The sequence below is a fragment of the Heteronotia binoei genome, chromosome 12 (genome assembly GCF_032191835.1).
Source record: "Heteronotia binoei isolate CCM8104 ecotype False Entrance Well chromosome 12, APGP_CSIRO_Hbin_v1, whole genome shotgun sequence".
NCBI lineage: Eukaryota > Metazoa > Chordata > Lepidosauria > Squamata > Gekkonidae > Heteronotia > Heteronotia binoei.
Window position 1 is genome coordinate 51,431,916 of NC_083234.1, and position 130,099 is coordinate 51,562,014.

The 130,099-nt window shown below is 42.1% G+C and overlaps 6 protein-coding genes across 11 annotated transcripts; 5 read left to right on the forward strand and 1 right to left on the reverse strand.

Annotated features, from left to right (window-relative positions):
• Positions 1-904: 904 nt before the first annotated feature.
• Positions 905-4,643, forward strand: UFM1 (ubiquitin fold modifier 1). The gene is made up of 6 exons (XM_060250833.1): positions 905-989; positions 1,076-1,132; positions 1,890-1,947; positions 2,213-2,252; positions 3,270-3,302; positions 3,671-4,643. Coding segments are annotated over exons 1-6 (288 nt in total). The 5' UTR covers positions 905-987; the 3' UTR covers positions 3,769-4,643.
• Positions 4,644-5,646: 1,003 nt separating this feature from the next.
• On the reverse strand, positions 5,647-36,888 carry KANSL3 (KAT8 regulatory NSL complex subunit 3). Of its 5 annotated transcripts, none has more exons than XM_060250829.1 (23): positions 36,717-36,885; positions 35,415-35,701; positions 34,677-34,847; positions 33,506-33,596; positions 33,070-33,255; positions 31,936-32,058; positions 31,312-31,428; positions 30,568-30,669; positions 30,327-30,398; positions 28,712-28,786; positions 26,609-26,766; positions 25,885-25,948; positions 24,459-24,659; positions 22,910-23,066; positions 16,872-16,949; positions 12,602-12,790; positions 10,780-10,864; positions 9,867-10,021; positions 9,421-9,533; positions 9,026-9,248; positions 7,977-8,116; positions 7,132-7,291; positions 5,647-6,371 (listed from the first exon to the last, which is right to left on the reverse strand). In XM_060250829.1, exons 2-23 carry the CDS (start codon positions 35,630-35,632, stop codon positions 5,809-5,811), a joined length of 3,441 nt encoding a protein of 1,146 aa, XP_060106812.1. In that variant the 5' UTR covers positions 35,633-35,701; positions 36,717-36,885; the 3' UTR covers positions 5,647-5,808. The 5 variants fall into 5 exon arrangements, with proteins under 5 accessions (XP_060106812.1, XP_060106810.1, XP_060106814.1 ...); XM_060250827.1 differs by having other exon boundaries at positions 5,647-6,374; XM_060250831.1 differs by lacking the exon at positions 16,872-16,949 and having other exon boundaries at positions 5,647-6,374; positions 35,415-35,696; positions 36,717-36,888.
• A 976-nt stretch (positions 36,889-37,864) lies between these two features.
• On the forward strand, positions 37,865-58,054 carry DUSP11 (dual specificity phosphatase 11). 2 transcript variants are annotated; one of them, XM_060250834.1, is made up of 10 exons: positions 37,865-37,999; positions 42,150-42,225; positions 44,265-44,396; positions 47,039-47,162; positions 47,967-48,027; positions 49,608-49,654; positions 51,566-51,641; positions 54,021-54,152; positions 55,223-55,267; positions 57,412-58,054. In XM_060250834.1, the coding sequence occupies exons 1-10, from the start codon at positions 37,968-37,970 to the stop codon at positions 57,668-57,670; spliced, it is 984 nt and encodes a 327-aa protein (XP_060106817.1). In that variant the 5' UTR covers positions 37,865-37,967; the 3' UTR covers positions 57,671-58,054. The 2 variants fall into 2 exon arrangements, with proteins under 2 accessions (XP_060106817.1, XP_060106818.1); XM_060250835.1 differs by lacking the exon at positions 55,223-55,267 and having other exon boundaries at positions 37,872-37,999.
• Positions 58,055-62,438: 4,384 nt separating this feature from the next.
• On the forward strand, positions 62,439-82,156 carry STAMBP (STAM binding protein). Its single transcript, XM_060251299.1, has 10 exons — positions 62,439-62,809; positions 63,802-64,014; positions 67,134-67,209; positions 67,676-67,771; positions 69,625-69,994; positions 73,981-74,105; positions 75,096-75,233; positions 76,709-76,821; positions 78,383-78,482; positions 80,536-82,156. Exons 2-10 carry the CDS (start codon positions 63,812-63,814, stop codon positions 80,590-80,592), a joined length of 1,278 nt encoding a protein of 425 aa, XP_060107282.1. The 5' UTR covers positions 62,439-62,809; positions 63,802-63,811; the 3' UTR covers positions 80,593-82,156.
• A 15,382-nt stretch (positions 82,157-97,538) lies between these two features.
• ACTG2 (actin gamma 2, smooth muscle) lies at positions 97,539-108,295 on the forward strand. The gene is made up of 8 exons (XM_060250472.1): positions 97,539-97,719; positions 99,433-99,561; positions 100,733-100,843; positions 102,067-102,151; positions 104,825-104,986; positions 105,726-105,917; positions 106,482-106,663; positions 108,061-108,295. Exons 1-8 carry the CDS (start codon positions 97,594-97,596, stop codon positions 108,202-108,204), a joined length of 1,131 nt encoding a protein of 376 aa, XP_060106455.1. The 5' UTR covers positions 97,539-97,593; the 3' UTR covers positions 108,205-108,295.
• A 3,321-nt stretch (positions 108,296-111,616) lies between these two features.
• Positions 111,617-125,364, forward strand: DGUOK (deoxyguanosine kinase). Its single transcript, XM_060251300.1, has 7 exons — positions 111,617-111,755; positions 112,283-112,396; positions 114,428-114,614; positions 116,409-116,556; positions 118,904-119,019; positions 122,641-122,740; positions 122,891-125,364. Exons 1-7 carry the CDS (start codon positions 111,692-111,694, stop codon positions 122,954-122,956), a joined length of 795 nt encoding a protein of 264 aa, XP_060107283.1. The 5' UTR covers positions 111,617-111,691; the 3' UTR covers positions 122,957-125,364.
• Positions 125,365-130,099: the final 4,735 nt, after the last annotated feature.

Below are 130,099 nucleotides of genomic sequence, written 5' to 3' on the forward strand. Positions count from 1 at the left end.
AGCCAACCAGTTGCCCTGGAGGACCAGCAAAGAGGGCACAGAAGCCCAACGTTGCTTCCTAGCCGCTAATATTCAGAGTTTTGCTGCCTGTAAATGTGGAGGTTCCGTTTGGTCACCACTGCTAGTAGCTTACCTTTCATAAATTCATTTAACCCGCTTTTAACCCCATCTGTTTTGGTGGCAGCCGCTACATACACTGACAGTGAATCTGCCAATTTTATTACTAATGTAACAATGAAATGAGAATCTAATGTCGCCTTAGAGACTTAACAGGTAACACTAACTTTGGCAGAATATATTTTGTTGTTCTTCAAGGTGCCATAGGACACCTGCTTTATTTTGTTGATGCAGACTAACATAGCTATCCAACTAGAATAATTGTTTAACTTAGTAACTCTGTACACAGCTTACCACATTAATTGCCATAACTACATCCCATGGAAGTGAATTTCACAAGTGAATCAATCTTGGCTGGATCAGTACTTTCGTTTGTCTGCCATGAATCTATTGCCCAACAACGTCATTCGCTGTTCTGATATTATGAGAGCAGTGGGAAAGGTTCTTTCTACCCACTTACTTCCCCCCAAGCAAATTTTTATAATCCTCCAACCTGGTTCTGGCCATCTTTGTACTGTGAAAGCAGTTGAGACCTCTGTATATGAAGCCCTAGCCCTGCACTCTGTCAGCATGCTGTACGTATTCTTGAGTTGCAAGCAGTTCTTTTCAGCCACGGGGGAGCACTCCAATATGCAACGTGGGCACGACCAAACTCGGAGGCGAAGCGAGGAGGCCTCACCCAACTCACTTAGGAGATGTGGAAGCGGAGCATCTTCAGAAAGTCGGCTCCTGCTCTAGCATACAGAGGCTACCGCATGGAATCCGGAAGTGAAAGATCTTGTCTTACCTCTTTGTACACGGAGGGCTGACTGGAGAGTCTCCCGGAAGTGACGTTAAAGCGTACGTCCAGGAGCCGCTTGACAGGAGACGATGTGAGTTGGCCGTTCGGTGCTGTTCTGCGGTGTTTTTCTTCCTTCTGTGCCTAACCCCGGTTCTGTCTTCTCCTTTCCCTTCGCAGGGCCAAGGTCACCTTTAAGGTCACGCTCACTTCGGACCCGCGGCTGCCTTATAAAGTGTGAGTCTCTCCCTCCCCGCCCTGTGAGGCAGTGCTAGGCTCAACGGTGCGCACGCGCGTCTCCGCGGGACACGTCGCTTTGGAGTGCTTTGGGCCAGCGGGAGTCGCCAAGGGGCGCTGCAGGCGGAAATTCGGAGGGGGGTGGGTGGGCTTGTGAGTGCCTGCATGTTCAGAACGTTTCACAACAGCTCTGCAGCGTTGGCTAGGAATATTATATTATCATGCTTCTGGGGCATCTCATCTTGGAAAATCTGGAGTTAAAGCAACATTTCAAAAAATGCAACAAGAATGCCTCTCCCCGCTGACGTTCTGAACAATGTCAAGTGGTGGTTGTTTTCTGCCTGGAAGGCTGGGTCTACCCTGCCCTGCCCTTTTAACCTTTTCACAAGTTACAGTGAATGTATGTGTATCCTGCATGGTACATGTATTCATAAGAGTGAGCCAGTGCATGTTCACTTTGCAAAGAAATCTGGGGACCAGTACTGGGGTCAATGAAGGATTTAAATTATACATTCTGTGTTGTATGTGCATTGAATGTAATATGAGGCTGACTCATCACACGCATAAAGGAAAATCAAGTGTACCCTGTACATGAATTCATTGTAACTTGTAGACAGATCTAGAGTGGAAGGACTTGGGAGTGTATGACTGATAGCCATTCCCGGCTTTTCGGGTACTGCTATTCCTCAGTATGTTTGATTATGAAACATTCTGATCTAGCCTAGATAATTTCTTTATGGCTTTCTGTATGTTGCAGGTTAAGCGTGCCTGAAAGTACACCTTTCACTGCTGTCTTGAAGTTTGCAGCAGAAGAAGTAAGTGGGTTTCCAGCAATGTCCATGTGCTTTTTATTTATTTGTTTAAAAATCCCCAAAGCAGATAGTCATAAAATCAGACTAAACTTTGTTGGTCTTAAAGGTATCACTGGACTCCAACTTTATTCTGTTACTTCAGACCAACTTGGCTACCCACCTGAATAATTTGCCCAGTCTGTGATAACACAGTTTCATTAGTGTAAGTGCACAAGGAAGGATTGTTGTGCCTTATTCTGTTTTTAACATGTTCTGGTTCTTCCTTTAGTTCAAAGTTCCTGCGGCAACGAGTGCCATTATAACAAATGGTGAGTTATTTTGTGTGTGTGCTAAAGCTTAGTAGGTTCTAAACAGGCTCAATATCAGTGATCAGCATAGCTAGATCAGGAGCCTCCCCCCCATCCCAGGTGATAGAACACCATTCCAAAAGCATTGCTGAGTTTTCCTGCTCAGGCATCCAAACCAGAAAGATGATGGTAGAAGGGAACAGCTGATGGGAAAAGATGGGCAGGCAATTGGCTGTGGCATATTTGCTTTCCTTGCCATCTGGACCAAGGTTTTCCAAACTCTTCCCTTCCATGGCCTGGTTCCTTCCCCATGGTCTGGGCGGAGGACGCTCAGGGAGCAATACAGAGACTGCACACCAGCCAGAGGTTTTCCCCACCCTCTCTGATGTTTCCGAACATGAGAGAGGGACAGAGGACTTCTGACCAGCGTGCTGTCTCAGTATCACTCCCTGAGCATCCTCAGGGCAGACACTGCATGCCAGCCAGCCAGTTTTCTGATGTTTCCAAACATCAGAGAAGGATGGGGGAGGCCTTCTGGCCAGCGCGCAGTCTCAGTATCGCTCCCTGATTGTTCTCTGGGTGATACAGTGTCTGAGTGATATAGACACTGCGCACCAGCCAGGAGCCTTCCCGCCTCTCTGATGTTTCTGGACATCAGAGAGGGATGAGGGAGGGCTTTTGGCCAGTGCGTAGTGTCTGTAGCACTGAGTGCTACAGGCGGCAGTGGGAAGGGCAGAGGCTGGAGTGTGGTGCAGCATGCAGCGCCGAAGATAAATAGGGGAGGGGGCAGGGGCTTTCGGGCCGCCCCTGGTGACCTGGTATTGAGGCTTCCATGGCCTGCTACCAGATCATGACCCTGCAAATGGGAAATGCTGATCTGGATTGTTATTTCCATCAGTTTCAGCCTCATGGGTAGAACTGAGATGGTACCTATAACCATCCCCCACCCCACACACATATGCTTATTATTTGCCTGACAGTATATCTGATGTTGTATGTAGTGGTTAATACATTTAATTTTTTTTCCCTTTTTTCCAGATGGAATAGGAATAAATCCTGCACAGACAGCTGGTAAGTAGCAATCTGGGATCTGGTTTTTTTAAAAGGAGTATTTTCTAATAAAGCTGTTCACAAAAGGGGGTATATCCCACATATCCTTTTTCCCCCCTCCCTCTCATTCCATTGGACTTGTAGCCAGCTCTATTCTTTATTTCATCCTATCATTTCAGTTAAGGCTATATCCTTGTGTGGGGTGGTTTTAATACAAAGAATGAGTATTCCTATGTATCTTTTATTGAGGCTTGCTGGACAAAGTAAAATGGGCAATAACTGTCTACCCTTTGCACAAGTTACTGCCAGTCACAGAAATGTAACTGGATTAAAAGCATAAAACTCTGAATGATTCTGTAAGTAAGTGGTGTTCTTTTATTCCTCATTAGGAAACGTTTTTCTGAAGCACGGTTCAGAATTACGGCTCATTCCCAGAGATCGTGTTGGGAGATGTTGGTCTTGGCTTGTGGCAAAAGAATATAAATAGTGGACAGCTTAATCAGTAAGCATCTTCACTTATGACAAATTAGCCTTCCTTACCAGAATGTAGAGTTATCTTGCAATTATACTTCCCTGTGAAATCATTGCACAGCAGCAGTTTGCCTGCTAAGAATGGCCCTGGAAGCTGGATGCACTGCCTTGTGTCTTTCATCTGTTGGAAGTTTTACTGAAAGAGAGAGCTGTACCATCTTCCTAGTGGGGGAAGACTTCTAAATGGGAGCCTCTCTCTGGTACCTGAATACAGTTACTCCAGTCCAATGATTCCTTACCGGTGTGGAAGCCCCAGGGCACATACAACACTCTGCCATTTGCTTTCCCATTCATTTAGATGGAACATGCTGTTCTGTTGCCTGTGCCAAAGTTTCTGAAGTGAACAGGAAAACTGCTCATTTTGTGATCTCCCCATTTGCATAGGAGCACTGGAATTGTGCTTTGGTTCAAAGACTTTTAATCTTGCGCCATTAGAATGTCTGTAACTATTTTAAGAACATCTCCACTTTGATAAGACTTTTATGGTAAATGGTTTAAGTACATCATTGTATAAATAGGAAAGCATGGAAATACAGGAATTTCAAGAACTCTGGCATTTATGGCATCTATCCCCACAGTGTCTGGTATCTTTCAGTTAAATTCCTTGGATTTGCACTTCTATCAAGAATTTTGTTCTATATTCCACCAAAAATAACTAAAATTATTCATTCTGTGAAGTAATGTTGGTAGTAAGTATTTAAAGTTACTATACTTTTCACTGACTTGTTTATTTAGGATGTCATACCATAGGTTCAAGACTGCCTGTCTCTTACTATGAAATGCATTACTGTATTTTACACTGGACGGCTAATAAAATTTTTCAGTGTATGATCAAGCTTGTTGGGCTACGTGATGCAAAAAGCAGGGCAGGTGGTGCCGGCAAATTTTTGAAATGGAGTGGGAAGTGTCAGACTGAGATCACCAAAACATACTATTCTAAATCCCTCTGTATTTTTAGCCTCATCTTTCCTTTCCTCTAGCACTCATTTACCACATTTTGGTTGAGTTGGAGAGGGAGAAGGAAACTATCTTCTGCCAGTCTTCTCAGTTAAACTCCTATGGAGCCTCCAGTGCAGGTGGAGTCTCTCTGAAGGGGAATGAAAGATGGTGATAATGAAGATTCCCCAGCTGAGGGAGTCTTTATATTTAGGAGAACTTTTGGTAAAACAAGTTTTGTCTGAGTTCTCTGACTGTTTGAATTTCTTCACTGGGAGACTGGAAGCTTTAGAGAGGATATCCATTCAACTGTATGCACAAGATCAGCCATTCAAGTGCTCCATGGTTTTAGAAAAGAGTTCAAAAAGTATTCCTGTGCCTTCCTAAATTGTCATTACAACTATGTGTTTTTCATCTCTCCAAGAAGCTGTATTAGCATGACAACTTTGTACTATCAAAAGACTTGGCTGCTGGTACTTCTGAACAGCCCCATCTTGTTTTCACAGGTAGACAGTTAGCTATGATGCCTCTTCTGCAATGCAATCCTAAAAAGTTTCCTAGGAGTAAGCACCATTGAGTAGACCTCTGTGGGACTTGAGTCAACCTGCTTAGGATGCACTGTTAAACACTTCACTGGACCTTGACTCCCTCTCCCTACTATATGGAAGAATTTGTTTGGACAGGCTGGTGTCTCCTTAGCCCCAGCTGTGGAGCTTTTGGTAGATTTAATCTTAATCTGCAGCTGCTCTGCTTCCCCAAATCAAGATGTCTCTATATAATCCTATAAGTGAAATGTTTATTAGCTTCCCTGTATTGGGAATACAACAGCTACTCTGCCTGCATATTGTTCCAGGAAGATGTTATAACAGTCCTAAAGTCAGCAATTAAAAGTATAATGTACACAAAAAAAAGTTTATTAAAAGTGACCAATGAACAAACCAAAGCATCCTCCCAGTACAGAGGATAAAAATCAGGGAACAATACTCTTGTTCCCACAACAAAGTTTCATTTTCCATAGCAAAGGCAAAAACCAAGTTAACAGTAAGAAAGCATGGAGTTGCTATGGCTTCTGGCTGAGGGCAGGGCCAGCAGTGGCTATGATAGAGGAGCTGGCCAGGTTACTGCCTAGTGTTATAAGCGTGGTGCCAGGTGCAGCAGGCAACATGCCCTGGGGCAATAAATGTCTGTTAGTAAGAGACTCCCGGGTGTGGATGATGGTGCTGCTGTCATCCATAACAGAAGGCACCCTGCCCAGGGTCTCCAGGGCACCCACAGCATGGCCTTTGGTCAGATTAACTTTCTCTCCCCTTTGTCCAAGAGCCCGGTCACCCTTCATAGCTGTTAGTGTAGAGGTCAGTATAACAGTCTTGGATGTTGTCTGTAAAACAGGTCCTACTTTGGAATGCACCAGGCTGCAGGGTGGGCTGGAATTACTGGCTGGTGTGGTGGTGGCAAAAGTCACAGCTCCAAGAGGGGCAGTGGCAGAGGAGGATACAGCAGTAGTCTGGATTGCTGCGGGCTTCAGTGGGACAGAAGCAGCCTCTGCCATGACGGATTTTTTGAGTGCCGACAGTTTGGCATCTGACATCACATATAGAGTCTTCATGGGGCTTGTGGTGGTTACTGCTGAGAGAAGAAACAAGATGGATGTTTTAGGTGGCTCCTCAATACTTCAAAGTCACAACTAAACAAGTGAGTCAGGTGGCTGCTGGCAGCCCCAGACTTCTACTTATCAGTAATCCTACTTGAAGACGTTAAAAAAAATGCATCTCTTCCCCCCCACCCTCCTTAATGCAACCTGAAAGCTTGCCTTTACACTGACTGGCCACCATGATTTTCAGAACAGTGTGTCATGGTTCCACCCCCCCAATTTTTTTTTCAGCAGAACAGTGGAAACCACTGAAAAAAAGCAAAAGGGAAGATGAGTGGTGGGACTGTATTTGCCCTTCCTGCCTCCAGATACTTGGATGGCCAGGGCAGGTTAAGCGTCCCCATCCCCTTCATCATCTCTTGTTCTCTCCTAGAGAAAAAGCGAAGGGTTACAGGTGGGGGCACAGCATTGCAAAAAAGAAAGACCTGTGCCATGATTGTGGGTAGTGTAGATGCACTGTATTCCAAAGTAGTCTCTGTAAATATACAGGCCCTCTCTACCCTCACCTCACCCCTAGACAAGCATTTCATTTGTTCCATTTAAATGAGCATAGCTACAGATGACAAAGCTGATCATCATCTGTTTGGATTGCTGAATGCAAACGCATACTATTAGTAAACATGAACATCAGTGGGTCCATCAAATTTGATTACAGAGACAAGCCCAGTCAATTCAAGGAGAGTACAGCTCCACCTTACGAACTTGACAGAACTGTTCCACACTATTTCTTACCCACAGGAAGTGTGACTGAGATTGGTTGAGACACCGGGTCAGAAGAAGGCATCTCTACACCAGCTTGGCCTTTGCCAAGTTCCACCTGAGTCAGCAGTTTAGTGGCAGGCATGGAGCTGGATGCTGGGTTAGTTAAGTTTCCAACTGTGCTGTCTGGAATCTAAAAAAAAATAAACACGCAAAAAGAACTGGAAGCTAAAACACAGGAACAGAAGGCATTTTTGGACCATGAGTGGATCACAAGGCTGTTCATTTCTGCTGCACAGACTAATGTAGTTATCCCTCTGGAACTGAGATGTCAAGAGGCTAATGAGAAGAGGCCTGTACTGACAATTTATGATTCTGTACAAGTATTGTGCAGCCGGCAGACATGACAACACTGTATATTTCAACAGAGGAAAAACCCAAACTTTCCAGCTTCAAAAGTCTGTGATCATCACCAGAAAGTGGGAAGCAAATACATGGAGCTCAGGACAACATACACTGTTCTCTCCCATACCATTTCATTGTAGCTGAAGAAGTGTGTACACAAAAGCTCATACCTTGAATAAAACCGTTGGTCTTAAATTTAATTCTGTTGGACTCAAACTTTAATTCTGTTGCTTCAGACCAACATGGCTACGCACCTGGATCTCCCCATTTATTCTGCCCTTGCAAAAACTCTTGGTAGGTTGGATGCGGGGGGGTGGGGGAGGGAAGGGTGGCCTTCCCAAAGTCATCTAGTGAGTTTCATGGCTGCGATCTGAATCTGGAACCACACTACCTCTCAAACCTCCACAGACGATTTCTGCAATGATTCCTCAAGCACCCCTCTTGACAGTTATCATTGTGGCAGCTAGAATTACCTGGGCTGGCTGTGATGGGAGGAGCAGCTGTTGCTCTTCCAGCTGGGGCTGGACACCTCCAATGCCTGCCTGGCTGAGGGTGGTGACTCGGCTGGCCTGTCCCCGCAGAGTTACAGTGATAGTGGTTGGGGCCTTCAAGCCTAGAAAAGACAAAATTCACTTGTGCAAGGTGACTTCAGAGCATACAGTTCACTATAGACACTGGAGCCACTATGGTTGATGTTTCAGAAATGCTCAAGATAGTTCTAGCGGCACCTTTCAGACATACTGGGCTCCCTGCCCATCTATGCATTGTTGAAAACCATAATCTCAGCTATTTTTTCTTTTCTTTTTCAGCAAGCATTCAGTACTGCAGAATCACATTTGCATCTAGCCTTTCTCCATGGAGCTTAGGTTGGTACACTGAGTTAGATCACATTATCCCAACAATCCAGTGAAACAGAATTGGTGCCTTACCCAAGACCACCCAGTGAGTTCCCTAGCTTAGCAGACATTTAAACCTGGGTCTCCCCAAGTTAAGTCCAGCCATTCCACCACAATGATTCCCTTCAAAGGGGATTGAAAGCACATGCCAGCATATAGCTAACAGCTATCATTTAGGGTTTAGGGCTATTTAAGTATATAATTCTGCTTTCAAAGCTAGATCCTGACACATCAATGCAACTGGCTGAATGCAGAAATGCTCTGCATTCCATAACACTGGCTCTAAGTGTGACAGTGGTGTCTCAAACCACTCAAGATTATGTCATTCTAATAACTAGGTTATCCTTAACACTGACAAGATAACCGCAATACTCCCTCTAAACTGTGAGCAAAAATTCTAGTTCGTGAGCTACTGGCATTTAAGTTGTGAGCTACTGCATAAATTAGTTTGCTCTGGGGCCATTTTTCATGAGCTAAGACAAAAATGTGTGACCTGGAGGCTAAAAACCGGTGAGCTAGCTCACACTAACTCAGCTTAGAGAGAACACTGCTCAGCACACCTACTAGTGAAATGACATGCTATCCAGGAAAAGTTTCCTACTTTGCCACTGCAGTGTGACTCTTACCTGTCCCCTGACCAGAGATGTGAGCCAAGCCAGGAAGGCTGCTTGCAAGCTTTGCCAGCCCCCCATTTGTGAGCAGCTGATGAATTGTGGTGGGCTTTGCACTTGCTGAAGCTCCAAGGGACGATAAAGTCGTGGCTACTGGGATAGTGCGAACAATTGTTCCTGTACTGGTGGTTATTGCAGTTAAGTTCTGGACTGGTGCAGAGGTCTTCAGGGTTGAGGTCTGCAAAGTTAAAAAAGAAAAAAGAGGCTGTGGCAGTGGGACAAGGCCAGGCACCACTTTCCTCCCATCTTTTAAGACATCCAGAAGTTTAAACAAGGTCTGTGCAGTTTGATGCCTCAGCTTTTGTTTCACACACCTGCACCTCAACCATACCACCACCAATGCTGCCTACCTGAACCGAAGGCCCCGCGGCAGCAACGCTTGCTGGGAGAGCTGCTGGCTTTGTGCCAATGTCCTGCAGGCTGAAGCTCAAGCCCTGCAGAAGACTGCTGGCTGATGCTGCCCCTGAAGAAACCAAAGAGATGTGAAGAGATTGTTTTTCTATCCCTTGCAAAGGGAAGAAACGCAACTGCTGCCTGAGCTTGCAATTCAGGCAGGCAGGAATAGGACAACCCTGCATAGCCATTTTTTCATTCAGCTGGTTGCACAGGACCACATACCTGGAATTGCTGCAAGCCTCTGAAATGATTCAGCTGACCTGACCTCTTGCTGATCCATCTCAATGCCAGAATGCCCAAGCCCTGAAGAAATGCCCAAATCCAGGCCAAAGGTAACACTATTGCCTTCTATACCCACTAGGAACTGTCTTTCACAAAATGAGACGCCGCCATCAGTTACCTTGGAGTGGAGTGCTGGGTTGTGCTTGTACACATTGCGTGCTGCTGGCCACCAGCCTGTTCTGCAGAGCATGGAAAGCACTCGGAGCTGTGCTACTGGGGATCATAGCAGAGGGTGTAGGACTGATAGAGGGGCTGTCTGCTGCAGAACTTTGCCTGAGAAAACATGAGATGCAGTCAAGTTGGTAACAAAGTTACAGCTGGGGGACTTTAATTATTCCTGCCTCTATTTTATCCTCACCATAATCACCTTCTGACTGAAGTAGATTAGGCTGAGACTGACTGGCCCAAACTTGCCCAGTGAGCTTCCATAGAAGAATAATGATTTGAACCCAAGTCTCCCAGATCTTAGTTTAAGGACTGAACCGCACCAGCCGGAAATCAAACTGAAACTTGACTGCAGCAGAGACTTTTGCTAGGACAAGACATTATGCATCAGGTACCTGGGAAAGTGTTCATAAACAAAGCAATTTTGTTTTTCCCTGAACACATAGCTTGGCTACTTTGCATGCAACACCTGAAGCTTCAAACTCTATGCACTTTCCTTTGTCTGTTGTGCTCTTGATCTCAATCTGTGACACAAATCAGCCAGAACGAAACGAGTTCACCTGGACAGTGCTGAACCCAGGCTGATCATATATGCATATAAATCTGTTGAGTTCTCACAGCTATAGGCATATGCTGACTTTCACTAGAAAAGTACCAATGATCTAAGTCCACATGAAAGTTCTCATGTGATGGCATATTTACACATGCAAATCACCCTTTGATTCTGCAGTATCCTAGTGAGGTTCTGCTCTGCCATCAAGGAAGGAATGAACCAGACCATACGTTGATTAGGAGGTCTGGTTACATCTTTAATTGCCCATTAGGATTTGGCCTGAACTATAATTGGCTGTTTCAAAGATACTCACTTTGAGGTGGCAAGCACTCCCGTCACCTCTTTTGCACCCAGCACAGATTGTCCAAAGGCCACAGCAAGAGGTTTCACTGCAGCTGCTGCAAAATGAGAAAAAAGAAATGAAGCATCAAGCTCTCTCCTTCACCAAGATTATACCTGTTTTTGAAGGGCGAGAAAAAGCTCAGGTAGCACGCTCCAGCATTCACACTCCATAAGCTGACACTGCTGTGAAAAATGCAAGAAATACTATGAGATCATGCAACTCACTCAGCAGGTACCCGCAGAACAACAAATGAAATGGATTCTGGATACCAGCAGCTCCACGATGCACAAGATGGAAACCAGACATTGCCTCCAAAGCACTGGAAATCTAGGCCTGCAACCTCAAAGGTGGCAAATCACCAATGTCCGTGGGCTGTGGCTTATGTCACTTGTACTAGTTTCACTCTTCTCTCTACTACCTGATTTTCACCAGCTAATCAGCCACAGCAGGGCTTTATTTAATCCATTTGATTCTGTTAGCATCCTCCTAAAACATTTTATAAAATACACAGGAACAAAAACAGAGTTAAAATTATGCTTTTATTGTAGTGTTTTGGATACAAATATAAATTGTCTTGCATATTCCTTCTGTCCACGTATGGTAAGAGGGAATTCTTGTTTTGTTCAAGTTAACTTCTGCATTTCATTATTTTCTGTGAAAAGAAATAAAGTTTGGATAATTAAAATAATTAAAGGGAACAGAAACTTTCAAAGCTGATGAATGTACGCTTCAGTGTTAAAACACACACACAGAGTAGTTAATTTGTACAGTATGGAAAAATACTGTTAAATTAACCATTGGAAGATTTGCAAAAGTACAACATTTTACAGCTTTGGAAGCCTCCATATCTCAGTGTTCTCAAACTGCTGCATTGAGTCTTGTTCTACTAAGAGAGGCTCTTTGTAGAAAGCAGCGATGAATAACTACCCTTCTGAAACCATTCATCTCTGTAAATGGAGCCGATTCATTCATTCATCTGTCAATCCAGATTCAAAGATCATGAAACTCCCTGGAGATATTCTTCTTTAAAACTTACCATACGAATGAATCCTTTCATATTCAGCATGCTGTAGACATTTCCCACCTCCCAACTACCACAATGGCTGAGGAATAGCAACTCATAAAGCAGCAGTTTAGCCACAAATATCTTCCTTTAGCTTGCACCATAACAAAGATTAATACTTAGCCTTGGAAATAACATATAATTATTCAACAAGCTTTTCCCCCCTGGTGCCCTGCTTTACTCCTTTCAAACTCTCTGCCTTGACACTGCAGGGTTGCTGGGGGAAACCTACAAAGGGGGTGAATGACTGGACTCCAGCACTGTGATGGTTGTACTTTTTGTTCTCCATCCCTTCATGCTGACTGCTGTGCAGCTTAGTACACAGATGGAATCTGTAATCTAACGGAAACGTAACAGGTTCACTGACTTGGCTGCTAAGGAATACCAGAAGAAAACATGCCCTGTGTGTTCACAGTACTATACAAGTTTTTTCCTAGCACTAGTACATTTTGATTTTGTTCTTCCTTCAAGGAACTCAGAGCAGCATATGTGGTTCTCACTTCCTTCTTCAGCTAAACTGCAACTAAAATTTGCTCATGAATGATAACAATTATATTATTTTAAAACAAAGATGCCAAATGTCTGCATACCAGATGAATAGCATATTAGCTACTTGCTTTCCATTATCACAGCTACTGAACTCTGATATGGTACATTCCCTGCCCCTTTCCTGCTCCTCCTGCCCACCCTGGAGAGATGTAAAACCTACTCGCAAGTTCCATGACTCACTTTCTGGTGATACATCCAGGGGGGCTCCATTCCCTGCTCCAGCAGCTTCCCCATGGGAGACGATGGTCACCTTGATTTTGGCACGCTTGGCAGATTTGCTGCACTGGGTGGGGCTGGGAGCCTGGTGCCTCTTCAGCTGCATCCGCAGATCTTCTTTCTCTCCTGCATCCAGCTGCTGCTCTGAAGAGACTGGAACCAAATAACACAAAACAGCTTACTTGAAACTGAGACTATAGGATCTCTACTGCCAGAAATGGGAAGTACAAAACTCCAAGGCACAAACTTGGGACATATGGAACTCTCTTGTGCTGCCCTTTATAAAAAAGTGGCCTTTTGCTTCCTGTGCATCAAGAACCATTCCTCTCTGATTTCAACAGTCCTTGGTCAACCATCCTTCAGAGCTATATGATGAAGAAATGCTCAAAACAGTCACTTAAGTTTTACATTCTTACAGAGCAAACAGTATGAAAAGCAGTTTACTTCAAGACGAAAGCTGCCAAAATCCTACAAGTTCAGGGTGACCAAGAATATACATTGCACAATGTGAAAAGTTATCATCAGTTCTGATAAGCACCACCAGGTCAATTTGTTAGATGACAAAGAATAAGGATCTGAAGGCATGGCAAATATTCATTCAAAAGAAAGCATGACCATGTGAGAACCAGTGCCCTAGTCCAACTGCAGAGCAACAAAATATAAACAGGGAAGGAGGGGTGGCGATTTACAAGGCAGTGGGGAGACAGACAAAGAACAGATGCTGAAATTGTGATCTGCACTCATGTGAGTTGAAGGCTCTAAAACAAAAGTTCAGCATAACACTTCCACAGTGTTTTTCATCTGCATGGAACAATTAGCACTTTTTTGTTTGTTTTACTACATTCAGCAAACTCAGAGATAATGCAGTGACATGCCCCAGGTAACTAACACCAATACTCTAAAATAGGGGTGGCCAACGGTAGCTCTCCAGATGTTTTTTTTTGCCTACAACTCTCATCAGCCCCAGCCAGCATGGCCAATGGCTGGGGCTGATGGGAGTTGTAGGCAAAAAACATCTGGAGAGCTACCGTTGGCCACCTCTGCTCTAAAACACAGCCTTCTCGTCTTACTATACCAAACAGCAAACCGAACATATGCACATTACATCTGCATTCTGTGTTATACCTAATACACTATGCTTATTCAGACCTGTCTAGTCCCAATATATTACTTGTTGGAATCTCTTCATGTTGACTGTATTGATTTATCCTATATAAATCGCTCTGAAACTCAGTGAGAAATACTATAAATATAGTATGTAATTAAATAAAAAATGCAATACATTCTTCTATGATTATCTCACATATACCTAAAGCCTAATGATACTGTCTTGGAGAAGGAAATGCCACTAGCTCCATGTGTCAGATGATAAAGTAAGATGCAAATCTACAATAGAAATGGGATTTAAACCAATGCAGAATGAGCACCTCACTTTGCAAAATGGAGGAGGGGGTCACTGTGATGCTATTTGCAGATGTAGCAGAAGATGTATTGAGGGAGATGTTCACAGCATACAGAAACATATCCTGGCACAGAACAGGAAGAGAAAGGAATGGGTCCGTTTAATTTTCCCTGGGTTTTTCAAGAGTGATCCTATGATGTTAGCTTCAACACACCTATGGCCATGGAATGTTATACAAGAAAGTAATTCTGTATCCTGATATTATTAAGTCAAATGGGAAGAGAGAGCTTGGCCTCTTAGAGAATACAGCAAATGTAAGCTTCTCTTTCGTTTCATGCAGCTTTGTTTAATAAAGTTTCAGCACAGACATTTGAGCTTAAAAACAGTTCTAGCTCTTTGATCTTTCTCTCTTTAGCGTTTCTTCCAGTTTCTTCCCCCATTTTTCCTGTGTTGTTTCTTATCTACAACTAACTGACTCTGTAGTGAAAATCTCTTAATCTTTTGACAACTGAAGAACTGCATACTTGAAGGATACACAATGCTCTTTTCTAAGCAGTAAATGTCGCACCAGTCTTGGTGCGACATACTATTAGGCACAAAAAAAAATATTCCACCACAAATGTATTAAGCGTATGCTAAATCGCTGCCTAAGTTAAACTTTTTCTGCAGCTGTCCTAGAACAAATCAAATGCACTGCATATGAGGCCTAAATGTAAAGATGACAGAAAAGCCAAAGTATTGAATGAGGGCTGCTTTTTGCTGTGAAATACTAATTATCCATATATTTTGATACCAAGAACAATAGTTAGTGAGCTTGAGGCTTGCTTGTCCCAGATAGGGAAAATTCTCTCTCTACCTTTGTCCAGTAATTCAGCAAAGGAGTTCAAGCCAACCACACACACAAAATTTGTATTCCTAAAAGCCCTGATAGTGAGAACAAAGAAGAGCAGCTCTTGAAAATTTAGTCCAAACACCACTCTGGACTGGCTTAGAAATGCTACTAATTTGAAATTTATTTACCCTGAATTAGTTTTCAAATAGGTGGGGTTTTTTGGGGTGGGGTGGGGTGGTATGATAAGTACTTCCCTGGCTGAGCCCCATACATGGTGTGTAGCTATTTAATTTGCACCTTACCCCACACATACCACTTCCTGCAAATTTCCAGGCTGGCTTTCAAGCATTCCACAATGCTGAGAATGATAAGTGTGGCATTTGACAGATGGAGCTTCAAGTAGTAATGGAAACCAAAACTTAAACTCAGAGCAATGTCAGCTGCTTGTGGCCACTGAGCTTTTTAACAGAGTGTGATAAGGACTCTTGTCACCATGATTTGCTAAATCTTGAGAACTTTATGGAAGTTCTATAGGCTTCTGCTGACCTTTTGAGTTCCACACTGAGGAGAAGGATGTCATTCTTTTCGCAACTAACTAGGAAAGAAATATTCTGCTTAGAACTGTTAAGCAAGCTCTAAATCTTCATTGTGGTCTCTGTGCAGTCCCACACATGGGCCTTGCCACTGGCAATGAATCCCTACCTTGGAGTCTCCGATAGCTCGCTCTGAGCATTTTTGGTGTGCTTTCTGGCTCACTCTGGGGAGCAGGCATTGACTACACATGCCTGGAGTGAGCAGAAGGTGCCCCTCCCACTCACTTTCTTCCTAACCACCGCTCAAACAACACCTACCTTGAGCTCTGATTACTGAAACTGTTCCTCTGTGTTGAAGTGGCCAAAGACAACTAAGGCTGCAATTCTAGTCACTTTTATCCACTAATATCCATTGAACTTACTACCAGATAAACATGCACAGGATTGAGCTGTCAGAGGCAACTATACTCAGTTAATACATTGACCATAAACATTTTTCTCTGTAACAAATCATGCTGTTACACATAACAAAAATACTAAAAATAGAAACACAGCCCATGCTATTTTCACAGTGTGTAAAAGATAATATATACACACACACTCCATGAATTTGTAAGGTTTGTTTGGATTTCGTTTATAAGTTTTACTAACATTCCCTTGTAGTTAATGGTGATGTACCAGCTACAGGGTCAAATCTCCTGCCATGACAGAAGTCCAGTTGCAGTCATCCCCCCCAAGTTCATTGTAGAAATTCAATCCACAGAACTGTAGCATTTTAAGGATGTGTTTCAGGGCCATCAAGTCCACTCTTTATAAAGAAGCAAAACAATGTGCCTCCAAGGAATCAATCTATGCTATCCTTCCATACACTAATTAACCAAACACAGTGCACTAGGAAGTTCTCCTGCACAAGCCTCACGGAAGTGAACTACCAAACATCTTTGAGGTTCCCTTTCAATTCAAGAGGCTTACATATGAGAGCTTTCTAGGAGACTGTGCCCTGTACCAGAACTATGTCCTACTTTGTTGCCCTTCAACAAAAACTACCATCCAAGGAAGCTGCCTCAGATTTCTCATATTAGGGTCATCAGCTGTTAATGTTTGCATTTTCATGTGTCAGTGGGGCACCACAGAAACAAAGCATGGCTGGCACTTCTAGGTCCAGAAAAGGAAGACTCAGGCCCCAGTACAAAAGATGCTGCCATGACAGCCCAAGTTTTAAAAAAACTTGCCAATAAACATTTTTCAAAAGGATCATTTATTTGCCATATAAAAAAGAAAGGGGGGAGGGAAGAAAAGGTGACTAATGTTCTAAGCACTTTGCTTCAGCTCCCATTAAATCAATGCAGAGGCAAAAAGCAGGACAACTCCCAAACACCACCAAATCAGTGCAAGGAAGGAGAGGAAAGGAAGGGGGGCGATGGGAGGATAAAAGGCAGCAAAGGCAGAAAGTGAGGAGATACTCACCAAAGAGGCATGAAGACGTGCCAGGAGGAAGAGATTTCCTCACCAGCATGTTTTGTTTCAGAAATGCAGCAAACTGAGCTGAAATGAATCAGAGAGAATTACAGTACCACAGCTCGCATTTAGAAGGTTCCTCCCTCATGCACGTAAGGGGAAGAGAAATAATTTTGTAGGCAGCTGGCAGACAGATCCCAGAAGTATCTCCCACTGGTATAACTGCAGTAGCAACACCACCACCACCATTCCTGGAACTGAGGCTGCCCTCTCCTTCCAGATGGCAAAATATACTGCATCCTATCCAAGGGATAGAAAGACTGGGCAGCGATTTTCATCAGAGCAAGCGCACCCAGACATTTGAGGCAGCTGCACCATCAGCTCCTAACACATGGACTTTTAGTTATTTCAGAATGGTCAACATCTCAGCACAGACTCATATCATACGTACAAACAATAGTTACACGGAATTAATGCAGCGGCAACTCTACTGCCCTACCTAGACAATACGAATACAGCATAACCTTGCTAGTACTGGCTAACAATCACACAGCATATACTGCTGCCCTAAGAGTATGGATCTAGGGGCTATTCCCAACCAACTACTTTAACAGACATGCTTTGCATTTGTTGTTTTGTGCTTCTGCTACTAGCAACATCTACAAAAAGGGGAAAACTGAATCTTGTTAACATACACTGCTGTTTGATATGCAGCCCTTGAGATGCAGTGTAGAAAGAAATGTTGGACTACTGCAAATGTTTCATCTCATTATGCAAGAGAGGGCTATTCCTTCCACTCAAGTCACAACCCAGGGCAAGACCAAATGATCACTGTTAGTTCCTTCCAGCAAGGGGAGCATCTCTTCCCCAAGTTTTTGAAAATAGCACAGGAGAGGCTATTTTTAACTGTACACAAAGTATCAATGGAGGCCCAGATAGCAGCCACTGCCAAGTCAGCATTCTTCCATCTGAGGCGGGCGAGGCAGTTGGCCCCTTTCCTAGAGCGTCGGGACCTTGCAACAGTGATCCACGCGACGGTCACCTCAACATTGGACTACTGTAATGCCCTCTACTTGGGGCTGCCTTTGTGCCGAACCCGGAGGCTGCAGCTAGTGCAGAACGCGGCGGCCAGGCTGTTGTTAGGACTCCCGAGGTGGGAGCATATACAGCCGGGGCTACGCGAACTGCACTGGCTGCCGATTACATACCGGGTCCAGTACAAAGTGCTGGTCATTACCTTTAAAGCCCTATATGGCCGAGGACCGGCCTACCTGAGGGACCGTCTTTCCCCATATGAGCCCCAGAGAGCACTGAGGTCAGCCGGGAAAAATAAACTGACTATCCCTGGGCCGAAAGAGGCTAAACTTCAGAACACTCGTGCACGTGCCTTTTCAATCGCGGCCCCTTCCCGGAGGAGGTGCGGGCCCTGCGGAGCCTTGATCAGTTCCGCAGGGCCTGCAAGACCACCCTCTTCAAGCTAGCGTATACAGACTGCTGAATTATGGCTGTTTAACAAAGGGACCCGCCAATATGGTTCTGTTTAAAGACCTGTGTTACTATGTAAACTGACAGAAATTAGCGTCGGAAATACCACCGTCACTGTCAGATTAAGTTAAATTTTAATTGTATACTGACTGGTTTTTAAATAATGTTAATTTTAAAGTCTTATATTTATTGTACTGTATGTTTATAAATGTTGTTAGCCGCCCTGAGCCTGCCTAGGCGGGGAGGGCGGGATATAAATAAAATTTTATTATTATTATTATTATTAACCAAACCTGTGCTGAGTTTCTAATAGGGGTATACAAGGTTTTTTTTAAAACAGTATTTTTCTTCTTGCGAATTTTTTTTGGGGGGGGGGGGGGGTCCAAGAGACCTACCTGAGAAGAAAAAATCTGGGGGGGGGGGGAGAGTGCCAGCCCAATCCTCAGGCTGGCTTGGTTTCTCTTGCAGCCTGTTTTAAACCAGACTGCGGGAAAAGCCAGGCCCAGGATCTGCTGTGCCACAGGGAGATCGCGGCTCATAGCACACAGATCCTGGCTGGGCTGCCTTCTCCTGTAGCCCAGTTCAAACTGGGCTGCATTAGAAGCCAGCCCCAAGCCAAGCTGGTGGGGAACAGTCTGCTCCCCTCACATAGCTGATCCTCAGGTTGTCTTCTACAGTCCCTTTAAACTTTAAAGCGACTGCAGTACAAGCCCAACAAACAGCTGAGTGGTGGGAGCAACCTGCTACTGACTCTCCACTGTCTTCAGATCTACCGGTTAATTCCTGAATATATTCAGGATTTTTTGTTTTTTTCCTTGAGAAAACCCAGATACATTTGGGAAGCCAAAATATACTGGATAAGGCATTTTCGAGTATATTTTCAGTTCAAGTAGATCCAAACGCACTGAGTTTCTAACACTGAGACCTGATTTTTTTTTTTTAAGTGAGAGACTAGGGCAAAGCGCTATTTCCACACCTGACTGAAATCCCGAGAGCCAGAAACTAGCCACTCACAGTCTATCCCAGAACAGCAAGAAAGCCCAGGTAGAGCACAGTACTTCTTGTCCACTAATGAAAAGTAACATTAATTGTAAATCTAAGATTTCTTTATTGGTAGAACACTGCATCCTGGTAAGGGATACTAAACAGCAGCATCCACATGCTGGATAGAAACCTTTTTTCCAAAATATGGAGGAATAACTGCTGGAGGACCTACCTCCCAAATGCAACTTCAAGCAGTGTGAAAGCACACAGAAGGAAAAGGCAGATGCCCACATGGCAGTGCTGCATATTTCTTCCAACAGAACACAAGCACTAAACACTGCAGAAGCCATTTCTTCCATGATAAAACAGGATGTAAACGCTGGAGGTACAAGGTAATGTTGAGCCTCACTGGTAGCTAGAGAAATTCATGGTTTAATTCAGCAGCCTTCAGTCTTTCCTGATTTGGCATCCACTGAGCCTAGGACACAAAGCTGCTGCCATGTGGCAGAGAAATCATGTAATTTCAGTCACCTAATAGAAAAGGGGAGCCAGAGGTTATGACATCACCAGCCACAAGGCCAGGACTATGGGTAGCATACCAAGACAGGCATGTAACCAAGCATAAGAAGGCATACCATAGTGAGGAACAGGTCACAGGTGACAGTCCCTCTCTGTAAAGCAAGACAGGAGAGATGACTTGCTTTGTACACAAGCACACTGGCAGTACACATTTCCAAAGGGCAGCCAAAAAAAATCTGTAACTATATCACAGTAAGCGGGGCTCCACAACCCACAGGATGAAAGCTACTGCATTAAGCCATTTTCTCATGCTGTATTTACAGAGCAATCATTACACAGAGATGTAAAATCCCAACATTTTCAAAGTGGAAAAAGGGACACATTTATTTTGCACTTTCTTTATAAAAAGGAATCTGAATATAAACTGAAATAAAAACAATATTTGCATTTACTAAGCACATTTTGCTTCTTTAACAACATAAAATGCATCATGTATAACGTTCTTATATGCAGTTGTATTAAGTGGCATATTTACTTATGAAACTGCCTTAGTTTTCTACAAGGAAATCTACCCAATACTAAAGCAAGAGACAACAGCAAACTGCTGCACCCTATGCAATCTTAGCACATTTCACTGATTCCAAAATTAATTTCTATGCATAAATACACTTCCCCAAATTTCCCAGTATTTTAATGGAAAAACTGGGGGAAAGGTTATCTTAATTTTCACTCTATTTGAATAAAAAAAGGCTTTGTTTATAAGCAAGACAAGGTCTTGGAGATTTATTTCTTAGACAGACACTGCAGTGCCTCTGTGCCTGGCATCACACTAATGGGAAAAAAGAGAAACTGCTTCTCCCTGTCACAGGTTATATATATATATCCTTTGACTTACCACTCTATAGAACCATTCCCATGAATGGCCTACAATACAAACTACACAGGTAAACTGTGGTCTTTCAAACCTGACTGATTAAAAAAATGATTTAATGTTAAGATTATGTCTGGCTGATTAGAGGACTAAGCCACAATGTTCTTTAATCCCTCATGCTTTTCACAGTGACCCATGAAGCACCTTGTTTTAATGATTTTTGCTGTTCTTTCTGATGGGGTTCTTTTGGGCATCTAAGGCATGATCTTGAAATCAACAAGATGTCTTTGATCTTGATCACTTAACAGCCAGCACAGACCCCTTAAGCAGGACCATTAATTTAAATGGAAATCCCCATCTACAGAACAACAGCATTGTGCAGAACCCAAGTTATGTTCTTTAGGGAGCCTGGTGATATGTCCCGGAAGATTTGGACTTGGGTATCATAAAAAGACAAAGTGACCCTGTCCCTTGCTTCCTTTAAGATCTAATTTCCAGATCTAGAATGAAGAAGTGTTACAATAGTATTTCCTAGGCAGGATCTAGGTTTATCCTGCGGTGGCTAAACTCTATCTAATTCTATTCCATCCTTCAGTTGAATTGCCAGAGCCAACCACCATAGAAGAAATGTTGTGGGTCCTACCCCTCCATCTTTCCAGGTAGTCCTTGAAATCCTGGGTTATTTCAGAGCAATCTATTATTAAAGGTCCTCAAGTTTAATTTTCATAAACTCTTCCTTTTCTGGGAATCATTCCATCTCTCCTTGAAAGACTAACACCATCTGTATTGTGGTGCCTGCTGCGGCAGCGGGTAATTTTAAGGAGTCAATGGTTGCTTTAGAGGTTCATTTATAAGGCCTGTGGCTACCTTACTGCTTAACCATTATCAGCTCTTGCTACTTCATTATTACCAAGATATCCTCTTTTAAAGTGGGTTCATTTTTGTCAGCAGGAATATTCTCAATGGCTCTGCATTGCCCTGTTATGCCACTCTTTCATGGAGCAAATATTGGTACCTCCTAATAGCATGTCACTTGCAAGCACTTAGACCAAAACAGCATTTAAGAACACAGTGCTATAGCATAGCTTGGATTCTAACCTAACTACTGCAGAAAATAAAAAATCACAGCAGATTAACAAGCAGATATATTTTGTTTAAGAGCAGAGCGGAAAGGATCCATACTCCCCAATGAAAGGAGAGAGTGTTTTTAGTGGGAGCTAGCAGACCTGTGCAGCCATAAGGCATGTGCAGAAACCTAAAAGGTAAATATGCATACATGCGCATGCACACAAACTCAAACACAAACGCTGTCCTGTGCCTTGGGGTTTTTTTATTTGGCACATTTGTGGTCAGCAATGTATCACCAGATGGTACACCGTAACAACTTCTATCTACTTGGAGTTACCCACATCTGTTCAACAGACCATACCATGCAACAGCATGAGTTTACTGCCAAATAGGATAAAAGGCATGGAGCTGGATCCAGTAGAAGGACCTTGCAAAGTCCCCAGTCTTCCTGGTTTTCCCCTTTCCCCAACAGCCATTTCTGACCACAGGAAAATTTATTTACTGGAATTGTGGATCTATAGGGAATAACAGCCATGCATGAAAGTAGATTGCAGTGGGCAATGGGCAAAAAATTGCTCCATTTTGCCTCTTATGAAACTGGAGCTCCTCTCATGCCAAAGAGGACCCTCACAGACCACAGGATCCAACCCATGGATTGCATCTCTTGTCAAAACTGTCCTCTCCGCTGTAGGAGTCCTTGTGCAACTTTGCTCTTTATTGTCCCTTTCCAGTGTACAAGTCAATACTATATATGTCTCAGAATATATTCCCTCATTCAATCAGCTGGTTGGAGACACGCATATCTATACATTCAAGTTAAAGCTTATAAAGATAAGACAGCCTGCAGGAAGACATTCCCTAACTACAACACAGCTTATTAGCATACTTGAGCCCCTTCAAACTTCCCACTCAACGTTCCCATTCTTGGATTCCCTGTAACTTTGGCTAGGAAAGGACAATATACGAAGATTTTACTCTGGAGGAAGATACATGTTATTTGAAGGCTATGTTACTGGGTAAACTCTGGAAACATAAGCAGGAAAGCTGCTGGTTACACAGGTCCAAACATAAGCGCATCTAGGTCAAGAGCCTTACCAAGAACATAAACAGGACAAATTACCTTGAGCTGTTTTGTGCGCCAACACTGCTTCTGTTCTCTGCACAGGCCTCTTCAACATCTGGGTAGCACCAATCTGAGTGGATTTCTGAACAGATGACACAGTGACCATTTTAGCTTTGGGGCTGGAGGTGGGGCTGCTGGAGACACTGGAGAGATCCTACCCAAAGAAAAGCCCCCTTACCATTAGATTTGTAGGACAAGAAAAAAATTATTAGTAATTTAAGGGCTCGTGGACCAGAAAGCGCATTCTCAGAGTCCCTTGATGCAGCTCTCAAAGGACCACTGGAGTTATAGTGACCATTGGCTCTGCCATCCCACCCAAAGACTGGGTCACAACAATGCAATGAGAATCAACAACACTTTCTTTAAAGTATGCATAAGGGGGGGGGGGGATTTTCCAGCTAAAAATTCCTTTATATAGATACCCCTCATTACCTTGACACCTGATGGGCCTACAGGAGCACCACACTCCAGTGGTTTCTCTTTCAGCTGCAACCAAAGGGCTGCAGAAAGTGATGCCGGGGACAGGACCACTTCCTCAGCTTTACCAAGTTTTATTCTGTTTGCCCTTACTAAAACAGTTTAACATCTACATGATCTACATGATGCCACCAGGATCGGTCATCTAGGGATTTGAAATCAGGTGAAATTAGTATGCTGATGACACCCAATTCTACTTGTCAACAGACAAGTGACCTGAACCAAGGGTAAAAAGCAGTTATGGGCTAGATGAGGGTCAGTAAATGAAGCTCAGTCATGTTGCAGTTGCTCTACTGACCTATTTTTACTGTTTCTGATTTTAGTTATTTGATACGGGCTTTTAAAATTATTATTGCATGATAGTAGGTGCTTTGAGCACATTTTAAGAACACCACATACAACTAAGACATAACCCAAATGTGCAGGAGTTGCATGGACCTGAATTTGATTTTCAAGGCCCAAGTCTACCATGGAGCAAGTTTCCCCTATGAACCTTTCACATGTGCATTGAAGATTGGGATTTCTACTGCAAGTTTAAATTTGTAAAGTGCTGCATCAGTCCTGAGGCTCAAGCTAGAGAAAAGACTTGAAAGCACAATGATTTTCCTTAAAATAATGCATTAAAGTTTCACAGTGTTTGTTTATTCAGTGGAGTTGCAGTGCTTCCACTGTCTTCCCATCTTATATTAATATTTCTTACTGAATCTCCAAGGGTACTACTGTACTAACATCCAGTATATGCATTTATTCTTCTTTTGGTGTTCAAATATTATTTCATATGTTTGGTAATAGGAATGCTTATATTAAAGATAAAATGAAATAGCTGATAATAAACTGAAAAATAACCAAAATGGACAGGGGTTGTATGAAAAATTCAGCCTAATTAGCACCCATAAGACACATGCATGCAACCAATGCTTTAGAGCACCTACTATGATCGGTTAAGATCATCTTACTTTGATTATAAAAAAGACATAACTCAAACAATGAAAACCACTAATTGCATCATCATTTACACCTTATAGGTTGCCGAACCTCAGTGCACTCTCTCCAAAACTGCTGTTCTCACCTCTGAACCTGAAGGTGAAGCTGGGACCTTAGTTGCAGGGGATGCAGGCCGACTGCTCCTCTCTGTCGTGTCAAATGACAGATCTCTTCTAGCAGAGTCACGTGTTTTCTTCTTCTTCTCAGCATCTAGATCACGAGGATCAGAACCTGAATGGCTGTCTGCTCGGGTGAGCACACCGGTCAGGAAGTCGGCTATTTCATCCTTCAGAAGCAACAAAACAGAGCTAGACTTTGACTCAGGACCTGAAGTGGTCTTTGCAGTTTCTTGCAGGAAAGATCATTCAGCAACATAAAAGGAACTCTAAGGTTCCACAGAAGGCCAACATTCCCTGTATTTTACCAGTCCCACACATACATTTAAAATTATTGTGTTCATCTCAACTAAAAATAAAATTAAAGGCTATGAAGAATAATAAAGGTGGCTCTGGAAAAAAGTATGTGCTAACATCCACAGAACCAAAGGATCTTCTGACCCATTTCAAGTCCACAGAGCAGTTTAGATTTATTTCTTTATTGTCCAAATGCAGTTAGTAACACTCACTGTAATAAAAGAGCACCTGGAAACTGCCATGATGATAATGCACTCATCACTAACAAGATTGTCTCGCTAAATTGAATTAGAGCTGTATTCAGCTCCAGAAGAGAAGTCATATTTTCAGTGGGCTTGATTAAATTTGAACAGGGAATTGACAGACTGCATTCTCCTATCCCAACAGAGGGCAGTCTTTCAAGACTAGAGAAGTACTGGCCATCTTCCCACCTGAAGTATTGGCAGTATCAGGCATCCTTCAATCTCTCTGAAAAAAGCAGAGATGCACCTTACTTGTGGGAGGGCATCAGATGCTTCAAGCTTTGAACAAATTATGCTTGTTGCTTTGACAAAGGAACTCACCAAGCAGTAACTGAAAGCCTCTGCATTATGTCAGTCAAGCAAGGCTTGTTATCTAGAAGGAGCTAAATGTACCAAGTGAAGAACTACACCATACCCTCTCTAGGTCTGGAGAAATCATAATGTGCCAGCGCACCTGTACAATACAGCAAGTCCATCAGCAGGAATATACCTAGTGAACAGTAATGGACAAACTGCATCTGGCCCCATGATGTATGTGGTGTAATGTGGAGGTCAGTGAAATGGTTAGAGTGAAATAATAAGATATGGGTGATGTGGGTTCAGATAATGCACTCTGCCGTGGCCGCTCGATGGGTGACCTTGGACCAGTCATACACACCCGAACCTAACCTACTTCACAGGATTGCAGAGGATAAAATGAAAGAGAGAAGTACAAGATAAGCTGCTTTGGATACTCACTAGGGGAAAAAGTGGGGAATAAATCAAGCAATTTTTTTAAGTGTGTCAAAAGCTGTTGAAATGTACCTGTAGCAAGAAATGATAAGAATCATGCTTGGGGAAGAACAGGGGGCTTTACCTGTATGCATCTGTCCACCATACTCTGTGTCAGACCTTCAGACTTCTTTTTGGCTTTGCTTACCCTATTAAAAAAAGAACTATAAATACACATCCATTCCACTCCCCCTTCTTTTTGCCTCCCTTCCCCCATAGCTTTCTGCATAATCCTCAATCCAAATGCCAGCAGTAGTAGATGAATCCTTGAAAGTCAGTCTAGTAATATTCATTTTAATTATGATTAATTATGATCTGTGAGATCAAAAGCTCCTTAACAGGCTAGAAAAGCCACATGTCTTACAAGGACCAGAGGACTTTTGTAGGATGAGCAGTTTTGTAGGATGATGATGTGTCAAGGCAGAATTTTAAATTCTGTCATTCAAACTAACACTTACATTTTATCCCCCCAGCTTTCAAGAATGCCTTATCATATGCATATTCTCCAAGGAGTGTTGGTAGCCAGCTACAAGGTCATAACCGGAGGATGAGCACATGCTTTGCACAGAGACAATCCAAGGTTCAATTCCTGATAGCTTCACTTAAGTGGTCTCAGGTAACAAAGTTCCAATTTTAAGAGCCACTGCCAGTCAAAGCAGACAGGCTAGATAGCCTACACTTCTTATGTCCATAGATATCAATGGTAAGTAGAGCTTCATTTGATTTGCAGGTCCAAACATTTTCATTTCAGAATGAAGCCCTGACCTCACTGCTGAGGTTACCAGTAATATCCCCCTGGCTGAACACACCTGAGATTATCATCAGCACCTCCAACCACAACAAGGCTGTTTTCAGCCCGAAGCTTCTCTCGGAAATCTTCCATTGCTTCACTGTTACACTGAAGGGAGTTCTGACCAATCACAAAAAGGACTGGAGTTTTCATGTCCAGAAGGGGATCATCCACATCCTGCAACCCAAAACAATCTATTTTAGACCTTGGTTGTTTTAGACAATGCTGGGACCGAACACAGGACTTAGCATGAGTATTCCTTCTTTTTGGTCATAAGGAAGATGTGCTGATGAGAGCAGCTCCTTCAGTTAGAATCAGGAGACACAGCTAAATGTATTTTTAACTGTTCTGGTGGAAGAAGCCCTTTCCAGTTCAAGAAAAGCTGAAAAGTTAGAAGAAAATACTAAAGAACACTAATAAAATCCCACTGAGAACAAAGATGCTGACCTGTTTTTGCTTATTTAACACAAAAAACAGGAGATACTCTCTGTGAATGACAGAAAAGGTAACAAGATACAAAACAGAAGAGAGATCTCAGACCACATCACTTCTGAAGAGAAGACAAAGGAGAGCCTCTGTGTGTGTGTGTATGTGGAGCGGGGTGTCTATGAACCTGCTTGTGCTAAAAAAGGCATCTTCTTTATGGCTGATCTTGCCTAGCTGTATACTGTACGGCTGCTCCTTCCAGTCTGCATGCAAAGTGAGGCAGAAGGCATGCCACTCTTAATCACTACAAGTGTGCACCAACAGCGTATTATTTTAAAAAGCATTAAAGCAAGGTTCTCAGGGAAGCACTCTACCATCCCTTCTGTTTGCTGTGCAGGAACATGGCCCATGATGGATGGGTTAGGTTCCACTCTCCCTAAAAGTGACCACTGGGAGCTAACACAACATTGGTAAGCAGAACTGTTGGGAAAAGCCATTAATGGAGCGGAGAAAACAGCTAGAAAACCATTAGCGCAGTGAAGCATATGGCCAAAAAGGAGCTCACCATTGACCAGAAAAAGGTGAGCTTGTAACAAAGAATCCCAAATGCCTGAATAGCATAACAGTTCAAAAAGTTCAACTGAGAAGAAACTTTGTAACCTCTACTTGATTTTCAAGTATGATGTTCAAACCATAAATGTTAACTTGTTTGTTTAACCCTGTGGGCTGGTTGTTTATTGTCTCAAGAAAAGGATATACATAAGCTATATATAAATACATATTAAAATATGAATACTTTCCCTATATAAATACATATTAGAATATGAATACTTGGTGGTGTCTCTGTGAGTGAGAAAGGGGACCTGGTATGTGAAATGGTCACAGCTCTCTATATATTTTAAAAGAGGGAAGATAGGTGAACTGTGGCTGCCTGACCTGTAACCATAACCCTGTGGGACAGAGGTTGTGGAGGGTGGTAGGGATTCTGAGTAAAAAAGTGTGTCACAGCTCCCTTCTGTGGTTTCAGCTCTGAGAGAACAGTCTGAGGGGCTTCCAGATAACAAACCCAGAAAATCCTGCATGCTCCGTATCTGGGCTGTCATGCAAAAAAATCATCTGCCACCAAGGATGCTGTCTCCTTGCAACTCCAGATAATGCTGAATCTTCTTTTTAGTATTTAATTGTATGTTCTTAATTTTGAAAAGTGTTCTACCCCCAAGAACAGGAAGGGGGGGTGAAAAAGCTGAAATACTGTTTCACAGACTCTGAAATCTACAGAACCCTAAAAAACCCCTCTGTACTTAAGATACCGTAATAAACAGCCAGATATAAGAGGGGCTTTCTATACTAGAGCAAATAGGAAGTGTAAAAAAGTATAGCCCTGTCTCCAAAGTCCAACAGAAGGAGCTACCATCTTCAAAATGACTTCCTACTCCAAAGAAAGGTGCTTTTTGTCGCATTCCTCACTAGGTGTGCTGATATCCATACCTGCATTTGAAGGGACAATGGGAATAAACAAGCAAAACACTCTGGTTAAGTATCAGGTATTCCAATTACGTGTAGATAAGACACAGAAAATATTATGATTAAAATGCGCAAGTATGGAACCTCACCCAACTGTATCTCTTACACACCAGCATAGTTCAGATTAGCAGCCATCTTTTTAAAAAACTGGTCTACTCTATTTCATTCTTACCCCTCTGGGCCCATCCACTGTTATGAGAGGAAATCCAAGGCACACAACTGCAGTGACCTCCTCAAGCACTGAAACCTAAAAGTACAGGGAGAAAGAGTCATCACCTAGCAACACTGCAAGACTGTATAGCTCAGTTGTAGGTACTGGATTTGAGTTCAGGACCAAAACTGTTCAGTTCAACAAACAGAAGTATGATGATATGAAGATTCAAAAGGGCATCCTTGTCTTCCAGAACCATTAATATCACATGGAGGGAAGTGATGATGGAAGAAAGCCATGTATGTAGTCAGCAGACAGCTGCCTAATCCCCTTGAGCCAGAGATGGCCTCCTCATCAAAAATAGCCTGCTTAAGTAAAGGCATGCTTGTGAGCAAGGGCTTACTCTTGAATAAGGTAAGGGATGTGGCTGGATCACCACACATAATAGACAGGAAGCCAGGAAATCATTTCCCTCCAGCAAGGGCCAAAAGAGCCCAAGGCTTGGCTTCTGCCTTTACTAAGTTAAAACTGTTAAACATTCCTCCCTTTTTGATGCTCATTGTTGCTGTTAAGACACAAAACAGATACAGTAAGAGGTATGTTGATGACTGCATCAACATCCTTGAGCAACAGCTCTGACTACAGTAATGTACTCAGGAAACTTAACTGCCTCCCATCTAAACAGGTGTCTGAACCCCAACATTATCTTCTGTAAAGTTTATTTATAGTCCCCATGGTGTCCTTGCCCAGGGCCACCTATTTTTTTCTCCCACCTATTAATGTCTAGCAACACTTGAACATTCAGACTTGCCAGGGGACCAGGAAATTATCCAGCTGCAAAACCATTTTTCTTGTAGGCAATGAAAGAACACAGGTACAGGATAAAAGATTCTTTTTGCGTTTTGCCCTGAGAAAAATAAAGCAAGAAAGGCAGGCAGTGGGTTGGATCCAGTGGAGTGTTGCATGGATGGAAGGGTTTTGTTCAAGGAGTGTGAATTCCCCACTGTTGTAGACCAAAATTCCATCTTCTGAATGCCATTCCGGGGGGGGAGGGGGAGTCCCCATTCCCCAGGAGCAGCATTTCAGGGAAGATTACAGGTTGGAGCTAGAGAGGGAAAGTAAGAAAGTAATGCTCTGCTGGATTAAAGTACTTTTTAATTGACCATCTTCTGCTTGTATACACTTCTGCACACCTCTACGTGAACGAAAACAAACTGCTACTTATTATGAAATGTGTTACAACAGTATTAGCTTTAAAAGTAACTCTATGTTAAAAGGGGTCTTCTTCAATATGTGTTCAGCTCTTCATCTAGTCTGCTCTCAAAACTCAGCTGTGAGGCAAAACACAAAGTACTCCCATTATGTAGACTAAGTCTACTAGCCAATAATGCCACGGATAACCAGGAGCTTCTAATTCTGCCTCTCACTTCACGATCCATGCAATTCAATATGCAGGCAAATTCTACAAGGGCAGATTTCAAGACTAATATACTCAAGTGTAGCAAGGCCGGGTTTTTTTAAAACCCTTCACCAGGAAATACATGGTTTCTGTGTTCAGAACTGCACTAACACACTACTTGCTAGTGCTGTACACAGTTGCAGCATTATTAGGATAGTGACAAGAAGAATTACTTACATGAGAAGCCACCAAGGCTCCTGTGTTCCAGCCAATCAGGATGATTGGCTTGTGGGAGAAATGGCTGTGGATCTGGGGAGAGATAGAAAAAAAGGAAAGTTAACAGAGATGCAGGTATCAATCTGGTCCAGGGTTCAGAAAAAGCCACACAAACATAACTGAACTGAAAGCATTTGGGTTTTTACTCCATAAATATCCATTCAGTAGCACCAGGTATTCCAATGAAAACACCTGTTCTTACTTCTAATACTTTGCCTCTCACAGCACCAATCATGTGTTCGAGGCACTGCAACACTCCAACACCACTGCCGTTATTCATCAAATGGGTAGCAACTGGGATCACCTGCAAGGCATCAAAAAAGGAAGCATACAGGGTTTTTTAATAACTCAAATGTTTATTTTCAAGCTTTACAGCAGACAAATAAGAAAACATACATTAAAATGTACATTAAAATTTTTGTCAGTAGACTACAAAATCAAGATATTTAGTTTGTACTGAAGGCGTAGAAAAGGATTTATTACCATAAGCAAAAAAATCAAAGCATTTATCCACAAAAGTATTTTCTATGGATGGAGTCTCAACTTGCAAAATGAATTATGACTGTGCCTGAGAATTTCATAAACACAGAGAAGCAGATGTGTCTCTTATGCTCAGACATGAGATCCAAGAGTTAGTTTCCCAGCTCTAACATTTCTTGCCTTACATCCATTACAGATTGCCAGCAAAACACAGCATCTCATCCACCTGCTACCTGATGAGGGCATGCCCAAGAACATGGTGGGTAGATAACAGGACTACTGCTATGACAAATGGTTATTTTCCACTTGCTTTGAATCAAACCTAATCCTAGAAGGGACAGAGTAGTAAAGACTGCTCTGCTCCTCAAGTTCTGCTGACAGGAAAACCAAAGTATGCTACAGAACTGTACAGAAAAGCTCCATACAAACCACCAGGAGCAGCAGGCAGTAATGCAATTACACAAACCTTTCCCAAACAAGAGAGCTGGGATTGCCAGAATCGATGCCGACGAGAAGTAGGAAACAATGAATTGGAAGGTCCAGAAGATGCCAGCAGGATCAGGGGAGAACCAGGCAGCTTGCTCTTGAAAAACAAATAAATTAAAGTAAACCTAAAGTTCAAGGACAAATTGCAAGAGCTGCTTATTTAACCATGTTCCAGCCCCTGGAAAAAAAAAACTTAACAGAAATTCCTGAAGCCAGAGAAGTCAGACAAGGCACATGCAAAAGGTATTTATTAATTTTTTTGTGAATAATTTAATAAGATATTTAAGCATTAGTAAAACGCTTAGCCAGTTTATACAAGGATTCCAGGCCATTTATCTAAGGAAAGAAAAAACAAAAACACTGCCCCATTATGGAAAATGCTGCTGAATAACACTGCCCCATTATGGAAATTGTTGAATGCCTTGGATCACCAGGGATTAAAAAATGTCTTAAGTGATGAGTTTACCCAGGAACAACTATACAGCTTGCATGAACAGGGTATATTCATCACAATGGAGTTCCAGAAAAACAAACATCAAAATAACTCAGCCCCCACCCCCCCACCCCCCAGCTTGCTTGCTGAAGGCACACACTATGGACTTACTGGTTTGTTATGTGAAAGGACACCCACAGCCGGGTCCCACGGTCTCTTCAGCAAAAGGGACAGAGCTTCAGCGCCTGTTTTTGCAGAAGATGACAATAGCATCCGATCTATCAGGGTGGGAATCTGAAACCAACAAAAAGATGTTATGGACTTCATTAACACATGCATTTATTACTGCCTTTATTTTATTATCTATTCTCTCCCTGCATTCTTTACCAATGTACGGCATTTTAATACTCTGCCAAATGAAAAAATAGGCTTGATTTAGACATGCAGCAGAATGAGGCAGCAAGATGAACAGTACAGTTTCAGATTGAAGGTGGAGGACCACAACTTGGATCTATCCCTAGATTTAAAAAACCCTGCAAACAGAAAATCAGCACAGCAAGCAGAGTGTGGTTAGAACTTTTCTCTGTGTTGTTCTTGCTTCCCATTTATATGGAGTTCTGTTGTAATCCCGAAACTGAAATCCACCACCTGCAGTCTGAAGCTCTAATCTGTTCTATCATATCAAGGCTCTGGCATCTCACTCTCCCACATATAAGAACATAAGAGAAGCTATGACGGATCAGACCACTGGTCCATCCAGTCCAACACACTGTGTCACACAGTGGCCAAAAAACCCAGGTGCCATCAGGAGGTCCATCAGTGGGGCCAGGACACTAAAAGCCCTCCCATTGTGCCCCCCCCCCCAAGCACCAAGAATACAGAGCATCACTGCCCCAGACAGAGAGTTCCAACAATACACTGTGGCTAATAGCCACTGATGGACCTCTGCTGCATATGTTTACCCAATCCCCTCTTGAAGCTGTCTATGAAAAGAAAAAAGATGTCATATGCAAGCCATGTCACAGAGGACCATTTGGGGGTTGGACTAGAATCAACTCACTATTGTTGAACATGCACTTAATGGGTTAGGACAATTTCTCATACTACTGCAAAAGGAAAAGCCCAATCCTGGGTACTGCACCTTCAACTATGGTTCAGTCATAATTTAAATCACAACTCTGCATGCAACATGCTTTCCCTAAACTCATAGCAAAATAGATATGCATTTCCCTGCAGAAGAAACCAAGAAAGGACAAAGGACAATCAAGAAAAGCGACATATAGTTTTTGAACTTATACTAATCACCTTTCCCTTAAGAGTCTGTAAAGCATCCAGGTAAGCAGCAAGCATAGGCAAGCTGAGGGTCTCCACCAGAGTTGAGTGAAGCCACTGGATCAACTTGGTATCCCAACTGATGCTTGCCAGAGCCTGGCGGACCCGTCGAGCACATTTGTCCACTGCTATCCTCCTTAGCACTGGCTCATTGCAAGCCTTCAGAAAACAAACACACACAGTGACATCAGTCGAATAAAGCATGCCAGCCCAGAATACAGTTACAGAGGAGGTCTGGTTATATCATCCTTAGACTTATGGGCAGAAGCAGAGCTTCTCAATACCACAGAACTACAAGGGGAATGTGCAGAAGGACCTTCACTAAATAGAGCAGAGCAACCGGATGTTTAGACTAGGGGAAAAAAAGCTAACACAGGCCAAAACAGAGGGAGAAAGAGGATGCCCTTACCCCTTCATTGGCTAACCGAGCCAGCCTGTCAGACTGCAAGGCTTTCAGGATTTTATTGAACAGCTTGTTCTGGGCCACAGTCCAACCTGACCTAGAAAGCACAAAGCCAGTTAGCAGTTCAGCTTCCAAATCAACAACGGGTGGAACCCACTTTACAAGTTCCTAACCCTTTGTTCAGAATACAAGCAGTATCTGGTAGAAAGGCCTATAGCACATGGTTTTTAACGTAAACTCAAAAACTTAAAAAAACAACAACCCATATATACAACAATCACAAATCTCTTGCATAAGGACTCAAGTAATGATTTCCCAATGTGTACAACTGCATACCCACCATCAGTTATGATGAGTGCTCCATTATGAAGTAGCCAAAAGTGGCTTATCTGGCTCCATCAGTTTGCTATTGACTGATTACTGTAAGTAGACAGTTAAAATACACTTCACACAAGGAAATGTCCTGCATGGATGTAACTTTTATGTAGAAAAAAATCATGTTTGGTTGCATTCACTGTTCTGTGATATTATAATTGGGTCTAAAAAATCTAATGCGCAATTTTTGGTTTTTAATATTACTGTTACAGTATTTTACAAATATATCAAGGGGATGTAGAATTCTAAAATCCCAAATTTAAGACTGGTAACATGTATACAAATTATGCATTTATATATTTGAATGTTTTATATAACTCGCAGAATACTTCCTGACTGTAAATACAGATTGGCACTTGGAAACTTACAGCACGTTTGCAAGATCTGACAGACAGAAATTTGTTCTTTAAAATGAATTTAAAAGCTACTGGATTTCTCACTAAATACCATGACCCATGCTTTGTTTCCCAGCCGCTAATATAGTCAAGTTAATTTTTAGACCACTTGACCATGATGAACAAGGCAAAGATTCCACTGCATAAGAATGCAAGAACAAATATTCCACACATCTGCTTATTTTGCAGATATTTCCCATAACTATATCAATTACTAAAGCTAACAAAAAATTACCAGAAAAGCATCAGATTGTACTACCTGTGCTCTGGAATCCAAAGTCAAATGACAAAATCTTAATATTGCCTGACCCCAAGTTATATCTGTACTCAAAAAGCAAGAAAATCTACATGCAAATAAATAGCATCACAACATATAATATGATCTGCAGCTTAATATGATCTAGTACCTGTTCATATGTTCCTCCCAGTCATCAGGTGGAGGAGGAGTATCTGTATCTGTGCGGGCAAAAATCACATGACGCTCACACTCATTCATCACAGTGCGGGCTTTCTGGTTGTCATAGAGTGGCACAGGTGTAGGTGTCACTGTTTCTACATCAATGGGAACATCTGCCTCACTGAAAGGAGATACAGAAGTTTTAAGGAACACGCTCCCCCCTTTATCATTCTAATTAAATCAGTAGGGAGATAAAAACACTCCACGTAAGTTGTATGTACACAAAAGGCTATGGGTCCAATTTATCACAGAAGGGCCTCTAGAACAGTGATACTCACTCAGTGGTTCAGCAGCCACATGTGGCTCCTCAAAATGCCACTTAAGGCTCTACTAAGCACTGTTCCCCAATGTGGCATCTGACCCAAATTTCAGGAAAGTGGACAAGGACCTCACCCAGTGTGCTCATGGTTAGCCTGTTATTTCCAACATGAACCACTATCACCAGATGTACAGATAAGCTTCAAGCCTCCATGAGGTGCAGGCTTCATGCCAGAGATGTAAGGAAATGTAGCTCTTCTGAAAATGAGACTCTGTGAGCCCTAGAGTGGATACTACTGCTCTACAATAAGCTCTGGTCCTGTAACTCCATTTTAAAGCACACACAGAGGCTAAGGGGAGACACGAGCTAATGAAATTACAATACATGCATAAAGCCTTCAACACAACTCTCATGAAAAGCCAAACTCACACTGCACTACTATCCTGATGCCTCCTGGGAGTGACAAAGAGCAAACGAGTTGGACGGGCGTTGCTAGCATCAGGATGAGCACTCCAGGGCTTAGCATAACTGTGATCCAGGAAGACCAAGTCCAGTTCTCGTTCATGGACCGACAGCTGAAAAAGCAGAGAGGTCCCCATTCTCCGAGCTGAGTTCTGGAAGTCCCGTTCGTTGCTTCGATAAGACATGTTTCAATCAGACACCTCTGCTGCTAACGCCAGCACGAATGACTCTTATACCCCCTCTTCATTGCTGCTCTGGATGGAAAAAGGAGCACAGGTAAGTGACACAGAAAGGTAAGCTCTCCCTACATACGAAACCACCCTGGCAAGTTCAGCCACAAACATGGTCCAGAAAATACTCGCAAGTAGCACATCCAACCACCCATATCTCAGCCAGTCACTACAGCAAAATCAGGACTTACACCAGGTGTGGCCAAACTGTGGCTCTTTCACACGTATTGTGTGGCTCTCGAAGCCCCCATCACCCTGTCAGCTGGCTTGGAGAAGGCATTTCTCTTTCAATCATTTTCCAAGCCAAGCCAGCTGGTGGCTTGGATAATGCATTTAAAGTTGCTTTCTTTCCACCTCTCTCTCCCCTATTTATTTGCCTTCCTTCCTGCTCTCAGACATGTGGGGCACAAGACATGAACATCTGATGTTTGAGAGAAGGAAGGAAGGCAAATAAATAGGGTGGTGGTGGAAAGAAAACAACTTTAAATGCATTCTGTGGCTCTCAAACATCTGGCTTTTATTTTATGTAGCTCTTATGTGAAGCAACTTTGGCCACCCCTGACCTACACCCTCAGGAAGCATCTCGTTGCCTTTCCAAAAATAACCCAACAGTCAAATTAAGCCCCAAAGAAACACCCGCCCAGGCCAACCCAAAATCTCCTCCGCTCATCTCCCTCACGAAACGTCAGAACAAGATGCATCGGCACGAGTTTGGGGCCAGGCAAAAGGACAGGCTGAAACAACGCGCTGCTCAGTTAAGCCTCTCCGAGCTGCGACGCCTTTACGCAGTGGACGAAGGAGGGAAAAGCGAGACTGCAGCACGAACGACGAAGACAACAAAGCGGCCTCAAGGCTTTGCTAACAGAGGCTGGAAGCTCGTCTCCTTTTTTAGCCCTCACGGTGAAGGATTGCGCGGCCCGCCTCTGCCCTGCCACGAAGCCGGCGCCCTCCGAGACCAGGGCCCGCTGCCACCTCCTGGGACCCGGACTGGGAGAAGAGGAGCTCAAGATAGAGGGAGAGAGAAGAACTGCCTCCGTACCCAGGCTGAGGTGGCGCTGTATGGAGCGACCGCGCTTCTCCAATCCTCACGAAGCGGAGGTACCACTGAGCACGTACAGAGCGCCACGCCCCAACAGCCCTCTCACCCGCGCCTTTCGCTCGATCCCGGAGCCTGTCGACGCCACCCGCAGGCGGGCCAGGCCTCAGACGGTCTAGCGCAGTGCGCATGCTCAGCTTTCTGACTGTAGTCGCCTACAAGCTGTGGCTGCTAAAATCCTGGAACGGGCTCTAAAAGCTCAGGGGGAAACAGCCGGCAGGCAATTTGCGAGGAAAAGTGGCTGAAGAGGAACGGAGGCTTGTCCTCCAGCACCACGGGAAACGAATAGGGACACAGATAGTAGGGAAAAGAGAAGCGCTTCGCTGCAGAGCGCCAGCGGGATCATGCTCGAAGACTGCCGCCTGTATTACAAAGTAGGAGTCAAGTGACGTCTTTAAGACCAACAAAGTTTTATTCAGAATGTAAGCTTTCGTGTGCTCTAAGCACACTTCATCAGACGAGGAATCAGGTACAGTGAGCAGAGCTACATATAGCTGGTAGGCAGTGGTTTAGAATGCAAAATGGTACAAATTTAAAATCCAATGACAGCATAGTAAAATTGACAAATTGAGCAAACCTTTGATCTGGGTAGCATAAGCGTGAGAAACCAATAAAACAGTAACATGTAAAAATGTCTGTTTATCACTCTATTGTTATAAGCCTGAGCCAAAATGAGGGCATTTCTTTCGCAAATGTTTTTCCCATCCAACTAATTTATCTTTTAACATGTAACATGCATATAGTTTGCCATTAGAAGAAAGATACATTAAAATATAGTGGAAGATGGGTTTGGTATGTGTAATGAGATAAAAACAGTCCATATCCCTATTTGAGTATGCCAGTACAACTAAAAGAGAAATACTTTGAATAGTGATGTTCTTGTCCACCTAATTTACTTTTTAACATGTAAACATCATTCTAGTTTGCAATTAGAAAAAAAGAATACAATAAAATATAGTGAATGTTGCCTGTATTGAAATTGAAAGCGTCCACCCACGAGCAAGAATGGGTCAGAAACTGACTGCCCTGAGCTTCGCCTGTTGAGCGGTAGGGGTCGCTGCCGAGAGCTTTAACAAAGCTGGCGCAAGCCCGCCTTGAGGGACGTGGTGATGCTGGAGGAGTCCTGAGAGGCGGCGGCTGACGTAAGTCGCGGAAGAACCAGAAGCGGCTGGTGGGGCAGGAGACGGCGGAGCCATGAGCAAGGGGAAGTCCAGCATTCCGGACAGGTGAGGGAGCGGCGCCCCTCAGCCACAAGGGCCCCCCAGGCCACAACCGTGAAATGGAGCTGGCGGTATCACCCGCTCTTTCTGAATCCACCCCCGATCTCCTCGGTGTTCAATCCGGTTGTATTTGGGTCGCAGACATTTTGTTTCTCAGGCCAGCCCACGACCTACAAAAGGGCTTGATGAGGACTGAGCAGATTCCAGAAGCGACAGAGTATTGAGAACCAAGGGGTGGCTCGCTAGCTCCTGATCTTAAACATTCCTAGAAGGGAAGATTTGGAAGTGTGGAATGGGATGTCCAGGTTTCCCACACACACCTTTGGGATTTATAGAAAAGCCGATGATTGTATTGCAAAGCAAAAAAAGAAGGCCCTGCTTCCTACCCTTTTGAGGCTTCCTAGAGTTACTTAATGAAGCAGCAGTCTAGTGGCATCAGAACGAATTAAAACACTTATTTAATCATTTATTTACATAAGACTTTTATCCCGCCCTCTCTGCAAGCGGACTCAGGGCGGCTTACAACAGTCGTTTAAAACAGGATTTAAAACAATAAGTCAATAAAATCTATATAACATTAATACAATTAAAATTTAAAAACTATTCCACGGTGCTGTACCATTACTATGTTGGCGGTTCTGCTTTTCAGATGGTTGGTCACCGGGAACTCTAGCTGATGTCAGGTGGCAGCTCTCTCTCAGTTTAAGCATTGAAGGCCTGTCGAACGGTCTTACAGGCCCTGTGGAATGTAGGAAGGTCCCGCAGGGCCCTTATGGCCTCCAGGAGAGCATTCCATAACTCTGGGGCTGCCACCGAGAAGGCCCTGGCTCGTGTCAAACGCAACCTGGCCTCCTTTGGTCCAGGGGTGGACAGCAGATTTTTTGTCCCTGAACACAGTGCTCTCTGGGGGATTTGTATCATAAGCTTTTGTGAGTCAGAACTCATTTCGTTTGTGAGTGAGTTAATGTAACTCAGAGGGAGAAATGCATTTTTTCCTTTGGAGGTATGAAATGAGCAAAACCTTCACTCTGAGTTTTAAAAGACCCCCCCCCTTCCCCGCAGAGAACAGGCTGGGAGTGGGGAAGTCAGTTCAGTTGCTTTCCAGGCGTAACCTCACCCCACCTTCATACAAAATGCTAATAGGGCTATTTAATGGGATGGTCAAGTGCCCCTGCAGGGGACAGATTTGGAAGTGCTAAATACTAGAGAGACTTCAGGAAGGAATTCCTGAAGTACCTTCAGGGAAAGCTTCTCTGTCCTGGCCTAAACTGGTCATTAGGTGGGGAAGAGAGAGGAAATTAAACTGGAAGTAAGAAAGAAGGTCTCTTTTGTGCTTAGTCCAATAGAGCAGACAGGACTCTTAACTGAGGTCTGGAGAAGGTGACCATTAACTGTGTGCTGGCCTGGAGGCTTCAACATAATTGATATCTCTGTAGAGGTCAGTCAGTCAATCAGTCAGTTTATTTGGCCAATGACCAGTACAAAGCAAAACTATTCAATAAAACATTTAAGAATAAAATTGATCTAAATATAACAGGAATATCTCTAAAATTTAACATTTAAAATTCATACATAAGAACTTAAAATCTGGGCTTATTATACAGCTCTAAAATTTAGATTCTGTACCTAAAATTTCACACTGAATTCTACAAGCTGCTGAGAAAAATTTAGCACAGCTAATAGTGACCTGTGGATTCGCACCCATCAAAAGCTTCCTTAAAATATCTGCATCGGAACAACCTGGGTAATTATTAAGAAGAGGGGAAATTACATTAGATCGAACTTCCTGATAAAAACGACAACAAAACAGTACACGTTCTATAGATTCCACCTCATCAGTGCCACATGGACAAGTTCTCTCCTTTATGGGAGTTTTTTTTTTTAAATCTCCCATCTACAACTGCAGATGGGAGGGCTCACCATCTTGCCAAGGTGAAAGCCCTTCTTTGACTAGGTACCTCCAAAATGGAAAGGTAGGGTGTTGGGGCAACCGCATATTTTAGCTTCTCTGGAGATAGGAAATTTGGGGTATTATTGCTATCCCTTTGGCGCTCTATATCAAGCAATCTTTGTTTGATCATTGATCTTGCTTGATCATAACCCCTTTGTAAAACAAAACCCATATTCTGTAGTTGGCCCTTTCCGATGAGGATTGAAATTATCTTGCAGGACTAAAGCTGTCAAACTCTTTGGGTTGTGTACTAATTTTAACCAAAAGTTAATAGAGGCTAGACTTACCCTAGCTTCCACTTTAACCAACCCTGACTCAAGACATAGACTGGCATTAGACTGGCATTAGACACACATCTTGGAACCTGGAATAAAGCTCTCAAGAATCTTGACTGGACTTTTTCTAGAGGAGCAAAATGGGAAGAGGAAGGTCCAAGTATTGTCCCATACATTAATTGGGGCAATGTTTTTGCCAAAAATAACCGTAAAGCTGCTGGTATATACATGCCTCCTTTGTTACGAGCAAATTTAAGAATGCCCTGTGCAGTTTTCTGGCCAATTGATGTGGCATAATCATGATGGGCAGTTCTACTCCCACTCCCAAGAGGTCTGTAACTTCCTAAGCTAAGGAGCCTGTCCTATATTTTAACATCTGATAGGGCATGTATAGCAAAAGGGACAGAGGAATTGCATTGTATTAATTTCTTTTGATTCTCTTACTCAATCTGGTGCAAAGTATGTTTGTGGATATATTCTTTTAAATAAATCCTTAATAATTTTTTATGCTGGTAATGGTGGTAAAGCTGCAGTACTGCAGTCCTAAACTCTACTCACGACCTGAGTTTGATCCCAGCCAGGACTGGATTAACAATTAGGCCAAGTAGGCACTAGCCTATGGGCCCCCACACCTTTAGGGGCCGCGGGCCAGCTTCCCCCCCTGGTTTCCCCCCTTCTTGCAGCCTCCCAGCCTGCACATGCAGCCAGCAACTGAGCTGCTCTTTGCCCAACTTGCCTGGTGTAGCCGCTGCTGGTGTCATCTCCAGGTTTGCTTCTCTCTGCCTCTCCCCTGCAGCTTTGTCAAAGGAGCTCTTGAGAAGGTGCCTGCAGGCTGCAGTGGAGGCTGTGGGTGTCAAGGTGGGCGCTCCAACTCTGAAATAATTTGTGAGGGGGCCCCTGAGATTTCAACTGCCCTGGGGGCCTCCGTAGGGTTCAGGTAGCTGGCTCAAGGTTGACTTAGCCTTCCCTCCTTCCAAGGTCGGTAAAATGAGTACCCAGCTTGCTGGGGGAGAAGTGTGGATGAATGGGGAAGACAATGGCAAACCACCCTGTAAAAAGTCTGCTGTGAAAACGTCATGATGCAACATCACCCCAGAGATGAAAACGATTGGTGCTTGCACAGGGGACTACCTTTACCTTTTTAATGGTTCTCTGTATCACATAGACTTCCAATGTCTTGGAAATGCTATTTTAAAAGGGACGCCAAGGGGAAGGCAGTCAGTTGGCAAGGGGGTGTTTATGTAGGGGCACACAAAACAGTAAACAGGCCCTGTGGTAACCAGGTGTTGGGCAGTGGGAGACACAGAGGCAAGGCCTTAAAACTTGGAGGGGAAGCTGGGAGTCCTGATCCTTCCAAGGGGCAATTCCATACTAAGGTCAGGTGGTGGCAGCAGTTACCTGAGTGAGAAAGAAAAGCCTCTCCAGGTGTTGAGAAAACCTTGGAGGGCAAGGTGGAATAGGGCCTGCAGGGTGGAGCAGGCTCATTTTGCCACAGTACCTTACAGGTATTCTGTACTCTCTAAGTAGGAAGGCAAGAACCTAAATATGTGACCTGGTTTGGAATTCCACCTCCACAATTGGCTTAATCTATCATGGTTGGACCTACCTTTCTGTTTATTCTAAATGGCTTATATGTCATTTTCAGCAATAGTTGGTCAGGGATGTATATTTAACATGGGAAGTTTGCTGCCAGAAAACCTTGTTCACAGTCTCTACTTTGGACATAGCTATATTTTTCAAGTTTTGACATTATGATCTAATTGTTTCTTCCTCTTTGCAGGTAGCCCTGATTATATGGGAGCAAGTGGTATTGATTTCAGTGTAAAGTTTGCTTACATTTTTTTGCAGCCTTATAGACCTAGATATGCACACACGCTGCAGTTCTTTCAGTATGGAAGCTAGTGTAAAATAACTGAGGTTTTTCTTCTAGATGGACTGCCTACCAACCTCTTGGAAAAAGAATACCTGGAACACGCTTTATTGCTTTTAAAGTTCCTCTTAAAAGGGTAAGTAAGACGTTTAATTTTTGCTTTTGGTTTCATTGCATTGATATTCATAAAGTAAATAAAACAGCTGATAGTGTAAAATGTTGGTGGGCTTTTTAAAGATTATTTGCCCATATTTGCCCATGCTAGGCTACAACTGGATGAGATATGAAAATGTTAACTACTTGGCTTAATAGCATCCATAAGGGAATAGGTTCAAGAGACAGCATCTCGGGCTTGATAAGAGGCACAGGTATTGTGCCAGAAATATGCCTCTGGAACAAAATGTTAGATTGGACAGGGTGGATTTGTGTCAAGAACAAAAGCACTTTTCAGATCAGTTGTGCTTCATGCCTGCAGTCCAACTGATCATGATACCTGAAGGAGAAGCCTCTTTATCCCATTGCTTGGTCAGATTAGCATTTTTGATGCAGAGGTTTTCTGGAGAATTCTGTGCTTTATGAAAGTATGAGGTATCTGGTTTAGTCTGTTTGCATTATGAATGATTTGCTGCCCTGGTTTTTATCTGCATGAGACAACAACATTCATCTGATTCTAAACGTATGTATCTGTCTAGTATATTTATCTCACACTTCATAGAATCAGAGTTGGAAGGGACCTCCAAGGTCATCTAATCCAGCCCCTTGCACAATGCAGGAAATTTGCAACTACCTCTCCCCTGATGCTCCCAGAGACCCCTGCTCCATGACCAGGAGATGGCAAAAAATCCTCCAAGATCACTGGCCAAACCGGCCTGGAGAAAAATTGCTTCCTGACCCCAAAGTGGTGAATGGTATTTCCCTGGGAGTGTAATAATGGCCATGAGAACTAAGCATTGATGCAACCCTTCCCTCTCATGGTCTGCCTGAATCACAGAATCAGAAAAACAAATAACTTTCATGTAGACAAAGCCTCAAAACACGCACAAAAAATATAAATTCAATTGATGTATATTAGTTTTTTATTTTCAAAAAAACATTTTACATTTTTGTACAAATAACATCAAACAGTAAATATGAAAAAAGACGAAACTTAGTTATATGTTATAGATGACAATAATCATAAGATAAATTTCTGTTTAAAATAAAACTATACATATATACTGTTTAGGAATATCTAGTTCAGGTAAATCAGGTTCCAAAGCATAATCAAAGAAGGGAGACCAAAAAAAGGAGGAGTGACATGACAGAGATTTACAGACTTGTGCGTGGGATAGAGAAGGCTGAGAAAGAAGTACTTTTCTCCCTTTCTCACAATACAAGAACTCATGGTCACTCAATGAAATTAATGAGCAGTAGGTTTAGAACAGATAAAGAAGTACTTCTTCACTCAAAGAGTAATTAACATGTGGAATTCACTGCCACAGGCAGTGATGGTGGCTGCAAGCATAGCCAGCTTCAAGAGGGGATTAGATAAACATATGGGGCAGAAGTTCATCATCATCATTCATTGCAAGGTATAGATGGAACCCTATGTCTGGGGCAGTGATGTTCTGTGTTCTTGGTGTTTAGGGGCAGCAGTGTTTCTGGCCCCACTGGTGGACCTCCTGATGACACTTGGTTTTTTGGGCACTGTGTGATACAGAGGGTTGGACTGAATGGGCTATTGACCTGATCCAACATGGCTTCTCTTATGTTTAACCCAACATGGTCAAAGGTGGGCCTCTAGACCTAATGTGTAACCCTCAAGCTGTCCAGAAACAATGACAGAGTATGGCTTTGAGTTTCTTTAGCTGAAAAAAAAGAGGGCTTAGTATGCTGTTATAATACTTTTCCTGAGAGTGAGTGGTGTTAGACTTGTGCTTTAAAGACTTAAACACTTTTATTCTGATGAAAGCTTTAATGGATCCAATCACATCTGATTCAGAAAGCTCTCGTGCCTGAAAGCATGGGCTAAAATAAAAATTTGTTACTTTTTAAGGGCCAGCAATGCTCTTGTCTCTTCTTACAATACAAAACTAGACAAATATAGTTGTACTTTGCATTCAGTATGTAATAAAGTGTCTAGACTGTATTCAGATACCTTTTCTAGATTGCCATTAATCCTACTTTCTCCCCCAGAGTTTTGAAGGGAAACTTGCTCCAAGTGAGCGGTTTTCTCCATTAGATCTTGTTAATCAAGTAAGAGAGCAGAAGGAAGAACTTGGCTTGATCATTGATTTAACATACACCACTCGCTATTATGAGCCAGAGGTAGGTTTGTAAAACATGCCTTTAAAAGGGTTCTTCAATAAGGTCATGCTTTTTAAAATTACTGTCTTGCTTCTCATTTTGGGGGAGGAATGTTTATTGTTCAGGAGCATAGAGAAACTTTGAATAAGTATATTTTGTTAAAGTTAAATTACAGAGATGGGAAAGGCCTTACAGATCACATGGTCCACACCCCTCCTTGGTAATAGGAGCATTTTTGTTCTGGATTTCTAACAGATGCCTATCTAGTTTCCACTTGAAAACTACCAGTGAGAGAAAGCCAACTCCCCACCCCCTCCCGGTGGTAGTTGGTTCTGTTGTAAAACTGCCTTGTTAATAGGTTTCTGCTAATGGTCAGTTGAAATCTGTCCTCTTGTAACTTAAGCCTGTTTGATCCACACTTGTCCCCCAAAGCAGCAAAGGGCAAATCCTTGCCACCTTCTCTGTGACAACCCTTCAGGTCATGCAGTTCTTTCCCCGTCCCACTGCCTGCCTTTTCTTCTCTAAGTTATACATAGCCACTTCATTGAGTCTCATATGAACATATGAAGCTACCTTATACTGAATCAGACCCTCAGTCCATCAAAGTCAGTATTGTCTACTCAGACTGGTAGCGGCTCTCCAGGGTCTCAAGCTGAGGTTTTCCACACCTATTTGCCTGGACCCTTTTTAGTTGGAGATGCCAGGGATTGAAACTGGGACCTTCTGCTTACCAAGCAGATGTTCTACTACTGAGTCACCGTCCCTCCTCAAAGGACTTGTTCCCCAGTCTTTTGACTATCTTCATTGCTCTCTTCTGAACCCATTACAGTTTCTGTACATCTTAAAGTATACTGCCCAAAACAGTACATGTTAACTAGATGAGCACAGAATACAGGGGAACAAGGACTTCTTATGATTTTATGTTGTGGGTCTGTTTGTTTCAGTTCTTTTATTGTCTGCCTTTCTTGTTGAGGTTCAAAGCAGATTCAATTTATTAAAAACGCAACAAAGACAGGTGGAATACAATGCACTGTGTAATGAAGTAAAAACAGTATAATCCATCCCATAAATTGGACAACAATGAAATTAAGACAGTACAATATGATCAGTAAACAATGTAGCATAAAGTGTGAGGAAAACAAAAGATAGGCAATTAAAATTAGAAGCTTTTTTTCCTTTTGTTCTCAAGTCACAGCTGACTTAAGTTACTGCATGTGGTTTTCAAGGCAAAAGACATTCAAAGGTGGTTTGCCATTGCCTGCTTCTGTGCAACAACTGTGATATTCCTTTGGGGTCTCTCATCCAAATACTAGCCAGGACCAAGTCTGCTTAGCCTCTGAGATCTCACTAACCTGGGTTGCCCAGATTACCTTTCTAGAAAATGTCCTTAAAGGAAAATTCTGTTCTCCCCTATTTCCTGTATAAAGATGCCTGTCTGAGCTGTTCCAGTTTTACATATTTTGCAAAATGGTACAAGCATAGGTGCCTTCTTGGCCTGATCAGTAGCCCATTCATCCAGGTGAAAGCCACAACAGAGAACGCTCTGGTATGGGCAGTTTTGATTCTTAGCAGGATGAGACCTTTAGAAGGCTTTGCTCAGCAGTGCATATCAAGACAGGTGGTCCTGTAGATGTGGGTCCTAGGCCATGTAGGTAATAACCAGTACCTTGAATTGAAGCTGGATACTAATGGGTAACCAGTGGTGTGAATGCAGAATGGATGTAATTTGCATACTCTTAATGGGTTTTGGCAGTAAATGAGACACAGTGTTCTGCATCCGCTGGAGTGTGAATTGACTTCAAGGCAACTGGAATTGAGTGGCAAACGCCTTATAAAATGGCATAAGCCTTGTCTGGAACTGTACATCTCTATGCTGCCTCATATTCAACTTGTGATGCACTGTGTACAGCTTGCTTACAGTTGGGTTGCTTACAGCGGTGCATGCAGGGAAGCAATGTGGAAAGTTTTCAGAAGGGGGTGTGTGTGTTTGAGGAATATTGCACAAGAACCTGACAGGGATAGTATTTTGGCCAAAAAGGATGAGCTGATTGATTTCCCACACCTGCAACACAGCAAATTACTACTGCATTGCAGCTTGAGTTCGCCTGAAAAGAAGGTGTGAGGGCTTGTGTCATCAAGCCTCTTTATAGGAGGCAGGAAATGTATGATGTAATATTGGGGGTAGCTGCAAGTGTATTGTGTGTTTCAAAACAGTTGTAGGCGTTTGATATAAGCCAAACGTTGTAGGCGTTTGATATAACAGTTGTAGGCGTTTGATATAAGCCACTCACAGTTCTGCAGTAACATCACGTGGACTGACTTCAGGAGTGGTTGGGGCATAGGTCAAGGAGAAATTCCCATATAGACACTCTGGTTAGAGAGGAATGCCAGTGGTGCTTGTTGGGCATAAGCCTAGAATTCACCTTGGATGGAAACGCCACTGGGGTAACTGGACTCCCAATATGAGTTCCTTTGCTTCACAATTGCCTAGAAAACAGTTAAAGTTTGTCAGTAAAGAGATCTCTAAACATTACAATTTGTCTTTGATTTCATTTTCATCTAAGCATGAGAATAAACATCCCTTAAAAGGATAAGAGGTGGTAGCTTGTGTTCATGTTCATTACAACCATTGTACATAAAGAAAGCTTTGTCCATTCTTATAGGAGCTACCAGGTAGTCTGCAGCACTGTAAGATTTTTACAGTTGGACATGAAGTACCAGATAATGAGACAGTTCTTAAATTCAAAAGTGCTGTGAAGCAGTTCTTGACGGAGAACCGACATAATGGTGAGAATGATCTAAAATGATTTCATGAGAGCCAGTTTGGTGTAGTGGTTAAGTGTGCGGACTCCTATCTGCGGGAACTGGGTTTGATTTCCCACTCCTCCACTTACAGCTACTGGAATGGCCTTGGGCTAGCCATAGCTATCACAGGAGTTGTCCTTGAAAGGACAGCAGCTGTGAGAGTCCTCTCAGCCCCACCCATCTCTCAGGGTGTCTGTTGTGGGGGGAAAAGATACAGGAGATTGTAAGCCGCTCTGAATCTCTGATTCAGAGAAAAGGGCAGGGTATAAATCTGAGGTCTTCTCCTCCCCCCCCCTCCTAATTTTTGCACAGTGGACTTCTGCTGTCTGTCTGTACTGCACAGTTCTCCTACAGGGCATAAGCAAAGCTGATGGGTTACTTTTGCAAGGAACTTATAATCTAAAGCTTGACATGAGGGTAGGAGAGGGAAGGAATGGGGGGAGAAAAAGGTAGCTGTTCTCTTCTTGATTCATGCCAACCAGTTTTACAATGAAAGCTAAACTGTTCCCTGGAATGATGGTGAATAGTGGGTGCTTCTTACTTTTCCAACAAGTCTTTTACTTAGTATGGTTTTCACTGAGATTGGAAGGCTGAGGTACAGGGTGTTTAGTCTCCTGTGTGATTATGTCAGCTTTTTAGAAGTTATAAGTGAGCTAATTCTTAGACATAAACAGTGCTTTGTAGGAATGTCAGCATTGTCTGACTTGCATAATGAAAAATGGGAAATGAATAACATTCTGTGCAGCTGAGCAGCATACAAAAACAAATGCAAATTCTGTCTTCTAGACAAACTGATTGGTGTTCACTGCACACATGGCTTGAATCGAACTGGTTACCTAATTTGCAGGTGAGTTGCCTGAGAAACAAATGTTGATGGATCTGAGGTGGGGGTGAGCTTTGTAGATATTCAAGTAATTGAATGACTGCCACACAAATCCTTGCTGAAGTCAATGATCTGGATTCTTGACGTTCTGTCTGCTTGCACTCTTCATCTGTTGTGGAGGAGGTCCTCTGTTGTAGAATGTGTTCCTCTGGTGCTGGTGCTCATGCAAGATCAGTGTCTTCTCAGTTACTTCCAAGAAGCCAAGTGCTTAATGCAAGAATGTACTCTGCTACTGAGGGCCACCTGTGAAGCAGACAAAGAGGAGCACAAGTGGAAAAAAGGTTTAGGGCCCAAATTCTCCTGGACAAAAGCCACTGTTTTGTACTTCCATTTATATCGTGCTATTTGCAAGCACTGCTGTTTGCTACCCAAAATTAGGTTTTAGCATGATCAATCATGCAATATCATTTTCCCCTTAAAGGAAGCAGAGACACAGACGCATGTTGAATAACCAGACTTCTTAGTGCAGGTTGGGAAATGTTGATGGTTTTAACTGGTAGTGCCCTTACAATTGCTAAGGGGCAAAGAATTAAGTATAAAAAGGCCCATGGTAAAATCCTCCTCTCAGAAGCTTGTGGGCCATTCAGGAGACTATTCTAGATAGTTTCTCAGTTTCCTTGAGGCTAGAGTATTTTGGGCTTTTTCTGAAGCTTGCACATGAAAGTTCATACCTTGAATAAAACTTCGTTGGCCTTAAAGGGGTCAGTGGACTTCATTTTTAAACTGCTTTCTATTCATGATGAAACTAGCCTAATTTGGTGGTAGTCTTGGGAACATTTACTGAACTTCCCATCTAAACATAGATAAGGTCAAGCTGTTAAGATATTTATTTTAGCACAGCTTACTGCCTTTCTCCAACTAACTGTTTACAATAGGGTTCCCCAATGCAGCACCTGCCAGTACTTTTTTTAGCAAGTGGGCGGGGCCATTGTAAGACAGGGCTACTTATTCCCTCATTCATATCAAAGAAAGTGTTTATTCCCTCATTCATATTAAAGTGTTTTCCAGCCACTAGAGAATCAGGAGGATTGCTAAGCACCCAGGCTTTCTTAGCCAGAAGCATGGTTCTGTTCCCCCTACAATTGTGACTGACTATTGCCATGAACTTTTTCTGCAAGTAACACAAAGAGGGAGCTTAGTTTTAGTCTTAAGAGTCCAGGGAGCTGGACTGTTGCATTAGGGTAGATGAGAGTTCAGGAACAGAAGCCCACCCTGTCCTTCAGGCTTGCTGTCCTTCCTGTAACGGAACAATTATTTCAACCAAAGTCAGCTTTATATGTTAAGTTGCCATGCAGTTCTTTTACAAAGCATGGAACGAGATACTATGTTTGGCTGGGCCTCCTGCAGCAGTGGTTTGGGGGTGGCACTCACCATCTCCTCTCAAAAATCCAGAAGTGGCTTCAGTATCAGAAATGTTGGTGATGCTGACTTGCAATATAAGTTCTGTTATATGCCCAGTTTTTCTGTGTCTCCTGTACATACTTCTACAAGTATGCTAGTCCTGCTCTTTATTTTTATTAATGCTTTCCTGCTATTGTGCGAAGGTATCTAATTGATGTCGAAGGAATGGATCCAACCATGGCAATAGAATGTAAGTTTTGCACCCTTATTTGCAGTGCTCAGTGGGACTGGGGCATTGATTTCTGTTTCTCAAAAACTTACCCCTAGTTTCAACATGGAAACTACAGCAACACAATTTTGTGGTACACTAGAACCAAGTTCTTCTGCTATTGGGGGGGTGGAAATCTAGAATATGTATCACAGTAATTTAAATAAGGAGATGCTTGTACAGTCGAGAGGAGAAATATGCCTCCAAGCTTACCTCAGATTTCCCCCCCCTACAAATGGAATCTGGCATTTGTTTCCCATGGTGCATTTCTGTAATTGGGGGATTTTGGGTGATTTCCTCCTGTAGCGGGAAAAGCTCATACGTTACCTATTATAGACCCCTGACACCCCCCCATGCTGTATTGTCCCCAGAAGCATCATTTTACAGAGTGTTTTGAGCTGCAGTGGAAGGGTGGGGGCAGAGAAATTCTATTCTGCTGATGGAAACAGCCTCCATTAGCCAGGATCTGTATAGAAGGAAAAACAGTGGGGGTGGGGGAAACTGGTCACTTTATTCCCTTCTCCTATTAACTTCATTTGTTTCAAATGAAAAATTGGAATGTTTTGGAGGGAATTAAAAAACCCTTTCTGAGTATAAGATGGAAACTTGATGGTATTTGTGTTATTTCCATGAGACAATATGGTTTACATGAGACAAAATGGTGGCACCTGGAGATCTCCAGCTATTACAGTTGATCTTCAGACAACCAAGATAGTTCCCTGGAGAAAAAGCTTTGGAGGATGGACTTTATGGCATTATACCCTGCTGAAGTTTTTCTCCTCCCCAGGGTCCACCCCCAAAATCTCCAGGTATTTCCCAACCCAGAGCCAGCAACCCTAGTTTTATGTGACCAGTTTTCTTTATACTCCATATGGCTGCGTGTGATATGATCCTGAACAGATCAGCATTATTTCAAAGTTTACTTCAAGATTCAAATTTATTGATAGCCCTTAAAATCAGCCGCTAGCCCCCTCCCAGTTTAAAGAAGAATCATTGCATGTGAGGGCTTTATACAGTAACTCCATGTTCCACTGGTAAACACATATTGCCAGCATTTGTAATATGCCTGAATAATGCTGACAATGTGGACAGAAAACTAATTGTCATTATCATAACGGACTAAACTTTTTTCTGTACTGTGTTGATAATTTCTATTTTTAACCCACTCACAGTCCATTTTCCTATCTAGTACAAAGGTTTGTTTACTAGCAGTAAGTCCTATTCAACTAGATAGGATTAATTGCTTTGTTGATCTGCCCAGGACTGATTTGTGTAATATGGTTTTATATGCTGGTCTGTTCACCTGCTTGCATTACTATTTTTGTAGTTATTCTAATAAAAGTAGTACATTTAATTGTTATAAATATGTCAAACAGTAGCACTTTTTGTTAAATCATATAATGCATTTTAGGGGTTTTTTTAAAGTAAGGATTGGTAAGAATATAAATAACATTTCTAGTTAACTCATTTTCAACATTTTCATTTTTTATAGGGTGGTCACACTGTGACTTGGGAGCCACACGTGGCTCTTTCACACATATTGTGTGGCTCTTGAAGCCCCCACTGCCCCATCAGCTGACGTGGAAATGGCATTTCTCTCTTTAAATCGCTTCTGCAGTCCAAGCCAGCCTGCAGCTTGGAGAATGCATTTAGAGTTGCTTTCTTTTCACCTTTCCCTCTGTCAGCCTGAGAAAGGACATTATCAACCATTACTGATAGTTTCCTTAAAGGTTCTCTAAGGAAATACAGTTTGAAAACCAAAAACTAAATCTATGCAAAATACTTGTTGATTGGGTATTGGTGTATGTAGATATTCTGCTGCTTCAAGTATGTTATTTGAAACAGTTAGAATAATGCTCTTTAGAACAGCTCTGAAGCTTGTTTTTCTTCTAGTGTTCAATAGATGCAGAGGACATTCTATAGAGAGGAAGAACTATATTGATGCCCTTAAAAGAGGACCTGCCCGCAGGTATGCTGTTTTTACTGCTGCCTTATTAGCTAAGTTTTGATGTCTTTCCCCTGCCTGAAGAAGCAGGCATTAAAGGGAGAAACTGGTTTTATTCTCATATCTACCACTAGTTTCTGTTAGTAACTTAGGCAAAATATCTGCTTTGAGAAGTAGTACAAACGAAGGTCCAAAGGGGTATCGCATTCAAATCCCTGTGGTCCATGAGATGGAATTCTCTAGATAGCAACCCTTTTACATATCAGTGTGAACAGTTGCTTTTGATTCAGCCAACAGAGCAAGATAGAGCCAGACATTCTGCAAGACCCTCTCATCCTGAACTGATTCTTTTAGGCTGTGAGGCAAAGCACCCCTGGCCTGGCCTCTCCTCAAGAGTTAATGGAAGTGTGGTGATCAGCTTCTCATGAGAACATGCGGTCTCTGCAATGGGAGGGGGAGTGCCAGGGGAGCTGAGGTGATCTTCTAGGGCTTCTTATGAAAATGGATCCTGATTGGATGTCATCCTCATCTGATGTTGCTGGGCACAAAAATTATAATTGAATGAGGGCCCTGAACAAGTGATACTAGTTGAGATTTTGACAGACTAAAGGTCTGAACTTTGGCCTTTGATTCTTGAATGCAAGGTTTGTGCCAGCTGATACATGTTCTAAGAAGCGTTAGGTAATTAAGCTAGTTTTCTTGTTTCCTTGCTGCATGATTTTAGAATAATGTGTTGGCTGTAGAATAATTTTTCATATTTATAGAAATCGAAATAAACTTTTTTTTAATTAAACAGCAGCTTGTTTACTGGTGTGCAACTGTGCTGGAAACCCATGGGGTTTGATTAGAGACTCCTAGACATAGATGATCTAAGTTAACCAAATGTCACTTTTTGGGACACTGTTCATTCTGGCCCAGGGGAAAGTTCTCTTCTAGCTATGAAGCATGAGCCTTCTGTTACCCCTCTGCTAGAATGTTAGAGGCACATGGTCTGGCACACCCCCAATAACAATTTTGGCACTCCTACTAATGTTGCTATGCAACCTTTCTTACATAATAAGGGCCCAAAGGTACAAGACATTAAAAAACATTCAAACAATTAAAATACAGTTATAAAATTCAATTAAAAAACAACAGTAGGAGTGCCAAAAATTATTGGAGGTGTGCCAGACCAAACCAGAGTCTTCACCTGCTGGTAAAAGACAACAGAGGGAAACAGACGAATCTGTCTGAGTTGAGAGTTTTAGTGCCATGACAGGTCTTTTCTTGGATGGCCACCCATCTAGCCTCGGATGGTGGGGGGAACCGATGCAGAGCCTGTGAGGATGGCCAGAATGAGCAAGTCTGTGCATGTGGGAGAAGGCTATCCTCAAGATACGTTGGTTCTAGGCCATACAGGGCTTTAGAGGTCAATACCAGCACCTTCAATTGAGCCCAGAAGCAAATTGGAAGCCAGTGTAGGTGGAACAAGAATGCAGTGATATGATCCCTACAGTCCACTCCAGTCAATACTTTGGCTGCAGCATTCTGTACCAACTGTATCTTCTGGACAGTCTTTAAGGGCAGCCCCAGGGCAGAGCATGTTGCAGTAATTTAATCTAAACATTACCAGGGCATGCTGCCCTGTGGTAAGATCCTTTCTCTCCAGAAAGGACTACAGCCAGCTCACCAGCGAAAGCTGCTGAAAGGTACCTCTGGCCACCTGTTCATCCAGCAGGAGGTTCAGGTCCAGCAGCAACCCCAAGCTATGAACCTGCTCCTTTAAGGAAGTGCAATGTCATCTAGAATGGGCTAACCCATTTCCCAGGTCAGACCTTACCCCTCCCCCCCACACACACCAGTAACATCTCTGTTTCAGCTTGTCAGCCCTCATCATTACATCTAGGTGAAAGAAGGAACCCCCGTCCCCAATAGGCCAATCTGTGTGAGCCATGCCAAAGTCCCACCACAGAAACTTGAGTAAGCCTTCCAAAATTTATCTTGGTTGTAGCCCTAACCTGGATAGCTCAGGCTAGCCCAATCTCATCAGATCTTGGAAACTAAGCAGGATCAGCCCTGGTCAGTATTTGGATGGGCAACCTCAACGAAATACTATTCAGGCAATAGCAAACCACCTTTGAAACGTCTTTTGCCCTTAAACAACAAATTTGGTTTGCCACCTAGTGGTGCACGATTCTAAAATAACTAGAACTTCTGGCTGCCAGACAATCTTAGGATCTAGCTATACTACACACACAATCACATATTAATTAGTTAATCTATGAGTCACTTTTCACTTTACATAAGTCTACAAATTGTAATCTTTGTATTTCTGGATGAAATTTATTAATGGCTGTTCCACAGAAGTTAGTTCACTTTCATCCTATCAGAGCTGTATAATTCTGTCAATGTTTTTCTTTAAAGGAATCATCATGCAGCTGTGTCAGGATATGGCTGGATGAATAAAGAACACTGCAGATACACACCCGGTTCTGGTTTTCAAGCAACTGACTTCAATCCACGAAATTTGCAACACTGTGCATTGCAAGAACAAAGGTTTCCCATTTGTCTTTTTTCTCTTCCCTCCCCTCTTTCTGGATGTTCAGTATAACAAAAGAAAGGGGAAGCACAATGAGGTCAGGTGCCTTAATGCATCTTTCTCTTTTTCTGGCCTTCTGAGTATAAAATAGGCCAAACTTTAGTCCTACTATTGGGGAATTCCACTTCCTTTTGAAACTAAACTATAAATAAATTAGTCAAATCTCTACTGCAGGGAGGATCCAAGTCCATATTCAATAAGAGGGACAATCTCTTCTGCTCATGTGGGAATAGTGCTAGTTCTAGTCTGTAGGATGCTGAAAGAGATCCTGGGAATCTTGTGGCACCTTAAAGGCTAAGTTAATTTACAAAGGCCAGTGATCCAGCTAGTTCAGCATCTGGTTTAGGGGCCAGCAAACAGGGCACAGAAGGCACAGGCTTTCCTCTTATGTTGCTTTCTAGCACAGGTATGCAGAAGTTCACTGTCTTTTAATGTGGAAAGTTAGAGTCCATGGCACTTTTAGGACCAACCAAGTTTTATTCAAGGTATGAGCTTTCGAGTGGACATCCACTACTTCAGATGTAATGAAATGAAAGAATATTCCTGTTTTGTCTCCGCATATCTTAAAATATCTTCATCATATTATATGATAATTTGCTGTTCAGACTCTGTCTATATATTTGTTCGGTTTTTTTCCGTTTCATTGTATCTGAATAAGTGTGCATGCACCCAAAAGCTCATACCTTGAATTAAACTTTGTTGGTCTTAAAGATGCCTCTGGACTTTAACTTTGTTCTTTTGATTCAGACCAACATGGTCTATCTCAATGTTGAAGTTGCTATTAGTTATTGTGGCTAATCTATGTTTTCCCCTTTTAAAGCCAACCATTCTTGGGGCATGTCCACTAGCAGCAAATTTCACAATTTAACTTTTCTCCATTTTGAATCTATTGTTTATGTGCTTCATTAGATGCCCTGAATTTTGATCTTATGGGAGAGGGAGAAAAAGTTCTATTCACTTTTTCCAGCCCACAGATATAAAAACTGAGTGCCTGCAGTTTAGTAGCCTTTCACTTTTTCTTTTTTAGGGACAGGCTTGCTGGAAGTAGAAGGGGTCGACGAAATCCATACAGGTGAGAGAATTAATGTTACAAGGAATAAGTGTGGGTCCAAGATACTTGCAGGATCCTTTCCCCAGGCCCAGCATAACTTAGGGGCTTTGCCAGGCTGCACAGCCACTGCTGCTGGGACAGTGGGTCTCCTAGGCTGTGCGGCTGCTACCAGGTTGTACTGCTGTGCTACTCACAGATTGCATGGCTGTTGGTGGCTGCTGCCAGGCCCAGCAGGGGTTTGCAGCCACCACCACTGTACTCATAGTGGCTTCCCTGTCCAGCCAACGAATGCTACTTAACTTTTGGAGGAATTACTCTCCCCCCAATAGTCTTTTAAAGATTTCAGATTTTTCTACAAATCTAGAGTCCTCCAGGTTTGCTGAAAAATCTGTCTAGTGTCCATGTGGCCTCAATCTGTGGATTTAGCTGCCTGCAGATGGGGGCCACATGTCACCCATAGTACATAGGTTTACATGTATATACCGTTTGTATTTCTTGTGGAGGATACTTCACTCTGGAGTTGTGTGTATGTTTGTAGTAGCAACAATCACCCAGATTTTCATGCAATACAGAAATAATCCAAATTAATTTTTTCATACATTTATTAAAAATTAGATTAATACAAATTAAATTTTATTGTATCTGTTTGATTTGCATAATTGTACTTCTGAAGTAAATCTTTCCAAAACAGGCTTTCGCAAAGTTCATGGTGGCAGGCAGGGAAGAAAGAAAGAAGGGCACACTGATTGAAACTCTGTGGTGTTGAGAGATGTGTACTAGCCAATCAAAACAAAATTCCCTCTCTTATGAGCCCTCTTTACCAGCGCAAAACCCTCACTATCCTCTCCAGCCTAGAAGATGTAGTGTAGACAGACAGTCCAGTCAGAACTTCTATTGATGGGCTGACATCATAATTCTGAAGAGCAAAAGATGCAAAATTTTGTGACAGATACTAGATTTTTTGGCTGTGTAGCAGAACCTTGGCATGCCAGATACACTCGGCCAAGCAAAGGTTATTTTGCACTAGTTTGAGATGACTGGAATATGTGCAGATTGTAGTGTAGTATCTGTTATATCAATGCAAGGAGCTGCAGATTGAAACTTTTGCCTCTTGCATGAGTAAAAGACACTGATGTTCAATGACACTCCCCCCTGCCACAGGTCAGAACACTTACTCCAGGGCAATCCACGGGTAGTGTCAAACAATATTTCTACTTTCTCTCATAACTGAGAGCCCTGACCTGGATAGCCCAGGCTATCCCAATCTTGTCAGATCTCAGAGGCTAAGCAGGGTTGGCACTGGGCTATTATTTGGATGGGAGAACACCAAGGAATACCAGAGTCATGATGCTAAGGCAGGCAATGGCAAATAACCACTGAAGGTCTCTTGCCTTGAGAGGGTCACCATAAGTCTGCTATGACTTGACAGCAAAAAAAAAAGTGACAAATCTCTAAGGAGTAGCCCCTCTAGTAACTGGGAGTTTTGTTCCATTTAGTGTAGGTTTGTGGAGCTCCTTCCTGTGCTTGGCTATATCTGCAGCTGTTAGGGGTGGTCTGAGTGAAACTATTTGTTCACTTAGGACTCATCTTTTTCTCTGAGAGTCAGATAGATTTGCCTTAGCAAGCTCTTCCCTCCACTCAAAGGCCTGAAGTGTTGAAAAACGCTCTGTTCAAGTGCAAAAAAGCTTCAGGAACAGCTTTGAGGCAATTAACAATTAGGCCAACTAAGCACTGGCCTATGGGCCTCCACACCTTTAGGGGTCCCAGGCCGGCTCCCCCCCCCGGTTCCCCCCCCTGCTTGCAGCCCTCCCAGCCTGCATGCGCAGCCAGCAACTGAGCCACTCTTTGCCCAACTTGCCGGGTGCAGCTCCTGCTAGCATCATTGCCATGTTTGCATCTCTCTGCCTCTCCCCCACAGCCTTGTCAAAGGGGCTTTTGAGAAGGTGCCTGCAGGCTGCAATGGGGGACGTAGACATGGGGCGGGTGCTCCAGCTCTTGAGATAATTTGCAAGGGGCCCCCTGATATTTTGACAGCCTAGGGGCCTCCACAGGGTTTAATCCAGCACTGCTTTGAGGCTCCTTCTTAATTTACAGTGTGGTCTGAGCTTCTCTGCCAAGTCCTTCAAGACCTAGTTGTCTCTGAAGCTTTGTGGCTTCTCTTTCAGAAGATCTACCCAGAACCAAAAGCACATCACCTGTTACAACGAAGATCAGTCTGTTTACAGTCCTCAGCACCCCCCTCCACCTCACAGCATCCAGCAAAGATGGAATCACAATAGAAGACCCAACAGCCAGTGGTTTGATTCACTTTACCAGCCCTATTTGCAGGAATGTGAACCCTCTTTTCCAGTGCAAAATCCTCACTATCCTTTCCAGCATGGAAGGTACAGTGCAGACAGAAAGTCCAGTCAGAACTTCTATTGATGGAAACACAGCTGGCACGGAGGACACTAATGGAAAAAACACCCTTACCTGATCTGCTATTTACTGGTCCAGTGGTAAGCTGCTGGCTGTGTTAAATCATTGCTTGCTTGCCAAGAGAACTCCAAAGATTGTCGATTCCTTCCAAACACTGCAGAATTCCTGGCTGAAATCTCAACTGGAAGGGGTGTAGAAAGCTGCAGAGATAGCCTTACCATGAAGGAGAGTAAGATATTTTGGATGCTATTAAGAACACCAGCATGGAAGGCAGAAACATGCAATTAATGGGTCAGAAGCTGTGGGAAGTTTTGCTAACCAAATAAATCATTGAAATAAAACAATGAGACTTTTAGAATGTGTGTCAGATAATAAAGAATCTAAATCCAACCAGAATGTCATCTATTTTTAACACAGCTTATATATCTACTTGGAGCAGAGTGCGGTAATTGCTAAAATTTAGTAACAATTGCAATCATCCTTATCTAACCATTATTCTGGCACCTTGTTGTCTGCTTCTGCTTTTGGTTCTGCAGGTAGCAAAAAGAGCAGTGTGTGGGGTTGGGTGTGTAACTATATACATAAGCCACATCAGGTATTTGTCTGTGTTGCTGCTGAACAGGATTGTCACAACTGACACTTGGGTTGCATGGTGTTTCCACTTTTCCAGATTGCTGAGCTGTCTCAGTGGCTGAAGAAAGGCTTTCCTGATTCTGTGTAAGCAGGAATCCTGTTTATCAATTTATTTATTAAAACATTTCTACCTTCCTTTGTGGTTCTAGTGGACTTACAATAATAAGTTATTAATGGGAGATGGTGCTTGTTAGACAGGAACAAATGCTTTATCTGCTGTCAACCAGGCAGAGCAGTCTGTATAAATACAGGCAGATTCTTAAGTGACATTTACCCCCTGCTGATAAGCAGAATGTTTGTCATGCAAGAACAAAGACAAAAGCCAACACTAAACACCCAATCAGTAATAAAAATGAACCAGGTGTAACTTAAATGCTGCATATTTCTCCCAGCACATAAGAGAAATTTGCTGCAGTGAACCAAGCACAGCCAAGGCATGGCAGTGATGATGGCCAAGGGTTTTAAATCTCCTTCAACTGTGTAGCTATTCTACATGTGCTAACATTCAGTGCCTGCTTAAGTGTCCTTTAACAAAAGGAGCAAACTTGTATGCAGTGTTATATCTCCTTGGACTTGTTCTGCAAGGTAGATGTTTTTAAAATGTCCTATTAAAAACAAATGTTTCCTTTTGCATGTCTGCAATCTGGATTTTTTTTTTTTTGGGGGGGGGGGGGTAGCCCCATAAATGTTTGTATGAAAATGAATGGGAACTAATCCTGATGGGATATATATTGATGTGAAAGAAACCAGCTTTTAGAAAACAAAAATCAGGTGTGGGGTTTTTTTGTTACTCCTGTAAGGTTTGCAGAGGAAACTTCTGGATTGTTACACTCCTGAGTGAGTTATACTCATTCAGTGGCTCTTAGACATGCCACCTGTGGCTCTTCTGAATATTGTTCCCAATGTGGCAACCACACCATATATCAGAAAAGTGGATTGAAGCTACTGCCTGGTGAGGCTCATGGTTAGCAAGAAACATTCATGACTGGAGGATGGGTAAGATGGGAGCCTCCCTGAGATATTGGGCATCATGCCAGGGATGCCTGTCTTGTCCTCTAAATTTAGAAGGTTACAGTTATATCTTACATTATTGTATGTTGGGGTGGCACACAGGGCACATACTAGTCATGGCTCTTTTGGTTGATGGTAATTGTTAATGCAGGAGCCCCATGGCACAGAATGGTAAAGCTGCAGTACTGCAGCCTAGGCTCTCTGCTCATGACCTGAGTTCGATTCTGGTGGAAGCTGGGTTCAGGGAGCCAGCTAAAGTTTGACTCAGCCTTCCATCCTTCCGAGGTCGGTAAAATGAGTACCCAGCTTGCTGTGGGGGGAAGTGTAGATGACTGGGGAAGGCAATGGCAAACCACCCCGTTAAAAAGTCTGCCATGAAAACATCATGATGTGATGTCACCCCAGAGTCAGAAATGACTGGTGCTTGCACAGGGACTAACTTTACCTCTTAAAATTGTTAATGCAGCTGTCCATGAGTTGTGGAGTACTACTGAGGTAGCCTTCCTTGTAGGACTCAATTATTTTGCCCTGAAGTCATGTTGTAGAGAAGTTCTGAGCCAGAACTGAGTGATAGGGATTTATTTTTGTTTGACTTAACAGTAATTTTTTAGAAAGTAGTTTTCAAGAAATACTCTTCTTCTGTCAGAATTGAAAGCAGTGCTACATGATTAAATAGTTTGTGTTGGAAAACACATAGTCAGGAGTAGTAAAGGAATAGTGAAGTTTTTTTGAACAGACAGAAAAAGAACCTGGCATGCAGGGTAATTCTACTTCATAATAAGCCTTTGCACTTTGTTTTGATTATCTTGTTTTCTACTTTTTAAGATGAAAAATTAGGATTTCATAGAAATGCAACAAAAGGGAACATGTGATTTCAGTGCCTGAATAATACAAAGTGAAGAAGTAAATCCAGGGGTTTCTAATGGGTAGCTTGCTAGCTACTGTACAGTAGTTCATGCATCCCTGAGAAGAGCCAAGAAAAAACTGAAAAATCTGCTCTAGGCTTTTCAAAAACTTCGTTTTGTAGAATTTTCTGTGTTGCTTACCTAGTAGCTTCATTTCTGGTGCTTTTCCTAGTTCATGTTATTTCTAGGACAGACTAAAAATTTGTAATATACTAGAAGGGGGTAGTTCAGGATTTTCCCTACTACCCACATGTACCTCTCATGAAACAGATTGGCAATCATTCTAATCCAGGCATCCCTACTGAATTTTTGGTTATTCTGAAGTTTACGTACAGGACCTCCAAAGCCATCCTCTTCGTTTGTTCCAGTACAGGGATATGATTATTTCAAAACAAATTGCTCTTGACTTTTATGTATTTAATCTACCTCTTTGCTACTCATACTACTTGCTTGTGGAGATTCTTACCAACTGCAGCTGAAAAGTGGAAGTTAAGATCCTGTGAGAAGAAAAAAACCCCTGGTAGCCCTAAGAGACCCTAAGAGATTCTGAGACCCAACTGTCCACATCCTTGTACGTAGTAATTTGCTAGTAGTTTGTGTTAAAATTGTGTCAAACCTTCAACTTAAAAATTCAACAGTAGGGAAAGAATATATCCACGTCTTTTTTAGGCACATCTGTGTGAATGGCTGCATATGAACACCCAAAGGGAACTCCAAAAGGAGCAGTTAGCCTTTTCACCCTGTGCAGCTGGTTAAGGTTCATTTTAAACTGCTGGTAACATTGTGAAACTGCATGCTGTTTCTAGTATATGCTTAACCAAAAATAGCATCAGTCTGTGCAGAACAGTCTACTACAAGTATAGGAGGAAGAGAGGAGCCTTCAACAATGGGTGTCCCTGGAGCTTCAGGAAATGATTTTTGGTTTGGGTTTTTTTTTTTTTGCACGAGAAAAGGTGTTTTACTTTCCCGACCCGTCAGTGAATCATGGAGGGAAAACGACCGCAGGATCGGCTTCCCATAGGAATGCAAATGCGATTCCGAGGACCAGGCAAAGTACAAAAATGTGGCCGATCATCAGGCAAGTCAAAGGGCAACTGTGTGCAGTTGGGAAGGAGGGCTGGGAGGGGGCAGATCTATTCTCAGTAGTTCACCGAGGCTTCAAGCTGTGGGGGTTTTGTGGCGCAATGCCGAACAGCCAGCACCAGAACGGGTAAACTTAAGAGAGGCATTCCAGAGTGCCGTTTAAGGTTTTTGAGACACTCGTGTCGAGGATGGGAAGGATTCTGCCCCCCCCCCCTTGGTTTGCTGTTGTTTTGGCTATCCAAAGCCCGCCTCTCCCCACCGTGCTGTTGAGGCAGATTTCTGCTTTTGTTAACCCCACAGACCGGCTGGCGTGTAATCAACCCCTTCCCTTTTAAAAAGAAAAACCACCAGGAGAATAATCTTGCTACCTTTGGGCACGGCTGCTCTACAAATGCGACACTACAGTGCTTTGGGAGACTGAACAAAAAGGCACCGGACCGCAAACTACGGCTTTTGCGAAATTCTCTTCCAGCTATCCGGGTCCCGCCTTTCCTCCAAGGAATTTACGACAGTCAGTGTACATTGGTCTCTTCCCCTCCATTTTGCCTGCACAACACAACCCCCAGAGGTCGTGGTTAAGACCCCAGAGCACGCTAATTTCTGTAGTAGCTCAAAACTTTAATGCCAGTAGTTCACAAAGTAGCATTTGTACTCACAAGACTCTGCAGCTTAGAAGGAATATTGACCTTCACCGCCCTAACTTCTTGGAAGGAGGCGAGATAAACATGTACTAAATAAAATAAATTACACCCCAGCCTCCAAACTATCACATAAACGAATTAAGTACTACATTCTAGAATCTTTGTAAGCCAATCAACGCGTCGCCGCCCCGGCCCTTCCCGGAAATTTGGAGAAAGTAAGTAGGAACTGAATTTGCGTTGTATGGGAACTTTAAAAAACAGCTAAACCCACCCCATTTTCAGCACGCAATAAATGTGCTGGGACGGGGGTGTTTCCCTCTCCCCCCCCCCCTTTCACTCAAAACAAGCACCATTCTCAAGACTCCTGCCTCCTCTAGGCACCCGTCCTAAACGAGAGGGAGGGGGGAAATCCGAACTAACCAGGAAATCCCGCCTCCTCATGATAGACCTGTCAGTTCAGGCCTGTTGTACTTTTAAATCTGTCGGTATTACTTTCTCTATGGAACAACCAGTATAGAAAAGCCGGAAGTCGATTTTCCTTGATTCGTTTCCGGAAATAGCTTCTGTTCCTTTCCTGCTCCTCTAGGGTTCGCCTGATCTCCGCAGAGGAATCCCCGGTAGAACTGAGGAGGGCGAGTTCGATGAAGTGTGGCGCGACCAGGCGGGTTCCCTGAGAAAAGCTCATGTTTTTCTCTCAATCGTGCAGGGAGGAGATTCGCCGCCAACCTCCTCCCCTCGCGCTCTCAGTCAACGAAGTCTTTGACGACCTTTCCATTGGCAAGAGTTTCTTTCTGTTCCTCCGCCTTACTTTCAGTGGGATAGAGGCTGAGACACTGATTTGTCCAAGGCTCACAGGGATTTGTGTGTCAGAGGTGGGGCTCGAATTTTGCTTTTCTATATCATGGAATTTAAAGGGACTTCTGGAAACAAGTGGCTTCAAGGCAAAATGGCAGCACCTTCTCATCTTAGTTCTGCACCCCGTAAGACTGAAATAAAAGTGTACTTCATAAAGGTCGAAGTCTGGAAAAATGTGTGGAGGGGAGCTTCCCCACTGACCCTTGAGTACCGCTTAATTTATTCTGAAGAAGGCAGAGCATATTATCCCTAAACAGAACTGGAATAAAGTAGGGGCAATGGAGGTACTGCTACCTCCCTGTGCAGTTCTCTGCCCTGCTTTAGGGCTGACTGGCTACTGCATTGTTTGAGAGCTGTGTGTGAAGAAGGGTGATACACTGAATCACAGAATAAGTTGAGATCTCTGGCTGGGTATCCATGAAAGTCTTTGACATACAAAGATCACTTGATTATGCAAAGTTCTTCGGAAAAGTTACTCATTGCCCCACATGAATTATAATTAACTCTTATGAACCCCTAGAATTCTCATGTATGGTAACATCAGCTGTTATGTGTTTTGTAGGACTCTGCATCAAGATGATTGCAGTGCAGGATATGTGTCATTCCTAGCTATATGACAGAAGGCATTTATAATAGGGATAGGAAAGGTTTTTGGTACTCAAGTTCTTTTAGTGAAGTCCCTTTGTTATTTCTTTACAGACTGGTCTCATATATAAGGTTTATGTACACCCATAAGTATGTTCCCATTTTCCAGTTCCTGTTTTATTGGCTATCTAGAGGCATGACTAGTTATGAGAAATGTTCACTTTGTATGAAATGTTCAAGAAACTTGAGATTTAGGCTCAGTTTGACTACAGTTATGTGTTTTAAGCAGCAATATTCACTTACCCATATATCAGATCCACTACTTTTGAGTCCACCAGGTTATACACAAGTCTGTATTCTGTTTTCTAGAAAAGTTCAGACAGACGTATGTCTTCAATATAAACCATATCTATTCCTTCTACAGACTGACCCTTATGCCTGACCACACTGATGTCAGCCTTCCCCCAGATGACCGAGTCAGGGGTCTTATTCAGATGGGGAGTTGTGTGGAGGTGAATGAAGATGTCCCACCAAGGAGGTACTACCGTTCTGGGATTGAAATGATCCGGATGGCAACTATCTATTCTGAGGAAGGCAACATTGAAAATGCCTTTATATTGTACAACAAATACATCACGTAAGGAATTTGTATTGGTGGTAATGTGGGGGCTGCTATTCTGATAAATCTGTCAATTATTTCGCATTGCAAACCAGCTGGGTTGCCTGGGGCTGTACTCTGTTCTGGTTCAACTACTTATTTGTTGCGTGATTCAACTGCCCCAGATTCTTGTCTTCTGCCTTAGTTCCAGATTCTTAATAGTAAGAGGAAGGTAGTTATTACTTCTTCTGGTTAAATAGGATCCTTGTGCTGTCTCTAAGGGTTTTCCAAGCAAGTAATCAAAGCTTCCCTCAGCACTAGACAGCCCTAAAAGCCTTGATTTGAAAACAAGAACAACATGCTGGAACTGCATATAATAAATGGGAGATGCTGGGGGAGATAATTTGTTTCTTTGATTTAGAAAGGATGTAATTCAGTGCTGCAGCAGGGCTGTGTGAAACCTATAAAGAACTATATAAAGACATACATTTTTACAAGCTTAGCACTTGTATAGCATTTCAGTGGTTACCAGGTGGTTACCAGGTGACCCAGACTCAAAATTTTGCTTACTCATCAAATTTGGTGATGCTGGACCAGTCATTCCCTCTCAGCTTAACATCTCACAGGGTTCTTATAATAAAATGGATACTTTGTATGCTGCCCTGAATTTTTTGGAAGAAAGGGCAAGGGGATAAAGTATACAAAATAAACAGGTGTAGAGCTATCTTGGTCTGAAGCAGTAGAACAAACTTTCTTGGTTTTAAAGATGCCACTGGATTCAAATTTTGTTCTACAAAATAAACAGCTCAGACTTCAGAACTGTTTTTAGAAAATTAAAAAGTTCACAATATGACACAGCCATGGTGGGAGAGTGGAGGCTGTCGCCTGTCACTAGTAATTTCACAGGCTGTGATCGGAAGGATGCTGTGACAATTTGTACAACTGCACTTTCACACAGTACTTGTAACAGCAGCTTATTCATTAGCAGCAAAATGCAAGGGCTCTTTCCCAAACCATTGTTATACATTTAGTAAAGATATTTGGTTCCCCTTAAAAAGTACAACTCAGGTTAACTTTAACCTTAACCTAGAGAAGTTGATACAAGAATGCAGTTTTGGAAAGATAGATAGATATAGATATAATTTGCCATCATTTCATAGCTTACTTATGGCAACCCTGTGGGGTTTCCAGACAAGATACATTCAAAGGTGGCTTGCCATTGCGTATCTCCTTGTCATGACCCTAGTATTGCTTGGTGGTCCCCCTTCCAGTACTGGCCAGGACTGACCCAGCTTAGCTTCTGAGATGTGACAAGATCAAGCTAGCCTGCATACTGAGAATCCCATTTTTATTAAATAATGTTGGAGTATTTGATAGGAAAAGAAAGGCAATGGCAAACCACCCCGTAAAAAAGTCTGCCATGAAAACATTGTGAAAGCAACATCACCCCAGAGTCGGAAATGACTGGTGCTTGCACAAGGGGACCTTTCCTTTCCCTCCTTTCTGAGTAGAATTGTTGATTCTACCCAGGATACTCCATTTTTTCTGTCTTTACTCTGTTACGTTCATTACATTTTTTCCTGATTAGCATTGCATTCAGCCTCCCTTAACCCCTAGTGCTTCCTCATCTTTTATGGGCATTACTGGGAGGAAAAACAGGCCAAAGCAACGTGGTAAGTATAAAACTTGGTGGAATCATTCCAGCACTGTTCCCTGTTGGCAGCTGTTTAAGCCTCTTTTAACTAAACAAATATCCTAGCTATGGTTCTGCTATCTTGGTAATACATGCAGCCATGGAGGGGTGAAATCTCTAGATGGCGTATTGTACAGAAGATGTTTCTATTCTTCTGATCCTTGTATGTGCCCTGAAAATGAGGGAATTGTAATATATCCTAAATCTGGGTTGGCCATCTTATTCACTATTCTCCAGCAGCCAAACCAACCCTCTGTGATGCTGAGGCTTTATTACTAAAGTTGGCATCATTAAAAGTATTAACTGAATGTGCTGGGGTGAATTGAGTTCATTGCTGCTGGCGCTGAGAAGTGAATTTGCTTTTTGAAAGTTTCCTTTCTCAGTTTAGCATACTGGTCCTTTTAGCTGTTCAGAATACACACGAGGTAGCAGTACAATAAAATGTGCATGGAAGCACAAGAGTAAGACTTTTCCCCCACCGTTACTTTTCAAACATTTGCTAGAATCTCTAAGTCCCTTCTACTGAAGATTTAATTGAAGTTTTGTTTAAATCTCCATCAAAATGAAAGTAAGCTAATTTTTAAAAAAACAAGTAAATTGCTATGTATGTTTCAGTTTTATATTAGCTTCTAGAGATCAGTGACCTAGTTTATAGATCACCCTCAGTAATGGAGCAGCTTCTGTTCTTAGGCCATTTTCTGAGCCCAAAAAGTAAGGTTGTTTTGTTTAGTTATTACTAATTTTATTCACTGTTTTAATTGTTTACTATGATGCATGCTGCCCTGAGTCCTTTGAGGAATGTTGGTGTATAAATTTCATAGATAATAAATTAATAATAAAAGGGGTGTCTTACAGTATATTCTGTGCAGAGTTACTCCATCCTAAGTCTACTAAAATAAGTGGTTTTAGGCTTCAGTGCCCTAATCTGGATATCCCAAGCTAGCTTCATCTGGGAAGCTAAGCAAGGTCAGCCCTGGCTAGTATTTGGATGGGAGACCACCAAGGAAGTCCAGAGTCTCTATGCAGTGGAGCACGATGACAAGCCACCTTTGAATGTCTCTTTGCCTTAAAAACCCTATGGGGTTGCCATAAGTTCACTGCAACTTGGTGGCAAAAGAAAAAAGAGTGCAGTGCATCTGCATAGATTTACACTGTTTGCACAATTAATAGTGTAAGCAGGAGGTGAATGAATTATTTCTGCCTTGCAAAGCAACAACTGATATTAAAATTGTTGCTGTGGTTTGTGTTGCGCCTTTCTGAAATGGGCCTTTTTATTCCTGTTGTGGTTGGGGTAGAAAAGAAGAATGCTTAGTTTATAAGAAAGAACAGAATTATATCCTGGAAATCTGCATTCAAAACATATAAACTTGATTTCTTGAGGATTCTGTCCAAATCCTGAACATAATTGTTTATTTCCTGTTGCCATTTCTCTCTCCCCCTCCCCTTTGTTCTTTTATTATCTCAGGCTTTTCATAGAGAAACTTCCAAAACATCGGGATTACAAAACTGCTGTCATCCCAGAGAAAAAAGACACAGTGAAAGTAGGTGGTAACTTTTTGGGGGAGGGGGGTCATTCTGCCAATTTTCCTCCCAATTTTAGCAGAACTTTGTGGTTTAATGTCTTTCCTAATACCTGAAATTTGCTGCATGCAAAACCATCTAAAAAGGAGACATGAGGTCATTTCCCTGGAGACTCTAACTCAGAACCTTCTGAGACTGACTCACTGCCTACTGTGCTAGAAAGGCTGAGCCCTCTCTGAACAGCTTCTGCTCATTGTACTAGGATTTGTCTAAGAGAACATCTGCATGGATTGTGGCCCATGCTGTGTCTGTTGCCCTTAATGATGTCTCTGACAATGCTTTTAGGAGCTATGCTGGTTTTGTTAATTTTTATATTTTAAGAATGCATATCCTGCCCCTCAGTCACTTGGCTCCTGAAGGCATCCTCTTGTTGATCCCATGTTCTGTTGGTCTACTGCCCTCTTTTTTAATCTTTTCTTCACCCAGAAGCTGAAAGAAGTTGCATTTCCTAGAGCTGAGGAACTGAAGAAGGAGCTTTTAGAAAAATATAACAAAGAATATGCAGACTACAATATGCGGAAGGTCAGTAATGGGACATCAGATGCTTAAGCCCTGTATTTGAGGTATGCATCTGAAGAATGTTGGGTTTTGGCAGAAAAGAACCCTTGCATAGGATATTAATGTCTTGATTAGTTAAGCTGCTTTCATAGAAAAGGCCTTCAAACCTCGCAACTCCTAAGCACAAGTATGAAGTGATCCACATTACTGGTATGATCAGGGATACCCTTGTACTGTAGAGATGTGTCAGAGTGAATGTGACCCACTTTCCAGCAGTGCCCATATTTGAACTAAAGTAATCAGTGCTTAAAGAACAAATCTTCCTTCAGCCATCTTACCCCTATGCAAAAATATCTGCTAGTTACTAAATGGAACACCCCTAATCTGCAGTGACTCACACAAATGCGATCTACTGATAAACTAGTGAAGTTTTTCTAAAAGCTTGTGCTGCTTTTTTGAGAGGACTCATACAAGCAGCTAACCTGGGGAAGCAGTCAGAATAATATCGGTAATCTGACACAGTGCCAGTGCTAGTTTGCCCACCTTTCAAGAGCCAAAGATTGCAAGAAGCCACATGTACTGTGCACTCAAGATGTGGGAGGTAGTCAAAGAGGTAGAGTGAACGAGTGACCCTATCTTACCTGGTTAAGTTCCAGCAAAGGTGCAGTTTATTAAGCAGGGGTCTGAGTGTCCAAGCAGCCAGTAATCCAAAAGTACTCCCACTGAAAAAAGGAAAAACAGTAAGATGTATGAGATGTGTCAGACTGAGTGCTGTGCAGCTCAGGAGGTAGTCCTGGACAGGCAAAAACCTGATTTGAAGCCAGATTCTGACCCTACTCACAGGGCAAGAGTCTTGAGTCAAAAAAGATTATTTTCCTTCCAGGCTTGGAAAAAGGGGAGGAGGCAAGGTAGACTAGACATGCCTGTTCCCTGATACCACCCCCCCCCAAAAAAAATGAATGAATGAATGGGATTATACTTGGTCTTTGGGAATATTTCCAAGTAAGGAAAGAGCTTAAAAATCTCCAAGTGGGAAAAGATGGTCCTTGGAGTGGGGGATTGTCAGGCAATTCAAAAAACCCAAATTAGATCAGTCTGAAGAACCTTGTAGTGAGAAATGTTAATTAGTGTACAGCCCTTTTCCTGGCAGAACACTAACAAAACCAGATCCTTTTGAAGCAAAGTGCACTGATTAAATAGTTGGACAGCCCTGATTAATATATGATACCCTGGGGCTAGGCAACGCTTGAATTCCCTTAGGAGCTGCTGCTATTATTCTCATTGAGTGCAATGAGCTCAGTCGTGCTCACTGCTGAATGTCTTATTTTTGTTGTAAAGGCTGAAGCTGCTGACTAGGCTGCTTCCAAAAGAGGTTTTGCTTTGGTTTTGTGTCTAAAGTGTAGCAGGTTTTGGGGGGGATATCCACAGTACACCACCCCTGATCATCCACATCCTATGTTTTCTCCCATTTTTGCTCTGATTTTTCCCAAACCTGTTTTGTACAGTTTTTAAGGAAATATTGCAATCAAAGTGTCTCTGCATACTGTGTGCATAGGAAGGTGTGCATTTTTGCAGGTTCTCTTCACATTAGCACCATGTACCTTGCCCCAGCCCCTCTCTCACTGCTATTCTCCAGCCCCCCCCCCCTCCAGTAGAGGGCTTTTTCAGTCTTCTTTGCTAGAAATCATAACAAACAATAGTCGTAAGGAAGCCAGACAAATCCCTCTGGTAGCATGGGAGGCTGGAGCAAGAAAAATGTGCAGGAGAATTACCATGTGGATGCAAAGCCATATGTTGAACCACAGCCCCTCTCAAAATATTTAAATCTAGGTTTTGCCACTTGTCACCCTGTTACTTTCAAAATATTCTGGTTTCAGAAGAAGCAGGAGGAGGAGTTTGCACGTAACTTGGCTCTGCAGCAGCAGTTGGAGGAGGAGAGGCAAAGGGTGGCCCTGATGAAGCAGCAACAGGCAGAACAAGAACAGTTTCATGCCTTCGAGGAGATGATCCGGCGCCAAGAGCTGGAGAAAGAGCGCCTGAAAATTCTACAGCAGTTTGGAAAAACAGAGCCGGTCCCAGACTCCTTGGAGGGTCCCTTGATTCCTGGAGTGGTCACCCCCCCAACTGATGCAAAGACTCCCTGCCATCCTGTGCAGCCTTCAAGCCCTGGAGGAGGAGCTGTGGTGCCAAAGCCCCCCGTTGTAGACAGGTCTCTGAAACCTGGAGCTTTAGGGAGCCCAGAAAGCCGTTAGTATATTTTAGAATTACCTTGATCTACTTTTTTTTTGCTGTCAAGTGTTGAAACAGTCTTACCAGAACTGTTAATTAAAGTTTGAGAAAATGTATGGAAATCCTCCAATGCCAAAAAAACCCCAACCCTCCTCATTATAGCAGAAAATATTCTGAAATTAAATTTTAGTATTGGAACCATTAAAAATCCTGATTCTGTCAAGATAGAAGGCTGTCAGCAGAAGACACTCTATGCAAAATATTGAATATCCCTCATCATTCTGCTGGCTTTCTGCTCCTTTAATGCTTTTTAACTTAAAACAAAGGTATTTATTTGGAACTAGGTTGATATCTAATAATGAGGGAAATGGAGCCCAGTGCCTTGGCTTCCCTGCCCAGGTGCTGTACTTGAACAGTTGATTAACTTGTTTACCATTTTTCTGTGCCTTTGCTGCTGTGACTCTTGCTTTCTGCTATCTGCTTTGGACAAATGATGGACTGTTACTTAACCTGCTATAGTGTTATTCTTCTGTTTCTTATTTAACCTAAACATACCAAATTCTTCCAGCCTTTCCTCATAGGACTTCATTTCTTGACCCATCATTCTCCTCTTTATTGCACTCTCTTAATCTATTTGATTTTTCCTAGAGCTGAACACAATGCTGTATCTGCAGTCTAACTAGTGCAGAATAGACAGGAACTAATCCTCGTACCTATAACTAGTACACTTAACTTCCCCAGATTGCACTTGCTCTTGTCACAACAGTTCACATATTGCCTGAAGTTCACTATAGTCCACAAATATTTTTCACTTGCACTGCTATCCAGCCAGGCATCTCGCATCCTGTACTTTGTTTTTTTCCTACCTAATTATAGAACCTCATGTCTCTTTATCAGACTTCATTTTATTAGTTGCTGTCCAGTTTCCCATTTAAGATCTTGTTGAACTATTATCATTTTACAAGGCAGTGGTTCTCAAACCGTGGGTCAGGACTAGGGATGGGCATGAACCGAACCACAAATCATGATTTGTGCTAAAAATTGCCAAGTCATGGTTCGTTCTGAACTGGTTCATCTGATCCCACTGCACCCAAATGCAAAATGAACTGGCCTTTTTTCTTGGCGTGTCATTTGATTTGTGTATGCTTCATTTTTCCAGACAACCTGGCACCAGCATGATTCCCCATCCCCTGTGCTTCTAGTCAGTTTCTGGTGAAACTGACTAGATGCCACAGCTCCAATTTCCCCAGCCCCCTGTGGTTTCTAGTCAGTTTCCAAGTTTCCTGGGGGTGAAACTTGACATACCCTTAGGAGAGCAATTTACTGGGGGCATCTCCTTTGGGGGGCTGCATCTCAGCCCCCCAGAATCCAATTCATACCAAACTTGGAGAGCAGATAGAGGAGAGTCCGCTGAAGAGTTTGCCACAAGTTTGGCGTCTCTGGCCTACTCAGACCATTCTACACCTTCCTGAACCCAACAAACCACTAATTGTTTGAGAAATTGAAAACAACAAGAAATGAACAACCACAAACCAAACTGAACCACCATTTTTGCGTTCCATGCCCATCCCAAGTCAGGACTCTCACAGGTGGATCACAAGGCTAGGAGGAAGGTGCAACAGGTGGAGCATTTTACAAATACGATCAGTCTTAGCAATTAATTGCAGAAACTCAGAAAAACAAGTCCCAGCATCTGCTCCCACTTCCTCAGTACCATTAAGGTGCTCTGACTGTCTCTCACCGACTTCACAATTCCTAGCTTCATCCTCCATCATGGGAGTAAACAATTCCAAAACAGCAGCAGCTTCAGTTAAGTCAGTTAAATCCTCCAGCATTACATACCAGTTACAGGTAGAGATCTGAGTTGAGTAAAAGTCATTTATCTTCAATTGTTTGGCAGAGGGTGGGGCAGTATCCTCTTCCTCCCTCACATGCTTAGGTGTTTTCATAATTGAAAGTCATTGAAACTAATATTCATTACAAACTTAAATCACAATGCAAACTGTTTGGATGGAAATTAGTCATTGGCTGGAGACTTTACAGAGCAATTAATCTGACACTTCATTGTAGTTGCTGCAGTTGTCTCACCATTAGGAGTGGCCACCTGGAACAGAGTCTTATTCAAAAAGTCAGTGGTAAACTTCAAACTGCTCTCCCCTCAGCCAACCTCAGAGAAAGCTCATAGGTCATAAAATTATAAATAGCACTGAAAACGCCACTAAAAACAAGAGTTTTAAATTGATAAAAGAAGACGGGGCAAGGAGGAGAGCAACTAAGTCCAGGAAGGAGGTGGAAATGGGGTGAGCTGGTAAAGGAGGCTTGTGAAGGCTCAATTTCAAATTTAGGTTGCCTGCACATACAAAGCAGCCATTAAATAGTCTATTGGTCAGTATTGGTGTTTATTTATATTATTTATAGCATGCCTTTCTCCTTGATGAGGGCCAAAGTAGCTTATATTTATTAATAGTAGAAATGAAAATAACTTATCTTGTTTTTTATGTCAGGGATAGTGGCACAGAGTCACTTTGCATCTGTGTCCTTAAAAGTAGAGTAAGTTTAGGAGTGCATTTGAGAAGATATTGACCATCCTCTCAGTTCTGTTCATTTGTAAACCTGACAAGACTTCCCTTGACATTTTCATCCAACTGACTGATAAAACAGAGCCAGGACACAGCCTTGTGGTGCACCATGCAAAAATATTTTTCAGTTTGATAAAGAATGGTTCATAAACATGCTTGGAGTACAGTTCTTTAATCAAATGCCAGTCCACCTAATAATGCTTCTGTACCATGTTCTATCACCTTGCCAGTCTAACTACCACAAAAGTAGTTACCACAGTCTAACTACCATTTGACTTTATCAAATGCTTTCCTAAATCTGGTATATTACATCAATAGTGTCTTGTTGGCTTTCCAAATAGAGAACTTGATCAAAAAGAAATACTATTAGCACAACATTACTTGTTCTTGACAAATTCTTGATGCCTTCTTGTGATGAATGTATTGTTTTCTAGATGCTCACAGGTCAGTTGTTTTATAACTTTCCTATACATTCTGAATCCTTTTTTGTAAAGAAAGGAACTACATTTGGCTCATATCTAGTCTGCTGGAACCTCCCACATTCTCCAAGTATTCTCAGAGGTCATAGACAAAGGTTCTGAAAGAACGTCAGCAAGTTCCTTTACTACTCTAGAACGCAATTCATCTGATCCTGGAGACTTACTTAAGGTAGCTAGACATTCTCTGACAGTCTCTTCATCTATCTTGACAAATCTTTTCCACTTACCAGTTTTATGACTTTGATCCAGTTGAGCAATGTTGCCATTATAAAAGAAGACAGAAGCCAAAATAGAAATTAAGTAGTTCCACCTGTTAACTGTTCATTCTTTACTAATGGGTGGACTTGACATTTCTGTCTTTTCCTTTTTCCTTTTAATATATTATTATTATTATTAGCCCCAAGTCATTCTGCATGTTAGTCTTTCTGACACAGTCCCTGCAAGCTTGACCTACTTATTTGTACTCACCTTTGGTAACTTGTCTCTCCTTCCATGTCTTACATCTTTCTTTAGTCTGAGTTCCTTAGTAAAATCTTTATACAACCATAGCAGATTTTTACCGTTGTTTTCCATTCTTCTTTTGTAATGTGATTTTTTGTGATTTTTTTTCTTTTGCTTCTAGTACCTAGAACTGTGTGGCCTTTAAGTATAGATCCCAAAGCAGCCTTTTCTGAGTTCTAGTTCTTAGAAATAGCCTGTGTCTGAACTGTACCACTTGACTGAATAATTCTCCATCTACAAAACCTCCATGTAGTAATCTATCAGAACAGAGAGAAGAAGCTGTTCGCTCTCTATATGATTTTGGGTGGGTTTGCTACATTGTATTCCTATGAGCCTCCACAGGTCAGAAGTGGTAAACATACACCTGTTACCTAATATTCTGTTTGAGAAAACAAACCTGATGCATGCATGTGACATTGCTTATCAAAACCTCTTGTTTCTGCAGATGCAACTATAGAAGGACTTCGTCACATTATTGTTCCCAGGGAGCTCTGCCATAAGTTTCTCCAGCTGGCTGATGCAAACACTGCACGGGGCGTAGAAACCTGTGGGATCCTTTGTGGGAAGCTGGTAAGGTATCTTCCTGGATGATTGCATGTCAATGTCTGATAGCCTTTTGGCTTTGACTCTTCTGCACTGGCAATCTGACCACTTGGAAATGCCTCCAGTCTGTTATATTCCACTTTCTGCTTATTGCTTAGGAAGTGATTCCACACTTTAAAGCTGTTTTGCAGATAGAACTTTTCTTTGTCCTCAAAGCTGCATTTTTGCCAATAGTGCCATTTGGGTAGACAGTGTCAGGAATACAGTGACTTGAAGCAAAATTGTGAAGCCTTCCTCAGTTTTTCTGAGGAAAACTTCACAGTAGAACCCTGGGACCAAATGGAGCTCCGCACTGTCAGCCAAAGTGCAAGCAGCAGAGCTGAACAACTGTGTGGGAAGAAGAGCAGATGGATAGGAGGAGCCTGGAGGAAGTGGATGAGGGACATACAGAAGTGATGCACGGAAGCAGCAGCATCCTGAAGAAATGCATAAATGGAGGAGGCATGAAGTTAAAAGAAACCGAGGCTGGGTAAAATCTTCATACAGGCTGGATGGTGGGTAGGAAGGGCCTTGTCATGCTAGTAGGGCAGGTAAAAGTGTCTTCTGGAAACTTGGGAATGGTTGGCTAAAGTGGTGAACAGGAAAGGCTGAATTTTACTAAGCAGCCAAAAATATTTCCTAGTGTATAGTGCATTAGAAACCAGAAACTTGATTAAGAATTAGTGAGTTGTTTGAAGAGCAATTGGTGAATGACAGGGGTGGAATTCTAGCAGGAGCTCCTCTGCGTTTTAGGCCACCCACCCCTGATGTAGCCAATCCTCCAAGAGCTTACAAAAAAGAGCCTTGTAGCATTGGTTACATCAGGGAGATGTGGCCTAATATGCAAAGGAGCTTCTGCTAGAATTCCACCCCTGATGAATGAGGTTTAGAGTCATCGAGGTTGCTTGGTGTTTATACCAAAGAGTAGTTTGTCTTGCCATATGAGAAGTGGTGATGCCATTTGGTCTTCTCTCCCAGATGAGGAATGAATTCACAATAACCCACGTCATTATCCCCAAGCAATACGGGGGCCCGGACTATTGTAACACTGAGAATGAAGAAGAGCTCTTCCTGATCCAGGATCAGTATGGCCTTATCACCCTGGGATGGATCCATGTAAGTCTTTATTCATGAAGCCCTTCAGGTGGAAAAAATAATTCTGTTCAAGTCACAGATTTTACAAATGCACTGCTGCTAGCTATGAGGCAGGCAGGAGATTAACTCAGAGGTTCCTAGAAGGTCCCAAGGCTGTTTTGTGTATGAAATCTTGTGCACTCTTCTTGTGTTGCGTTTGTTGATTTCTGTGAGGCTTGTGCAGGTTACCTTCCTGGTGAACTGTACCCACATAAGAACATAAGAGAAGCCATGTTGGATCAGGCCAATGGCCCATCCAGTCCAACACTCTGTGTCACACAGCGGCCAAAAAAATTATATATATACACACTGTGGCTAATAGCCACTGATGGACCTCTGCTCCATATTTTTATCTAACCCCCTCTTGAAGCTAGCTATACTTGTAGCCGCCGCCACCTCCTGTGGCAGTGAATTCCACATGTTAATCACCCTTTGGGTGAAGAAGTACTTCCTTTTATCTGTTTTAACCTGACTGCTCAGCAATTTAATCGAATGCCCACGAGTTCTTGTATTGTGAGAAAGGGAGAAAAGTACTTCTTTTTCTACTTTCTCCATCCCATTCATAAGCTTGTAAACTTCTATCATGTCACCCTGCAGTCGACGTTTCTCCAAGCTAAAGAGCCCCAAGCGTTTCAACCTTTCTTCATAGGGAAAGTGTTCCAACCCTTTAATCATTCTAGTTACCCACATTGTGTGGAGCTTCTGTCTAAAGATTCAGAGTGCTTCAGGCTGCCTCTGATGTTTATGATTGGGCACAGGGTACATTCAATGGAAGTGCTGTTAAGCAGTTTCTGTTTACATCCATGGCACATGTGCAGGACGGCTTCCCCATGGATTATGTTGAGTGTGAGTGTTTATAGGGGGTGTCATTTAGACTTATCTCAGGCACCCAAATATCAGACATTTGTTCTTTAAGGTCTTTTGGGAATTTGGAATAAAGAGGCATCATTATGTAAATGACAACAAGCTCTGCTTTCCCCCCCTGAGATATAATGGCTGTGTTGAACTGGTTCGTGGTAGGAGTAATGGAGTGGATGAGGGATAGTAAAGTAAAGCTCAGTCTAGATAAGGCTTGACCCTGTTGGATCATACCAGTGGTCCATCTAGTCCAGCATCCTGTTTCACACAGTTGCCCTGAAGGGCCAAACAAACAGGACATAGAAGCCAAGGCCCTCCCCTGCTGCTGACTCACCTGGTATTCTGAAGTTTACTGTCTTTATATATGGAGGCTCCTTTCAATCACAATGGCTGGTGCAGCTCTTCAGGAACTGGAGAACTGGCCTGTTCTGCGTGAGGTTTGCAGCTTGGTACCTTTTTATTACACTGCATACAATATCTTGGCCTGCATTGGTGGAGGACCTTAGGATATATATATTTAAAATAAATACCCAGTAACTCTGAAAAACTGTGTATGTCTTTCCTGGTGCCTGGTTTAACTCTGTCTTCTCCTTATTTAGACTCATCCCACCCAAACAGCTTTTCTGTCTAGTGTGGATCTGCATACACACTGCTCCTACCAAATGATGCTGCCAGAGTCCATAGCTATTGTTTGTTCTCCAAAATACCAAGAGTAAGTTTCTGGGGGTTTTGCACTGCTCAGTCACAACACATGTATATTCAGTTTTTCTGCCCAGATTTCACTGGCAAGCACATGCAAAACAGAAGGAATACAGACATGAGGTGAGAAAAAGAATTAGAGATGAAGACGTGTTCCCAAGGTGGTGCTATATTAGCTTGCTGTAGATGAAATGATAATTTATGGCATCAAAATCTAGCTGATGTACTGGTATATAAGCTTTCATGAGCAAGAGTCTACTGAATCAGATGCATTCTGTGGTGTGGGGTACAGACAAGAGAACTAAAGTGTTTTAACGAGATGCTAGATATCCCAGTTTCCCAGGACATAAATATGTTACTTCCATCTTTGTTGTGCAACCTAATGCAAGATCCCAGAAGTGAATGACAGCAATCAGTCCTTCAGGCAGGGACATGGGTTTACAATAAGCATTTCAAAAGCTGCAGTACCCATCTGGGACAAATGACAAGGCTAGGCAGGTAACGAGGAGTCATGTTCTGTGGGGTCCCACATACAAAAGGACAGAGCACTACTGATTGTCACTTACAACACTCAGCTAAAACCTCTCCAGTGAAAATTAGAAACCTATAACATCTCTTGAAAGATAATTTTTCCTTCTCTTAGACTTTGTGGGGCAGTCCTGGAGTACTGACAGCTCCCCAGACTGAAGCAATTACCAGCAACAATAAAACACTCAGTGGAATTAGCCCCTGCCATAAACTCCAATATCAACTCTGTCCCCACATCCTTGCAAACATTACTGTCATAGAACCCAGAATCAGTGCCACCATCAGGTGTCATTTACCTGCACATTTAGCAGTACCCTTCTGCCATTTATGCTGGAGAGACTGGACACTTCATGCAAGAGAATTAAATGGGCACAAATCAGGCATTTATAACTGAAACATTCAGAAACCAGTAGACAAGCGTTTCAGCCTCTGGGATATTCAATAATTGACTTAGAGGTTACTCTACTTGAGCAGAAGAATTTCAGAGAATAATGCCAGTCTTGCTAAATTGGAATTAATATGCAGACTTGGTAACATTAGGCTTGTACTCTGCTGGGACTTGAGGTGGCTAGTTCACTGCAAAAAGCATTTGTCCCTCTTTACAGGATAATCCACTCAAACTGGACTGCTCTTTTGAGTGGATGATGCTTTCATAATGTAAGAATCTTGAGTCTTAGTAATCTGATCTTTGTTTGTAATAATTACCACACCCTCACTTTTCTGCTGTTTGTAGTTTTGGAGTTCTCTCTCTCTCTCAGTATAACACTTCATGCATTTGATGAAGTCTGCTTTTGCTCCTGAAGGGTTATGCCGCAATACCTTCATTTTTTATTCATTTTAAGAGAACCAAAGTTTCAATATATTTGTAGAATATTTAGAATTTGTACTGGACCAGCTTCTGTTTACAAAACATTGTGCCAGCATTTGCTAGATTTTATATTGGCTGACCACTTGGGATTTTGTAGCAAAATACCACAGAATTGGACCAGCTGAAGAAATCTGAGGTTTGAAGAAAGCTGAACTGTTTTGTTCACATTTTTTTCTAGGACAGGATTCTTTAAATTAACAGACCATGGCATGGAAGAGATCTCTTCATGTAGACAAAAAGGATTCCATCCCCACAGCAAAGATCCCCCTCTCTTTACTGTAAGTATCAAGAGACGAGAACTTGAACACCGCTTATTGTCACCTCTTCTTGCTGATTTTCCTGAGCGTACCTCATTCTGGAATGGCATCCTAATAGTATAATGGAAGGGCCAAAGAAGGAACTTGTAATGTTTTCTGTTCTGCTTCCCATTGAGTACCCTGCCTTTGCTTACCCCTATTTAGGATTTTTCCCTCTCTACTTTCTTGTGAAATGTTAGGAACTATATCTAGAATCTCTTTCACAGCTGGCATTCCTACTGCAAAGGAAATAGTAGTAATGCAAGTAATGTGTGTACATACACGCGCACACACACACATAGAGCTTAGAAGATCAGCTGCTGCTGGTGGAGTATTTTCCTCTCTTTGGACTGGCCACATTCCTATTCAGGGAACTAGGGAAGCCGTCTTGAGACAGGGTTGTCTTGCAGAACTTCAGTTGACCACTGGAACCTTCCCATAGGAAGAATGCCTACAGTTGCACATGATGCCACTAGATTTGCTGCTTCTAACTTATCTTAGCAAAGTGGCAGGGATAAATCCATATCTTTTATTAGGGATTTTTTGGTAAGCACTGTAGCTAGTGTCATAGCTGTGATCTGGCAGGAGCCAGAATTCCCTAGTTCAAATCCTTGTTCAGCTGCCAACTCACTGTGTACCTTACATAAACCAGTCGGCTGTCCTTGCAATATGGATGCAGTGACAATGGCCTACAATTATGAACAATTATGTGATGTGCTTTGAATGTTTGAAGAATTTGTTTACTGCTTGCAACATGTGGCTCCCATCTGTGGAGATCTAAATCAGGGCCGTACTAGAGGGATTTTTCAGCAGACTTGGGGGACTCTCTGAATTTGCAGAAAAATCTTAAATAAACAAATAGGGAATTTAACCCCCCCCCCTCCCCAATACAATTGCATTCTGTATGTACATGCAAAAGTACGCCGGCAGCCATTTCAGGCCAACAGCAGATGCTGGCAGCTGCTCTGGGCCCAGCAACAGTGAAAGCTGCCAGCTACTGTGGGCCTGGGTGCAGCAGATGAGGATACCACAGCAGAGGAGGACAGTGATCACTGCTCCATGGCATGGTGGCAACAGCAGAAGCTGGCAGCCACTGCTCTGAGCCTGAAAAAATCACAAACTCTCTCCATTTACAAAACAATTTCTCTGTGTAATATAAATAGCCCTCAACAGTTCATAGAATTACACTACAATAATGTAGTTAGAAAACCATCCATTGCACAACGTAGCAACTGTCCAGAAATCATCAGCATTTAATTGACAGACAGAAATGGGCAGTGGCATTCCACAGAAAAATGAATAATTTTTTAAAAAAACAAACAAACAGGAAGCTGGGAAAAGAATTTTGGCATTTCAAGTCTGCTGAACCTATGAATATGAAAGACGGCTCCTAGAAGGATAGTCTATATCCAAAATGAAATTCGACCAGTTCTTTTATCGTCGGACTGGATTCAGAAAGTATTATGATTTTTGGACAGTAGCTATGTTGTGCACTGGATGGTTTTCTAATTGCGTTATTGTATTGTAATTCTATTATGAACTGTTGAGGACTATTTATATTACACAGAGAAATTGTTTTGTAAATGGAGAGAGTTTGTTGTTTTTCTCAGTCATCGCATCTCCATGGTCCTGCTGTCTACTGACTGCTTTGAGCCCAGCAGCCATGGAAGCTAGTTGGTGCTGCTGGCCTGGGTACAGAGGCTGGCAGCCCCTGCAGGCCCAGGCACCATGGAGGTGGAGGCCAGGCCTAGGTGTGGTGGCAGTAAAAGCTGGCAGCTATCACATGCCTGGATGGAGCTGCAGATGCTGGCAGAAGGATTCTGTGATAGGTGATGGGGACTGGAGCCTCACCAGGCTCAGTTTTGGGGAGGGAATATGGGATCTCCCCACCCACAAATCTCACAGGCCCCCTCTTGTACTATCTAAATACTAACTATTGTTATTCTGTTTTTTCCTTTAGTTTTTACATGGCATCATATATAATGGAAAATGTCACATGCCATTGCATACAGTTATATCTTTCTCTCTCTTTCAGATCTGCAACCATGTGACTGTCATGGAGCGGGAAGTGACAGTACTGGACCTTCGATAAAACAGATGCCTTTTGCCTTTGACACCAGCTCGTTGTCCTCCTCCAAGTTAATTTATGGAAGATTTTTCTCTAGTAACTTACAGTCCCCTCTGCGCAGCGATTCCCAGTATTATTAGTAATACCAGCTGTTAATATGTCAGAAATTTTGCAGCTTCTTTGATCTCTCACAGTTGTTAAATATTGGAGGAGATGGGGAACAATGAATTCCTAATTCTTTCTTAAACTGAAACTAACACTAAACTTTATTTAAGCAGTGTCTGGTTGCTTACTGATCAGCCATGCACTCCAGCATATCGCAAAGCAAGAAGGCAGAACCCAGCAAACAAATTAAATAATACTTAGAGGCTTTTTGCAAGACTCCAGCACAGAAATCCTTCTGTTAGTCTTCCTTCCTCTAAATGTCTCCAGTCAAGCTGCACACTCAGCCCTCCCCCATTCGCATTATTGGAAGTCTGGGCTCTCCAGGTGATGAACTAGTGTGCTGTAGTGATTGGAGTGTTAATCCTGGGATCTGGATGACCCAGGTTCAAATGTGTCCTCTGCCATGCAGCTCACTGGGGACAATGGGCTGCTTGCTCTCTCAGCCACACCTACTTCACAGGGTTGCTGTGCCCACAAAATGGGACAGGGTGAAAAATACATGCCACCATGAACTCCTGCAAGGAAAGGCAGATTAAAACGTACTAGGGAAGATGAGTCTGGAGTTCTCAGCTTCACAAGGCTGTGTCAAGTACTCAGCCTTCCATGAGCAGCTACACAGTAATGTTTACAGTGGGAAGAAACAGTTCTGTATGAAGACTATATGGTTGTTTACATGCTAGCCTGACGTTTATAAAAGTTGCAGATGCTTTTTCAGACTTTTCAGTCTTTTGAAAAAAAAATAATCAAAGGAGGGGTTGCCTGAGTTTCTCCCACTGGTTTGTTGTTTCTGAAGTAGCGCATTCACATCACTTCAGGAATGCTGCTGCTATTGCAACTTATTTGAAGTGATTCCTGAGCTCAGTCTCCCCTCACCTCTTTTTGTCTTCTGCTGCTGCCCAGATGGGTTTGCTCCTGTATGCATTTTACATCCTTGCACTTGATCCTTGGCAAGTGTCTAGAAGTTTGTGCTAGCCTTGATGGGTGTTCAGTCCCCACCTCCTTGACCAAAGATAGCTTCTGCAAAGCAATGGTGTGCAACAGCTCTGGCTGTCTCTTGATACTGAAGGTATTAATCCTCCCTGGTTCCTTTATTCATATCTGTATTGTTGCTGGAAGAGGAAATCATTGTGCTAGGATTCTTTCTCACACAGTCCAGAGAGTCTCAAATATGCCATCATGTTTTCAGATCTGCAGTTTTTATCCTGTGAAGTATAAATGCAGTGATATTCATAGTCCTTTTTCACCTTCTTTCTAGTAATTACTTGAGACCTCCAAAAGTAGATGCTGGCACTTACAGGACCTTTGTGTTTTAGATCTGTTTTATCTTTTATCCATTGTGATACTTTGATTAAGAGAAACTTCAGTGCCAAAGGTCTGAACACATGAAACTGCCTTACACTAAATAAAACCATTGGTCCCTCAAGGTCTGTATTGTCTACTAAGACTGGCGGTGACTCTCCAGGGTTCAGATAAATGCCTGTCATATCACCTACCACCTGATTGTTTTAGCTGGAGATGCCAGGGATTGAACCTGGTCATTTCTGAACAAAAAATGTATGCTGTACCACTGAGTGACACACCCTCTTCTCACTTTAAAATACATCAGTTAAAAGCAATCTTTTTAAATATAAACGCTGTTTTCCTTTTAGTTAAGATAGCTATGCAGAATTGCAGGCACCTCCGGGCTCCTGGTCAGGTTTCTTTGCGCTGTGTTCAGGAAAACCATTGCACCATGACAAAAGAACACCTGTAATAATTAGATAGGCTGGTGGAGGTGTTCTCTATCACCACCACTATACAAGTTTCCTTATGTACTAGACTTAAGTAGAGAACACCTGAGGTCTAGGGCACCTCAAAACTGGGGCCACAGGCACTGAGGGTGGCTTGCCATTGTGGATGTGGAGCTAGTAATGTGTGCGTAGTAAATTAAATAAGATTTGTTAGGTGTGGGAGTTTAGGTTGTTTTGTTTTAGATACAGGTTTGGGATTTCCAAATTGTCCTAGGGAATTTTGGAGTCTCTTGGAAGTTTATTCGTTTATCAAGGTAAAGGGCAGTCATGGTCACAAAGCTTTCTGAATAACTCTGCTTAGGCACCCATAATGAGCTTTCTAATTGAGCCCAGAGCTGAAGTAGAGGATTACGGGTAACATGGCAGAAAGGCAAATTAAAAAGACAATAGATTGGCTCTGATTTGGATAGCTGAGGCTAGCTCAATATTGTCAGATCTCAGAAGCTAGCAGGATCAGCCCTGGTCAGTATTTGAATGGGAGACCTCCAGGGTTGCTACACAGGAGCAGGCAGTGGCAGAGAACCTCTGGACACCTCTTGCCTTGAAAACCCCACAGGGTTGCTGTAAGTTGGTGGTGACTTCACAGCAAAAAAAAAGGGGGGGGGATAGGTCACAGTCAATTTGAGTGAGAGTCACACTAGTTCACATGCCTTGGAATCCTGCACAGCTCTCTGGAGTTCTTCAACAATTAATGTGGAAAGCATTCCTATAAAGATAGGAAAAATTCAAAATTGGCACTTAGGGTAAAAAGATGACTGGAAATCTCAGGCAGCAGCATCTACTAGTGCCAAGAAGCAGCTTTACGACTATTGCCCTTTGGGTTGAGACTCGAGAAAGCCATGGACTCAGCCTCAGGAGGCTGCTGTAGTGGAAGATGCTTGAGATTCCACAAAGGATCCTCCCGCCTTGGCCTGCTGTGTGTCAGTGGGCTGAATTCCATTTCAGCAGAGGGATAGCAATGGGGTAGGGAGCTTGGATTGGCTGCCTGGGTCAGATGCTTCCTTATTAGGCTGTCCAGCAGCAGCCTGGGGATACAGGAAGACTTTTTCAGGATTTGGTGCTTTGAATGGAAAACCTAGATTTGTAAAGCAAACAGAAAAGTTGAATGGTAGTGCTTGAATTTTTGTTAAGGATTTCCCTTTTGCTCTGGATAATAGGCTTCCCTGGGTCACTCCAGATCCTACAATTGCAGCTACTATCATTGGCAGGATAGTCATCTGGGATTCCTCATGCCCTTTACTAGCTAGCTCACTTGACCCAGGAAGATAAACTGAGAACAGGACTGAATGGTGCTCCCTGGTCATTAGTAGAGCAAAGGTGGGGAACTTCCCAGTTTTCTTCTACTGGCTACTGCCATTGTGGGTAAGCCCTGGGATAGGACCTGGGTTGTGTAAAGCTAGGCTTTTACTTACCCCTGAATACAGCAGGCTCCATGGGGCAAGTCACTCTTATCACCCTTGGCTCTCCACCTGTAACAGTGAAGCAGGAATTTCCCCTTTCCTGTTGTCAGAATGGTTCACTGGGTGTGCCTGTAGCCTTTCCTATGGGTTGATGCCACCTTGGTTCTGCATCTATTACAGGTGCACACTAGTGAGTAAGCCCTGCATGGAAGGTGTGCTGGTTTGCAAACACAGGTGGAGGCCAGTGCACAGATGGCGTGTCTGGCTACGTGGATCCCATTTTCCCCCCTGGAGTGAAAAACTGTTTTCAGCTTTCCTACATTTAAAGCACAGCTGCCGCCTTCTGTTTAAAGTGCCTTCCTTCTACCTCTATCGTCATATATGGCAACTCTCTCCCCTGATGACCTCATCCTTGGATGATGTTCAGCTTACAGTCTGGCATCAGGAAAACTGGGCTGTGGTTAATGATTGATTGTGCTGTAGCTCCAGCCAAGGGAAAAGTCTTCACTGTTCAGGAGACTATTGTTGGACTGATCATTGGGAGATTAGAATCCTTTCTTATATGTATTTAGTCTAGTGTGTATGGGAGAACAGATTGGTGGGGCAAAGCCCACTAAGACGTAATTTGCAAAAGGGAGCAAACAATAATTTAATGTTGGTGTTTAGGATATATTGCATGTGGCTAACTTGTCCCTATTTATGTGAAAGTGGGTCTCTGGAAAATCACATCCCTGTTTTGCCTTGTGAGAGATTTGTGATGTACCTGTTTTAAACAGTATATACAGAAGTATATTTTTCTAACTAGAATGTGTGTTTAATGCCATGATGAAGGCTGTTAATATTTTCAGTGTCTAGAAGCTACAGCGGGTAGGTGGATTCATGCATTATCTGGTCTCTAATCCATATTAAATGACTGTGCATGAACACTAAGGCTCCAATTAGATGTGATGTTTTAATGGGAGTGGTCAGGGCTCTCATGACCTGACTTATTCCTCGCAGTCAGAAAGCAGCTATGGGGAACTAATTTTCAAATTGCTTTTAGGACCTGATTAAGAGTGGGAGCGCTAAGTGGTGGGGAGAACGGGCTTCAGCCTCTTCCTGCTGTGCTGTTTTCCTGATTCAAAATAGCCCGGGGAATGTTATTTGCCCCACGTGCAAGGCAGCATACAGTTTTCTGTTACATGCACTGCACCTGCTGGGGTTCATTTTGGATTGTTGATAACACAAGACCTTTTTTCCCCCTAGGCTGTGTTTAACCAAAAGAACTTCGTTTTGCTATTAAATCGGTGCCAGACAGGCTGGAGAAGAAATATACCCTTTCTCCTGAAGAATTATTATTCTAAGCAATATATATAATTCAGAGAGTCTGGTACTGTATGCAGCCAGAGTGGGAATCTGGAGTTGTGTTCTAAAGTTGTGCATTTGGGGTGGAGGGGCAGGTATTTTGGCTATAGCTTTGCCTGCATGCTGTTAATTTTCTATTAACTCATAAGCAACATCCCAGTTCCCTATCTAAGAACTATGACAACTGGACAATTAAATGAAAAGTTCTCAAGTCACAAGAGACAATTCTCCTCTGCCACTGCTGATCAGCACCTTCTGGGTCCCACTTCAGCCTCTCTTTCTTCATTGCTCCCTCATTGGAGTATCAGTCTTGCTGCTGTGTAATCCATTTCCCTTAAAAAGGCAGCTGGGAGTTTCTCAGCATCTGGTTGGATCTTCGGAGGCATCTGCTCTTTGTCAGTAGTCTAAGGATTCTTGTAATCACAGCTGCTGTGGAGTACGCAATGACAGAGCAAAGGGAATTGAGACCCAGATTAGACTGTGCACAAAGTGGCCTTACCAAAACCAAAGTGAGGTGGCCACCAGAGGCAGCAGATCAAGCTATTATAAGAAATGGCAGAGTGGCAAAAAGATCTGATCCCACTCTTATGTGACACAATCCACCATACATTGAAATAGCTTTCCAAGGAGCACAGTACATCATTTCAGTAAATATTCCATTGAGGCTTGCACAGGGGAACTACTCAAGGGCTTGACTCCATGCTGATTGGTAGGTGGGTAGGATTAAATAGTGTTCCCTATAAGATGAGTTAGTGTAAGCTAGCTCACAGTTTTTAAGCTTCTGGCTGACACATTTTTGTCTTAGCGCAGGAAAAATGGCCCCAGAGCAAACTAATTTATGCAGTAGCCAAATCACTCACTCACAACTTTAATGCCAGTAGCTCACAAAGTAGAATTTTTGCTCACAAGACTCCACAGCTTAGAGGGAGCATTGGATATAATGTGGAATTTCTGACTTGGCACCAGGCCAGAATAGCCTCCACTGGGGCCCAAAGTTCCCCTAGGAATACCTTGCAATATCAAACAATTACCTGCATCAAAGGGCAAACAGGACCTCCTTATCCCTGACACCAGTTCCTGCACAGTGTTTTTTTTAAGTGGGGACAGCTGATACAATCAGTTATGAGTCCACAGAAATACCAAATGGTGCATTACTGAGTGGTGATGTCCATGCAGTGGCTGATTGGATCTGACTAGCAGGACAGAGACCACTGGAGCTAATAACTGAGTAGGAAGATTTATACTAGTTTGTAGCATCAAAATTTGACTTTGGAGAAATAGGTTCAAACAGTATAAGCTCCAGGATTTGAGAACCCCTTGAAGAAGACACCCTTCATCCAAAATAAGTGGAGAAACTTCATCCAAAATTAGTGGAGAAACTTTAGCTTGGAGAAACATCGACTGCGGAGTGACATGACAGAGGTTTACAAGATTATGCATGGGATGGAGAAAGTAGAGAAAGAAGTCCTTTTCTCTCTTTCTCACAATACAAGAACTCATGGGCATTCAATGAAATTACTGAGCAGTCAGGTTAAAAAGGATAAAAGGAAGTACTTCTTCACCCAGAGGGTGATTAACATGTGGAATTCACTGCCACAGGAGGTGGTGGTGGCTACAAGCATAGCCAGCTTCAAGAAGGGACTGGATAAAAATATGGAGCAGAGGTCCATCAATGGCTATTAGCCACAGTGTGTGCATATATATAACACTCTGTGTCACACAGTGGCCAAATATATATATATATTAGCCACAGTATGTATATACGCACACACACCATGGCTAATATATATATTTGGCCACTGTATGACACAGAGTGTTGGACTGGATGGGCCACTGTCCTGATCTAACATGGCTTCTCTTATGAACTTAAGTGGGACATACAGACAAAAAAAATCTCAAATGCTGCCTTGGCTTTTTCTGGGGAATCCATGCAAAATGGTGTGATGGTATGACTTTTTCTGGTTGGGGGTTCCAGGTCTGTGCCCAGCCTTGGTTCCGAGGAACAAACCCTGAGTTCAAAGGAATTTGTGTGACTTAAGTCATTCTCAGCCTTTAGTGCTCACGCATTCTAACAAGCTCAGCATTTTAACTGTCATGGGTTTCTTCAAAGAATCTTGGAATTGTGACGGTATTGAGAATTGTGCTGGATTGTCCAGATCCTCTTGAACATCTTTTCCAACCTCAATATGTCATTGAAATTGCTTTGATTGCTCTGATTGATGATCCACACTCACTGTCTGACCCACCAACAGGGGGAGTTCACAGCCCTACCTCTCAATTGTTTATATACCATCAGTCCTATTACATATCTGGGCTGCCTTGGTGGTAAGGATGCTTTGAAGAATGGACTCTATGGGATTGTACCCCACTGAGGTCCCTGTCCTTTCCAGGCTCCAATCCCTAAATCTCCAGGAGTTTCCTGACCTGAATCTAGCAACTCTAGCCCCCTGTCAGTGGCTGGGGGGATCTGGCAACCATACTTGGAGGCTTTACAGTTGCTTGTTTTTTTTCCAAGGTGGGTTTTAGAAGGTGGAGGGGGGTCTTTGCTGCCCCTTGGTCTGCAGGGTTTCATCTGGTTCCCCAAGCTCAGAGCTTTTTTTGAGCAGGAATACAGTTCTGGCTGGCTTGGATTCAGGGTGTTCCTGCTGGGCTTTTTCTACAAAAAATCCCTGTGTGGAACAATGGTGACATCAGGGTGTGTGGCTTTATATGCAAATGAGTTCCTGCTGGTTTTTTCCTACAAAAAAAGCCCTGCCCAAAACTAGTATCAATATGAAACTGCTGGAGATCATCCAGGGATTTGGAGCTTCCTCTTGTCCTGCGATTCAATTCCAGGCAGGCAGTGAATGTGTAAAACAGGTGTTTGGTAGTGCAGAGGGACAGGATGAGGATGAATAAATTGCAAATTTAAATAAAACGAGATGTACTGTGGATTGGTTGAAAGCTGACATGGGAACATGTGTAGTCTGAAAGAGCAGACTTGCTGTCTAGGAATTTTTTTGGACTTCTCTCTGATTCTGGATAAGCATGTGGCAGAAGTGAGAACATGCTTTATATCTAGGGTTTCCAGTTCCAGGTTAAGAATACCTGAAGATTTAGGGGATGGAGCCTGAGGAGGGTGAGGTTTAGGGAGGGGAGGCACTTCAATGGGGTGTAAAGTGGCCATTTTCTCCAGATGAATTGATTTATAATGCATGGAGATCAGTTGTAATAGTAGGAGATCTTCAGCCACCACTTGGTAAATCACCTTAGGTTGGTATTTAGCTGTGGGGTTACCAACTTCAGGTCTGGCCTACAGATCTCCTGGAATTACAGCTGTTTACAAGACAACTGAAATTATTTCTGGAGAAAATGGCTGCTTTAGAACGGGTGGCCAATGGTAGCTCTCCAGATGTTTTTTGCCTACGACTCCCTGGCTGGGGCTGATGGGAGTTGTAGGCAGAAAACATCTGGAGAGCTACCATTGGCCACTCCTGCTTTAGAAGATGGAGTTCATGGTGTTATACCCTGCTAAGGTCCCTCCCCTCCCAAAACCCTTCCCTCCCCAGGCTGTACTCCCAAATCCACAATATTTTTCCAACCCAGATTTGGTGATACTAGCTGTGATTGTTCCTGGAGAAAACTGACCGGGACCCTTATTAACATTCTTGATCTTGGGCTGCCTTTCAAGTTGGTTTGGAGGTTTCAGCTGGTCCAGAATGTGTGGGCCAGATGCTGACAGGACTTGTTGCAGTGAACATATTAAGTCTACTTTGTACCAACTATGCTGGTTTCTGGTATGTTTCTGGGCTTCGTACAAAATGCTGGTTTTGACCTGTTAAACCCTATAAACGGCTTGGGCCATATTACTTGAGGACTTCTGCCTGTATGTTCCTACCTGTGCTCAGCTAAGGAGGCTCTGCTGTGGGAACCAACAGCCTTATATGTACATTTGATGGGGACCTGTGTGAAGGCCTTCTTGGCAGCTGCCCCTAAATTGTGCAACTCCTTACCCAATAACTTAATTGTATCTTCTGGAATGTTTTTTAAGTAATTCAAAATGTTTATTAAAATATTAATTAACCATACATATAAAATATTCTCGATATACTGAGTAATCCAATACAATCATAAAATAAATGTCAACAGATTTTGAAGCTCAAATTGGACTAGTGCTCTGAAATGTTTAAAAGGCCTCACCTGTTCAGGAAGTCCTTTGAACAGGTTTTCTCTTATCCCTGGATTTTAGTTTGTCTTTTTTCTGTTGCTGATTGTCATATTTATGTAATACTTTATTTTGTTTCCTTTTTTTGAGTTGCCTTGGAATATGTTTTATAGAAAAGTATGCTATAAATTATATAGACAAGTAAAGTTTCCAAATACAACTAGATCAAAGGGACAATTTTGAACTTACAAAAGTAGTAAGAGATCCTTTCAGACATTGTTCCTGCTTTTCCTGCATTGTGATAGTTCTGGAGAAGGGAGCCTCCTTCTGGTGTTTTAAATCTGGCACCAGAAGGTGAGGGCTGGATATTGAGGACAGTATAAGGGACAAGTCCTCTGAATTGTGATGGTGGCAGCACTTGCATAGATTTTGAGGAAATGTTTCCACTTTTAAGCTTTGAGATCTTTCTATCATCTGAAGTGGCCAAGAGTTGAGTAAGCCTCACTTTATATTTTGTGAAGACTTGATAAGGAGATGGTAGAGATAGGCTAAGCATGAAACAAAGCTAAGGCATGGCCGTTCACTTGAACTGAGCACCTAGAAGGTCTGTCATACCAGAAAATCTCAATGCTAAGATCAAATCAAGTTTTATTACGGTCCATGACCAAATAAGACAGCACAATGCAGACCAACAACAACCACAGAAAAATTGTATAAATCAAGAAGGACCTAAATAAATAAGACATAGGATATATAAAATATAAATATATAGATAAGATATTGAACATTAAAACAAATAATGAGAAATAACATAGTTATTATTAAAATAGTATTGGTCTGACATCTTCTAACTAATTGCCTCAACATTGGCTTGTGGGAACCACAGAATGCAATTTAATTGCATGTGAACAAAATTAGGCAACATTATGCATGGTCTCTGAGTTTGTAGCAGTTGCAGTGACATTTTGATGGTATACAAAGCACTCAGGGATTTAGGAAAGGGTAAAATACAAGGTTGAAAATATTCGGAAATAATTAAAAAAACAGGCGGTTTCAAGACCTCTTCTTTACATAATCCTCGTGAATTCTCCTGGCTGCCGCCATGAATTTGGCACACTTAAATGTGAATTGAGGATTGGAATCTGATAACAACATATTTCTGATTTTAAAATTGGAGAGCCGCAGACATCCCTCGAGCAAAGAATAAATGTACCTAGCGCGTATGCCTAAATATAGGCCACACCCAAGCAACACATGGTCAACTGTTTCGACTTTACCTGCACCACAAGGACAGACCTGCTCAGCCATAGGCACCTTTTTGAAGCAGCCCTCGATGACTGCTGAAGGAAAGACGTTGCAATGGGCCATTGAAAAGGCCCTTCTGTGGGATGGTAATGTTAGATTTGAGAGATAGGAGGCTGGAGCTAGAACATATCTCCTTTGAGGGGGGGCTAAATAATCTGGCACCTTGGCAATATCAGTCTGTCTCTCAATGTCTTGTAGTCTCTGTTTGACTATGGCCCTGGCTTGATCCAGGGCCATTATCTGGAGAGATTCAGGTGAAAAGCCAAGCATAGACAATTTCTGATGGATGGCTCTAACCCAAGAGGAACAATGTCTGTCTTTTAGGATCAGCGATGTGATATTCGTGGGGTAGTGACTGAGATTGAGCCAAGTGGTGATTGAAAGTAGACTCACCCTAGCCTCTGTCCTTAGCAAGCCAGTTTCCAAGCGTAATACTGCATTGGAAACACAGGTTGGAAAGTGAAAAATGGCTCTCAAAAACTTGGACTGAATTTTCTCAAGAGGGTCAAAGCTTGATAAGGTTGGACCCAACATAGTTCCATAAGTGAGTTGGGGTATTGTTTTGGCCAAAAACAGTTTTAATGCAACTGGTATAAAATACCCCCCTTTCGTAAGAAAAAATCTAATGATGGCCTGGGTCAATTTGCGACCAGAGTTGGCAGCATATTCATGGTGGGCCTTCTTTGACCCTGAGGACTGAATCATGACCCCCAGATATTTGTAAATTGCTACCTGTTGGCCATTTAAACTCCATCTCCTTAGCCTGGGTTTTGGGCCAAAAGCCATTACTTTTGTTTTCCGGTAATTAATCTCCAGAAGGTTATGATCACAATAAAGAGCAAATTGTAGTCATGCTCTTCTAAGGCCAAGCAAGATTGTGTCATCTGCAAAAAGTAGGGCTACCAGTTGCCTCCCGGCCAAGGAGGGGGGATGAATATCGACTAGATGGAGGTTGCTGATCATATCATTAATGAAGATGGCAAAAAGGGAAGGGGCCAGCACGCAGCCTTGCTTGACTCCTTTTAGGGAATAGGGTCAGTAAGGAGACCTTGCTTATTACATCTGACCCTAATAGACATGTTGGTATATAATGCCTGTATCAGGAATAGAAGTCTCCTGTCAATTGAGGTGGCACTTAACTTCTCCCATAGTTTCCCCCTGGGAATGGAGTCAAAAGCAGAGAGACTGTTCTGCTGGTTGCATATTTGTCAATCAAATGGGATAGAATCTCAATGCTAAGACAACAACTACATCAAGTAGACCTGGTTATGTTGCTCTCCCCTTTGGCAAGTGTTGGACAGAGCATCTGCAAAAGAGTGCAATGCAAGCAGGGACATGACCTCATGAGGCCAGCTCCCCAAGACAAATAAATGCTGGGCTGCTGCAAAGCTGTGACCAAGAGCAGCAGAGCAATGGCAACACTACCACTGAGGTCCTGTAAGAGCAGGTGAGATCTCAGAGGATATTTCATTAAATTGTGTCATGCCAGTCTATAGTTGATTCCACACACACCATTTTGCTCTGTTTTAGCATCCAAACTAGAGCAACTTTGTTTTGTTGCTGCATCCACACGGTGGACATCTCCTAAATATCTTCTCTCTATGTTTCCTCCGCTTTGCTGTAATATTTCCAAAACCTGGTTTCATAACCCATTTTTACACTGTGGATGGAAAGGTGCACATTTTTGAAAATCCTACCCACATTGATGCTGCCCTCACCTTCTGTTTCACCAGAGGGCTTTAGGGATGTTTTAAAAAATAGTCACTTTCTCTGGCAAAAAAAAAAAAGTGAGTCTTCACCCCTTTTAGTTGCAGGGATACAAGAGAAATCCCTAATATATCATGGGAATAGATTGTTATACCTTACTGCATAATAATGATCTAGCAGTTGCGTCTTTAAAAATGCCCTCAGGTGCTGGGGAGAGGGCAAATGGCAGCTGTAGGGGGCTGAGACAAGGAAACTGGGGGTGGGGGGAAAGTGCAGAAAACTGCTATGGATGGCCTGTTGTCTCATTTGCTGAGGCAATGAGAGTTACATGGGGAATTGTCACTATGCAAAGCAGTCTGAAGCAGATGAGGAAGGCCTTCACCTGTTGCTTTCTCATCTCTAATTAGCAGTTGAGAAGAAAGCAACAGGCAGAGCTGAGGCCAGCCTGAGAGGCTCTGAACATTTGGAGGATGAGGAAACATCCTACAAAGTATTTTGGTTTTTCTCACATCAAGGAACTCATTCCACACCAATTGGTCTGCCTGAGTTCTGTTATATTGCAGAGGATTCTGGGAAGTATTCTAGACATGTCACTTTAAATAATCCACTTTGCAGCTGGATTGCACTGGCAAATGGCAAAATCCACTTGCAAATGATCGCTGAAGTGGATTGAAACTGCATTAATTAGTATGGGTGAAAGCACCTTGACAGTTAATGTATACAGAATCTTGATCAGTTTAGAGAACCTCAATGCACATCTGTGTTCTGACTAGCAGCTCCCCACAGCTGTTTAAAGTCATGAAAACAGTGCAAGGGGGAGAGGCTGAAGCCAACTTTCCCCATGCACCAGGAGCCCAATCTAAACTGGGCTGCACAAGCTTGGGAATTAAGTTCTGACTATGCAGCTCCATAAGTACCTCTGGTCACTGTCAGATCCTTGTGGCAGCCATAAAGACATGCAAATGATCTACGTGTTACAGGGAAGCAGTGTGTGCAGGATGGCATTCTACCTTTTGAATAATGTGTTAATTTTCTCATATTAAAGGTATCCCCCCCCCCCCCCAAGAAATATTGCTTTAAGCTCCAGGGGAGCAGGGAGAAGGTTAAGTGCTATTTTCCCCTTGTTGAGCTATTTAGAAACAGGATGGATGAAAGAAACCTGTCCTCCTTCAACACCTCTATCACATGGCTGCTTTCATGGTTTAAAAAAAAAAATCAGAGTACAAACTTGAAACTTTTATTTTGTTTAGAAAATGGGAAGTGAATTGTTTCACTAATGATAACAGAGTGGTTCTCGCTCTTCTATTTTTCTCTTTTTCTTCTTCTTATAATTTGGGACATTATGACTGGGTGTGGTTAAGTGAATGGAAGATTATGGGTTATTATGGATCAGCTGCTGGCATTCTATGTACTGTCAAACCCAATAAATGTTGAAAACTTAAAAAAAGATGAAGCATATAGTTTGAGTGCCAATAAAAGTGCAGAACAGAAAAAGAGGCAGAATAATCTGACCAATGGGTCACATAATCCACCAGGAGGTTCTCTTGCACAAGTCTAATTGAAATGAAAGGGAAATGTGCCATTGCAGGAGGTATGGACAGGAGAACTTCCTGGAGCCTTGTGCCCCATATTGTTTAGCAAGAGGAGAGATGCCATGTAGATTTTCAGTTTGGGGAACACTAGAACATCTCAGCTGGCTCTGGCCATTCTTGGTAACTTTCTCACTTCAGTGACTGGAGGTGCTGCTACTTCCTCTTCCAGCGTAGCTTATAAGGACTTTCATCCTGTGTGTTTATCGAAGCGTAGCATAAAAGGAGCAGATTCACAATCAAGGCGTTGCCTTCCAACTTTTTTTCCCCTGCATACATTTTTCTTACAATAATAATTCACCAGGCTCTGTTCTACCAGCAGCCCAGTCAATGTAATGAAATAAAACACCTTATATGGCTAACATACTATCCGTTATCCTTTTTAGGGTCTTGGCTTACAAAAGATCCGCCTCTGGAGTTTTATAGTCTCACTGGTATTTATACCAAAAGCATCGTGAGGACAGAGTCCCAGAGGGAAGGAACTCTCTAGTAGACTCGGTGAGTAACAATAGAAAGATTTTGCTAGCAGGAGCACTCTGAAGGGTCAAAAGGGAAGTGTTTCATTCAGGGAACACATGAGAGCATGACAGCTATGGCAAAGTTTAAAACTCATTGCTGTTAAGTCAGCTGAGGACTGCACCTTCAGATTGTTCTCTGTATGAGCTTTTTTTGGAAACTGGACTGCAGGAATTGATTGGGAAAGGACTGCTGACTCTCTGCATTTCTTTTAATATTGCTTCTCTGGAGGATATCCAAAGGAGTTATTTGGGATGTAGAGTCCTAAGCTCTGCAATTCCATTGAAGAATTTCTTTCTGGAGTGTGTGCGCACATGTGTGTATTTCATAAAAAGGCTAGCTGCAAGGGAAACAAAATGTTCCATCCCTGGGCTCTTGTGATGTGGGATTTACATAGGTGCCTGTGTGTCTGCTTTAGTTTTTAGATAGATATGAAGACAGCACCTTGAAGAGTTTATAGTCCAGTGTACAACTCTGCAAAGGAAACTAATTCAGCCTTGAGGGCAGATTAGAAGTGGAATTTGGTAGCTTGAACATCTGTTAGGGAAAGTAAAAAACCAACAACACCACAGGCTAATGATGCAAAATAATTTTAAATAAGCTGTCCTTGTGTTAGTGATTGCTTCGTTTCTTTCCCTCTCCCTACATTCCTGATTCCCTTTATACATCTGTGTTCTTTTCAATGCCATCTGAAACAAATAACAGCAGTTCTCAGGACCAAATGGTTCCATCTTGCCTGATACTGCATATGTTGTCTCCAGATTTGAAAGAAAAATGTGGGGAGTGGCCTCTTTTTGGAAGCCAAGGACTGGGAAGATTATTTCCATTTTTGGGAAAAGCTTGTGAGGTACCTCATGTTTCTGTTTACTCTCACCCAGAGTGGAGTGGTATGCTACGCTGGCTCTCTGATTCATGCTTGCAGCTCTTGGGATGAGTGGAAAGATCTGAGTCTGTTGCATAAGAACTGAAAGAGAGCGCTAGGACATTTCCAGAGGGCAGATAATATTTTGTCAGCAGTTTGTTATTAACTATAATTCCTTTTTCCTAAAACGTTAGTTCAAGATTGAAAGATATTGGTGAGTAATCTCAAAGATCAGGATTCAGATCCTTCCATGCCTTTAGCAGTACATTAAAGCAGGGATTGATTCCCCCTCCCCCAACAAAGAAGTGCCGACCCTCAGATTTGTAAAAAATGCCATTCTTTGATCTGGACCCCTTGTCTATGTTTTCCCGAGTTAGTGGAAGTGTTTTTTGAACTCTCCCACTTCATACATTCTAAGGATAAACTTTTGTACTTGAAAAAGATGCTAAGGTAGAGCCCTGATGAAACCTGGTATCAATTAAGTCTTGTGAATGCCAACAGAAGTTAGATTCTTGTCTTCTTGTTTGCAAATGTGCAAGCTTGGTGTTGCTGCCTCTTTGGAGTTTATTTTCCTTAGGGAATCCATTTGGGATTCATTAGAATATCCTATAAGGGTTGAATCTGATTGATATTTAAATTAGGGTATTTCTTTCCAAGCAGAAGTGATGATTAAAAATTGCTTTGATGCTGAACTGAAATTGAGGCCCCACCAAACTTCCACATGACTTTGTCTGCTCATATTGCATTGGACCACATTTTGAGCTTGGGCAAAAATGCAATGAAACAGAATGCATGAATTCTAGGGCTTGGGCATCCAAGGAAAGGGGTGAAGTCATGATAAACTGTGGCCAGGGATAAAATGTACAAAATGTGATGTTGGTAATGCTGGTCTCAAGTAAGAAGAAACTTATGTGTGAATTCTGCATTGCTGGACCATTTGGTCAGCATTTATTTCCCATCTATGGCCAGCCAGATGTTCCTGCGAGATTCCCAAGCAGGGCATGAGGGCTATTCCCTGTTTGTTGCTTGTTTGTAGCATTTGGCATTCAGAGATAGACCGCCTTTGTACTTGGAGGACTCATTCTTGTATATGGCTAGTGACTGTTGATGGACCTATCCTCTGTGAATTCACCCAGTCCTTTTTGACACCCATATAAACTGATAACCATACGGAGACAATTTTTGTGCTTTAGGCATATTAGCTTGCTCCCTTACAGTGTTTCTCAAACTTTTTCACGAAGTAATCAATGTAATGCTATTTTGTTATAAGATCTGCCTGTCCAGGTCCCAGATCAGCTACAGGTCAATCCCATTTAGTTGAAAGCCAGTATGGTATAAAGCAGCCCCAGCCATTGGCCATGCTGGCTGGGGCTGATGGGAGTTGTAGGCAAAAAACATCTGGAGAGCTACCGTTGGCCACCCCTGGTATAAAGGTTCAAACCCACACTCAGCCATGAAGCTTGCGGGGAGATTTGTGCCAGTGACTCTCTCTAAGACCAACCTACCTCACAAAGTTGTTGTGAGGATAAAGTGGAGAAAAGGAAAACTCTGCTTTGAACTCCTTGAAGGAAAAGCAACACAAAAAATGCAATAGACAGATGAAATGGTTTTCTTTTCTGAGGGCCTCATATCTTTCATAGTAATTTGTTTTCTTGCATCTGTGAATATTGCATGCCTACAGCTGCTGCATCTTTCAGCACTTTTCATTTGCAAGTAGAAAAGAAGTCAGAGGGGAGTTCCCAAAGATGTTGAAAGGTCAAGCAGACCAATTATAAGCAGGCATAACTAAAGTATAAAGGTGTAACTTTTATACCAGTTTGATTGTCATGGCATCCCTTAAAAGACTGCAGGTTGTTGTGTGCGTGGGTCACTCTGTTAGTGATCCCTAGTTGGCGTCACAGTACTCTGCTTCCCAGGGCTCTTTGTAGACAGTGAATGACTGTTAAGCCAGTGTGTGTCTAATGCAGTGATGCCTTCCGGAACAGCCTGTTGGGAGTTAGACCCACTGGCTCCTTTGAATCAGTTATATCACTACAACCCCACTTCCAACTTGGTGCTTGCTAAACATTTGAAATTCCTCTTGTTGGAAATGACTTCTCAGTCCTGTGCCTGCAAAGGATCACTGTGCCTTGCTGTATTATAAAATCTGATTTGGTTTTGCTCCTCCAGGTCCCCTGTGCCCCCACCGCCTCTTATTTCAGCTATGTGTGAAGAAGAGACAACTGCTCTTGTTTGCGACAATGGCTCTGGGCTGTGCAAGGCTGGCTTTGCCGGTGACGATGCCCCCCGTGCAGTTTTCCCATCCATCGTGGGCCGCCCACGTCACCAGGTTTGTGTGCTGAATCCCTTTTTGGGTATTTCTACAAATGGTGCCTGGGGCAAACACAGGCCTCGGATAGTCATGTCAAAGCCCTTTGTGGGCTTAGTCTGGAGTAACTCTGCATAGGGTTGTCACTAGGTGCTCTTTGATATCCAGGGTTCCAACTAGACAAGTAGGGGAAGAATGGAGCCATATGCAAATGTCTCAGTCTTTGGCCAGAATTGTCTGTAGCTCTGCCTCTTAATGAAACCACAGAGGATGTAGAAAATGACATGGTGATTGTTAGACAAAAAGCATTCTGTTCACCTGTTCCTATATTCTCCAAGCTGCCTGTATATTTTCTTTGACTGGCTGGGATCAGGGTAGAGTGGGATGTCAAAACAGTTCCAAAGCAGGCTGAGTCATGGCCCTTGCAGGGCTATGGTGCCACAGGGGTACTTGTCCCACACCTGGGCTGCGGCTGTGGTTTAGGTTATACCTCTTGCTATCATGGCTGCCCACATTGCAAGGGACACTTGGCTCAGCTGTCTCCTGACCCACCAGTGGCCCTCCAGGGCAGCAGCTTACCAGGAACTTTTCCAGTAAGTTAAAAGGACAGACCATCCTTGGTTGCAATACCGGAAGGTGGCAGCAGAATTTCAATTCAGCCATAGGAAATGGATGGTCCATGAGTTAGATGAACTACTTCTGATGGTCCATGAGTCAGCTGTGAACAGCACAAAGTTGGTTGCAGAAGAAAAATGGACTGGTGCTGGGAAAGTCTGAAGCATTTAGCTGTCTTCTGCAGAGAAGAGTTATTCAAAAGGCTGAGCTGCACCTTGTTCCTTGTTAGTCTCTCAGCACTACACTGCACAAATCCTGACAAGCAAATTGGATCACGATACAGTAATCCTGCACTACTCAAATGCACAAACCACTTCATTCAAGTCATCTTATTCCACCTAAGAACAGCATCTTGGAAGCAAAGCCAGCATTAATATCCATACATTGTAGACAGGTGGGAAGAGGCCTTAGAGCAAGAGGCAGAACAACTTGTCTGAAATTCCTTTGGGGTTTGTGGCTGCAGTGTGACTGGGGATTCATTGCTCAAACAGAGCCAGCACACTGCAGTGGTTAAGGGTGGCGGACTCTAGTCCGGAGAACCGGATTTGATTCCCCACTTCTTCATGTCACACATCCTAGGACAGACACAGTTGATCCTCAGAACTCTCTCAGATTCACCTATCTTACAAAGGGACTGTTGTGGGGAGAGGAAGGGAAGGCAATTGTAAGTCACTTTAAGACTCCTTAGGGTAGAGAAAAACGGGGTATAAAAACCAACTCTTCTTCTTCTTTGCTGTAGAGCTACCACCTCTGGGTTGAGAAATCCCTGAAGATCTGAGGGGCCTTCCTGGGTAGCGTGGCCCAGGGAGTGAACTCAGTGGGGATGTGATACCATAAAGTCAACCCATCGAAGCTTCTGTTTCTCCCAAGAGAACTGATCTCTGTAGTCTGGAGATCGATAATTCTGGGAGAATTCCAAGCCACACCTACTTGGTTATCAGAATACTTTACGGGGGAGGGCTCTTATTTCAATAGACTAGACCATGCTTTGGAGCTGATAAATGGAAAGTGATGTATATAAACGGTTGTGCTGTGTGTACGAGTCCTCAGGTAAGTGCTTTGGTCTCTCTGAATCCCTTCTACCAAGGAGTTTATTACTTTCTCATTTTGGTTCCTTAGGGTGTGATGGTGGGAATGGGCCAGAAAGACAGCTATGTAGGGGACGAGGCTCAAAGCAAGAGAGGAATCCTTACTCTCAAATACCCCATTGAACATGGCATCATCACCAACTGGGACGACATGGAAAAGGTGCGGCGAGGAATTCTGTGCATTTTCAATTCTCATTTTTATTGAAGATATATAGGTAATCTATATATATGAACATATGAAGCTGCCTTATCCTGAGTTAAACAATTGGTTTATCAAGGTCAGTATTGTCTGCTCTGATGGGCAACAGCTCTCCAGGGTCTCAGATAGATATCTTTCACATCACCTGTTACCTGAACCCTTTAACTACAGGTGCCAGGAATTGAACATAGGACTTCTACATGCAAATCATATGTTCTGCCACTGAGCCACAACCACTTCCCACAAGGTTTGGAGCTTCCTTCCGTAAGATGCCTGATTTCCTGCCCCCCCTCCCCTGTTGAAGCCTTCTGACACATTGTGAAGACAGTTTTGTTCTGGAGAATTTGTGGAGTAATGTGTAGTAATAAATACCACACTAGTGGCATATTTATAGAGGATACTGCTTATTTTGAATGTTTTGATTATTGATTTACTTGCTTTTCCTAATTTTATTACCTTTTTGCTACTGCTAAATTAACCTGTTCAAATTGCTCTTACTTCAATTTGTTTTTGTTGAAGTTGTTTGACATTTTTGTTAGTTTAAATTTGTTCTTCAGATTTTTAAAATCCTTGTTAGCTGCCCAGCACACCATAGGAAGGCAGGATATATATTTTCCACAATATTTATTTCATTGGTGGGGGGGGGGAGGAAATGCAACTATTTATATTTCCACAAGTAGATCTGATCACACCAGCTCATTTAGGTGTGCCCAAATTCTATGTTCTAGTGGTCCAGGGCTCAGTGGATTCTACCACACAGCCTGGCACTCGCTTCCCAATCATGGAGCACATATACTCAGATAATATCAGGTCATAGAGGAGGGACCTGAGCAGCAGCTTCCAAAAAGATCCTTTTCAAATATACCCTGCTAGTAAATTCTTTACCTCCTCAGAAAACGCATGTGGTAGCACTGAAATTAAAATACCCATGGACTAAGCATGGTATCTCAGCTGCTTCTCAGAGTTGTCATCAGCTGTACATTGCCTATAGAACTCAAAGACAGACGTTATGTACTATTAATATATGAACTATTGCTTTTTCACAATTGTATTTTGACAACTGTGGCATTTGCTACAAAGCCCCACTTTTTTGACAGTCAATTGTGAGCTGCTGTTTTCCCACTTTGTCCAGATCTGGCACCATTCTTTCTACAATGAACTGCGAGTAGCTCCCGAGGAACACCCCACTCTTCTCACAGAGGCACCTCTGAACCCCAAGGCAAACCGAGAAAAGATGACTCAGGTAAAACCAGCAAGGCCTACTGTTCCAGAGGGCTGAGCTGCTCCGGGAAGGGAATTCTTGTTCATCTTCTGCAGTTGGCCCCATTATACAAAGTGCTGCTTAGATAGCTCCTGCCAGCTACATAAGAAATCTACAGTTTTCTATTGAAGTGACTGTCCAAGTGGTGCAGTCCAGAATCCTTTGCAATGTTGCAGGGCATGCCAGGCCATATATGATCCTTACAATATTCCCCGGACTCCACAGCTCAGGAAAGAACCCAGTGAGAGTACTGCCTGCTCATCATTATGAGCAGAATGGCCATGCACCCTGTCCTGGAGCTTGCTTCAGCTGTGGCTGGTGCATAGGAGGAAGCCTGTGCATGTGTACAAGGCTGAGCATCCCTAAGTATGAAGTACGTTGAGGTGGCCACTTCTGGTCATGGATTTTTGGGAATATTAAGAATAGTGAGTTTGTAATGCAATACTAAACAAAGATCCCCCTTCTAAGCCCATTGACTTCAATGGACTTTAAAGGACAGTATAACTATTCCGGATTGCACCATTAGTGATGTAAGAATTTGAGTTGCGGCAAATAGTCCACCAGGTGGTTCTCTTGAGCAAGTTACATGGAAATGAACAATCAGGATCTATGGAGAATATTGTTGTGCCTTTTTTCTTTCCAGTGAGACTGGTACAAGAGTAGTTCCAGGGTTCCTGGTGGACTGTACTGTGTTAATAAGTAGGAGAAGGAAGGCACCATTTCAGTGTCTATCGCAGAGAGACTTTTTGACAATTTTTAACTGTATGTGTCTGCAAAGACTGCAGGTTAAAGTGGGAGAGACTGCTGTGGGGAGGGGCTGTTTAACCCATTCTCTTTGCACAGTTTCCCATTGACAATCACCCTCTCAAACTGCCTGTACACTCTCTGGGGGGAAAATACTGTAGGGATTATTTTTCTTCATAGAGCAGGCAAAAGAAACTTGGGAAGTGGCTGTATTTGTTAGGAAAATGCTACAAAGGGAAAGAAAACAAATCACACACGCACACACCAGTCTCCCACTTAAAATCAAAGCCCCCTGCTGCTGCAGTCTGAAGACTGGGATTAAACAAATTTAGTCTCACATATAGTCCCCCCCCCCCTCGGGCACCAAGGCATCTTGAGCTAGTCCATGAGATTAAGCACTCATAGAGGAACCCCATGCCTTCATCTAATCTTGACTCTGCTTCATGGTTCTTCCCATCTAGATTATGTTTGAAACCTTTAATGTTCCTGCCATGTATGTTGCAATCCAAGCAGTGCTGTCCCTTTATGCATCTGGCCGTACCACTGGTAAGTACATGGCTTCAGTTCTCTTTACTGTTTAGAAGCACAGAGTTCAGTATAAATCAAGTTTGAGGGGAAATTAACCCTTGGCACCCTGCCTGTTTATATGAAAACAGTTGCTTTATCTGGGGAGATCATTTCTGCTGTTTCTAGAAGAAGCTATATTGAGTTTCAGTGTATACTGTATTTACTTTAAAGGAAGATGACCTTGAATGTAAGATGTCCTCCTTAAAATGTTATATACACACAAAAAAAATTATTACTGGACAAAACTAATTTGTATGCGAAAGTAAGACAACATCCTCTTTTTTATAGCATAGCTGGGGGAAAAAACCCTAGTATTCCATTTGAGCAAATACTGTATTTATATTGCAGAATTCATCTGGTTTTGTAATTATCTTCTTATTCCAGGATCAGAGGAGACAGGTGATCTGGCAGGAAGGGCTATAGCTCTCTAAAAGTCAAATTACACATTGCATGTGAGATCTGCAATTGGATCTCTCCCAGTGGTTCTATTAAGGAACAGTCATAGGAGGTCCAATTGGGATAAGAGCTAGTCACACACATTTCTTGATATAAATTGTATCCTCTGCTGCTAACTAGTCAAGAAAAAAGACAGATGCTACGTCATGTCACAGCTGCCACAAGTGAGCAGAGAATAACAGCTTTGTTTGTTGAGACTTATGACATTTCCCTGGAGACAGGCTGAAAAGCTTCATAGGATTGAAGACAAGAGCCCTGGGCTTACCTTTGTTCTCCCTTAGCAGCTAATTCTCCATGTTTCTCCTTACAGAAAGGACAATTAGTTAAAGGCTGTCTCTCCTTATGGAAGAGCTTCTAAGTTCCCAAGAATTCTATCACAGAATTCTCGATTCTCACTGAATCCCAGTTCCCAGAATTCTTTCGGTAAAGCCAGACCAGTGAAAGAAATATGAAGTAATATAAGTACAAGCTTACCACGGAGTTGAGAGATATGTTTCTTGTCATAAACATGCAGAGTATACAGCTATATTTCTCATTATAAACTGGGCTGTGGGTGCAATCAGACTGTGGCTCCTTAGGGTTTGTAGAATCTTTTGGGCTCAAGTGCCATGTTCTACTGGAGAAAGTTTTTCTTCCAGATGTTTCGTTCTCAGCTGCGGAGAACATCCTCAGTGGCGTTGCAGCCGAAGCAGGCGCTCTGACCTTCTTGGCTGCTGTGCATTGAGTGAGGCCAGGGCTGCTGGAGAGCTGCTATTCCTAGGCTGGAGGGGGCGTGGTGAAAGGGCAATAGGTTTGTGAATGTGTCCATTGTTTGGTGGGGCTTCGTGGAAGGGTAGTGATAAGGAAACTGGCTGTGACCATTGTTCTGTGTTAATTGCTGGGAGGGTTGGAAGGGGTGTGAAGATAAGGAAGATGGTTGTTGACTGTGCTGATTGTTCTGTGGAATATGCTGGTTGTTCTGTGAATTTCTGCAATTTATAGTCTGTAGGGTGTTTTGCAGAACTGGATACCAAGATTGGTGGATGGAAATGCCTTCTTCCTTTCTGTTAAAGTTGTGCTGCAAAACACCCTACAGACTATAAATTGCAGAAATTTACAGAACAACCAGCATATTCCACAGAACAATCAGCACAGTCAACAACCATCTTCCTTATCTTCACACCCCTCCCAGCAATTAACACAGAACAATGGTCACATTCAACAGCCAGTTTCCTTATCACTATCCTTCCAGGAAGCCCCACCAAACAATGGGCACATCCACAAACCTATTGCCCTTTCACCACACCCCCTCCAGCCTAGAAATAGCAGCTCTCCAGCAGCCCTGGCCTCACTCAATGCACAGCAACCAAGAAGGTCAGAGCGCCTGCTCTGGCTGCAACGCCACTGAGGATGTTCTCCGCAGCTGAGAACGAAACGTCTGGAAGAAAAACTTTCTCCAGTAGAACACAGCACTTGAGCCCGAAAGATTCTACAAACCCTAATGATGTTACCAGCCGTGAAAACCTGAAATCTTTGATAAGACTGTGGCTCTGTTGTGAGCATGAAGGATTTTTGGGTTTGGACCTTGAAGACAGCCCAGGCAGTGGCATCAGTACTGGTGGACCCATTCAGGCTGATTTCAATCAATGTAGGATTTGTTTGATACGGCTGCTGCCTTGCTTCAAGCATTTAAACTAGAACAGATAAGGTGAGCTGAAACAAAGAAACCCTTCAACTGGCTCAACATGTCCTGTGGGTGCATGGGATGTAGTTTTCATAGCCACCTACGTGCATAGAATTGTCCTGCTTAAAAATGCATGTACATTGCTTGATGCCTACATCATTTTCACATGTAAAAAAATTAGAAAAAATTAAATCCTTCTGATGATATTTCCCTACAACAGCAGACCTGTTTAGACAGAATTAGTTCAGCAATTAGCTTTAAATGTAATAATGGTGAGGGATCAAGTGGTGTGCATGCATGCATGAACCAACTCTAACAATCTCTTCTGATTTAGATCAACATTTATTACACTCAGACTGTGATTTGAATGGTGGCAGCTTCATTGTAGGTAGTGTTGTCTGCATCCATTTCTGACCAAATAAACTTTTTATGAGATTGATATGGGTGTTTAGTAGCTCATTATGTTCCTACAAAAGAGGAAAATGGGAAGCCCATTGTTCACTATCCTGTCTTCCTCCTGCTCTTGTTTGTAGGTATTGTTCTGGACTCTGGTGATGGTGTCACTCACAACGTGCCCATTTATGAAGGCTATGCCTTACCTCATGCAATCATGCGTCTTGACCTGGCTGGCCGTGACCTTACAGATTACCTCATGAAGATCCTTACAGAGAGGGGCTACTCTTTTGTCACCACTGGTGAGGAGAAACTGGCTCAGTTGGACTCGCTTCAGTGATTTATTTAATCCTGTCCTAGCATTAATTTTCTAGTATGTATATAGTGAATATATAAGCTGTGTGAATGGGACATTTTCTCTTCAATATGTGCATTGGTAAGCCCCCTCCGTATGCTGGCTTGTTAACTGTCCTGGCTATTGAGCTATGGATTTGAGGTGTGTATGTGTGCTTGCATTTAGAATATTTTCATTTTTAATTTTAACTTATGGCATCTTTTCACTACAAAAGTAAATAGATGTTTAAAGTTGGAATCTAGTCCAAATCCCTGCTCAGTGTAGGATCAGCCTAGAGCATCCCTGACAAGTGTTTGTCCAGCCACAGCTTAATAGCTGTTGCTGAATCAAGGGAACTTAATTCAAGGTCAAGTAGTATGTATGTTTTTAACAAAGAAAATGCTACTGAGTCTCTCTGACTCAATCTGAGCTTTATCATCAGACGCATGATTCAAATGCTGACTGAGCATGCTAAAGACTACTGTAAAGTTCGTGAATAACTGGAAGGGTAAAGGTGGTGGTGAGATGAGGCAGTAGGTTTTGGAAAACCAATACCCTAATTAAGGGCTTGCATAGAAGAACTTCCAGGCCAATTTGCATTCCCCCCTTTCTGCTATCCTTAGGGACCCCACAGATTTCCTGTCAAAGGTGATCGCCATATCCATAGTAAAGATACATCTGGCATAACTTGCTTCTGTTTTATGCAGCTGAACGAGAAATTGTGCGTGACATCAAGGAGAAACTGTGCTATGTTGCTCTGGACTTTGAGAATGAGATGGCCACAGCTGCTTCCTCATCCTCCCTAGAAAAGAGCTATGAGCTCCCTGATGGGCAAGTCATCACCATTGGTAATGAGCGATTCCGTTGCCCAGAAACCCTGTTCCAGCCATCCTTTATTGGTGAGTCTCCATTCCTGGAACAAAAGGTAGTCATGACTACTTTCAGAACTGAGATCAAAGTGCCAGAAGTTACACACATAAGACAGTTCTTGCTTCTCTCTTGGGACTTCTTTCTTCAATAAACAATCAGTTTTGCTCCATAGTTTTGGATATCTCAACCTGGATAGTGGAGTAAATTATAAATGGACAGAGAATAAACTCTTACCTATTATAATATATATTGTATAATATCACCCTAAGATTAAAATGAATGACCAAGGGAGATATGAAATTATGCTAATAATTTGCCTCCAGTTAAATAACAAAAAACAAAGAGACAAATAGCAGCTTCTTTGGTTTCCTCACTTCAATTTTTCCCCACTGCCAGTTTAGCACTAGTAGTAAGGGGGAAAGGCAGAAAGCTGCTTTAAAGATGCTTCCCAAAAGAGTTCAAACTACCACAAGTGTCAAACTATTGTTACAGCTGAGGAAAAGAATGCTGATGTAGGTGAAACCTTTAAAAAGTCCTGAATTCCTACCTGAATTAGGAAGGACTTATCACTGAACCTGCACATTTTCCCACAGGCATGGAATCTGCTGGCATTCATGAGACAACCTACAATTCCATTATGAAGTGTGACATTGACATCCGCAAAGACCTCTATGCTAACAATGTGCTTTCAGGAGGCACCACCATGTACCCTGGTATTGCAGACAGAATGCAAAAGGAGATCACAGCCTTAGCCCCCAGTACAATGAAGATAAAGGTGTGTATAGCCTATTTTCTTTTGAGTTTAACAGGTCTTTCCTAAATACATGTTCACTCACAACAACCCATCTGCTACCTTTCTGTCCCATTATTAGCAACAGGAAAATCTTGCTGTGTCGCTGCTGGATTCTGGCATTATACATTTGAAAACATTCTAAAAGCAGCAACTCAGTTTATACAAATCAAGGCTTACACACTGAGACACTCCTTCCACTATTATCGGAAAGGAGACTTAAAATGGTGGCTCCACACATAACTTAATAAACTTATTAATGAATATATTAAGACAGAACTTATTAATATATTGCCAATAAAAAACTAGCAACACCCATTCTTACTGCATGCTTGCTCAGAAGAAAGATCAATTCACCAAAAGATCTTATTTTCTCTTGTAACTGTCCCTTTAATTTCCTCCATTACTTAAAAATGCTTCAGCTATCCTATCTAAAAGTACATATTTCCTAATAACTGGTATGGCCCAGGCATTTCTGAATTAGCTACAGTTCCCTGCAGTGTTTACATTCAGGGCAACTGTTCCTTAGCTTTTTGTTTCTTTTGTAGTCATGAGAAAAGTAAAGGTTGCAAAGGGTAATTTTACTCGCACACACACCCTCTTAATGAACAGGAACTGACCAACTAATTCAGGAAGGGTGAAGTACAAAACTAACAAATCACTAAAAAGCTGAGAAACAGAAGCTTTTTAAAGCAACTTCGTGGAAGACAATTCAAGGAATTACAGCCCTGGAAATCCTCAGTAGCACTTTGCTAATCTACACTGGACATGAGGGGGCTTTAATTGCATATAAAATAAAGAAAAGGCTGATGAGGAGAGAAAAAAATAGAAAACAGCAGAAAGCAATGGAATGGCAACAACACTGCCTGGAAATAAAAACTGAATGACCAAATAGTATGTGTTCCATACTAACTAGCCAGTATGGTAGTAGCAAATCTACACTGGCAAATATGTCCAAAAATGATCACAGTACTTGGTCAGATCCTTTTTTTGTACTTTAATACAAAAAGAAAAAAGAAAGAAAAGAAAAAGGCCTGACCTATTCATATTCTTTTAACAATAGCTTAATGTGTGGAAATTTGCATTTTGCAGGATGTGGAGATAAATGTTGTCAAATTCTGCTAATTATCTTTCTTTAAAGACAAAAGGACAGGTAACAACCATTCTTGTCTTTTTATTTTAATTTATTGTGGAGGTCCTTCGCACATTTTGAGAACAAAGATCATCACATTCCTGGTGCCCCGTCACACAGCTTTTGTGCCGAAATTTCATTTTCAAATTGGATGATGGCTTTGGATTTTCACTTCATTTCTCAGTGGATCAGAGACAAAATGTATGATCCTATTCCATGCACTAACCCTGATTTGCAACTATTTTGACAGATCATTGCCCCTCCTGAGCGCAAATATTCCGTCTGGATTGGAGGCTCCATCTTGGCTTCCCTTTCCACTTTCCAGCAGATGTGGATCAGCAAACCAGAATACGATGAAGCCGGTCCTTCAATTGTGCACAGGAAGTGTTTCTAAAGACCACAGCTAGATTATTCAAGAGCATGGAGCTTTCCTTATTTTGCAATTCTTTCTAACCTTCAATAAGCATTAAAACTTTTTCAAACCAGCACTGTCTGTCATACCTTGTCCTTTGCTTTTTCTCACATCATTGAGCTCAGCTTGGAAAGGAAACTCCACAGAGTTGCCGTAAGTCAGCTGTTACTTGATAGCAAAAAAATAAAATAAAAAATCTGCTTTTATACAAGGATGCTTTTCACATGCTTAGTGAATGCACTATTTTGCATTCAGTTACATGGAACTGAAAATGTGACTCCATTTGCCATTTAATAAGGTGCTAGATTCTTCACAAATATTTAGCATTACTCAAACCCCAAGAGCAGAACTGTACTATAAGTTTACTTCAGATGTAAGTGCTGTTTAGTAAAGAACCCCTTCTCTCTTCAGTTTTCCAGTTGTCCATTTGCTTACGGATTCATCAATTATTTGTCCATTTGCGTATAGACTGATCAGTTAATCAATTAATCATGGCCCATTCTTGGTCCCTGGAGCAAGGGGGGCAGTCAAAGTGCTCATTTTTTTTAAATGGGCAAAATAACATTATATAACCTACAACTTTTCTTAAGCAGAGCATAAACCTTTCCCTTGGAGCAAGAACTGATAATTAAGAATCCATTCATCTATAGCATTTCTAAATTAATAGAAAAGCAGTTAATAAAATTCAGGGGAGGGACGGTGGCTCAGTAGTAGAGCATCTGCTTGGTAAGCAAAAAGTCCCAGGTTCAGTCCCTGGCATCTCCAACTAAAAAGGGTCCAGGCAAAGAGGTGTGAAAAACCTCAGCTTGAGACCCTGGAGAGCCACTGCCAGTCTGAGTAGACAGTACTGTCTTTGATGGACCAAGGGTCTGATTCAATATAAGACAGCTTCATAGGTTCAAATTGAAATCAGAACGAAAGAGCAAAAGTTAGTCCCAAGAGGCTTCAATAACTATTTGACCGTCAGTATTGGGCAGGCTTCCACTGTAATTGTATTAAACACACACACATCACAAATCAGGTCTAAAAACAGACAGGACAATAACAAGAAAAGCACTGGAATGCAATAGGGTGCCAACAATTCCATCTGAATTATCTGTTAAAGTCAAGTGCACGAATGGGGGGATCCCAGACCAGCCAGTTTAGCATGAAACCAAGATTAACATCACAGAAGGATTCAAAATTCAGAGAATGGACTTCTGAAACCTTTCTTAATCTATTAACACTATTATTAATAATAACAGCATTAATACATTTTAAAAGAGTATCTGAATTAGTCTCCTATGGCCTCAAATAGCATTTTAATAGATGCAAATTAGTAGTTGCATCCTAAACAGAGTTACAATGAGACCCAGTGTAATGTAGAGGTTAGAGTGCCAGATCAGGATTTAAGAGAGACTGGTTCAAATTCCCACTCTTGGCATGGAAGCTCACTGGGTGACCTTGGGTCAGTCACACATTCCCAGCCTTATCCACCTCACAGGCTTGCTGTGAGGATAAAATGTAGGAGAGAAGAATGATGTTAGCTACCTGGATCCCCACTGAAAAGAAAGGCCAAGTCAAAAGTACATCCTTCTATGCCCACTGAAATTACTGGGCTTAGAAAGAGGTGAATGTAATTGCAGGATATGCTTTTGTAGGCTCCTGCCTATGCAAGTCTTTACCACAGTGAATCTGTTGTCTTTAAGATGCCACAACACTCTGCATTATTTTCTAATAACATATAAGTGAATTAACTGTTCACAGTCCTTCACAAACATCACAGGCCTAATAAAAATGATATGTTGACAAGACAAAGAACTTCCTTAATGACTTTGTACAGGATTGCAACCTTATTTAAACAGGGTTTAGTTCTCATGCTGGCACTCTGTAGCACCTGCAGATATTGTGCTGGCATGTTAATTAAACTTGTGTAAAACAAATATTGAATCCAGTGCCACCTTTAAGGCCAACAAAGTTTTATTCAAGGTGTGAACTTTCATGTGCATGCAGATTTCTTCACTTTGTTGGTCTTAAAGGTGCCACAGGACTCAAAATCTGTTCTGCTTCAGATCAACACAGCTGCCCACTTGGATCTAAACTTGTGTAACTTTGCCCAGGTTCAGCACAGCTTAAAGGAGACTCTGAACACATGCAAAAATTACATAGGGAAGCTATCATCACATTTAAATCTGGGCTCAGTAATCCTCAGAGGTAGTACGGTCAAATAACAAGTTGTCGGTGCAACTAAGTGGAGTATAGTGGAAGACATTAATCTGATGGAAAGGAGATCTGCCACCCCCAGCTAAAACATAGACATATAGGATACATCTAGATAACACACATCAAGCTTTCTTATATTTAATCAAACCATTGGTTCATCAAGGACAGTATTTTTACTATGCAGACTAGCAAGTAGCTCTCTAGGATCTCAAGCAGAGGTCTTTCACATCACTTTACTGCCAAGTCCTTTAAACTGGAGATGCCAGAGACTGAACCTGAAACCTTCTGCACACAAAACAGAGGCTCTTTCACTGAACTGCAACCCATCTAAGATCTTTATGATATCTCCAGGTTGGTTTGGAAACTCGCATGACATCCCTGAAACACCTATGGGAACTGTGAGAGGTGTTAAAAAGTCTTAGCTACTTCAACTCTTTCTTCGAATTATAAATCCTATGGTTTGGGGGTTGAGAGCTGTGCAGTTTAAGCATCCCTCAAGCTAGACAGAGACTTCTTGGCTGCCTAAAACCACCAGGAAGTGAATCATGGGCATAAACTGAATACCATTACACATTTTATGTTTTAGCAGACATCAGACACCCAAGCTTTTTAAAGAATTCATCTAAAAATAAAAAAGTCACCGTGGCACAATATGTATCCTGTAAGGTGACTGGAGAGAAGACTAGAGACTGGCTGCATCTGCTGAGTCCGCACTTGTTGGTCAACCTGGGTTTGTAGCTGTGTAATGTATGAAACTTTTTCAAAAAATTAGGACACGTGGGCAGGCATGTTGTCTGAAGCAACCGAACACAGTTGGAGTCTAGTAGCACCTTTAAGACCAACAAAGTTTTATTCAGGATGTAAGCTTTCGTGTGCTAAGGTGCCACTGGACTCCAGTTAGGACACGGTTACTTGCACATGAACAAAGTTTGAATCCAGGGGCACCGCCAAGACCAACAAAGTTTAAATCTGGGTATAAGCTGGGTATACGCCTGCACACCTCATAAGATACCTGTACGCGTTCTATGCCATAACGTGTTTTAAATTCCGTTGCCAGCAGCTACAGCTTAGCCGTTTGAAGTCCTCTGCCCCCTAAACGCCGGCCATTTCCGAGGGGACTTTCGCAGCCGACCTCAGAGGGCGGAGCACACGAGCTGTAGGCTTGGAAACTGCTGCTCCGGAAGGAGACGAGCAGGTTCGGCTGCGCCTGCGCACTGGTTTCCGGCGAGCAGGCTGTTGTTGGTTGCGGCATGTTTGGTTCTATGACATGGTTGGCGTGTGGGGTTTGTGCATGGAACTTGGCAAGAGACTGTCCATCGAAGGCAATATCGGTAAGGGCTGGGGAGAGGCTCAGCGCTTCTTTCCTTGGTTTCTTAGTATGGGAATATATGCATAATGCACGTACCCAGAAAACATCTTCTTTAGAGGATTGACCTGTGGCTCTGGAAAGAGAGGGAGGGCTGTCGGTTTGAAGAGACCTTGCAGTCAACCACCCCCTCTTCTGGGGCTCTGTTATTATTCCGCTTCCTTCCTTTATCCAATCAAAATCCCTTTTGAACACACCATATCTGGAAGATGCTAAGATTCATGTGTGGGCGGGGAGAGGATGATTGTGGTGGTACTTCTTGTGTATTCATAGTGATTTAGGCGTATGATTTTAGTGGTTCTTGCATCAGGTTTATATATGGCTACCCCCAAATGAGTCTTAGAAAACAGTGACTTGTTGAAGTGATGTCTGAAACTGGAGCTTTCCATGCTTCATCTCATAAATTGTTTTGCTTCTTTTCTGTTGGCTGTTGACATTTCTTTCCGAAGCAGAGGTGCGGGTTAATGGATGTGTATGTTTCTTCATTCATAGCTGTAGGGAAGTCCACATTTGTAAGACTGCTTAAAAAGGCATTCCCAGAATGGCACATGACTACAGAACCAGTTTCCAAATGGCAGAAGGTTCAAGCTGCTCAATCCAATCAGGTAAGAATCAAAGAGCAAAACTTCCAAAGCTTGTGAACATTCTAGTTCGATATTTTGCATTCCATTGGTTGGTGTTAGTAGCACAAATGCCTTCTTTCCCACTGATACAGTAATTCTGAGCAACGTTGTGCCAGAACAATGGTTCCAGTAAAAGAGACCAAAGCAGTTCAGAATCTTATGTTATTTTCTATTTAATCAGTAGAGCAGTTATCCTCAAAGAGCTGAATGCCACCTGGTGCACAAGACCAAGCTGAAGTTGCATGTTCATTGTTAACTGTTGTGACCAAAACGTCAGTAATCATCTAGCTGCACTTGGGCTGACCATCAGCTGACTTGCCAAATACTATCAGTTGACCGCCTGTTACTTGACCATGGTCAAATATTATCAGGTATGATGTCAGGACTTGACATGCCTCTGTACAGACATTAGCATAGTTTTTAAAATTCATTTTAGTCTAATTTATTAGCAAGGATAGGGGTGAGGGCAGAATTGTTCACCTTTCCTGTTAATTTATTCCTTCAAAAGTTGATTTCATTGTTTCATAATAGCTGTTTAAGGAGTCCATGTAAATAGCTTAAATTTCAAAGCTGTTTGAAACTAAAGTATCTTTTTGTTGTTCTGATCAAATGAATGCTTTTAAAAATACTTGAACAGCATTGACTGCAATTGTTTTGACCAGTTAAATGGTCAATTCTTAATTGTGTGTATGTGGTGGGTTTCCTTTGGCAAGTCACAGCTGAAACATTCTGTGATGGACATCATCTTGAATTATGAAGCAGCTAGCCTATGCAGGTTCAGCCTAGATATCAGGAGATTTAGTATAGCTATAAGGTACCTTTCTGTTGCTGGTTTAGTGAACTGATTTTGCCTTGGCTTACTCCTCTGTTTTGGCAAAATAATTATTTTATAGCAGTGTTACTGTTCATCATATAAAGTATACAGGTTGCTTGATGGTATAAACAAAAGACACTTTGTAGAACCTTGTTCCTATTGGGAGTTTATAATCTGCGCTTTCATGGTTAAGAACAGAAGAGAAGCCATTTTGGATCTGGCCAATGGCTCATCCAATCCAACACTCTGTGTCACCCAGGTACCAAAAAACCAGGTGTCATCAGGAGGTCCATCAGTGGGGCCAGGACACTAGAAGCCCTCCCACTGTAGCCACCCCCCCCGGCACCGAAAATACAGAGCATCACTGCCCCAGACAGAGAGTTCCATCAATATTCTGTGGTTAATAGCCACTGATGGACCTCTGCTCCATATATTTACCCAGTCACCTCTTGAAGCTGTCTATGCTTGTAGCCACTGCCACCTCCTGTGGCTGTGAATTCCATGTGTTAATCACCTTTGGGTGAAGAAGGTGAAGAGGATCATCTTCTGGGTTAAGCAGTGACAGGAAAGATGAAAGAAGGTGGGTTTGAGGAGAGATTTGAGGGGGGAAGGGAGAGTTGAGAAGGAAATACCAAATGTTCAGGGTACTGAAAGAATTGTTTAGGCAATTTGCTAACAATTGTGCCTCTAGTCACAGGATTTGACATCTTAAAAGCAGAACTTTTCCTCCCTTTCTGTTGATGTGGTTCATTGGCTTTTGTTTTGTTACTTAAGCTAGGGAGAAAGAGGGTACATTTTGTTCTGCATTGAGGGCCATGCTCCAAATGGTGACCTAGAAGCAGGTGAATCAGAATCTTAGCATGGCTAAACTAGTTCCTGCTGGTGCAGCCCCACCATCCCAGGACACCCCAGAGCCATCCCTATTATTTTACATGAACACATGAAGATGCCTTATACTGAATCAGACCATCGGTCTATCAAAGTCAGTATCATCTACCCAGACTGGCAGCAGCTCTCTCTCAGCCTTTCACTTTACCTGTTGCCTGATTTTTTGAACTGGAGATGCCAGGGATTAAACCAGGGACCTTCTTCATACCAAACAGATGCTCTATCATTGGGCCATGGCCCCTCCCCTAATAATATTTTTCCCTTCTTAATATTCTGGGGAAGCTCATTCTTAAATGTATATATTTGTAATTTCCTTGTCTTCTCAGAGTTTTGGAAACTTGCTTCAAAGCCTCTATCAGGAGCCTTCTCGATGGTCCTACACATTCCAGACTTACTCATGTTTGAGTCGGCTCAAAGCACAGCTGCAGCCTCTGTCAATGGAGCCCCTGAAGACCCAGGAATCTGTGCAGATTTTTGAGAGATCTGTGTACAGTGATAGGTATGATACCAGAACTCTGTTCCTGATCCTTGTTGGCTGCAATGCAACATATAATGTTTTGCATCTAATTCAGTAGATTTGGAGTCTGATTCTTCAGTTTATTTTCTCTCCCCCCCATCCCTCTCCCTCTCTCTCTGTGTGTATACACACACAAACTATGCTGTCAACCTAGAGGAAAGAAACCTGTGCATGTAGCGAATCATATTATTCCAGTGTGGTTAAAAGTATCCAACTCTTCACAAATATGTCCTTTCTGTTGGCTGGTCTTTTAGATTCAGTAATTTTTCCTGAAAGAGCTCCAGCCTATATTTTCTTACACCATCCCATCAGAGGTAGTACAGAAGCTAACTTTCACATTCTTGCTGCTGACATAAGCTCCATGTCATCCCTAAGAACAATTGTTTAAAGTAGCCCCAAAGCCCTGATTCATGATATAATGGGATGTCCTGTTCCATCATGTCTCTGATAACATTCCAAATTTATTTTTCAAAGTTCTCTGTTAATCAACAGTTTCAAAATAAATAAGATCTGTGATTAATGCTTGACAGCACCAGCAGCCCAGTTTCAAACGAGGGGGATAAGCACCAGAATAATACAGTTTTTAAAGCCTCTTGTTCACATTGCTTGTGACATTCCCTGACACGTTAATTCTTTGTCTGACAAAACAGGGAATCAATGCCATTCTTCCACTGCTCTGTAATTCTGTTTTAAAAGCTGATAAATTTTTCCACTAATCCTTTCAAACCAAAATACTCTAAGCAGTTCCAGTTCAAACTTACGATGTATCAACATATCCTTATGTAGCAATGAATGAGTTGTATTTCTCAACTGAAAGTATTAAATTAAAGACAGATGCTATTACAGTGGGTTAACTATCAGTTTATAAGTTATACCTATCATGAGCAACCTGATTAAAGAGAATACAATGATTATATAAATATTAAAGAGGAATGTCTCAAGTAAAAAAAAATACTACATAGCTTCTTTCATTGTTCTCTTTGCACATTAATCCACCACCTTAATTTGCAGAGGACAGTACAATTTTATTTCTTACTATCATAATTCATAATTTTAGTTACATGCAGCTTATTAGTGAGGCTGATGAACACTAGCAAGCAAATAATTTGCTAAGGGACCCTCTATCTCTGACTGCAGCCTTCTCAAAGATCTGCAATGAACCCACTTAGCAGGCAGTTTCTAAATTTCCTTCTCCCCATAATAGCTAGTCCTACCTGTATGCTGCTGTAGAGAGCACTTTCAGTAATGCAGGGCAGTGGGGAGGACCAGGAGGCATGGCTTGCATCCTAGACACTGCCATTGAATCTTCTGAGTTTCAGCATGCAAGCCAGCATGGAAAAACATCTCTTCAGATAAAAAGTTTCAAAACTTCATTTTCACTGAGAAGGGGCAGACGACCTGCCTAAAGGCTTACTGTACTGAGGCAGGTCTTTTTTTTCTCCCCTCTTGTATTTTTTTGGGTGTGGGGCCTAATGAAGATGAGAAGAGAGAAGGACAAGCTTATAATTTAAATATGTGAGTTCCATGTTTCAGCTTGTGATTGGAGATGGCTTCTGCATCTGAAAATATCTCTGAAGGTTCCTTAAGAAACACAAGTGGGAAGGTATGTGTTGGGGGGGGGGGGTGTCCTGATTTTTGTATTCTAAAGATTAAAAGAATTTGATGGTAAGAATGTAAATGTGATTTGATGGATAATCTTTGTTCTGCTAAAGTGGCAAGATATAACTTTGGAGAAACTAAATTGGATTGTCCATCTCTTCTTCCCACCCATCCCAGGTATATCTTTGCAAAGAATTCATTTGAGATTGGCCATTTGGCAGAGATTGAGTGGATAATTTACCAAGACTGGCATACCTTCCTTCTTCAAGCATTTGGAAACCAAGTTGCGCTCCATGGTTTCCTTTATCTCCGGGCGCCTCCTGAGGTAATCATGAAAAAGCATCCAGAGACTTGTCTGCATGTGTATTGGCTGCATTTGAGGGTCACTTTTTTCCTTGAGCGAGGTAATAAAATTTATACAAACTGCTCGGTATTCTCTATCAGTACACAGAGAAGTCTTTCCAAGTTTTAAAAATAATGTTTGTATAACTTTTCTTCTGCTCAATGATACTCAAAGGCACTTGCATTAAATTTAGAATACAGTCTTGAATCTAAAAAAAAGCAGGTAAAAAGGAGACCAGAACTTCACTGTCAAAAGCCTGTCACACTGTCAAAAGCCTGTCACAAAAACTCTACAGAGCCACTGAAATCTTTGCAATGCTGGGGCCTTCCACACATGCTCAGGAAGTTGTATTCTATGATATGTCAGTGGGAAGGGAGAACAAGACAAAATCACCCTTCATGCCTCTTCTGTAAGTGGAGATATGTCTTGTCCCATCTCCACTGTTCTTAGCCTGCTTTTGTTTTAAGGCTAGTTCAGACAGTACTTCCTACAGCTTGAAAATCTCTTCCAAACAATTTTCTGCTTCAGCTCTTGCTGCTGTTTAATCTTATTCTGTGTGGATCTCTGATATCCTGGTTCAGATGCACAGAGAAGGCCTGAGGGCAAGGAAATTATAATACATTGAAAGTTACCATTCTATTTCTGTTGAGACCATGAGGTGTGGTAAAAAGTTGTGTGTCATGCAGCAGTGAGCTGCCTAGACTGAACTGAAAAGCGCTATTTGACAGGTGTTAGAGTCAATCTATCCCCTTATCCCTCTAACATGAGCTAGACTTAGCCATTGCTCATCATCTCCCAAATGGTCTCATTCAACTGACATTGGAGAAACTAATTTGTCTGGACTAGACTTTGGGGCCTCTTGGCTAAGATGTCAGGCTTTGCTATGGGGTCTTATGCTCCGGGACCAGCAAGTTCACATTTCATCTGAAAGTTTTGTCTAGTTCATGACCACCAGCTCTTGATTTAGGCATATTGAACCATATTTGTTCTTTTCCCTATCATTTAAAATAATTCCCAAAATGTGTTCTACAAGAAACATATTACATGAAGATTCTTGTGAACTTATCCATGCACAAAGGAGCCTGCCAATTGCATGGTTTTTTCTCTCCTTGTTTCTGCTGGAGATACTGTGATGTGTCTGCATCAGGTGTGGTTTTGTCATTCAGTTACTTTTATCCAGAGTTGAAGACAGTTTTATTTAGGAGTGCATTTGACTTAAGGTTTTAAATGAAGTCTTGATGGTGGAGTCGGCCATCCCAGGCTCTTCACTAACAAGCATTGCCAAGAAATTCTGTGCCTTACCGAGGCAACCATGGAGGACCTCAAGGTCCCTTTAGTGGATGCTCCAGTAGTTGCCCTCCACTTGGGTGCTCTTCTCTCAAAAGATGGGGACAACGCTCTCAAAGACTTGGTGGATAAGAAAAATGGGACAGTAATCAAGAAATTGTATGAGGTATCCTCCCTTGCAATCAGGGTTTCAGCAGTCCAATTAAATTTCAGCAGAGCCATAGTTATCTGGGCTGACAGTCTACTTTAGGACATGGAACCTGATCCCTTCACACTTAAAAGATTGCTTCTAAAGATAAAGAGGGCAGCAGAATTTGCTGCAGATGTGTCTCAGGATACCCTGCACAAGGGTACAGGCAGTGAACGCTGAATCTGGCTAAAACACTAGAAGGTGGACCCCTTATCAAAATTCAACCAGTCTGCAGAAAAATTTTCTGGTAGTCTGCTCTTCAGAGAGGGAGCTTTAGACAAGGTCTCAGCAGAAACAAAAAAAGAAAACCATGCCATCCACCTCAGCCTCAAAGGAAAAAGACAGCAAAGAGGGGCCCTTCAACTCCTTTTGTGGCTGCAAGCCCCATGTCAGGATGGGAAGGCAAGAATATTAGGAGCAACTGTGCCTTTAATTACTGGCTGAATTTCAAACTGTTTCCTCCCAACAAGTGGTGCAGGGTAGGTTCAGCAAAAAGAACCACCAAGTTCTGCAAAGGTAGAAAGGAAGCTAATAAATGTTTTGAGTAAAATAAAATGATTTTGTTTTTAACTTCATGAGCAGGGCTTTTGTAGCAGGAACTCCTTTGCATTTTAGGTCACACACCCCTGATGTAGCCAATCCTCCAAGAGCTTACAGTGCTGTTAGTACAGTGCCTACTGTAAACTCTAGGAGGATTGGCTACATCAGGGGTGTGTGGCCTAATATGTAAAGGAGTTCCTGCTACAAAAAAAGCCCTTTTCACAAGCAAAGTTTGCCTCTGCTCTCGGTGGGGACTGCTGACTTTAAGGCACTGAAGGGTTGGTCAGCATGTACTCCCTTTTGTCCTTTCAGGTATGTCTGGAGAGGCTGTGCCGAAGAGCGAGGCCTGAAGAGAAAGATATTCAGCTGCGCTATCTAGAGCAGCTTCACTCTCAGCATGAAAACTGGCTCCACACAAGAAGCACAGAGTGAGTACTAGAATCTGGCTGATGGCAGCCCATGTGGCTGTGATTGTATCAACTGCTCCACTTGTATGAAAATGCCAGAGATGCAAACTTTTTTTTTTGTATTTTTATGTGTGTTTGTGCGAGTGTGTGTGCATTTGGAAGTCATGGTGACGTCTGGTAACTGACCCCTGCTGGGGGCCTGGAGGATATTCAAAGAGGTGGCTGGATAAAGCCTGCCCCTGCCCTGCTGACTGCTGGTATTCCGAGATCTCCCATCCAAGTACTTGCCAGAGTTGACCCTGCTTAGCTTCTGAGATCTGACAAGATTGGACTTGCCTGGTGTATCCAGGTCAGGGTGCCAGAGTTGCAAACTTGTGCCTTATCCTCATCTACTATTACATGTTTTGTCATGAGGTTTCAGAACATACATGGGCAGAGCTTAACTGCAAAGTGATGATCACTTAAACCGCTATGATTTGTCAGCATCTGCTGGTGCACCTTCTATACAAAAGAAAATCTTTAGGCAGGCTGCAAAAATACTGTCTTTGCAGGCAGCATGGGCTATGAGAAGTTTGTTTCTGCTCCGTGCAAAAGCCTTTCTGCTTCCTCCTCTGCCAGTGCCTCCAAATCAGAAAAACACCATGGTCTAATAATTAGTGTCAGATTATGAATGGGGTGGTGGTGGAAGACCTGGATTAAAATCCCTGGTCAGTTCATTGGGTGATCTTGGGTTCCTGGCACACTTTCTCAGCCTATCCTGCTACACAGTGTTGCTGTAAGAGGACATAAATGTAGGAGGGAAGAACCATGGATGCTGCTCAGATTGGAAGTGTGCAGGTGGGTACCTTATTTTTAGCTTCATTTATAGCCTAACTTTCTCAGCGAGACTTGAGGCAAAATTTAAAAATAATTTAGTCAGACAACAAGGGTCTCCAAAAACAATGCAGTAGGATGCAAGCAACATCAACAAAGCTGTCCAAGGCATGACAATGCCATAATGTAGAAAGTTGGTTGCCAAGGTAAAAGACAATGTACAATAAAAGGAAGGCAATACATGCATTAAACATTGCAGTGGGCTACAGTTTTTTCTCCTTATTAAAGCACCCTCATTATATGTTTTATTATTCTGTGTTTCTAATCCCTTTGTAAAAATGCCTTTCTGAGCCTTTTGCATTCTGCAAAATGATGCAAGCTGTGGGGCTTTTTGACCTTCTGAGGCAGACTGTTCCACTAGCATCGGCACATCCTACCTGCATTTATCATGTGTTGAATCTGGCCAGTGTCTATCTCTTCTCAAGCTTTATTTCAATGTATTTTAATTGGTTTATCCAACTTTTGGGAATGTTTAGGTGGCGGGAAGAGGACCAGTAATAACAGCAGTAAGGGGCTGTTGGTCATGGGAAGATGACAGGAGTACAAGTGGAAAGAAGAATAGGTGGATTGTGACAGCTGCACAACCTCAACACCTCCAGCAGACATTATGGGTGATAACAGATGGGCGTTTTAAGCTGTCCTGGGGGTGGGAGGCAGGCGAATCAAAAAAAGCGCGTCCACACATGCACATCTGCCTGCCGTCCCCATCCCACCCCTGAGTCACCCTGGCTTGCTGGAAGTCTGCTCAAAAAGGCACCACTTTCAAAGTGCTGCCTTTTGTCTGAGGCATCTCCCTGGCCATCTGGAAGGCCGGGAAGCAGCCTGGGAGCCATGGATGGGGCACGTGAGTGTCCAGATGCTCCCTGGGGTGCCTGCAACCTGTCCCTCTTCTTTTTTTTTTTTCAATTTTAAATATATTTTATTAATATTAATATAACAGTAACAATCCAACACATATAACTATTACAATATCTGTAACTTTAGCCATCCCATTATGATTACAGCATTATGTAGAGAGACTTAATAGAATACAAAGTCTATATATTTTTCTGGCAGTTGACATGAAACATTTTGTTGTTCTTGTACAAACTTAAAGAAATAAAACCATTTTTCCACAAACGTGTTATTATCTTTTCCACTTTCTAAAACTTCTGATTGCTGAATTGTGTTTGCAATCTTATCCATTGCTATTATGTCCCAGATCTTCAGGAACCATTGTCTTTTTGTTGGCATTACCTTTGACTTCCAGTGATGTGCTATTAAAATTTTAGCTGCTAATATAAGGAGAGACGCCAAGTCTGTTTTATGTCCTGGCATCTCTTCCCTTCTCCATAAATTTAATAAAATTGATTCTGGGGAAAAAGGAATCTTGTGATTGATAATTAATTCAATAGTTGGTATGATTTTATTCCAAAAACTGTCCCTCTTCTAAGTGCCATCCAGAAGCTCCGGGGCGCTCTATTCTGGCCAGCTCTATTCTGGGGCGCCTTGATGCCACCCTGAGCCGGCCGTCTGTTGTCAGCCTGCCTATGTTATAATGAGGATTATAATCTTTTAAAACTGAATGCTGAGGTTCATGGTAGTTCCTGTTGTATGCTGGATTCCAAGCGAAATTTACTTGCACAGGTACAGTATACAGTAGAACAAAGTTTGAGTCCCATGGCACCTTTAAGACCAACAAAGTTTTATTCAGTGTATGAATTTTTATGTGCACACACACTTCCTCAGATACACTGAAATGGAATTTACTGGTGCATACATATAGGCAGAGGGTGGACAGTAAATTAACATGTGACATAATGAAAATATTTATCAGATTCAGGAATAACAAGCTTAGTTTATATGGTTACCATTTAAGAAGAAGAAGATGATATTGGATTTATATCCCACCCTACACTCCGAAGAGTCTCAGAGCGGCTCACAATCTCCTTTATCTTCCTCCCCCACAACAGACACACTGTGAGGTGGGTGGGGCTGGAGAGGGCTCTCACAGCAGCTGCCCTTTCAAGGACAACCTCTGCCAGAACTATGGCTGACCCAAGGCCATTCCAGCAGGTGCAAGTGGAGGAGTGGGGAATCAAACCTGGTTCTCCCAGATAAGAGTCCGCACACTTAACCACTACACCAAACTGGCTCTCCCTATCCTAGAAAAGATAAGATTAACATAATGAAGGTTTTAATAGATGTGAAGACCAAACAAGAACAACAAGCTAAGTCTACATGGTCACTGTTTGGATTCAGTTCTAGGTGAGAACACAGAGAAGCAAGTAAATATATCGAAATTGGAGACTGATGTATCCTCCTTAATTGTGCAGTGCTAAGAGTAGTTGAGACCCTGTTGTTACCTTCCATTTTTCTCCTCAAGCTTGGAGGTAACTAATAGCATTCTTTTCTTTGAGGTGGATAAACCTTATTTAGATTATTTATGTGATATGGAAATTTGGGCTGAGAAACAGCAAGTTGTCTGAATCTGTTCAGTGTAATCCTAGATTGAGCTAGCCTTAGGATGAAACTTGGTGCAGTAGCCAGCCATGCTAGGAGAATTAGTGGGTGCCCCCCAGGTACCTTCTCTCAGTCCTCATGGCACTTCCAGATAAGAGAGGCCTCTGAAGGATCATCAAATTCAATCCTCTTTTCAAACCCAGTCTGTCTCTGTATAATAGCATTCTGTGGTTATATCATTGTTGAATATGTCATACATATTGCTGAAGTTTCATATCAGCTTTGCTTCTATTGGATGCTCAGGATTTTCATTTGTTGTCATCTCAGGATCCATTTTGAAAATCTGAGAAATGCTCCTGTCTTGATTCTTGATGTTACCAAGGATTTTGAGAATAACACAAATGAGCAAAGGAGACTTGTGAGCCAGGTAAGATCATTTCAGTTTCTGCTATAAAAGTCCGCATGTTCTTAGCTCAAGTCCAACAAGTTTTCAAATTGCCTGACTTTTATTTCCTGGAACAAATGTGGTGTGAGCTCTCCAAACTCACATTTCTGGATGCTGTTCCCTGTGTCACAGGTGGGGACTTTTATAAAGAACCTCTCCTCTGAAGCTTTGCCTTCTGCTTCTACAGCCACTTCCTAGCTCAGATTCCTGTTCTGTGAGCAAATGGCCCTATGTTGCCGCCCATCAAGAGGCCAAATGAAAACCTTTCTGAACCTTGGAAGGTAAAAACCAGCTGGATACCAGGTCGGTGATACTCCCAGGATGTTTGGAGTTAAGACACTACTAACAAAACCTTCCAGTACCCAAATTGTGTGGAGATACAAATGGTGACAGTTAGAAGGAGGCAGGGTGCATTTCTCTATGGGCTGGCCCAGGTCAGAGATGGCATCCAATCCTCCATTCTGGCTTTTCAGGCACTTTAATGTGTGCTTTCACTTGGCATGGGCCTGGATGGGTACAGTGCAATGAGAGAGCTTGGCTGCCTCTTTCATGGATTCCCCCTTCCCCCCAGCACTGAATTGTAGCATCAGCAATGGTGGTTCCCCTGCTGTTCCAATCAGCTCCTGCTTAAAGACAAGATATAAAAGAGATACAAAAGGAAAAGAGGGGTTATACAATTATGTATGTCAAAGGTTATTTATACTTTACAGGATATATAAAACAAAATCTTTCTTCCCGACATCCCCTTCATTGTAATTCTTATGACATTTTCTATAAAATACATTAATCCTTACTTCTAACATCTTAAATTTAATAGCTAATCTATTTTGCAACTAAATTATTAATTTCATTGCTGCATATTCTATGTTACATATTTCACCATTTCTACACACTAGCTATAGTTTTTAATATATCAAAATTTAAAGGAAAGTCTATTGCATATTTCACAATAACAAATATATTTTCATGAAAAATCCACTTCTTTCTACATTTGTATTAAAAACTTGCTCTCATTTTGCTTCTTCATTTGTAATACCTTTATATGTATTGCAATACATCAGCTTCTGTGTTCTCTAAGAGGAGCTGCTTTCATTGTGCCCCCATTCCTTGCTGCCTATTGTGACTTGGACTAGTGTCATATGGGTCTGTTTCATGAACTTCACTTTACTCTTCTGTATCTAATTTTTATCTTCTGTGCTTTCAATCTCTTGTGTTTCCAAATAGCCCTAGAAATTGTCCTGAAAAGTGGTCCAGTCAAACAATTCCTGGCTTATGTACATCTGTACCCTTTTTTTTGTTGTGTACTGAAAACCCTCAAATGGGGGTAGAGGTTAGAAGCTGATTGATGCCAAAACATTCCAGAACACCACAGAATGTTGCAGAGTCAGTGTATCATTACATTGTACTCATGTCTGTGCAAGACCTGCGTCCAGCTGACCAGACTAGAGACATGTGGCACCTTTGCATGACCTAGATGAGCTAATGTCATATGTAATTAGTCAGATTCTTGCCAGAACCATATAAGTTATTAACTATATACTACAGTGTGAGATATAGTATTTGGAGTCAAGTCAAGACTTCAGATTTATGCTTGTTTCTTTGCCTCTTTGGTTACACTTGATATCTTTGAATTTCAAAGACTTCTGTAGTAGAGCTCAGTTTATTAGCAACACAGTAATATGAAAGTGAACATTTATTGCTCTTCTTGCCGTAAGCAAAATGTTTTGTTTCTAGATTTGCACTTAATAGACTTGTAGGGGGTCCATCTAGGAATTTAGAGTTGAAAGGTTAAATAAAGCAATGTTACTGGACCCTACATATTGGACAGGTGACAAGTAGCTGAGCAGCTACCTAAGAGGAATAGCTGCAGATGGTTCTTGTTCAGATTCTAACCATTCTACCCTAAGCAGAGATGCACCTCTCTAATCCCATTGACTTTAATGGACTTAGGAATTGTCCAAAAGTACCACTCTTGAATGTTCTCTTGCACACAGCTGTTTGGCAGTTTCTGTAACTGTTGTGCAATGAAGTTAAAGGCCTGTTTGCATTTAATGATGTGATAATTTCTTTTCCCCATACTTATACCTTTGTTAACATACAATTTGACCAGACCACATGGGTAAACAACGTGCTGCTTGGAGTGGAGTGGGAGCAGGCATTCATCTTAAAATTTGTGTACATTCATCCTAAAATTTATGTACATGTTCCAATTTAAACTTAACCCTCCTGGTTGAAAGGAAGGCCTGCTTTTATAGATCGTTTCAAACACTGTATTTTAATGTGGAAACTGACTTTTTAAAGGATTGGTACACTGTAAAACTCTTTGTAGATACTGGATTTCCCCCCAAATTATAGAATGTTGTATTTAATTTAATAATAACTGGAACAGAACTTGTGTATGTAATATTAGTAGGGTTAGAAAGTGGAATTCATCAGGGGGACCAAATTCCTGTGGGGTGGGAGGTTCTTCTGCTGCAAGAGTTCCCCCACCCCTTACATTTAAGGCATAAGTGGTTCTGTTCCAGAGAGTTGTAGCTAACTCCCTGGTTCTGTACACTATTGTAACTTGCAGATTATTTAAAATAAAAGTTGTAATATCCAATAAACTGGACTTATGCACTAATCATGCATGCCAAAGGTACATATCCCTTTGTTTAGGCAATGACAGTGTTAATGATATTACTGTAGATACTATGAGCTATGGAAAAGTAATCACAACAAATGCTGTCTTTTAGTAACTGAATCTGACCATACTTGAGAATAGATATTTAGATATTGCTTTAAACCCAACACCCTGCCAGTGCACATACTCACTGTCATTTGTAACAGCATTTCTTCATGTGGGCTTACAAGATCGACCTTTCTCTGTGGGAGGCTTTTCGGTGTCACATTGATCATATCACTGAAACCATTTTTAATTGCGTACATTCTTAAGTTCTTAAGAGGGTGACTGACCTTCTTTGCCATTTTTAATTGTATAGTTTTTATTTTGCAAGCCACCTCAAGCAGGTCTCTGGAAAGACGGTACATTATTTTAATAAAGAAGTTATCATATTGTGGCTGGTTGGTTGTCATGTTCACCTAGTGCCACCTAAGCTATGCAAGTTTGCCTGGCATTCTACACTAGAAGCCTTAACCTCAGGGCTTGAAACATCTTTTTTCCCACCACTGTCCTCACTTTTTACATTTGATATCAACCCCAGTGGAGAATTCCAGAAAGCCTACATCAGTGATAAACAATGGGATCCACATGTGATTCTTTTTTTTTTTTTTTTTTTTTTTTTAAAGTTTTAAAGTTTTATTACTAAAAATCAACTACAAACATAACAAAATGCTAACACACTAATAACATGAAACATATAACATAAAAAACAACACAATACACAACACAATATACATACTACTCCCTACCACATCATCCCCTACCAACTACCAACCACCCACACTGGAGAGGGATAGGGGGGTTAAACATAAAAGCATTACACAGTTCAATGCTTCATCTATACATTATCCTGATATACTCTGTTTTTATATGTCTTATATCATATAACATATGTCATATATCATATATCAAAACCTATCATATATCATAACCTCTGTTTTTAACCCAGTCATATACAGGGTCCCATTCCTCCCGACATTTCTGCACATTACCACCTCTTAATCGGGTGGTCATCAAATCTGCTTCCGCCGTTTCAAAAAGTTTAGATATAAATTCTTCTCTGTTAGGAGTTCTGTCCTCCTTCCAGTACTTAGCATATAAGATTCTGGCAATTGTAACTATGTACAACACTAATTTCAACTTGGTCGCTGGTAAATTTTGTCTGCAAATGTTTATGAGATACAGTTCCGGAACATGCTTTACTTGTATTTTCAGAATTTTTTGAATCCAGATATTGACTTGTGTCCAATATTTCCTGGCCTTTTTACAATGCCACCATATATGGAACAGAGAACCTTTGACTTCGGTACATTTCCAACATTTATTGGAGTAAGAGGGATATATTTTTGCCAATCTGTCTGGAGTGAGATACCATCTATAAACCATTTTATACACATTTTCTTTGAGGTCTGCTGGTTTTATTAACTTCATATTCTGCTTCCATAGCTTCTCCCACTCTTCCAGATCTATATTGTAACCAAAGTCTTTCAACCATCTAATCCAGGCTTCTTTCACCACTTCATCCTGCATCTTGGCTTGGAGCAGCCATTCATATACCTTGGCAATTAATTTTTGTTTAGACTCCAAAATCAAATCTAGATCAGAGTCGGAATTCCCAAAACCTATTTCTTTATCTTTTCGAAATCTCGATCTCACTTGACATTGTAGCCACCAAGATAGCTTTAAAACTTCTTCTTCAATCAGTTCATTGTGGTCATTTAACAGATAAGCATAGTCCTGTTGATTTTCCCAATTATATAATTTAGGATGCGACGAAGCCTCTATCGGGGAAATCCATTTTGGCGTCTGTTTATACAGTACTTTTATTTCGCTCCAGACCGCATACAAAGCTCTTCTTATTTCATGTCTGAGAAACCGCCCGGTTTTAGTAGGAGTTTTATACCACATATAACTATGCCAACCTTCTCCCAGACCATCGCCCTCTATGGACAGTAGCCTTTTATTGTCCAATTTACACCAAGTTCTCAGCCACGCAATGCAGCACGCTTTATAGTATAATTTCCAGTCTGGGAGAGCAAATCCTCCTCTTAGCTTAGTGTCTTGCATGACTTTCATTTTTATTCTGGCCTTCTTACCCTGCCAAATAAACATTCTAGTCAACTCGTTAAGTTGTTGGAAGAAGGATTTGGGTAATGCAATTGGAATCGTTTGAAATAAAAATAAAATTCTCGGAAGTATATTCATTTTAATTGTAGCGACTCGACCAAGAAGTGAAATCTGTAGATCTTTCCATTTCATTAGATCCCTACGGATCTCTTTCAAAATTTTTTCGTAATTATCCCTATATAGATTCTTTAAATTATTAGTCAGGAATATTCCTAAATATTTAACCTTTTTTTCATTCTTAAATCCTGAGAGCTGCTCCAATCTTTCAATTTGATCCTTTTCCATATTTTTCAATAGAATCTTAGTTTTAGTGGCATTCAATTTAAATCCAGATACTTCTCCAAACTCATTCAGTCTTTGTTTAAGGCGCTCTATCGATGACATAGGTTGTTCTAGTATAAATACCAAATCATCTGCAAATGCCAACGTCTTTAATTCTGTATTATTTATTCTAATTCCTTGAATTTGGGAATCTTCTCTTATCTTCTTAATCAGCGGCTCCAAAGTCAATATAAAAAGTAGTGGAGATAGAGGGCACCCTTGTCTTGTACCTTGTTCTATTTCTATTGAATCCGTCGTTACTCCATTAAAATTAGCTTTGGCTGTCTGTTTCGTGTAAATTGCTTCGACCATTGAGCAATATCTTTCTCCACATCCAACTCCTGCCAATGTCTCTTTAATGAAGTTCCAGTTGACATTGTCAAAAGCCTTTTCCGCGTCTATCAAAATCGCCGCGAATTCTTTATCTGAATGTTCCCTATAATATTCAATTGCATTCAGAAACAGTCTCACGTTTTGGTTCATTAAACGTTCCGGGACAAAACCTGTTTGATCTTCATGAACTAGACTTCTGATAACTTTCTTCAATCTATTTGCTAATATTGTTGCGTAGATCTTATAATCACTATTCAATAGAGAGATTGGTCTATAATTTTTAATTTCTGCTGGGTCAGAATCTTCTTTGTGTATGAGAGATATTAAGGCCTCTTTCCACGATTCCGGAATCTCCCCCGTGTTGTAAACATTTTCCAATACTCTCTTAAAGGGCAGCAGCAACTCATCTTCGAAAACTTTGAAGAATTCAATCGGCAGTCCGTCTGTACCCGGCGTCTTGTTACTTTTTTGAGTTTTAATAGCTTCAACTACTTCCTGCATTGAAATTGGGCTCTCTAAACTTACTTGTTGTTCCTTTGTTAATTGCTTCAGTTCCACTTCTTTTACATAAGTCTCTTGTTTTTGCTGATCAATCTTCTGTTTCTTATACAAATTCCGATAGAAATTTTGAATAATTAATTTCATTTGAGAATTTTGGAAAGTCTCCTCCTCCGCCTCATTTCTTAACATCTTTATGATCTTTTTCTCCTTCTCTTTCCTCAGTCTATACGCCAACCATCTACTCACTTTATTTGCATTTTCAAAATAATTTTGTCTTGTCCATTTTAACTTCCTCTCAATTTCCTCTGCCAGGAGAGTATTTATCTGATGCTGAGTAGCTATAATTTTGGTCCTAATCCCATTTGAGTTCGCCGCTTTCTGTTGCTTTTCAAAGCAATTCAGCTTTGTCAATAGTTCATTGTAAGTCTTCCTTTGTTCCCTTTTCCTCCTTGATGAATAACGGATAGCCACACCCCTAAAGAAGGCCTTGAATGCATCCCATATGATTGGAATCTTTGTATCCTTTTCCAAATTACGTTTAAAAAATTCTTGTATTTCTTTTTTAGCTTCTTCCAAAAACTTAGATTCCTTCAAAATTTGTAAATTTAAAGACCATCTAAAATTTCTTTTTTGTTCCTGGAATACCACCGAAATTGGACTATGATCCGCATACGATTGAGGAAGAATATCCACATGATTAACTGACAGTATCATTTCTAACGACATCCAAATCATGTCAATTCTTGACCAAGACTTATGTGGTTGTGAATAAAAAGTAAAATCTGCTGTACTCGGATTTCTTGTTCTCCAAGCATCTACTAGGTTCAGTTCCTCAGCCATTTTCAAAAAGGAGTTTGGTAGTAGATTTCGAGTCTTCGTTTTTTTCTTCTGAACATCCTCATATTTTTTATCCAGTTTCACATCAAATATCGCGTTATAGTCTCCTATAATGCAGTATCTATCCGAATTCATCTCTCTAAGCTTAAGATACAAATCTTGATAGAATTTTTCCTGATTTTCATTGGGGGCATATATATTGCCCAAAATTGTTTTCTGGCCATTTAGTTCCACTTCAACGATAAGAATTCTTCCTTGCTCATCCGAATATAGGCATCTCGAATTAATCTGTTTAGGAATAAAAATTGCTACTCCCTTCTTCTTCTTCTGCGGGTCACATGAAGCGTATAAGACTCCCAATTTCTTATTTTCTAAGTACTTTACATTATCTTTCCGAATATGAGTTTCCTGTAAACAAATAATTTGTGCGCCAGATTTCCGCAATTGTTGAAAGACTCTTTTCCTCTTTCCGGGTTCATTTAATCCGTTGACGTTCAAAGAGAGTATTCTAGTTTCTGCTTTAGGATTCATTTTGCCGGTTCCTTACTATCAGGTATCTT

Bases quoted from the DNA above. Each gene is read 5' to 3' on its own strand.
- ACTG2 (XM_060250472.1), top strand. From the start codon at position 97,594: ATGTGTGAAGAAGAGACAACTGCTCTTGTTTGCGACAATGGCTCTGGG. The intron at 97,720-99,432 runs GTTTGTGTGCTG...TTGGTTCCTTAG, and splicing joins TGGGCCGCCCACGTCACCAG to GGTGTGATGGTGGGAATGGG. The intron at 102,152-104,824 runs GTAAGTACATGG...TCTTGTTTGTAG, and splicing joins TGCATCTGGCCGTACCACTG to GTATTGTTCTGGACTCTGGT.
- KANSL3 (XM_060250827.1), bottom strand. From the start codon at position 35,632: ATGTCTTATCGAAGCAACGAACGGGACTTCCAGAACTCAGCTCGGAGA. The intron at 34,848-35,414 runs GTGAGTTTGGCT...ATCTCCTTTCAG, and splicing joins CATCAGGATAGTAGTGCAGT to TGAGGCAGATGTTCCCATTG. The intron at 7,292-7,976 runs GTAATTCTAGCT...ATTTTTTTTTAG, and splicing joins TCCCATCACAGCCAGCCCAG to ATTCCAGACAGCACAGTTGG.
- DUSP11 (XM_060250834.1), top strand. From the start codon at position 37,968: ATGAGCAAGGGGAAGTCCAGCATTCCGGACAG. The intron at 44,397-47,038 runs GTAGGTTTGTAA...CCATTCTTATAG, and splicing joins CTCGCTATTATGAGCCAGAG to GAGCTACCAGGTAGTCTGCA. The intron at 54,153-55,222 runs GTTTCCCATTTG...TTTCTTTTTTAG, and splicing joins TGTGCATTGCAAGAACAAAG to GGACAGGCTTGCTGGAAGTA.
- STAMBP (XM_060251299.1), top strand. From the start codon at position 63,812: ATGCCTGACCACACTGATGTCAGCCTTCCCCCAGATGACCGAGTCAGG. The intron at 74,106-75,095 runs GTAAGGTATCTT...CTTCTCTCCCAG, and splicing joins GGATCCTTTGTGGGAAGCTG to ATGAGGAATGAATTCACAAT. The intron at 75,234-76,708 runs GTAAGTCTTTAT...CTCCTTATTTAG, and splicing joins TCACCCTGGGATGGATCCAT to ACTCATCCCACCCAAACAGC.
- DGUOK (XM_060251300.1), top strand. From the start codon at position 111,692: ATGGTTGGCGTGTGGGGTTTGTGCATGGAACTTGGCAAGAGACTGTCC. The intron at 114,615-116,408 runs GTATGATACCAG...CACCCATCCCAG, and splicing joins AGATCTGTGTACAGTGATAG to GTATATCTTTGCAAAGAATT. The intron at 116,557-118,903 runs GTAATCATGAAA...TTGTCCTTTCAG, and splicing joins ATCTCCGGGCGCCTCCTGAG to GTATGTCTGGAGAGGCTGTG.
- UFM1 (XM_060250833.1), top strand. The intron at 1,133-1,889 runs GTGAGTCTCTCC...TGTATGTTGCAG, and splicing joins CCGCGGCTGCCTTATAAAGT to GTTAAGCGTGCCTGAAAGTA. The intron at 1,948-2,212 runs GTAAGTGGGTTT...TTCTTCCTTTAG, and splicing joins TGAAGTTTGCAGCAGAAGAA to TTCAAAGTTCCTGCGGCAAC.